At 43.5% G+C, this 144,179-nt stretch overlaps 4 protein-coding genes across 9 annotated transcripts in view; 2 read left to right on the forward strand and 2 right to left on the reverse strand.

Annotated features, from left to right (window-relative positions):
• Positions 1–25,872: 25,872 nt before the first annotated feature.
• Positions 25,873–60,740, reverse strand: LOC115207393 (protein kinase C and casein kinase substrate in neurons protein 1). Of its 5 annotated transcripts, XM_029774434.1 has the most exons (11): positions 60,635–60,740; positions 56,495–56,582; positions 36,885–37,014; positions 35,887–36,043; positions 34,493–34,728; positions 34,168–34,323; positions 31,331–31,506; positions 31,089–31,209; positions 30,774–30,922; positions 29,475–29,683; positions 28,486–28,595 (listed from the first exon to the last, which is right to left on the reverse strand). In XM_029774434.1, the coding sequence occupies exons 3-11, from the start codon at positions 36,942–36,944 to the stop codon at positions 28,486–28,488; spliced, it is 1,374 nt and encodes a 457-aa protein (XP_029630294.1). In that variant the 5' UTR covers positions 36,945–37,014; positions 56,495–56,582; positions 60,635–60,740. The 5 variants fall into 5 exon arrangements, with proteins under 5 accessions (XP_029630298.1, XP_029630296.1, XP_029630294.1 ...); XM_029774438.1 differs by lacking the exons at positions 56,495–56,582; positions 60,635–60,740 and adding an exon at positions 29,071–29,130 and having other exon boundaries at positions 25,873–28,595; positions 36,885–36,944; XM_029774433.1 differs by lacking the exons at positions 56,495–56,582; positions 60,635–60,740 and adding an exon at positions 45,525–45,831.
• A 1,326-nt stretch (positions 60,741–62,066) lies between these two features.
• Positions 62,067–65,408, forward strand: LOC115207395 (40S ribosomal protein S10). Its single transcript, XM_029774440.1, has 6 exons — positions 62,067–62,187; positions 62,888–63,037; positions 63,438–63,612; positions 64,076–64,162; positions 64,711–64,766; positions 65,322–65,408. The coding sequence occupies exons 2-6, from the start codon at positions 62,888–62,890 to the stop codon at positions 65,367–65,369; spliced, it is 516 nt and encodes a 171-aa protein (XP_029630300.1). The 5' UTR covers positions 62,067–62,187; the 3' UTR covers positions 65,370–65,408.
• Positions 65,409–65,676: 268 nt separating this feature from the next.
• Positions 65,677–81,985, reverse strand: LOC115207394 (diphosphoinositol polyphosphate phosphohydrolase 1). The gene is made up of 5 exons (XM_029774439.1): positions 81,697–81,985; positions 80,177–80,287; positions 70,158–70,202; positions 69,969–70,053; positions 65,677–69,859 (listed from the first exon to the last, which is right to left on the reverse strand). The coding sequence occupies exons 1-5, from the start codon at positions 81,793–81,795 to the stop codon at positions 69,663–69,665; spliced, it is 537 nt and encodes a 178-aa protein (XP_029630299.1). The 5' UTR covers positions 81,796–81,985; the 3' UTR covers positions 65,677–69,662.
• A 14,244-nt stretch (positions 81,986–96,229) lies between these two features.
• LOC115207396 (metabotropic glutamate receptor 4) overlaps positions 96,230–144,179 on the forward strand; it is a 253,761-nt gene continuing 205,811 nt past the window's right edge. For both annotated transcript variants that reach the window (XM_029774441.1, XM_029774442.1), the window contains exon 1: positions 96,230–96,671. The gene's annotated coding sequence lies outside the window, so the exon portion shown is untranslated. The remainder of the gene's footprint in view (positions 96,672–144,179) is intronic.

Consider the following 144,179-nt stretch of genomic DNA (forward strand, 5'->3'; position numbering starts at 1 on the left):
TTCTTAAGATGTCTGGTGTGAACCGTGCTCGAGGTCATGCCACAGCATTTTAAATCGGGATGAGGTCCGAACTCTGACTGGGCCACTCCAGAAGACGTATTTTCTTCTGTTGAAGCCATTCTGTTGTTGATTTCGTTCTGTGTTTTGGGTCATTGTCCTGTTGCATCACCCAACTTCTGTTGAGCTTCAATTGGCGGACAGATAGCTTTACAGTCTCCTGCAAAATGTCTTGATAAACTTGGGAATTCATTTATCAGTCGATGATAGCAAGCTGTCCAGGCCCTGAGGCTGCAACGCAGCCCCAAACCATGATGCTCCCTCCACCATACTTTACAGTTGGGATGAGACTGATGTTGGTGTGCTGTGCCTTTTTTTCTCCACACATAGTGTTGTGTGTTCCTTCCAAACAACTCAACTTTAGTTTAATATGTCCACAGAATATTTTGCCAGTAGCGCTGTGGAACATCCAGGTGCTCTTCTGCGAACTTCAGACATGCAGCAATGTTTTTTTTTGGACAGAAGTGGCTTCTTCTGTGGTGTCTTCCCATGAACACCATTATTGTTTAGTGTTTAACGTATTGTAGACTCATCAACAGAGATGTTAGCATGTTCCAGAGATTTCTGTAAGTCTTTAGCTGACACTCTAGGATTCTTCTTAAAACCGCATTGAGCATGCACTGTGCTCTTGCAGTCATCTTTGCAGGACAGCCACTCCTAGTGAGAGTAGCAACAGTGCTGAACTTTATACATTTATAGACAATTTGTCTTACTGTGGACTGATGAACATCAAGGCTTTTAGAGATACTTTTGTAACCCTTTCCAGCTAAATGCAAGTAAACAATTCTTAATCTTAGGTCTTCTGAGATATCTTTTGTTCGAGGCATGGTTCACATCAGGCAATGCCTCTTGTGAATAGCAAACTCAAATTTTGTGAGGGTTTTTTATAGGGCAAAGCAGCTCTAACCAACATCTCCAATCTTGTCTCATTGATTGGACTCCAGGTTAGCTGACTCCTGACTCCAATTAGCTTTTGGAAAAGTCATTAGCCTAGGGGTTCACATACTTATTCCAACCTACACTGGAATTTTTTAAATTATGTATTCAATATAGACAAGAAAAATACAATAATGTGTGTATTATTAGTTTAAGCACACTGTGTTTGTATATTGTTGTGACTAAGATGAAGATCAGATCAAATTTTCTGACTAATTTATGCAGAAATCCAGGTAATTCCAAAGGGCTCACATACTTTTTCTTGCCACTGTAACTGGCCGGTAAAGTCTGATGTATCATTGCAGTGTAACTCACAAAGCCGTTGGATGTTCACACTGCTGTAGGAAACCTACAGTAGAAAATACCACACCACTGTAAATTACCATATTACAGTTGAAGTCGGAAGTTTACATACACCTTAACCAAATACATTTAAACTCAGTTTTTCACAATTCCTGACATTTAAACCTAGTAAAAATTCCTTGTCTTAGGTCAGTTAGGATCACCAATTTATTTTAAGAATGTGAAATGTCAGTATAATAGTAGTGAGAACAATTTATTTCAGCTTTTATTTCTTTCATCACATTCCCAGTGGGTCAGAAGTTTACATACACTCAATTAGTATTTGGTAGCATTGCCTAAAAATTGTTTAACTTGTGTGACACTTTGAAAATATATATAAGAATTGATCAACTCTAAACAAACACTAGACTCTATTATTATTTTGGAGGATTTTAATACGGTTTTAAATACCTCTATGGACCGTAAAGTAAATCAAACTGCAAACTATCACCTTCAGGCACTTAAGGAAATCATGAATGTCAGGGATATATTGGAATTAGTGGATATATGGAGGCTTAAATACCCTGACCTAGTGAGATATACATGGAGGAAGCTTAATCATGCTAGTCATCTTGATTACTTTCTTATGTCATTCTCTCTGGCACCAAAAGTATAAAAAGTGTTGATAAGGGACAGAATGCTGTCAGATCATCACACAATTGGCAAATATATTACTCTTACAGAATTTCCACGTGGGCGAGGATATTGGAAATTTAATCACATCCTACTGGATGATAACTTGTTTATAAGTAGGACAGAATAATTTATAACTGACTTTTTCCGACATAACATAGGTACAGCAGATCCCCTTATTGTATGGGACACTTTTAAATGTGCCTTTGGAGCCATGCAATTCAGTACTCATCTATAAAACAAAAGCAATTTAGATAAAAAGAGTCCATATTAACAAAGGAAATTGAAGGACTAACAGTACAGTTAGATAGCAATAAAAACTGTACCATAGAGGCACAGAATAAGTTAGAGGAAAACAAAAAGAAATGGAGGAACTTATTCAAGAAAAATCCAGTTTATTATAAAAATAAAGCGAACTGGATGAAATATGGGGAAAAATGCACCAAATTGTTTTTCAATCTTCAACAAAGAAATGCTACCAAAATAATGTATTGAAACTTGTTACAAATGGAGTCACGCATGATTCACCGAATGATATTTTGAAAGAGGAAGTAAAGTACTTAAAGAATATGTTTTCGTTTCAGTCTCCTCCATCTCCACTAACCGAAGCTAATTGTGTGGATTTTGTCCCTATTAATAATATAAAATTAACATCTGTACAGAAAGACTCATGTGATGGCCAAATTACAGAGGAGGAACTTCTTGGTGTAATTAAAGCCTTTAAGGCTGGGAAAACTCCAGGGCTGGATGGCATACCAGTGGAAGTATTCAAAACTTTTTTTGATATACTCAGAGGACCATTATTAGCATGTTTTAACCACTCCTATATAAACGGTAGATTATCGGACACGCAACAAGAAGGTCTGATTTCATTATTACTGAAACAGGATCCAATGGTATATATAAAGATCCAGTCCATTTAAAAAATTGGAGGCCTCTTACACTTCAGTGTTGTGATGAAAAAAATTTGAGCTAAATGCTTGGCACATAGAATTAAAAAGGTATTGTCAGATATTATTAATCCTAATCAGACAGGTTTTTTACATGGACGATACATTGGAGATAATGTAAGACAAGTACTGTAAACAATAGAATACTATGAAATATCGGGGACACCAGGCCTGGTTTTCAGAGCTGATTTTGAAAAGGCTTTTGATAAAGTATGACCGGAGTTTATATAGAAATGGCAGGAATATTTACATTTACAAGGCGTCGTGAGTGAGGCAGGCAAACACTATCATACACGGGAAAAGAGAAGGACGGGACAAAAAAAGAGCTCCAAAAAAGGAAGGGGGATGGGTCGGCACATCTTGGAGAACCGGTCCAATACAACTAAAATAGTCATGAAGCCCGAAGTGTCTGGCAGATTCGTGAGGAAATCCATGGCGATGTGAGACCATGGTCTGTGTGGTGTAGGTAAAGGCTCGAGGGCTCTTTGCCCATGCAAAGAGGTTGGCGAGGACTCTTTTGCCCATGCACAGACGGGACAGGAGAGAACGTAATCTCTGACGTCTGCTGTTAGGGATGACCATCAGAACTTGCGTGTTAGTAGCTCCGTGGTCCGGGTGATTCCGGGATGGCCAGAACTCAGCGAGGTATGGCACCACTGCATTAGTTGGGGTCTGACGTACGCCGTAACGTAGGTCTTGCCTGCAAGGGTGTCGGGAGGTGCTGGGTCGTGGCATAGGGCCTCTTGGACGTCTGATTGAATTTCCAACTGAATGGGTCCCACGACCCAAGACGGAAACAGGATGGGCTCGGGAGCTGGGTTAGAGGAAGGGGAGTCAAATAGATGGGATAAGAATTCCGGTGAATGGGTTTGGAGAGTGAGCTGGAAAGTGGGCTGTATTTCGGGGATCTAAGTGTTTGGGAGTGTGAGTTGGATGCAGACGTTACAATAGTAAATAAAGGCTACATCTCAGAAGGTTTTAAACTGTCAAGAGGAGTAAAACAAGGTTGTCCACTATCGGCATATCTATTTATTATTACCATCGAAATGTTAGTTGTTAAAATTAGATCCAACAATAATATTAAGGGATTAAAAATCTGTGGCTTAAAAACAAAGGTGTCATTGTATGCTGATGATTCATGTTTTCTTTTAAAACCACAATTAGAATCCCTCCACAGCCTCATAGAGGATCGAGATACTTTTGCTAACCTCTCTGGATTAAAACCAAATGTTGATAAGTGTACTTACTATATTACGTATTGGATCACTAATAAATGCAACTTTTACGTTACTGTGTAGATTTCCATTAAAACGGTCTGACAGGGATGTGGACATACTCGGTATACAAATCCCGAAAGAAAGAAATTATCTCACTCCAATAAATGTTTATAGAAAGTTAGCAAAAATAGATAAGATCTTGCTACCATGGAAAGGAAAATACCTGTCTACTTGTGGAAAAATCACCCTGATAAACTCTTCAGTCATATTACAGTTTACCTATTTGCTTAAGGTTTTGCCTACACCTAGTGACCTTCTTTTTAAATTATACAAACAAAAATATTCAATTTTATTTGGACTGGCAAGCCAGACAAAATTAAAGGGCCTATTTATATAACGAATATGAATTCGGACGGCAGAAATTATTAAATATTAAAGCATTAGACCTCTCACTAAAGGCATTAGTCACACAAAAGTTATACTTAACCTCTCTAGTATCATTGGGACGCTAGAGTCCCACCTCGACAACAGCCAGTGAAATTGCAGGGCGCCAAATTCAAACAACAGAAATCCCATAATTAAAATTCCTCAAACATACAAGTTTTATACACCATTTTAAAGATAAACTTCTTGTTAATCCAACCACAGTGTCCGATTTCAAAAAGGCTTTATGGCGAAAGCACACCATGCGATTATGTTAGGACAGCGCCTAGCCACAAAACACCATACAGACATTTTCCAGCCAAGGAGAGGACTCACAAAAGTCAGAAATAGCAATTAAATGAATCACTAACCTTTGATCTTCATCTGGTGGCACACTCAGGACTCCATGTTACACAATAAATGTTCGTTTTGTTCAATAAAGTCCCTCTTTATGTCCAAAAACCTCAATTTAAATTGGCGCATTATGTTCAGTAATGCATTGTCTCAAATAACATCCGATGAAATTGCAGAGAGCCAAATCAAATTACAGATATACTCATCATAAACATTGATGAAAGATACAAGTGTTATAAATAGGATTAAAGATAAACTTCTTGTTAATCCAGCCGCTTTGTCAGATTTCAAAAAGGCTTTACGGCGAAAGCACACCATGCGATTATGTTAGGACAGCGCCTAGCCACAAAACACCATACAGACATTTTCCAGCCAAGGAGAGGACTCACAAAAGTCAGAAATAGCGATTAAATTAATCGCTTACCTTTGATCTTCATCTGGTGGCACTCCCAGGACTCCATGTTACACAATAAATGTTAGTTTTGTTCAATAATGTCCCTCTTTATGTCCAAAAACCTCTGTTTTGTTGGTGCGTTTAGTTCAGTAATCCAAAGACACAAGCGCGCTCTCAACATCCAGACGAAAAGTCAAAAAAGGACAATAAAAGTTCATAGAAACATGTCAAACAATGGTTAAAATCAATCCTCAGGTTGTTTTTGTCATAAATAATCAATAATATTTGAACCGGACAAAAGCTTCGTCCATAGAAAAGGAGAAACAAGAAAGGCACGCTCCCGATCACGCGCTGGACTCATATCTGGAAATTTCCAGCTTTTGTCCTGTCCACTCATTGAAAGTGCTGTATCTCCCTCATGTTTCAGAGTAAAAGCCTGAAACAATGCCTAAAGACTGGCCACATGTAGAAGAAGCCATAGAGATCGTGAACTGGGTCCTAAGTCTTTGTATGGTGGATAGGCTTTCAATGGAAAAACAGCCTTTCAAAAAAATAGTACTTCCTGGATGGATTTTCCTCGGGTTTTCACCTGCCATATCAGTTCTGTTATACCCACATACATTATTTTAACAGTTTTCGAAACTTTAGAGTGTTTTCTATCCAAATCTACCAATTATATGCATATCCTAGCTTCTGGGACTGAGTAGCAGACAGTTTAATTTGGGCACGCTTTTCATCCAAAATTCCGAATGCTGCCCCCTACCCTAGTGAAGTTAAATCCGAAATTGTTCTCTAGTAAATTAGTAACAATGTCTCACCCCATGTTCAAGAATGGCCTTTTTCCCTTTATTCAGATTACAACTGCTCACTTTTGGTTATTTGAAAACGAAATAATCTCCAAAATTACGTTATTTTTTAAACAAGGCTTAGAAAGTTGGTTGCAATTTCAGTTTAATCCACCTGAAAAGGCAGAACAAATAATACAACAAATATTGTGGTTAAACCCAAATATACTAAATCATTAAAAAAACGTATTTTTCAATAAAATGTTTAAAAAAGTTATAATTTTTGTAAATGATATCATAAATAGGACTGGTGGAGTTATATCAGACATGCAGTTAACACAGACATATGGAAATGTCTGCTCTACACTAAATTACAACTAACTAATTGCAGCATTACCACAAAAATGGAAGAGGAACTTGTCTGTCGGCCCTGCATTAAAACTTTATTCTAGAGCTGGCTGAATATGTTTTGATGTATAATTATTTCAGGTTTGATGATGTATACTACCTCCAAACGAATGGAACATCGATGGGCTCCACATTCGCTCCGAGCTATGCTAACCTCTATGTGGGTCTTTTTGAAGAACGTTTTGTTAATAATGAAAACGAAAATCCATTTTTGAATAAAGTCCTGAAGTGGTATCGATTTATCGACGACATGTTTTGCATATGGGAAGGAACGGAAAAAGAGCTGTCAGGCTTTATGGCACTACTGAATGACATTGACCCCAATCTCAAATTCACTATTGAATGTGACACGCAACATGTTCATTACCTTGATATATGGATTGAGAAATGAAAAAGGAACCCTGTTAACAACTCTGTATAGAATAGAAACAGACAGGAATACTCTATTAAAGGGGGACAGCTTCCATCCTGAGCCATTAAAAAGAGGACTTCCAAGAAGCCAGTTTTTCAGACTGCGCCGTATATGCCACTCCACAGAGGATTGCTTAGAAATAGCAGCGAAGATGCACACCAGGTTTCTAAGAAGAGGCTATTCGCCACAATGTGTGGATGAAGCTCTTAATTTGACATTGGGAAAAACACGAGATGAACTGCTACAAAAAAGCTATAGAACCCGCTAAAGCTATAGAACACTCCGTAATGTTCACAACCACATATACTTTGAATTCGCGGAAAGTGGGAGATGCGGACAAGAAACACTGGCATATTTTTATCATCGGACCCAGCTTTGCCGGCTGAATTTAAAAACCCACCACTTATTGTGTATAGGAGAGGTCGCAATTTACGTGATAAATTGGTTCATGCCAACTGCCAGCCACAAAAGAAAATCAGCCAGGCTCTTTTACGCCCTCTTCCAAATGGTAGCTATAAAATGCAGAGGATGCGCACAGTGCAACAATATGATGAAGTGTGAATATTTCTGCGACCCACATACAGGAAAACGGTTCCAAATAAATGACATTATTACGTGTTCCACCACCCATGTTATTTACGTTATTAAATGTCCATGTGGGCTGTGCTATGTAGGTAAAACCTCTCGTTCTCTCAAACAGAGAATCAGTGAACATAAAAGTTCAATCAGGAGAAATAACAGGGATTATCCAGTCGCAGTACATTTTAATGACCTAAAGCATGACATTTCTACCTTTAGATTTTGTGGCATAGAGAAAGTTAAGATATCAGACAGGGGAGGTGATATTAATAATACTCTGAGTGAAAGAGAATGTTTCTGGATTTTCACCCTCCAGACATTATTTCCTAAAGGTCTTAATGATGAAATGCCTATGTATGTTATGTTGTGAACTTCAACAGGAATTATGCTCCTATTTAAGATTACTCTGTTTTTCGTACGATGTACCCAATGATTAATGAAAACTTGCTCGGTAGGTCCATGTCCTCATTGTGGTTTTACAGACGTGTTTAATACGTCTTATTTATACACTTTATTCGAATATTTATGAAATGTATATTGTTATACACTGCTCAAAAAAATAAAGGGTACACTAAAATAACACATCCTAGATCTGAATGAATTAAATAATCTTATTAAATACTTTTTTCTATACATAGTTGAATGTGCTGACAACAAAATCACACAAAAATAATCAATGGAAATCCAATTTATCAACCCATGGAGGTCTGGATTTGGGGTCACACTCAAAATTAAAGTGGAAAACCACACTACAGGCTGATCCAACTTTGATGTAATGTCCTTAAAACAAGTAAAAATGAGGCTCAGTAGTGTGTGTGGCCTCCACGTGCCTGTATGACCTCCCTACAACGCCTGGGCATGCTGATGATGAGGTGGCGGATGGTCTCCTGAGGGATCTCCTCCCAGACCTGGACTAAAGCATCCGCCAACTCCTGGACAGTCTGTGGTGCAACGTGGCGTTGGTGGATGGAGCGAGACATGATGTCCCAGATGTGCTCAATTGGATTCAGGTCTGGGGAACGGGCGGGCCAGTCCATAGCATCAATGCCTTCTTCTTGCAGGAACTGCTGACACACTCCAGCCACATGAGGTCTAGCATTGTCTTGCATTAGGAGGAACCCAGGGCCAACCGCACCAGCATATGGTCTCACAAGGGGTCTGAGGATCTCATCTCGGTACCTAATGGCAGTCAGGCTACCCCTGGCGAGCACATGGAGGGCTGTGCGGCCCCCCAAAGAAATGCCACCCCACACCATGACTGACCCACCGCCAAACCGGTCATGCTGGAGGATGTTGCAGGCAACAGAACATTCTCCACGGCGTCTCCAGACTCTGTCACGTCTGTCACATGTGCTCAGTGTGAACCTGCTTTCATCTGTGAAGAGCACAGGGCGCCAGTGGCGAATTTGCCAATCTTGGTGTTCTCTGGCAAATGCCAAACGTCCTGCACGGTGTTGGGCTGTAAGCACAACCCCCACCTGTGGACGTCGGGCCGTCATACCACCCTCATGGAGTCTGTTTCTGACCGTTTGAGCAGACACATGCACATTTGTGGCCTGCTGGAGGTCATTTTGCAGGGCTCTGGCAGTGCTTCTCCTGCTCCTCCTTGCACAAAAGCGGAGGTAGCGGTCCTGCTGCTGGATTGTTGCCCTCCAACGGCCTCCTCCACGTCTCCTGATGTACTGGCCTATCTCCTGGTAGCGCCTCCATGCTCTGGACACTACGCTGACAGACACAGCAAACCTTCTTGCCACAGCTCGCATTGATGTCCCATCCTGGATGAGCTGCACTACCTGAGCCACTTGTGTGGGTTGTAGACTTTTTTTTTAAATCACAAAAGCTCTGACGAAGGCCATGAGGCCGATACGTAAGCTTATTAAAGATCAGTGACACTATCAAGAGCAGTGTGCGGTTTGCTTTTTTTCTTGTTCAATTGTTACCATGCACCTGCAAAAAGATTGCTCAGATGTGCGAGTGCCTTTTGAATTTTAGCCTTGCATAAAGACCATAAATGGTTAAAGAAAATTGTGATTATTAAAAACATATACCAATTTCATTTAAGGACCAAAAAATTGACAGCTGTGCCATATAAATGGCAAAATAGTTGGGAAGAGATTTTCGATGTACCTATTCCATGGCACATGGTTTATGAATTGACAAGCAAAACAACGCCAGATTCAAAACTTTGAATTTTTCAATTTAAAATTCTTCCAACCAATAGAATGTTATATATATGGGGGATACAATCTTCCCAGCTCTGCAGATTTTGCTGTGAGGAGGCAGAGTCATTAGATAATTTATTTTGGTACTGTCCATATGTAGCTCGATTTTGGTCACAGGTCCAGGAATGGCTGAAGAATTGCAACATTTACCTAGAACTAACGCAGCAGATAGCAACACTGGGCGATTTCAAAAGTCATAATCAATCAATAATATAATAATTATTTGAGCAAAAAATGGTATCTTTAATTTACAATCTGTAGAAGCTAAGAGAATAGAAAGGTTCAGTACTTTTGTGAAGCATCACAGCACAGTTAAAAAATATATGGCAAAGAGAAATCCAAAATGGATGGTGTTAAGAGATAGATGGGAGGGGTTGAATGGAGCTGAAGGGTGGGACTAATAACAACAAGATAACCAATGTAAAATATACGGGGTCTGTAAAATGTATATACTGTAGGTTCAGAAATGTTGTGAAATAGCACAGTTACAAATAGAAATCAGAAATAGAGGAAGGACTAAAAACAAACAAAATATAACTATTGTAAAATAGATTGTGTCTGTAAATTTTTTATAATATGTATAAACTGAAGGTAGAAGCCTAAATGTTATTGTTTATTAGTTTACTCCAATTGGGGGAGTGGTGGTATGGTTTGCGGGGAAAAATAAAGGTATATTCTAAAAAAAAGTATGTATATAAACTCAGCAAAAAAAGAAACGTCCCTTTTTCAGGACCCTGTCTTTCAAAGATAATTCGTAAAAATCCAAATAACTTCACAGATCTTCATTGTAAAGGGTTAAAACACTGTTTCCCATGCTTGTTCAATGACCATCAACAATTCATGAACATGCACCTGTGGAACTGTCTTTAAGACACTAACAGCTTACAGACGGTAGGCAATTAAGGTCACCGTTATGAAAACTTAGGACACTAAAGAGGCCTTTCTACTGACTCTGAAAAACACGAAAAGAAAGATGCCCAGGGTCCCTGCTCATCTGCGTGAACGTGCCTTAGGCATGCAGCAAGGAGGCATGAGGACTGCAGATGTGGCCAGGGCAATACATTTCAATGTCCGCACTATGAGACGCCTAAGACAGCGCTACAGGGAGACAGGACGGACAGCTGATCGTCCTCGCAGTGGCAGACAACGTGTAACAACACCTGCACAGGATCGGTACATCTTAACATCACACCTGCGTGACAGGTACAGTATGGCAACAACAACTGCCCGAGTTACACCAGGAACGCACAATCCCTCCATCAGAGCTCAGAACGTCCGCAATAGGCTGAGAGAGGCTGGACTGAGGGCTTGTAGACCTGTTGTAAGGCAGGTCCTCACCAGACATTACCGGCAACGTTGCCTATGGATGTTGCCAACATTGCCTATGGGCACAAACCAACCGTCGCTGGACCAGACAGGACTGGCAAAAAGTGCTCTTCACTGACGAGTCGCGGTTTTGTCTCACCAGGAGTGATGGTCGGATTCGCGTTTATCGTCGAAGGAATGAGCGTTACACCGAGGCCTGTACTCTGGAGCGGGATCGATTTGGAAGTGGAGGGTCCGTCATGGTCTGGGGCGGTGTGTTACAGCATCATTGGACTGAGCTTGTTGTCATTGCAGGCAATCTCAACGCTGTGTGTTACAGGGAAGACATCATCCTCCCTAATGTGGTACCATTCCTGCAGGCTCATCCTGACATGACCCTCCAGCATGACAATGCCACCAGCCATATTGCTCGTTCTGTGCGTGATTTCCTGCAAGACAGGAATGTCAGTGTTCTGCCATGGCCAGCGAAGAGCCCGGATCTCAATCCCATTGAGCAAATCTAGGACCTGTTGGATCGGAGGGTGAGGGCTAGGGCCATTCCCCCCAGAAATGTCCGGGAACTTGCAGGTGCCTTGGTGGAAGAGTGGGGTAACATCTCACAGCAAGAACTGGCAAATCAAGGTGCAGTCCATGAGGAGGAAATGCACTGCAGTACACTGTTACTTTTGATTTTGACCCCCCTTTGTTCAGGGACACATTAATCAATTTATGTTAGTCACATGTCTGTGGTACTTGTTCAGTTTATGTCTCAGTTGTTGAATGTTGTTATGTTCATACAAATATTTACACGTTAAGTTTGCTGAAAATATACGCAGTTGACAGTGAGAGGACGTTTCTTTTATTGCTGAGTTCATATATGTGAATGTATGTATATATGTATGAATGTTTATGTATACATATGAGTAAGTTTGTGTACAGTCGTGGCCAAAAGTTTTGAGAATCACACAAATATTAATTTTCACAAATTCTGCTGCCTCAGTTTGTATGATGGCAATTTGCATATATTACAGAATGTTATGAAGAGTGATCAGATGAATTGCAATTAATTGCAAAGTCCCTCTTTGCCATGCAAATGAACTGAATCCCCCAAAAACATTTCCACTGCATTTCAGCCCTGCCACAAAAGGACCAGCTGACATCATGTCAGTGATTCTCTCGTTATCACAGGTGTGAGTGTTGACAAGGACAAGGCTAGAGGTCACTCTGTCATGCTGATACTGTTCGATTTACAGACAGGAAGCTTCAACCGGAGGTTGTTTGGAATCATTGTTCTTCCTCTGTCAAGCATGGTTACCTGCAAGGAAGCACGTGCCGTCATCATTGCTTTGCACAAAAAGGTCTTCACAGGAAAGGATATTGCTGCCAGTAAGATTGCACCTAAATCAACCATTTACTGGATCATCAAGAACTTCAAGGAGAGCGGTTAAATTGTTGTGAAGAAGGCTTCAGGGCGCCCGAGAAAGTCCAGAAAGTGCCAGGACCGTCTCCTAAAGTTGATTCAGCTGCGGGATCTGGGCACCACCAGTACAGAGCTTGCTCAGGAATGGCAGCAGGCAGGTGTGAGTGCATCTGCACGCACAGTGAGGCGAAGAATTTTGGAGGATGGCCTGGTGTCAAGAAGGGCAGCAAAGAAGCCACTTCTCTCCAGGAAAAACATCAGGGACAGACTGATAATCTGCAAAAGGTACAGGGATTGGACTGCTGAGGACTGGGGTAAAGTCATTTTCTCTGATGAATCCCCTTTCCGATTGTTTGAGGCATCCGGAAAAAAGCTTGTCCGGAGAAGACAAGGTGAGCGCTACCATCAGTCCTGTGTCATGCCAACAGTAAAGCATCCTGAGACCATTCATGTGTGGGGTTGCTTCTCAGCCAAGGGAGTGGGCTCACTCACAATTTTGCCTAAGAACACAGCCATGAATAAAGAATGGTCCCAACACATCCTCCGAGAGCAACTTCTCCCAACCATCCAGGAACAGTTTGGTGACGAACAAGGCCTTTTCCAGCATGATGGAGCACCTTGCCATAAGGCAAAAGTGATAACTAAGTAGCTCAGGGAACAAAACATCAATATTTTGGGTCCATGGCCAGGAAACTCCCCAGACCTTAATCCCATTGAGAATTTGTGGTCAATCCTCAAGAGGCGGATGGACAAACAAAAACCCACAAATTCTGACAAACTCCAAACATTGATTATGCAAGAATGGGCTGCCATCAGTCAGGATGTGGCCCAGAAGTTAATTGACAGCATGCCAGGGTGGATTGCAGAGGTCTTGAAAAAGAAGGGTCAACACCGCAAATATTGACTCTTTGCATCAACTTCATGAAATTGTCAATAAAAGATTATGACACTTATGAAATGCTTGTAATTATACTTCACCATTCCATAGTAACATCTGACAAAATTATCTAAAGACACTGAAGCAGCAACATTTGTGGAAGTTAATATTTGTGTCATTCTCAAAACTTGTATATGATTATTTTTTTATCATAGGTACACTTCAACTGTGAGAGACAGAATCTAAAACAAAAATCCAGAAAATCACATTGTATGATTTTTAAGTAATTAATTTGCATTTTACTGCATGACATAAGTATTTGATCACCTACCAACCAGTAAGAATTCCGGCTCTTACAGACCTGTTAGTTTTTCTATAAGAAGCCCTCCTGTTCTCCACTCATTACCTGTATTAACTGCACCTGTTTGAACTCGTTACCTGTATAAAAGACACCTGTCCACACACTCAATGAAACAGACTCCAACCTCTCCACAATGGCCAAGACCAGAGAGCTGTGTAAGGACATCAGGGATAAAATTGTAGACCTGCACAAGGCTGGGATATGCTACAGGACAATAGGCAAGCAGCTTGGTGAGAAGGCAACAACTGATGGCGCAATTATTAGAAAATGGAAGTTCAACATGACGGTCAATCACCCTCGGTCTGGGGCTCCATGCAAGATCTCACCTCGTGGGGCATCAATGATCATGAGGAAGGTGAGGGATCAGCCCAGAACTACACGGCAGGACCTGGTCAATGACCTGAAGAGAGCTAGGACCACAGTCTCAAAGAAAACCATTAGTAACACACTACGCCGTCATGGATTAAAATCCTGCAGCGCACGCAAGGTCCCCCTGCTCAAGCCAGCGCATGTCCAGGCCCGTCTGAAGTTTGCCAATGACCATCTGGATGATCCAGAGGAGGAATGGGAGAAGGTCATGTGGTCTGATGAGACAAAAATAGAGCTTTTTGGTCTAAACTCCACTCGCCGTGTTTGGAGGAAGAAGAAGGATGAGTACAACCCCAAGAACACCATCCCAACCGTGAAGCATGGAGGTGGAAACATCATTATTTGGGGATGCTTTTCTGCAAAGGGGACAGGACGACTGCACTGCATTGAGGGGAGGATGGATGGGGCCATGTATCACGAGATCTTGGCCAACAACCTCCTTCCCTTAGTAAGAGCATTGAAGATGGGTCGGGGCTGGGTCTTCCAACATGACAACGACCCGAAACACACAGCCAGGGCAACTAAGGAGTGGCTCCGTAAGAAGCATCTCAAGGTCCTGGAGTGGCCTAGCCAGTCTCCAGACCTGAACCCAATAGAAAATCTTTGGAGGGAGCTGAAAGTCCGTATTGCCCAGCGACAGCCCCGAAACCTGAAGGATCTGGAGAAGGTCTGTATGGAGGAGTGGGCTAAAATCCCTGCTGCGGTGTGTGCAAAACTGGTCAAGAACTACAGGAAACGTATGATCTCTGTAATTGCAAACAAAGGTTTCTGTACCAAATATTAAGTTCTGCTTTTCTGATGTATCAAATACTTATGTCATGCAATAAAATGCTAATGAATTACTTAAAAATCCTACAATGTGATTTTCTGGATTTTTGTTTTAGATTCCATCTCTCACAGTTGAAGTGTACCTATGATAAATATTACAGACCTCTACATGGTTTGTAAGTAGGAAAACTTGCAAAATCGGCAGTGTATCAAATACTTGTTCTCCCCACTGTATATTTACCCCAAAAATATGTGGCAGAGGTAACTCTGGGTCTTCTTGTCCTGTGGCAGTCCTCATGAGAGCCAGTTTCATCATAGCGCTTGATGGTTTTTGCGGCTGTACTTGAAGAAACTTTCCAGATTGGCTGATCTTAATGTCTTAAAGTGATGATGGATTGTCATTTTTCTTGGCTTATTTGAGCTGTTCTTGCCATAATATGGACTTGGTCTTTTACCAAATAGGGCTATTTTCTGTATACCACCTCTACCTTGCCACAACACAACTGATTGGCTCAAATGCATTTAGAAGGAAAGAAGTTCCACAAATTAACAAGGCACACCTGTTAATTTAAATGCATTCCAGGTGACTACCTCATGAAGCTGGTTGAGAGAATGCCAGGAGTGTGCAAAGCTGTCATCAAGGCAAAGGGTGGCTATTTGAAGAATATAAAATATAAAATATATTTTGATTTGTTTAACACTTTTTTGGTTACTACATGATTCCATATGTGTTATTTTATAGTTTTGATGTCTTCACTATTATTCTACAATGTAGAAAATAGTAAAATAAATAAAAACCCTTAAAATGAGCAGGTGTTCTATAACTTTTGACCAGTAGTGTAAGTATTCAGACCCTTTACTCAGCCGGAGCTTGCCACTGAGTCTTGTTCTGTGCGCACACAGTGCAGGCGGCGATGAATGTGGAGATGTCAGGAACCATGGTGGGCCACCAAAAACATTGTCGGATGAAAGCCAGGGTCCGACTGGAGCCGGGTTGACAGGTAAGTTTAGCGGAATGAGCCCATTCCAGGGCCGGGACCAGGCTGAATCAGGGATGAACATCCGGCTGGGAATGCTGCACCTTGCGGACCAGGCTCTCGATACCCCAGACAAGTGTAGCTGCAAGACAGGTGGTAAGGAGGATGGTCTCTGGGTCAGAGGGTGTAGCTATAGAACTATTCAGGTGAGAGAGGGCATCAGGCTTAACATTATTGGACACAGGATGGTAGGATATGTTAAAATTGAACCAAGTGAATAACAGAGCCCAACGAGTCTGCCTTGGGTTGAGGTGTTTGGCGGTGCGAAGATATTCTAGATTCTTATGGTCGGTCCACACTAAGAATGGGTGGTCTGCCCCTTCAAGCCAGTGCCTCCACTCCTCCAGGGACATCTTGACCACGAGAAGTTCCCGATTACCAACGTCATAGTTCCTCTCAGCGGGATTAAGGCAATGGGACAGGAAGGTGCAAGGAAGCAAATTTTGGTCCTGGGCACAACGGGAGAGAATGGCCCCCACTTCAACGTCCGAGGCGTTGACCACCAACTGACGGGACGGTCCGGATGAATTAGGATGGGGGCAGTGGTCCCCAAAACGCCTGATCAAAAAACGCCTGGTCAGCAACTGGGGGCCACGTGAACAGAACCTTGGGATGGTGAGTGCAGAGAGGGGGGAACCCAGGGTGCTGTAGCCTCCAATGAAGCGCCGGTAGAAATGTGCAAATACCAGGAAACGTTGCAGCTGCACTCTGGATGTGGGTTGGGGCCAATCCACCACCGCTCTCACCTTGTCAGGATCCATCGGAACGTTCCCTGCAGCGATGACGTATCCCAAAAAGGAGATAGTGGAGCGATGGAATTTATATTTTTCCCCTTTAACAAACAGCTGGTTCTCCAGGAGATGCTTTGATGCACCTGTACTGACCTCGCCTTCTGGATGATAGCGGGGTGAACAGGCAGTGGCTCGAGTGGTTGTTGTCCTTGATGAGCTTTTTGGCCTTCCTGTGACATCGGGTAGTGTAGGTGTCATGGAGGGCAGGTAGTTTGCACCCGGTGATGCGTTGTGCAGACCTCACTACCCTCTGGAGAGCCTTGCTGTTGTGGGCGGAGCAGTTGCAGTAGGTGGTAACAGCCTGACAGGACGGTGTTTTTGGTGACAAGCCAAATTTCAGCCTCCTGAGGTTGAAGAGGCGCTGTTGCGCCTTCTTCGCCATGCTGTCTGTGTGGGTGGACCAATTCAGTTTGTCTATGATGTGTACGCCGAGGAACTTAAAACTTTCCACCTTCTCCACTACTGTCCCGTCGATGTGGATAGGGAGGTGCTCCCTCTGCTGTTTCCTGAAGTCCATGATCATCTCCTTTGTTTTGTTGACGTTGAGTGTGAGGTTGTTTTCCTGACACCACACTCCAAGGGCCCTCACCTCCTCCCTGTAGGCCGTCTTGTCGTTGTTGGTAGTCAAGCAGACCACTGTAGTGTTGTCTGCAAACTTGATGAGTTGAGTTGGAGGCATACATGGCCACGCAGTCATGGGTGAACAAGGAGTACAGGAGAGGGCGGAGAACGCACCCTTGTGGGGCCCCATTGTTGAGGATCAGCGGGGTGGAGATGTTGTTTCCTACCCTCACCACCTGGGGGTGGCCCGTCAGAAAGTCCAGGACCCAGTTGCACAGGGCGGGGTCGAGACCCAGGGTCTCGAGCTTAATGATGAGTTTGGAGGGCACTATGGTGTTAAATGCTGAGCTGTAGTTGACGAACAGCATTTTTACATAGGTATTCCTCTTGTCCAGATGGGTTAGGGCAGTGTGCAGTGTGATTGCGTTGTCTGTGGACCTATTGGGGCGGTAAGCAAATTGGAGTGGGTCTAGGGTGTCAGGTAGGGTGGAGGTGATATGATCCTTGACTAGTCTCTCAAAGCACTTCATGATGACGGAAGGGAGTGCTACGGGGCGATAGACATTTAGTTCAGTTACCTTAGCTTTCTTGGGAACAGGAACAATGGTGGCCCTCTTGAAGCATGTGGGAACAGCAGACTGGGATAGGGATTGATTGAATATGTCTGTAAACACACCAGCCAGCTGGTCTGCGCATGCTCTGAGGACGCGGCTAGGGATGCCGTCTGGGCCGGCAGCCTTGCGAGGGTTAACACGTTTAAATGTTTTACTCATGTTGGCTGCGGTGAAGGAGAGTCCGCAGGTTTTGGTAGCGGGCCATGTCAGTGGCACTGTATTGTTCTCAAAGTGAGCGAAGAAGTTGTTCAGTTTGTCTGGGAGCAAGACATCGGGTCCACGACGGCTGGTTTTTTTTTGTAGTCCGTGATTGACTTTAGACCCTGCCACATTCCTCTCGTGCCTGAGCCGTTTAATTGCGACTTTACTTTGTCTCTATACTGACGCTTAGCTTGTTTGATTGCCTTGCGGAGGGAATAGCTACACTGTTTGTATTCGGTCATGTTTCCGGTCACCTTGCCCTGATTAAAAGCAGTGGTTCGCGCTTTCAGTTTTGCACAAATGCTGCCATCAATCCACGTTTTCTGGTTGGGGAAGGTTTTAATAGTCGCTGTTGGTACATCATCACCGATGCACTTGCTAATAAACTCGCTCACCGAATCAGCGTATACATCAATGTTGTTGTTCAACGCTATCCGGAACATATCCCAGTCCACGTGATCGAAGCAATCTTGAAGCGTGGAATCAGATTGGTCGGACCAGCGTTGAACAGACCTGAGCATGTGCGTTTCCTGTTTTAGTTTCTGTCTATAGGCTGGGAGCAACAAAATGGAGTCGTGGTCAGATTTGCCAAAAGGAGGGCGAGGGATAGCTTTGTATGCGTCGTGGAAGTTAGAGTAACAATGATCCAGAATTTTCCCAGCCCGGGTCGCACATTCGATATGCTGATAAAATTTAGGGAGCCTTGTTTTCAGATTAGCCTTGTTAAAATCCCCAGCTACAAAAAATGCAGCCTCAGGATACCTGGTTTCCACTTTGCATAGAGTCCCATGAAGTTCTTTCAGGGCCGTCGAGTTGTCTGCTTGGGGGGGATGTACACGACTGTGATTATAATCAAAGAGAATTCTCTTGGTAGATAATGCGGTCGGCATTTGATTGTAAGGAATTCTAGGTCAGGTGAACAAAAGGACTTCAGTTCCTGAATGTTGTTATGATCACACCACGACTCGTTAATCATAAGGCATACACCCCCGCCCTTCTTCTTAGCAGAGAGATGTTTGTTTCTGTCGGCGCGATGCATGAAGAAACCAGGTGGCTGTACCGACTCTGATAACGTATCCCGAGTGAGCCATGTTTCCGTGAAACAGAGAATGTTACAATCTTTGATGTCTCTCTGGAAGGCAACCCTAGCTCGGATTTTGTCTACCTTGTTGTCAAGAGACTGGACGTTGGCTAGTAGTATACTCTGGAGCGGTGGGCGATGTGCCCGTCTACAGAGCCTGACCAGAAGACCGCTCCGTCTGCCCCTTCTGCGGCGCCGTTGTTTTGGTTCGCCTGCTGGGATCCGATCCATTGTCCTGGGTGGTGGACCAAACAGAGCATCCGCTTCGGGAAAGTCGTATTCCTGGTCGTAATGTTGGTAAGGACATTGCTTTTATATCCAATAGTTCCTCCCGGCTGTACGTAATGAGACTTAAGATTTCCTGGGGTAACAGTGTAAGAAATAATACATAAAAAAACAAAATACTGCATAGTTTCCTAAGAACGCGAAACAAGGCGGCCATCTCTGATTTGCAATATCGCTCAAACAGATTCACAGATGATGCAATCTCTATTGCACTCCACACTGCCCTATGTGAGAATGCTATTCATTGACTACAGCTCAGCGTTCAACACCATAATGTCCTCAAAGCTCATCACTAAGCTAAGGACCCTGGGACTAAACACCTCCCTCTGCAACTGGATCCTTGACTTCCTGACGGGCCGCTCCCAGGTGGTAAGGGAAGGTAACAATACATCCTCCATGCTGATCCTCAACATGGGGGCCCCTCGGGGGTGCGTGCTTAGTCCCCTCCTGTACTCCCTGTTCACTCATGACTGCATTGCCAGGCATGACTCTAACACCATCATTAAGTTTGCCGATGACACAACAGTGGTAGGCCTGATCACCGACGACGAGACAGCCTATAGGGTGGAGGTCAGAGACCTGGCTGTGTGGTGCCAGGACAACAACCTCTCCCTCAACGTGATCAAGACAAAGGAGATGATTGTGGACTACAGGAAGGAGGACCGAGCATGCCCCCATTCTCATCGACAGGGCTGTAGTGGAGCAGGTTGAGAGCTTCAAGTTCCTTGGTGTCCACATCACCAACAAACTAACATGGTCCAAGCACACAAAGACAGTCGTGAAGAGGGCACGACAAAACCTATTCCTCCCCAGGAGACTAAAAAGATTTGGCATGGGTCCTCAGATCTTCAAAAGGTTCAACAGCTACACCAGAGAGCATCTTGACTGGTTGCATCACTGCCTAGTATGGCAACTGCTCAGCCTCTGACCGCAAGGCACTACAGAGGGTAGTGCATACGGCCCAGTACATTACTGGGGCCAAGCTTCCTGCCATCCAGGGCCTCTATACCAGGCGGTGTCAGAGTAAGGCCCTAACAATTGTCAAAGTCTCCAGCCACCCTAGTCATAGACTGTTCTCTTTGCTACCGCACCGCAAGTGGTATCGGAGCGCCAAGTCTAGGTACAAGAGGCTTTAAAACAATTTCTACCCCCAAGCCATAAGACTCCTGAACATCTAATAAAATGGCTACCCAGACTATTTGCATTACCCCCCTTCCCTCCCTCTTTTACGCTGCTGCTACTCTCTGTTTATTATATATGCAAAGTCACTTTAATAACTCTACCTACATGTACATATTACTTCAATTACCTCGACTAACTGGTGCCCCTGCACATTTACTCTGTATTTTACAGCTGCTCTTTAATTATTTGTTACTTTCATTTATATATATTTTTTCTTCTTAATTAAAACTGCATTGTTGGTTAAGGACTTTTTAGTAAGCATTTCACTGTAAGGTCTACACCTGTTGTATTCTCTCCACGCAGACACACTGTTGGCTTTTGTTGTGGCAACTTGGGGCTTCTATGTGTTCGTTTGTTTTGGCACCTCTCAACAACCCTCAATATCATGCACGCATCCACTCACTTACACTACTGACTACTGACTACACATACCATTGTTACGTGGATATAGTTTACATTGTTTAATAAATATATTTTTGTTATTTCTTTATCTCCTCGTCTCCCTCTTTGTTAAGGGCTATGAGCCGGTTTGTAACAATTGGGGGCTCGTCCGGAATGTAAGGTTGGTTCCTAGACATTTTGGTGTATAGTATTTTGCTGCATTATGATGGGTTGATGCTAATTGGGATGTGCTTTGGTTGGTATTCACTGCCTAATCTTATAAGTGTTCGGTATAGTGCCTTAGAGACTTATCAGTGACTTTTGTTGTCCGGTGGTGTCATCAAACCTGGAAAAGTATGCCAGTAGGCCTAATACTAGTGTTGTTAAGCTAACTGGTATGATTATTTTGTTTGGGAGAAAATGTGGAGTTAGTGTTTTGATCAACTCTGTTGGTGCTTTGTTTGCATCTTTTGTTACAGCTTTGTTGAGTTGCGGTGTTTGGTAGCACCAGGGTTGGTGGCCATTGTTTATGTTCTGTTTGGTAGGCCCAGGGTTGGTGGCCTTTGATTATGTGCTGTTTGGAAGGCCCAGGGTTGGTGTCCTTTGTTAATGTTTGTTTGGTAGGCCCAGTGTTTTTTGTCTTTGTTTGTTTGTTTGGTAGGCCCAGGGTTGGTTGTCTTTGTTTATGCTTGTTTGGTGAACTTGCCACTGCGGTGGATTGTGTCCTGCATTGGAGAGAGGAACATTGGTTCGTTTTCAGCCCCATGCCCAGGCTGGAAACTCTTGCTCTACTTGCTGTTGGGACATTGGTCCGAGGAGGTGAGTACAATCTGCTGTGTACCACAGTGGGAAATGTGGGTAGGGAAGTGCCATTTGCTACCCGGAGCTATACCCTTTCTTTTCCCCTGTTAGGCTTAGCGACATTTTCCACTTTGGAATATGTTGGGCATGGTTATTTTGTTTGTTATTTTTGTGTGGTGTCCATGGGTGGAGCAGTTGTCTCGGGGGGAATCCGCCAGCGTGCAGGGGGGGTTTTCCATGCCAGCGGGCTACAGTGCGTAATTACCCACTGTGAATCCACACGAAGACTAGGGTTGAGCTATGGTAGGATTTGGGAAAGCTTTTAATTTATCTAATCTCTCTCCTGTGGTGCCCAGTGTGATTGGCGTTTCTCTTGCTGTGATCCGGTCTGGTGTGCTCAGCAGAGGGGAAGAGATTTTGTCTTAGCAGTTACTTCTGACTATGACGTCTAATGTAGACGAGTTCATTCGCGTTCCATCAGAGGAACTGTTAGAATGATGTACTAAAAACAGATGTTGAAGATCGCTGAACAATACCAGGTTGAAATTAGTGATAAACTTCAAAAATTATGTTAGGTTGATATTGAAGGCCAATCTGATGGAGTGGTATACTCGTAGTTACCACTGGGGCAGCCTCTGCCGAGGACTCGCCACCCCCCAGCCATCTCCCGGTTTCGCTACAAAGGCCGCTCTGTCTGTTAGCCCTAGTAGTCTTTCTTTTGAACAGCACCAAGAACTGTTTCTGTTACAGCTACAGTATGATTTTGTTAACCTAGAACATGATTGCGTTAAGCTAGAGCATGATCGTGTTCAGCATGAAAAGGAATTGGAATTTAATCAGGATTTGGAGCGCAGTAAAATCATGCTGTAACAAGAGTGGCTGGAACTAGTTTGGCATGGAAAGCTCTCGGGGGAGAGTTTGCTTAGGGAAGGTGACCTGATTCACCTAGGGGTAGCTCCTCTGTCGGTCGTGCCCCGGACACATTTGATATTGTTGGAAACTTACGGCTGGTGGTGGGGATGGGGGGGGGGTGACGAGTTGGGAGGGTCGTCAGTGAAATGGGACATACCCGAGCCTAGGTGTGTCCCATTTCGCTGACGACCCTCACAGCTCCACCCACCGACATCCTATTAAGGAAAACAAGAGCAGAGAGAAAGAATTTGGCAGACAGAGTGGGAGGGTCATCACAAGTTCAATCTTGGTTTCATCAAACCAGAGAATCTTGTTTCTCATGGTCAGAGACTTTTATGTGCCTTTTGGCAAACTCCAAGCGGGCTGTCATGTGCCTTTTACTGAGGAGTGGCTTCTGTCTGGCCACTACCATAAAGGCCTGATTGGTGGAGCACTGCAGAGAAGGTTCTCCCATCTCCACAGAGGAACTCTGGAACTCTGTCAGAGTGACCATCGGGATCTTGGTCCCCTGATTGCCAAGTTTGTCCGGGCGGCCAGCTCTAGGAAGAGTCTTGGTGGTTTAAAACTTCTTCCATTTAAGAATGATGGAGGCTGCTGTGTTCTTGGGGACCTTCAATGCTGCAGATTTATTTTGCACCTGAGCTCAATTTTGAGTATCATAGCAAAGGGTCTGAATACTTATGTAAATAAGGTATTTCTGTTTTTATAAATGAGCTAATTTCTAAAAACATGTTTTCACTTTGTCATTATGGGGTATTGTGTGTAGATTGATGTGGATTTTTATTTATTTAATACATTTCAAATATGGCTGTAAGTAACAAAACGTGGAAAAAGTCAAGGAGTCTGAATACTTTCCCGAATGTACTGTAAACACTCTAAATAGGTCAGGAGCCAGACAGGGGACCTAGGAATGAACGAAAATGAATTATTTAGGCTACATTATTTCAATTGTTTCAAGGCTATAGCCTACAAAGAAATGCATTTTGATGTATTTGCAAGTGCGACACAATAGGCTGGTATGGACATAAAGCGTGGAGCATTTAGACAACATTTCGTTCTGTTAAATCATTGTAGTCCATAAATTGTGCATTTAGGCTGTAACTTACTTAGAATGAAATACAAAGTAAATGAAACATGCCTTTAAATGAATTTATAGAAACAGTTTAGCCAGTCTGTGGCTTGAAGCTCATGCGATGGTGCCTGGAGAGCAGGCCAGCAGCGGAGAATATTCCCTAAACACTTGCAGAGCCACTGGGGATGCTAAACACCCTTTTGGCCACTCTTGCCAGGCTTGGTAAAGATGCAGAGTTAAAAAATAAATAATCTATAGGTAAGCCTAAAGGTTTTTAGGCAAAATAACCCAATCAAAATGGAAAGGTCCTTGAATGTGGGACAATTATGGCCTGTTGTATAGATAATAGATCAAAAATGAACGAAACGTTTAAGAGAAAATAATTGTTTGTTTATAAATACTTTGCTACAATGAAACACTTAGTTATCTACCCACCTCGTTCCTTTCTTTTAGCATGTGCACGTAGTTGTAAGGCTCTGGGTGTAGTGGGTGTGAAGTCAGGCACAGGAAGCAGAGAGTACCGGGTAGTGCTTTAATAGGCACACAAAACAAATGCCCCAAACACTGGGGACTGAAACAGTCCGGAGAAAAGCCCACGACCGAACACACAAAAAACTCACGCGTGCATAGTAGCCACACACAAACAATCCCGCACACAGAGCAGGCGGGCCTACTGGCTACAATAACCCAACTAATCAGCAGAACAGGTGAGACCAATAAACAGAAAGGGGAAAGGAATCAGTGGCAGCTAGTAGGCCGGTGACGACGACCGCCGAGCACCACCCGAGCAGGAAGGGGAGCTACCTTCGGTAGGAATCGTGACAGTAGTACATACACCATCACTATCTTTTCAGATTCCACAATGATTCTTTAGTTGTGGATGTTTCATGTAGCCAGCGTGTAACAACTGCCATATCCCGCGGGTAGAACAATGGCATCCGGTCAATAACCTAACAGTTTAGTACCATACCAGCAAGTGGTATCCAAGCTTTACACATAACAGTGGCCACTACATCACCACACTCCCTCTCTTGCTCTTGGTCCTCATCTTTGTAAGTCACCTTGGTTTGGCACCTGTGCTTTTTATCGTTTATTTTTTTAATGAAAACATTTAGCAAATTCCATGACAGTAGCTAAAGCAAGGGACTATTAGCATCACACTAGTAGACTACAAATGCATGCTGGAGCGGGCATGCCCTGATCTCGTGGAGTGAGCGCTACTGGAGCGAAATTGGAGTGTGCGAGAAGGCCGACGCTCCAGCTTTTGGGAATCTTGCTCCAAGTTCCAATCTTGACAAGCTCCGGTTCCAGGTCCGCACGACTCACATACTCTGGTAGGAGCTGAAGTTTACTGATGACCTCTAGTGGTGAGTTGGGTAACACTTTACTTACTGCCTGCAGGTATAACAATGATTAGACTTGTCATAAGACGTTATAAAGGCTCATATATGCCAATGATAAGCTGTAGAGTGCTATATCTCCAGGCTTTAAGTAAAGTGTTTTAACGTCGGTTCCATATTAAATGGGGTCCTCCACATAGACTAGAGTCCTCAAACTCAACTCAGGACCTGAAGCCAGTTCCACTGCATTTTTTTCATTGTCCCCCTCTAATTAGGGACTGATTTAGACCTGGGATACCAGATGTGTGCAATTAATTATCAGGCAGAACACAAAACCAGCATGCTCCGGACCTAGTAGGGTAGGCGTTGAATACCCCGGGTCTAGAGTATACTTAAATGGACACTACACTCTTAGAAAAAAAATCCTATCTAGAGCCAAAAACGGTTCTTTGACTGTCCCCATAGGATAACCCTTTGAAGAAACTTTTGGTTCCGGGTCGAATATTTTGGGTTTCCATGTAGAACCCTTTCCAAAACAGTTCTAACTGGAACCCAAAAGGGTTCTACATGGAACCAAAAAGGGTTCACCTATGGGGACAACCGCATAACCCTTTTTTCTAAGAGTGTACGTTTACATGTCCACAGAGTGCATATTTTTGGAGCATCACACCAGGGTGCAGATTTACTTTTTTGTTTTACGTTATCCTCTTGGATCCAGCACCGGGGAAACATTTTTTATAGATGTATGCCACCCCTCTATCCACAGAATGCATGTACCTATCATCATCACAATAGTCATATCAATGTTTTGATGAAGCATTTTATTTTGTTGTATGCAGATGAACGGGCACTACAGTTGGTAGAGTAAATAGCTATTATTCTAAACAGACAGACTTCTATTCTAGACCACTAGGGCTTTCCCACATGTCCGACCACTGGTTCCCCTACATACAGTACGCAAAACGAGGTAAAATACAAGGTAAATGCATCGTTAAATATGCATGCTCTCTTTCTCTCCCTGTTAGAGTGTGTGTTGTGAGTATGAGTGGTGGCTCAGATAAAGCATTCACAGAGTTAGCTAGGCTTGTGTTTCAGAGCTTGCGCTGCCACAACACTCATTTTGAGAGCTGATGGTTGAAGTGTTTTATCCCACAATCGGATGTGTGCAGTCCCAAAATTTCCCCCAACAGCCATATATCCCAGATCTCCAGAATAAACTTCTAGCAGCAGAAAATTCAGTTTCCTCATCAATATTTCAGTGGAGGCTCCGCTTTCTGCCTTTTTTTGCAGTGCACTTTGTACTGTAGCTCTTTGTCCCCATGTCAGTAAGAGTACACACCTCTTGTGTTGAGAGAGCAGTCAGGGTATTATAGCCTTCACTACCTCCCAGGGTTGCTAAGGAAACAAACACTACAGCTGTGTCATATAACAGTCACACATATTACAAGTATAATCTCTGCTGAAGATTCTGTTTGATTCACTAGCTCAAAATTCAAGGATTAAGATTTAACAGGATTGTGTGTTGTATAGATTCAAATTCTCCCAATTATTTGGAGATGTTAAAAAACATTGAATATACTGATTTGTCTAAATTTTGCCAGTTAATTGATCAAAATCATTGGCATCAGATTTCATAAGATTATGTTTTGGATTCAACTGACAGGATAAAAACAAACAAAGTTTGGTAAATTTGGTACATTTGTACAGTAAGCTCACAGTAGAATTCAATGCTTATTTATGGTGATCGAGCATGCAATGACTGTTAGATCAGAGATAGCAAGGTGGAGACAGCTGGGACACAGTAAAGGTGACATTCATAAAAAAGACAGGACATAGAAGTCGTATAATAAACTGAAGCCATGGCAACAAAAACAGTTGTTATGGTTACAGTGTTGAGCCAGAGGAGACAGGATCTAGTATCTCCCATGGGGAAGTGGTGCTCTCGTTGGGTTGTTACTGTAAATGTGATCATCCATACAGCAAATTCCCAGAATTCGCTCATATTCCCAAATTTCCTTGTCTCCTTTAATTTGGTCAGCGACAGTCCATTTATGATGACAAGACTATTCCCGTTTCACCATTGATGTAGTAGGGTGGTGTTGGATCAATTTTGTATTTGTGCTGAACCTTTGTGGAGGCCCACGTAGGCTAATTAATGTTTGAACCCTGACCCTTCGAAAAAGCCACTGCTGTAAACATGTAACCAGAAAAAAGGAAGGGGGTGTTGTTCACATGCTCTCACACCTAAACCCAACACATGGTCAGAGGTACTAGAAGTGATGAGTCCAGAAAGCAGTGGGGTCAGGAAATTACAGGCACATGAGGGACATGGTCAGAGGTACTACAAGTACACTCAATGCTGCCTTGGGGAAAGCATGTATTCTATACCAGTGTTTCTCACTCCCAGGATCCATGGTCCGGCAGGCACCGGTCCCTGGGACATTGCTGAGTGGTCCATCAGATGGTTATCTGACTGACACCGATTTCATCTGATCTTGAGAACAGGTTTTCAACATAAACAGTCATCCAAGGAACCATATCTTACCAGTCCCTGGTACAACGGTGGGTAGAGAAACACTGTTGTATACCGTTATACTGAACATGGCTCAACAGTGTAGTACTGCTCTGCTCCGCTCGACAGTGATTTGTCAAGGATCTTGCAGCTAAATGTCATTATTGTGATCCAGTAGGACATGCTGCTGCTGTTGCTCAGGGGGACTTCAGGGGGAAAACACCAAACACTGCATAACACTCAACACAGGAGCAACTCACATAGAAAAGATAGAAAAACAGTGAGAATCTGTTGTACTGTACAGCATATTTAAAACCTTACATGGAATGACAGATGCAAAAAAAAAAACAGGACTGTACAGTTTCGCATAGCATCCAGATTGCAAAAAAAAAAAATGCTAATATTTACAATGCACAGTGCGTAGCTTATTCTGGCTATGCAGGCACCATTGACTATGCCATATCACTAGTGTTACGAGGGAACATACTTACATACTGCCAGGAAAATGTCATCATAACCACAGCACAACATTGGAATAGAACACGGCAGAATATGTTTCCTGCGCTCGTAGGAGTTGTGGTGTTGTTGGTACACACATACTGCCATGGTTTGACTGTGGTAACAATCCCAGTGTTGTAGCTGATATTTGTTGATTATGTTGGTGCTGTGTTTCTCTGATGTGGGTCCTAGGGGAGTGTTTAAATAAAGACTGCTCAGTCAGTGTGTTGGTTGGTCAGGCAGAGAGGGGGAACAGGGAAGCGTTGCTTTGAAGTCTCTGGCAATGTGCAGTATGATTGGACGGTTCAGTCTGGGTGACCCAAGCAACTAGATGGGCTCTACGTAATTAGCAGGATATAAGCCCAACAAAATGGGCTCTACGTAATTAGCAGGATATAAACCCAACTAGATGGGCTCTACGTAATTAGCAGGATATAAACCCAACTTGCCACTGTCCAACAGGCCTTTACACCAGCCCTGCTCATCCTCGTCTTCTAGTTTAGTTAGCTCGTCTCCTGTGAGAAAGGACGGAGCGAGAGATGGAGAGGGAGAGATGGCGCGAGAGAGAGAGGGAGAGCGAGATGGAGAGAGAGGGAGAGTGAGAGGGAGAGAGAGATGGAGAGCAAGAGAGAGTGAGGGAGAGATGGAGAGCGAGGGAGAGATGGAGAGCGAGGGAGAGAGAGAGAGAGAGAGAGCGAGGGAGAGAGAGAGAGCGAGGGAGAGAGAGCGGGAGGGAGAGAGAGAGCGAGAGATGGAGAGAGAGAGAGAGGGAGAGAGAGGGAGCAAGAGATGGAGAGAGAGCGAGAGAGAGGAAGGGAAGGAGAGAGGGAGACATCAGATCGACATACAATTTTGATTGATATTTGATTGAGTTATCAACAAACATGAATTCAATTTGAAATCAACCAAACCTTGAAACTCTGTTGTTGATTTTTGGTTGAAATCTGGGTTAAATTTGAGGTGTGTATGTTAACTTTTTGCAAACTGTACCTCAAACTGATGCCAGTTCATATGCATGCCAGGGCCGTGGGTGTTGCTATTGTTTGTTTTCTTTTTGGGATGAAAAAGGTAATGAGACAAAAAAACTGATTTTTATGTTTGGAAACCTTTTATCCTACTGCGAGTTAGTTAGACGATTGGTTTTAAATCATATATATCAAAACAAATATAATTGAAAAGTTCAGTGCACAATTTAGTGTCTTTCTTGTGGTACCCAATCAACAGATTCCGTTTCTAAAAGGTTCACAAGTAGTATTAGTAGTTGTAGTAGCAGTATTAGTAACGTTATTGTCCCAAATGGGAAATAGATTTTTTGGCATAACATTTTCAAAAGACACATGACAAACACAGAATCACAACCAAATAGAGTTGTTAGTTCTCGTTGGGATGCTCACCTGCTTTAAAGGTGAGTTCGTCCTGTTCCTGCCCGTCGTAGTCGTACAGCGCCCTCACCCGTACGCCCTTCACTGACTCCTCCTCAAAGGGGTTGGCCCCACCCTCATTGGTGTCTGAGCCGGAGTTTGGCGCGGCCTGCTCATCGTCTGACCACTCTGCCGACTGGTCCTGGGAGGAGTAGGCCTGGTTCTTATCAGAGCTGCTCACACTGTGGACAGGAGATGTTTCAACATCATAGACCATCATCATCATCATTGTTCGGTTGCAGAACAGTTTCACCACAAGCTTCCTCCAGTAACTAGGAACACTATCCATCAACATGGTTGTCATGTGACCAGCACAGAGGAGAAATGGCTGAGTGAATTGGAGACAAAAACTGGATGTTTCACTTTTATGAGCTGATCTCTTTATTCATGTCAACCCAGCACGAGAAAACATGCAACAGAATATGCCCCACTTCTCTGTTCTGCTATAATAACATAATAATACTAAAACAACTGGGTGACATCATCTTCTGGCCACTAAACAGCCTTTGTGGAGATATTACCAAACACAACTGTGACATTTCACAACAAGTTATTGGAAAGGGAAAGGGGATACCTGGTCAGTTGAACAACTGAGAGGTGCGGGGGGGCTGCCCTAATGGACATGCTTCGTATTTATGAACTGTTAACTTTATATCAACATCAATCCTTGCTGCCACCTCCGGGACATTAGATAAGATAAACGTTCTAGCCCCCAATACAAGAGGAAATAGTCTTGAGCAAACAACTGATGTCATCTGTATGAAAACAGATATAACATCTCATACACAGAATTCATACATTGCCTATTGCACCTATGGGCTGTTCTGGCTCGGACAAGGCATATTTACTATTTAACCCCTTACACACTACACATCGGACAAGGCTTACTTACTTACTATTGCACAATGCCTATTACACCCCTGGCATCGTAAAAATAGATACATTCTGCTGTTAGTATTGATAAAATATGAAAATGGTCTCTGTGACGACACTCACAGTGACTCTACATGTTAGAAAGGCATGTTTGTTCTACTACAGAAGGTAACCGTGGTGGTGGAGAGACCAACCTGCCCCTGTCTGTGAGGCCAAGCTGCCCCTGTCTGTGAGGCCAAGCTGCCCCTGTCTGTGAGGCCAACCTGCCCCTGTCTGTGAGGCCAACCTGCCCCTGTCTGTGAGGCCAACCTGCCCCTTTCTGTGAGACCAACCTGCCCCTGTCTGAGACCAACCTGCCCCTGTCTGTGAGGCCAACCTGCCCCTGTCTGTGAGACCAACCTGCCCCTGTCTCCAGCCGGTGCTGCCACATGGTCCGGTGCTGCCACATGGTTCGGTGCTGCTGTCATGCTAGTCAGCATTATACCGTCTGCCCCTTTCTTCGACTTCTCTCGTTTGCTGATCATGTGAGTGAGCTCTGGATTGTACTCCTGGAAGGAAGGAAGGAAGACGGGGAGCAAGCCACAGTTACAAGTCAATTCCTAGTTTTTCCCATTCAGTCAATGGAGGAAGTGAATTGAAATGAATTCCATGAGTTGAAAACGATCAATTAAACACATGCATTGTTAGGCTAACTGGGAAGAAGTGGTTGTGTACCTCAAACTGGGGCCAGTTCATGTGCATACCAGGGCCGTGGTTGTTGCTGAACCACTTCAGGTCATCTTGTGCACTGGCAGAGGTGATGGTGCGTTCCAGGTCTCTGTACACTGTGGCGTAACTGAAGATGGATAGAGATAGAGAGAAGTTACACCTCTGTTCTGACACATTCATCTTGACTCAGTGTATCATTATGGTGGTGCCCAGGTGGTGGGCCAAGGTGTGTGTGGGTATGGACCTACCTTTGGTTCTCGGTGAGGTTGAGGTGTCGTTTGATGTCCAACAGCACCTCCCTGAGGAAGCTCAGTCTCTTATCCTCAAACTGCTGACACGTATCAAACACTGTCTCCATGTTCTCCATGTACTGGGGCGTACACTTCCTCAGCTCATCCAGAGCCTTCTCATACTTCTCCTTAGCCTGCATGGTGAAGATCAGACAGAGAGTATGTTAATAACATGTCAGGAATAAACAACCACACAGGCTGTACAGTTCAGAGCTGAGGCGCTGTTGACCCCCGCAAAGCGGGTTCACATTTTTTATGTTTCAGAGCCCTATCAGAATGCGTTTTTATGTTTCAGAGCCCTATCAGAATGCGTTTTAATGTTTCAGAGCCCTTTCAGAATGTTTATTTTAATGTCAACATTTTACACCTTAACAGTGACTTTTATTTTTCTTCTTTCTTACATGTTTTAGCTTCTGCATAGCAAGGTCTTTACCAGCCTGGGGTTACTGAGAAGTGGTGGTGATTGATGTTGACCAAGGATGAATGATAATTAGTGGTCCTCTCAGTAGTTGTAAGACAGTATTATTGACATGTGTGATGGTTTGAGTGGGTCAAGGGGAAGCAAGGCTGTGACATCATCCCAGTGGGCTCAGCAGAGTAAAGTCCACTTTACCAGTGGTTCCCAAACTGTGGGGCGTGCCCCCTGGGTCGGCATGGAGGCCCCCCCCCCCCCCCCCACACACACACTTATGTCAGTCATCAGTCATTGCATACCTTAGAGAGCTATTTACAACTTGTCAGAAATGTCCTGCATAGGAAGAGTAGGGTGAGCTGTGGCGGGTCTGGACAGCAGGGGTCTGGACGGGGTGTGGACAGTAGGGGTGTGGACAGTAGGGGCCTGGACAGTAGGGGCCTGGACAGTAGGGGTCTGGACAGTAGGGGCCTGGACAGTAGGGGCCTGGGCAGTAGGGGCCTGGACAGTAGGGGCCTGGACAGTAGGGGTCTGGACAGTAGGGGTCTGGACAGTAGGGGCCTGGACAGTAGGGGCCTGGACAGTAGGGGCCTGGACAGTAGGGGCCTGGGGAGTAGGGGCCTGGACAGTAGGGGCCTGGACAGTAGGGGTCTGGACAGTAGGGGCCTGGACAGTAGGGGTCTGGACAGTAGGGGTCTGGACGGGGTGTGGACAGTAGGGGTCTGGACAGTAGGGGCCTGGACAGTAGGGGCCTGGACAGTAGGGGCCTGGACAGTAGGGGCCTGGACAGTAAGGGTCTGGACAGTAGGGGCCTGGACAGTAGGGGTCTGGACAGTAGGGGTCTGGACGGGGTGTGGACAGTAGGGGCCTGGACAGTAGGGGCCTGGACAGTAGGGGCCTGGACAGTAGGGGTCTGGACAGTAGGGGCCTGGACAGTAGGGGTCTGGACAGTAGGGGTCTGGACGGGGTGTGGACAGTAGGGGCCTGGACAGTAGGGGCCTGGACAGTAGGGGTCTGGACAGTAGGGGCCTGGACAGTAGGGGCCTGGACAGTAGGGGTCTGGACAGTAGGGGTCTGGACAGTAGGGGCCTGGACAGTAGGGGTCCGGACAGTAGGGGCCTGGACAGTAGGGGTCTGGACAGTAGGGGCCTGGACAGTAGGGGCCTGGACAGTAGGGGCCTGGGGAGTAGGGGCCTGGACAGTAGGGGTCTGGACAGTAGGGGTCTGGACAGTAGGGGCCTGGACAGTAGGGGCCTGGACAGTAGGGGCCTGGGGAGTAGGGGTCTGGACAGTAGGGGTCTGGACAGTAGGGGTCTGGACAGTAGGGGTCTGGACAGTAGGGGCCTGGACAGTAGGGGCCTGGACAGTAGGGGTCTGGACAGTAGGGGCCTGGACAGTAGGGGTCTGGACAGTAGGGGCCTGGACAGTAGGGGTCTGGACAGTAGGGGTCTGGACGGGGTGTGGACAGTAGGGGTCTGGACAGTAGGGGCCTGGACAGTAGGGGCCTGGACAGTAGGGGCCTGGACAGTAGGGGTCTGGACAGTAGGGGCCTGGACAGTAGGGGCCTGGACAGTAGGGGCCTGGACAGTAGGGGTCTGGACAGTAGGGGCCTGGACAGTAGGGGTCCGGACAGTAGGGGCCTGGACAGTAGGGGTCTGGACAGTAGGGGCCTGGGGAGTAGGGGCCTGGGGAGTAGGGGTCTGGACAGTAGGGGTCTGGACAGTAGGGGCCTGGACAGTAGGGGTCTGGACAGTAGGGGTCTGGACAGTAGGGGTCTGGACGGGGTGTGGACAGTAGGGGTCTGGACGGGGTGTGGACAGTAGGGGTCTGGACAGTAGGGGTCTGGACAGTAGGGGCCTGGGGAGTAGGGGCCTGGACAGTAGGGGCCTGGGGAGTAGGGGCCTGGACAGTAGGGGCCTGGGCAGTAGGGGTCTGGACGGGGTCTGGACAGTAGGGGTCTGGACAGTAGGGGCCTGGACAGTAGGGGTCTGGACAGTAGGGGTCTGGACAGTAGGGGTCTGGACGGGGTGTGGACAGTAGGGGCCTGGGGAGTAGGGGTCTGGACAGTAGGGGTCTGGACAGTAGGGGTCTGGACAGTAGGGGTCTGGGGAGCAGGGGTCTGGACAGTAGGGGTCTGGACGGGGTGTGGACAGTAGATGTCTGGACAGTAGGGGTCTGGACAGTAGGGGTCTGGACAGTAGGGGTCTGGACAGTAGGGGCCTGGGGAGTAGGGGTCTGGACAGTAGGGGTCTGGACAGTAGGGGTCTGGGGAGCAGGGGTCTGGACAGTAGGGGTCTGGACAGTAGGGGTCTGGACAGTAGGGGTCTGGACAGTAGGGGTCTGGACAGTAGGGGTCTGGGGAGCAGGGGTCTGGATAGCTCACCTTCTGAGAGTCCTGTTTGCACTTGTCCACCTTGTCCAGGAGCTTCTTCTGCTGGTCAGCTGTGACTGAGGTGTCTGCCTTGCTGTTGGCCTCTCTGCTGGACGCCACCTTCTCCTCCTTACACGCCAGGTGGTACGTCTTCTTGGCAGTCTCAAGCTGAGGAGAGAAGATATGGTATATTTTTGAAGGATATTTACACTTTTGGAGGTATCATTTGAATGCAAACTACTTCAAGGTTATAGCAGAGCGTGGTGCATGTTTTGATTTGGTCCGGATCTCTACGGCAATGCTCAAGTGTACAGTAGTTCAGGTGGTTGCCCCTCACCTCCTTGAGCTTCTTGGCCCATGGTTTCTGGGCCTTCTTGAAGCCCTCCTCTGCCTCTTTGGTTTCCTTGAAGCCTCCCATCATCTGCTTGTGGTAGGAGTCCTTCTGCCAGTTCTTCACCTTCTCAAAGTCATTGTTGAGCAGTCCGTTCTTCACATTCTGGTGCAGCTCACTCACCTTCTCAGCCTCGGTCATCATTGCCACCCAGGCCCTCTCCACACTGCCGTACTGGGGCCCTGAGGGAGAGGGAGAAGAGGTAGGGTTAGAGGGAGAAGGAGGTCAGGGTCAGAGTTAGAGGGAGAAGGAGAAGAGGTAGGGTTAGAGGGAGAAGGAGAAGAAGGTCAGGGTCAGAGTTAGAGGGAGAAGGAGAAGAGGGTCAGGGTTAGAGGGAGAGGGAGAAGAGGGTCAGGGTTAGAGGGAGAGGGAGAAGGAGAAGAGGTAGGGTTAGAGGGAGAAGGAGAAGAGGGTCAGGGTTAGAGGGAGAGGGAGAAGAGGGCCAGGGTTAGAGGGAGAGGGAGAAGGAGAAGAGGGCCAGGGTTAGAGGGAGAAGGAGAAGAGGGTCAGAATTAGAGGGAGAGGGAGAAGGAGACGAGGGTCAGGGTTAGAGGGAGAAGGAGAAGGAGAAGAGGGTCAGGGTTAGAGGGAGAAGAGGGTCAGGGTTAGAGGGAGAGGGAGAAGGAGAAGAGGGTCAGGGTTAGAGGGAGAGGGAGAGGGAGAAGGAGACGAGGGTCAGGGTTAGAGGGAGAGGGAGAAGAGGGTCAGGATTAGAGGGAGAAGAGGGTCAGGGTTAGAGGGAGAGGGAGAAGAAGAAGAGGGTCAGGGTCAGATGGAGAGGGAGAAGAGGGTCAGGGTTAGAGGGAGAGGGAGAAGAGGGTCAGGATTAGAGGGAGAAGAGGGTCAGGGTTAGAGGGAGAAGGAGAAGAGGGTCAGGGTTAGAGGGAGAAGAGGGTCAGGATTAGAGGGAGAAGAGGGTCAGGGTTAGAGGGAGAAGGAGAAGAGGGTCAGGGTTAGAGGGAGAAGAGGGTCAGGGTTAGAGGGAGAAGAGGGTCAGGGTTAGAGGGAGAAGAGGGTCAGGGTTATAGGGAGAAGAGGGTCAGGGTTAGAGGGAGAGGGAGAAGAGGGTCAGGGTCAGAGTTAGAAGGAGAAGATGGTTATAGGGAGAGGGAGAAGAGGGCCAGGGTTATAGGGAGAAGGGGGAGGTTCATTAGCATTTTGAGAAACAGATGGAAGTATTACTCTATGACTCAATGAATATCCTGCACATTGCATTCACTGTACTCCATGACAAAACTAGAAAGGGTTTATTATTTTTTAAAAGCATGCTCCTACAGATGGCAATATAACTCTTCCAATCCACTGTGAGCTGCTGGGTGTCTCCCATTCTCCCCTCGTACCTTTATCCACCAGCTGTCTCCATCTCTTAGACCAGTCGGTCAGCTGCTGGCTGTAGGCCTTCTCGATTTTGGCTCGCTCTTGTATACAGTTCATCAGGTCATTGCAGAGCCGGTGGCCATCATCAATCCGCTTCACAGCACGCTTATAGTTTCCCACCTTTCATAGGTACCAGAATGAGAGGCATTTCAATTACATTCAAAACATTCCACCTTATGAATGTGGCGTTCCACGAACAGTGGTGTCAGTGTCTCCCTACTGAGTGATCATTGTCGTGCCACCTTAAGAACGGTATTGTCAGTGTCTCCCTAATGAGTGATCATTGTCGTGCCACCTTAAGAGGGACTCCCCCCTAGCCTGCAGGACGGGACTTGATGCCTGGGAAGAGCAAGAGTATACGGGATGGTAGGGGCTAGTGGTGCTAAAATAAGAAAAATAACAATAATACATTGAATTTATAACTTGCTTTTCATTGAAAAACTGTCTCAAAGTGCTACAGTGAGGTGCAATAAAATAAATTAAAACAAGAGACATAGACAGAAAAGGACAGAGCTAGACATGGAGACTGACACAAAGTACACAGCTGACAAGGGGAAAGGACAACAAGGAACACAGCTACTCTATATCTAACAGAAAGCCTTCCTAAAGGGTTTAGGCCATTTTTAAAGGAGCCCAGAGTCTGAGGTGCCTTCAGGTGGTCCAGGAGTCAATTACAGAGTCAGAAAGACAGATCCCCCATAGAGCAGAGCTTGGTCCTGGGGGACGTGGAGGAGCAGGCTATCACTCCATCTGAGGCACACACACACAATCCCTCCACATCAGTAGCCCTAGTCAGCGGCCTGTTACGCTGCCAGCTCTGCTGCAAAGCCAAAAGAGGGTGACGCAGTGCCAGCAAAGTGTGGACACCTGGAATTGCTGGTTCAAATCCCAGTTCCACTGAAAGGGATGCATGTCTGACTACATATTAATATATCTCCAAACAGGTATGGTCTGTTCTCACCTCCCAGAAGCTGTCTGTGGCATCCTCCTGGCTGGCCGACTCGTCATAGGCACCTGACATGATCCTAGATTTGGTAGAGAGGACGTGAGGAGGTTTTGGGAGTCTGCAGCAGAGTCTTGGTCTTCAGGCACTGAGGGGAGAAGAAAGAGAATAATTAATAATAGCAATACAATGTGGTCAGTTGCTTTCATCTAAACTACAAAAAATACAGCGAAAGGCCATTTCAGAGATTTGTTGTGGGAATTGAAAACAAACTATTAAAGTTGTCCTTAAGCCGCGTAAACATTAGTTCCCTTTAATTCATAATGCCATCAAATGTCATTCAGCCCAAACAGATGTGAGACAACTGATGATTGAAGAGCAGCAGAAGCTACAGCCCTCCCTACGTTCTGTTCCTGGTACAACAGCCCTCCCTACATTCTGTTCCTGGTTCAGCAGCCCTCCCTCCGTTCTGGTACAACAGCACTCACTCCGTTCTGGTCCTGGTACAACAGTCCTCCCTCTGTTCTGGCCCTGGTTCAGCAGCCCTCCCTCTGTTCTGGTACAACAGCCCTCCCTCTGTTCTGGTACAACAGCCCTCCCTCTGTTCAGGTACAACAGCCCTCCCTCTGTTCAGGTACAACAGCCCTCCCTCTGTTCAGGTACAACAGCCCTCCCTCTGTTCTGGTACAACAGCCCTCCCTCTGTTCAGGTACAACAGCCCTCCCTCCATTCTGGTCGTGGTACAACAGTCCTCCCTCTGTTCTGGTCCTGGTTCAGCAGCCCTCCCTCCATTCTGGTCCAACAGCGCTCTGTTCTGGTCCTGGTACAACAGTCCTCCCTCTGTTCTGGTCCTGGTACAACAGTCCTCCCTCCATTCTGGTCCAACAGCGCTCTGTTCTGGTCCTGGTACAACAGTCCTCCCTCCTGTTCTGGTCCTGGTACAACAGCCCTCCCTCCATTCTGGTCCTGGTACAACAGCCCTCCCTCTATTCCGATCCTGGTTCCGCAGTCCTCCCTCTGTTCTGGTCCTGGTACAACAGTCCTCCCTCCATTCTGGTCCTGGTACAACAGCCCTCCCTCTATTCCGATCCTGGTTCCGCAGTCCTCCCTCTGTTCTGGTCCTGGTACAAAAGCCCTCTGTTCTGGTACTGGTACCCCAAGTTATCGTTACTGATTGTGGATTTATTTCTTGTGTTATTATCTTTCTATATTTGTTCTGTTTTTCTCTCTGCGTTGTTGGAAAGGGCCCCTAAGTAAGGATTTCCCTGTTGTTTACACAGCATGTGAGCTGAGGGCTGTCATTAAAAAACACCTCAGACTCCATGAGGAATGATTTGTCTCAGAACAAAATAACAGTCTATCCATGCTCAAATGTGAACATTATTGTCTCTAATATTAACACAGCGCTGAGTAGAAAGGGTAACATGCTAGTATGGACAATGGTTTCCACTAATGGTGTTGTGGCTAGAGAGACCACCGGCTTGCTGGTTGAGTCCTTAATCAAGGCAAATATCATATTCTGTAATGCCTATGGCAGTAGAGCCTACAACTTCCAGATTGTACTCCAAGAACGACTGGATGTCTCTTTCACATCCGATACAGCAACCCCTCATCAGCCATGCAATCACCTTGATAGCAGTCTGCTACCAACAATAACAATGTATTTTAATTTGTTAAAATGTAACCTTTTATTTAACTACGCAAGTCAGTTAAGAACAAATTGTTATTTACAATAACGGCCTACCCCGGCCAAACCCGGACGATGCTGGGCCAATTGTGCGCCGCCCAATGGGACTCCCAATCACAGCCGGATGGAATGCAGCCTGGATTTGAACCAGGGACTGCAGTGACACCTCTTGCACTGAGATGCAGTGCCTTAGACCGCTGCACCCCTTACGAGTCCAGTAACAATAACACATCTTCACCAAACCAAGACCTGTATGTCGCATTTACAGCAACGACTATTCCCCAGGTCGTTGCTGTAAATGAGAATGTGTTCTCAGTCAACTTACATAAAATAAGGGCAAAATTAAAATACAAATATTTTAAGCCATTCCCGAGGACGAAGGCCCAGTGACGCTGCCTGGGAGAGACAATAGAGGGCTCTGCTTTAGAGTGGGGGGGGGTGCGGGGGGGGGCACTGCATGGGTATTTGGGTCACCTCAGCCGTCCTAAACTAATGGCTGGAAAATACTTTTGACAATGGGGAGAAGGAGAGAGGGAAAACGAGAGAGAGAGAGAGAAAGAGAGAGAAAGACAGCAATACAGACTTCAAAATGCAGTTTCTTTCCAGACAAAACGTGAGCAGAACGGCTTTGGTTGAAATCCAAAAAGGGCTTGGGCTGCATGGGGAATGTGTGAGAGCTGGGTGTGCACCACAGTTAGTTAATCCATCAAGAGGAGGCTTTTGTTCTAGTGTAGGACAGTCCTGTCTGGGAACAAGGCTAGATGGTAGTGTATACACACAAACACCACCCCACACCTCTTCACCTGTTACTATCTTTCTGGCAGACAGCATATTTCTAAATTCTTCCTGTCCTAAATCATTGTAATATGTATAGAAATCAATACTTGAAATTTATCAAAATTCTAATGTATTTAGGCCTACTAGTGTTTTACACAAAATAACACATGTAGTCAGTCCAGTTAAATTCTAACACATCTAAGGTGACAAAAGCAGTAACAAACCATTCTTGCTGTCTCATCAAAATCACCATGGAAAGGAACATGAAGTACTCTCTTTCTCCTCTACATACCCCGGCAACACTATGAAGAAGATCACAACACACATAACCAGATACACACACACACACACACGCACGCGCATGCGCACGCACACACACACACACACACACACATAGACACCTCAACCTCAAACACACCAGCACATCAACCAGTGAGAAACCACTCTAGGCTATAGCCAAGACAAAGGACCGCAAATGAATGCATCCAAAAAGAGGGAGGACGCAGGCAGACTACCTCCCTCCGCTCCGTTCTAACAACAAAAGCCTTACCCCCAGTCCTCCATTAGCAGAGTGAGACACGACGGCTAGCTACAGATACAGCTCTGAGGCACGTGGGCTCCACTCCTCTCCTCTTACTCTTCTCTCCTCCCGCCCCTTTGTTTTAGTTCAGCTGAGTTCAGCTGAGCTCTCGCATCATCACATCATACACCGTCAACAAACATAGGCACTGTCTTATCCAAGAGCACAGACACTTCTGGCCAGGCAACGTGTTGAGTGAAAGCGTGTGAGTGTTCAGTGTGTGTGTGTGTGTGTGTTTCTCAATGGCTGAGTGATAATCCTCTGGTGTTTTGCTTGAATGGTTCAGTCAAGGAGGAAGAGAAAAGAGACTCAGAGGGAGAAGGGGGAGGAGGAACGAGGGATGAGGAGAAGGGTGGGGGGAGGAGGAATGAGGGATGAGGAGAAGGGTGGGGGGAGGAGGAATGAGGGATGAGGAGAAGGGTGGGCGGAGGAGGAATGAGGGATGAGTGGAAGGGTGGTGGGGAACGAGGGATGAGGAGAAGGGTGGGGGGAGGAACGGGGGATGAGAAGGGTGGGGTGTGATGAGGAGAAGGGTGGGGGGAGGAGGAATGAGGGATGAGGAGAAGGGTGGGGGGAGGAGGAATGAGGGATGAGTGGAAGGGTGGTGGGGAACGAGGGATGAGGAGAAGGGTGGGGGGAGGAACGGGGGATGAGGAGAAGGGTGGGGTGTGATGAGGAGAAGGGTGGGGGGAGGAGGAATGAGGGATGAGGAGAAGGGTGGGGGGAGGAATGAGGGATGAGGAGAAGGGTGGGGTGTGATGAGGAGAATGGTGGTGGGTGGGGGGTGGTTGGGTGATGAGGGGGTGTACTAACCATGGCATCATGAGGGCACAGGATTGCATTGATTGATAGGACTAGAGACAGTGAGGGTTAAGGAGAGACAGGGAACACGGAGGTGGGGAAATATAGTGTGAAGAGCCTCTGATGTGTAGCTAGGGAAGAGAGTGAGACACAGTGAGGAGGAAACAGAGAAGCAGACAGACATGGAGAATACAGGACTAGAAGGTGGACAGGAAGGAGGGAAAGGAGGAGAGGTGATTGAAGATGGAGGGAGAGAGTAAATTGTACAGGTGTGACCTTTACGACTGGTGCCTGCCTAAATTGAGACCCAATCACTGGCCACTTTAATAAATGGATCACTAGTCACTTTAAACAATACCACTTTAAATAATGCCACTTATTACATATCTTACATTACTCATATCATATGTATATACTGTATTTTATACCATCTATTGCACCTTTCCTATGCCGCTCGGCCATCGCTCATCCATATATTTATTTGTACATATTTTCATTCACCCCTTATAGATTTGTGTGTATTAGGTAATTGTTGGGGAATTGTTAGATTACTTGTTAAACTTTACTGCACTGTCAGAACTAGAAGCACAAGCATTTAGCTACACTCGCATTAACATCTGCTAACTATGTGTATGTGACCAATAACATTTGATTTGAGGTAATAGAAGGAAAATGGCATGTATTATTATTATTATTATTATTATTATTATTACACAAGAGGTTGACTCCACTTCAAGAGAAAAATAGAGTGTATTATCAATCTCATCTAATATTCAGAGGCGGATTTGCGAGTTGCCATGCAGACAGAAAGCCAATAATAAAACCCTGATTTGAATATTCATGAAGCCAAGAGAGCTACTCGGTGCTATGATGACACAGTCTTACATGAGTGGTAATCAGTAGCCAGGAAAATCTGGCAGCACATTCCAGAGCAAAGGGTAACATGACGATGCTTTTACAACAGCTGATAGACCTGTGTAATATTATGCCATTCCTGTGAATGTAACCAGTAGTGCTTTCCTGTGTAGACCGAGTTGCTAGAGAGGAGGAGAGAAGATGAGATGAGAGGTGATTAAACGTCACTGGGTAGAGCGCTGGACAGAGTGATGCTGAGCAGGGCAGGACAGGGGAGGGAGGGGGGGGGGACGGACGAGGGCAGTGGTAAGATAAGGGGGCCACAGCTACAGCTCCCAGCTAGCCACAGTAAAATTCCACTGCAGTAAAGGACAGGTCCTCTATATCTCAGAACCCATGGCAGCACCACAGCTATTCATCATAAACACTCAATGTGCTGCCTCCACATCTCTCTGACTGCAGACACCCGAGTACAGGTAGAGGAAATATTCAGGAAACAACCGAACTGCAAACTGATAAATAACTTTATCTTAGGGCTTTTAAAGTCAAAATGTAGTACTATTCTCTTAAAAAAAGCTATTTTCAAAACAACTGAATGAATTCCTGTTATGTCAAGTTCAAAGGAGTATTTCACCGTACAACTGACATTTACATAAAACACTCCCTCAATCTATGTGCTTTGGTAATTTCCCTTGAAGGTAAGTCCCAATTCCACTGGACCACACCAACTAAGACCCGATTCCACTGGGCCATACCAAATACACAGCAATATAGGCCTATTTGAATTTTTAAATCCTCCAGGTAACTTAAGCCAACTGTAACCAACAGAGTATGAAACATGAATGCAAACATGCGGTCAGGCTACTAAGGTACCTTGACAAATGATGGCATGTTTGTGGTTGTACAGTAAATCTAACATGTCCTGGTTTGATTAGATGTGAATCATTTGTCATTGTTACACTGAGACTGCCTGACATGTTACAGTTGTCTGAATGGTGGTATAAGCTACAAGTGCATGCCAGAGCAGGCAGGCTCAACACTGATTCATATTCATTAGGCCAGTGGTTTGTGCATTGTATTCCACTTTAAAACAGGTGTAGACTGGCCAACCGTCCTTCTGAAGAGCTACTGTGAATGGCCGTATGATGTCATCTGTTGAAATGGCTGTCGTCCATTCTTGACACATTGGACTAGTTCATATACTGTAGCTTTATAACAACTTATAACGTAACATTGGCTAACTGGGCTATCTGCATTGTGTCCCGCCACCCGCCACCCACCACCCGCCAACCCTTCTTTTACGCTACTGCTACTCTCTGTTCATCATATATGCATAGTCACTTTAACCATATCTACATGTACATAATACCTCAATCAGCCTGACTAACCGGTGTCTGTATGTAGCCTCGCTACTTTTATAGCCTCTCTACTGTTTATAGCCTGTCTTTTTACTGTTGTTTTTATTTCTTTACCTACCTATTGTTCACCTAATACCTTTTTTACACTATTGGTTAGAGCCTGTAAGTAAGCATTTCACTGTAAAGTCTACACCTGTTGTATTCGGCGCACGTGACAAGTAAACTTTGATTTGATTTGGAATACACTCCAAGGTCATGAAGAAACGGAAAGGCGTCATACTACAGAACGTTTCTCCTCTGGCTAAGAAATGAGAGAGAGAGAGAGAGAGAGAGAAGTACCGTCATTCATTCATTTATTCATTCATGTCACTGTGTAAACCAAACAGAAAGACAAAAGACAGAAAACACCACTGTGCTAGCTTTGTCAAAACCTGGTGGCTGCATCTAAATCTGGAGCAGTATACTCAAATAACACAGCATCTGTGTCAAAGGTTGCTGACAGCTTCTAAAACAGTGTTCAGCAAAGCGGCACTGCCAGGGAAGTCTGACACATGAAATATCGTTACACCGACAGCAACAAGAGGTTTTCAGTCTGACAGAAGGAAGATATTTCAAATAGGCCTACCTAACGTACCCTATGGGAGGGTAGACCTTGTAGATCTCCGAAAATAACCTCACCCAAAGATAACAGACACACACTTTCTCTGTGTTCCTCCAGTACCCAACTGTTGCTGCCCCTGACACACCAACAATCCCACTACACTAGGATCTAGGCAACATTGGTCATATGCAGCACTCGTTTTATTCAGGAGAGACGCTGCATCCTGATGATCTCATCATATTCCTGCTCTATATACAGAGACAGAAGAGCTCATCAATTATTCAGTCATACTGTGTAAACAGATAGGAGCAATGACCAACTCTACACACCTGGAGGCCTCTGCCAGGGTCCCACAGCTCCAACTCATCCCATATCATTTACCATACAGTACAGACACATTGCCAGTCTCAATCAGGAGTGCTGTCATCTTATCAACTATCATTACCTTAGCATTTCTTTTTTTTTAAACTAGGCAGGTCAGTCAAGAACAAATTCTTATTTTCAATGACAGCCTAGGAAGAGTGGGTTAACTGCCTTGTTCAGGGGCAGAACAACAGATTTGTACCTTGCCACTAGGCTACCCTGCCACCCCACATGTAATTGATAAAACTTAAGATACACAATGAATTGCAGTATTTGGTTTGATTAGAATTGATTTTACAGGCTTTTTCAAATAATTTCTGGGGTTCTGATATTCTAAGCCAGCAAATATGCTCACAGATCACCCTACCCATGATAATAGGTTATACGCACAGACCAATAAAATTGTATAGTCCGTCACTGTGAGTGAACCAATAGAATGGTATAGTCCGTCACTGTGAGTCAACCAATAGAATGGTATAGTCCGTCACTGTGAGTCAACCAATAGAATGGTATAGTCCGTCACTGTGAGTCAACCAATAGAATGGTATAGTCCGTCACTGTGAGTGAACCAATAGAATGGTATAGTCCGTCACTGTGAGTCAACCAATAGAATGGTATAGTCCGTCACTGTGAGTCAACCAATAGAATGGTATAGTCCGTCACTGTGAGTGAACCAATAGAATGGTATAGTCCGTCACTGTGAGTCAACCAATAGAATGGTATAGTCCGTCACTGTGAGTCAACCAATAGAATGGTATAGTCCGTCACTGTGAGTCAACCAATAGAATGGTATAGTCCGTCACTGTGAGTCAACCAATAGAATGGTATAGTCCGTCACTGTGAGTCAACCAATAGAATGGTATAGTCCGTCACTGTGAGTGAACCAATAGAATGGTATAGTCCGTCACTGTGAGTCAACCAATAGAATGGTATAGTCCGTCACTGTGAGTGAACCAATAGAATGGTATAGTCCGTCACTGTGAGTCAACCAATAGAATGGTATAGTCCGTCACTGTGAGTCAACCAATAGAATGGTATAGTCCGTCACTGTGAGTGAACCAATAGAATGGTATAGTCCGTCACTGTGAGTCAACCAATAGAATGGTATAGTCCGTCACTGTGAGTCAACCAATAGAATGGTATAGTCCGTCACTGTGAGTCAACCAATAGAATGGTATAGTCCGTCACTGTGAGTGAACCAATAGAATGGTATAGTCCGTCACTGTGAGTCAACCAATAGAATGGTATAGTCCGTCACTGTGAGTGAACCAATAGAATGGTATAGTCCGTCACTGTGAGTGAACCAATAGAATGGTATAGTCCGTCACTGTGAGTGAACCAATAGAATGGTATAGTCCGTCACTGTGAGTGAACCAATAGAATGGTATAGTCCGTCACTGTGAGTGAACCAATAGAATGGTATAGTCCGTCACTGTGAGCCAGCTGAGTATAGGAGTTAGTCAAAAAGAAAATGTAAAAGGTTCCACAACTGTTCTTCGGCTGTCCCCGATAGGTGAACACTTTTTGGTTTCAATCCAGGTATAACCTTTCACACAAATGACCCTTTTAGGTTCTAGATACCAAGTTTTTTTCTGAGTGTAGTCTTTACCAGCTTTAGTTCCATTGTTCCACTCACCTTTCTATGCAACGTCTTCCAGTCAGAAGGCTGTAGAGACAGTAGGGACTGTAGAGATATCCAAGAAGACAACAAAACTCCTGTTGCATTTTCCACCCACTCTATAAACCTGGATCAATGTCCAACCACTTCATCTATAACCTCATCTTACATCAGACTCCTCCTTGTGACACACACAGTCTCTCCCTCTCTCTGTACTTTAATACCAAGCCCAGGCTGCCCTCTGAAACAGATAAGACACTAACTAACCGGACAACACCTTCCTACAACAAAACACAGCCATTAAAATGCCCTGGATCGCTCGGGTCTCTCCCAACAATGACAGGATACCCTAACCCGTCCCTCCCTGGAAAACTATGCTGATGCTCTGCCCAGCCCACTTCACTCCCCAGCTCAACACAGCTGAAGGGAGCTGCAGTGGCCTAGCTCTCTGGCCACACCATCAATGTCCAATTGATAAAAAAGTTACATTGATAAGAGCAAAGCATGAGTCACTCTAAAGGTGACCTCACAGTTGACTAACAGCGAAGGAGACAGACTTCCTACAGATTCCTCCTCGGTATGGGAGTGCTTGGCCAACTCCCCAAAACAAAAGATTGGCACTGGAAGCAACACAGGGAAAAATTAATAATGAGACAGAGAGAGAGAGGGGGAGACAGAGAGAGAGAGAGAGAGAGTGAGACAGAGGGAGAGGGGGGAGAGAGAGTGACAGAGCGAGAGAGAGTGAGAGAAAGAGAGGAGAGAGAGAGAGAGAGAGAGAGAGAGAGAGAAAGAGGGAGACAGAGACAGACAGAGCGAGAGTGAGAGTGAGAGAGAGAGGGGAGAGAGAGACAGACAGAGAGAGAGTGAGACAGAGGGAGAGGGGGGAGAGAGAGTGACAGAGCGAGAGAGAGTGAGAGAAAGAGAGAGAGAGATAGAGAGAAAGAGAGAGAGAGAGAGAGAGAGAGAGACAGAGAGAGAGAGAGAAAGAGAGACCAGCCCCGGTGTCATGAAAGGTCAGAGGGGCTCAATGAGACAATAAGAACATGAGAGAAAAGCCAAGAGCATAACAAAGTGCAGTAAACCCATACACACTTCCCTATTGTGGTGACATCAAATTTACATGAATTACGACATCTATTTGCTTACCAAAACGTGTGTATCCAAGGTATCAGAGAACAACACCCTCTACCACCCACACATTCAGGAGGTTTTCTACAGAACAGCTGAAGTTAAATAAATGTAACCTTTTCTGGAGAATAAAAACAATATTTTTAGTCAGATGGATTGGTCACTCAACTTGGTATCCAAGGGCCTAATGACCTGTTTGCAATGATCTTGTTTTAACCTTTTGTTTAACTAGGCAAGCCAGTTAAGAACAAATTCTTATTTACAATGGCGGCCTAGGAACAGCAGGTTAACTGCCTTGTTCAGGGGCAGAACGACATATTTTTACCTCGTCAGCTCAGGGATTCGATCAAGAAACCTTTTGGTTACTGGCCCAACGCTCTAACCACTAGGCTACCTGCCACTCCACTTCAGTGGAGGAGCAGCTAGCTAATCAGGTTAGAGAAAACTGAACAACATTGTTCACATTATCAGCAAATCATAAAGTGGGTGGTTCCATCCCAGAATGCTGATTGGCTGACAGCCGTGGTATATCAGACCATATATCATGGGTATGACAAAACATGTATTTTTACTGCTGTAATTACATTGGTAACCAGTTTATAATAGCAATAAGGCACCTCGGGGGTTTGCGGTATACGGCCAATAAACCACGGCTAAGAGCTGTATCCTAAGGGCTTTGCGTCGTGCCTAAGAACAGCCCTTAGCCGTGGTATATTTGCCATTTACCACATCCCCTTGGGACTTATTGCTTAAGTATAGGAGTCGTCTAAAGAACCTTGATTTTGCTAACAGTCTACATGGTGTCATGTCGCCTATGTTGTACAAGCCTGTGAATATTTCTGACAGTATGTATTGATCTCTATTGTTACTTTTAGAATAACATAACAACAGTAATGCACCTGGTCACTCGGAGCAATCTGTGTCCACCCTTTAGACAGACTCAAGACGGACAGTGCTAGAGGCTACAGGCTACGCACCTGAAGGAGATGGCACACCCTGTTGTCGAACCACCACACACACACACACACACACACACACACACACACACACACACACACACACACACACACACACACACACACACTTTGCCACATCCTCCTAAAGACAGGTAAGGCCATCAATAATTAGCCAGCTGCCAGTGAGGGCACTCCCTTCCTGTCCGTCTGACACATTTGTAGGAAGTCTCAAGGAGAGCAGTTGTCATGGAGAGAAAAAGGACAGGAGAGAAAATGGTTAGGAGAAAAAGACGGAGGCAAGAGAGAGAGAGGGGAAGGAGAGAAAGAGTGAGGCAGGAAAGTAAGGAAGGTCAGAGAGAGAGAGGGGAAGGAGAGAAAGAGTGAAGCAGGAAAGTAAGGAAGGTCAGAGAGAGAGAGGGGAAGGAGAGAAAGAGTGAAGCAGGAAAGTAAGGAAGGTCAGAGAGAGAGAGGGGAAGGAGAGAAAGAGTGAGGCAGGAAAGTAAGGAAGGTCAGAGAGAGAGAGGAGGGAAGGAGATATGGGGCCACGAGATAAAAAAAGGTAGGGCAGAGGGAGGCAATAGAGAAGGGGCCAGAAGAGAGAGGGAGGCAGGGGAGAGGGGGGGCCAGGAGAGAGAGGGAGGCAATAGAGAAGGGGCCAGAAGAGAGAGGGAGGCAGGGGAGAAGGGGGGAACAGGAGAGAGAGGGGGCCAGGAGAGAAAGGGGGCCAGGAGAGAGATGAAGACAAGAGAGAGGGGGCCAGGAGAGAGAGGGAGGCAGGGGAGTGAGGGGACCAGGAGAGAGAGGGAGGCAGGGGAGAGAGGGGGCCAGGAGAGAGAGGGGGCCAGGAGAGAGAGGGAGGCAGAGGAGAGAGGGGGCTAGGAGAGACAGGGAGGTGGGGGAGAGAGGGAGGCAGGGGAGAGAGGGGGCCAGGCGAGAGAGGGGGCCAGGAGAGAGGGGGAGGCAGGGGAGAGAGGGGGCCAGGAGAGAGAGGGGTCCCGGAGAGAGGGGGAGGCAGGGGAGAGGGAGGCAAGAGAGAGATTAAGACAAGAGATAGGGGGCCAGGAGAGAGAGGAGGGAGAAAGGAAGGTTTGCGAGAGAGGAAAGAAGGAAATAGGTAATAAACATTATTTAGGTCAGAATCCTGGTGTGTGTGTGTAGAGACTGAGGAGCCTGAGGCTTTTAGTGTCTTTCTTTTGTCTTTATTCTCTATACATGCCTCCCCATCAGCTCACATGTATCCGTGGCCAAATTCCTGACCATGGTGAGGTGCCTGGAGTAAAATAATTCTCTGTTTATGGCTTCTGTTTCCCTCTGATGACCCCCTGCAGGAACTGTACCCATGGTGGATATAATAACCCCATGGTGGATCTAATAACACCATGGTGAACATAATAATGACATGGTGGACATCATAAGTCCATGGTGGACATAATAACGCCATAGTGGACATAATAACGCCATGGTGGATCTAATAACGTCATGGTGGACATAATAACGACATGGTGGACATAATAACACCATGGAGGACATAATAACGCCATGGTGGACATAATAACGACATGGTGAACATAATAACGACATGGTGGACATAATAACGCCATAGTGGACATAATAACGCCATGGTGGACATAATAACGCCATAGTGGACATAATAACGCCATAGTGGACATAATAACGCCATGGTGGACATAATAACGCCGTAGTGGATAAATTAACGCCATGGTGGATATAATGACACCATGGTGGACATAATAACTCCATGGTGGACATAATAACGCCATAGTTGATCTAATAACGCCATAGTGGATATAATAACGACATAGTGGATATAATAACTCCATGGTGGACATAATAACTCCATGGTGGACATAATAACGCCATGGTGGATATAGTAACGCCATGGTGGATATAATAACGCCATCGTGGATATAATAACGACATAGTGGATATAATAACGCCATGGTGGACATAATAACTCCATGGTGGATATAATAACACCATGGTGGACATAATAACTCCATGGTGGACATAATAACGCCATGGTGGACATAATAACGCCATGGTGGAAATAATAACGCCATGGTGGACATAATAACGCCATGGTGGATATAATAACATCATGGTGGACATAATAACTCCATGGTGGACATAATAACTCCATGGTGGACATAATAACGCCATGGTGGATATAATAACGCCATGGTGGATATAGTAACACCATGGTGGACATAATAACGCCATAGTTGACATAATAACGCCACAGAGGATATTTTTTGTTCTAAACAGTCCTAACAGTCTTAATTGACCGGAAGAACACTTAATTTATTTATATAAAATGAGACATAGGCTACTGACAAAATTTGACTGCACTAATAACATTGTACTCCAAAATAGCTAACATCTAAATGCCAAGCGTTTAGCTATATACCCCTTGGTGAAACCAATTATACAGCCTCTGCAAGGTTAGGCTACACATCCAATCAATAGCCTAGAGCGACCATAGAGGTTTCCCGTCCTCCTAAAAGTCTCCATTCCAGTTAGCTTTTGATCAATAATGTTTCCCTAGCCCAGCAGGACATTCACTCAAGCCCAGGGCTCAGCCACCGGAGAGCCACAATAACACTCAGGAACGCTAAAGAGAGCTCTGCAGAGAGGCACCAATCGTTTCTGAACGTACAATGCCAAGTAGGCAAAATGAGACACTCAAATACACACTGCAGCTGCTCACTGCTGTGATTAGCCACACAACAGAGAGGTTCTCGGATGGTGTTTTCATGAATGAGCTCTCATGTCCTCGTAGTTAGAGGAAAAACCATTCAAGGATGCAGGTAAGCAAAGACCATCTACAATATCCGAGATGCTAGAGTCAAAGCATAATTAAGACACAGATTAGAGCACATTAACACTGAGAATGGACCTTGTAAAATGGTCAAACCCTCACAGTGACACTAGAGCAGGGATCATCAACTAGATTCAGTCATGGCTGATTTTTGTCTGTGCGGATGGTTGGGGGTCGAAACATAACAATAATAATTTGTACATTACAAATTGACCACAACTGTCACGACTTCCGCTGAAGTCGGTTCCTCTCCTTGTTCGGGCGGCGCTCGGCGGTCGACGTCGCCGGTCTTCTAGCCATCGCCGATCCACTTTTCATTTTCCATTGGTTTTGTCTTTGTTTCCCACACACCTGGTTTTCAATTCCCAATTACTGGTCATGTATTTAACCCTCTGTTTCCCCCATGTCTTTGTGTGTGATTGTTTGTTGTTCAGGTCGGTACGTTTCCGGCAGTTTTTTTTCCGGGTGCTGTTTTCCCCCATGCTTTGTGGCAACCGTTATTGTTCGCACATTGGTATTGTTAATTTGTGCTATTTCTTAAGTAAAGTGCATTGTTCACTCATCTCTGCTCTCCTGCGCCTGACTTCATGCACCAGCTACACCCACCGCCTGACAGAATCACACACCCAGAAACGTCATGGAGTCAGCAGGAGCAGGTACCCCTGAAATTGGGATCGAGGAGCGCATCCAGGAGCAAGCGGCGATGCTCCATCATCTCGGCGCCACCATGGACCGCGTCCTACAGACTATGGATCGCTGGGAGAGAAAGGGAGGTCCTCCAGCGCCTCCACCAGCTCAACCAAGGTCTCCACTACTCGCCCCTCTTTCACCCGGTCCCAGTGGGATTCGTCTTGCCCTCCCTAGGGAGTATGATGGGACGGCTGCACAATGTCAGGGTTTCCTATTACAGCTGGAGCTCTACCTAGCAACCGTCCACCCGGCGTCTTCGGAACGAGAGAGGGTGTCCGACCTCGTCTCATGCCTCTTAGGGAGAGCCCTGGAGTGGGTCAACGCCGTGTGGGGAGAAGGAGATGCGGCGCTGGACCACTTCGAAGATTTCACACGCCGCTTCTGGGCAGACTTCGACCACCCGCCTAAGGGTAGAGCGGCGGGTGAACGTCTCGTACATCTGAGGCAGGGGACGAGGAGTGCCCAGGAGTTCGCTCTGGACTTCCGGACCCTGGCCGCAGGCGTGGGATGGAACGACAGGGCCCTGATCGACCACTATCGTTGCAGTTTGCGCGAGGATGTCTGTCGGGAGTTGGCCTGCAGGGACACCACCCTCACTTTCGACCAGCTGGTGGACTTGTCCATTCGGTTGGATAACCTGCTGGCTACCCGCGGACATACATATCAGGGTCTGTCGGTTCCATCCCCCAGCATCACCGCTCCGACGCCCATGGAGCTGGGAGGTGCTGCGCTTAGGGAGACCGGAGGAGGTTCCGTTTCATGCACCATCTGTGGCCGCAGAGGGCACACTGCCGGTCGGTGCTGGGGAGGTTCCTCTGGGAGTTGAGGCAGCAGGCAGGGCACTCTCGCGTCACCCCAGGTGAGCCAGCACCATGCTCACCCAGAGCTCTCTGTTGCCCACATGTTTCTGAACATTACTTTTCCTGAGTTTTACCCGCATTCCCAGCATAAGGCGCTCGTCGATTCAGGCGCAGCTGGGAATTTCATTGACAGATCATTTGCCCATAAATTAGGGATCCCCATTGTTCCAGTGGATATGCCCTGCCCAGTTCACACCCAAGACAGTCGACCATTAGGGTCCGGGTTGATTAGGGAGGTCACCTCGCCCCTGGGCATGGTGACGCAGGAGGGTCATAAGGAGAGAATCAGTCTCTTCCTTATTGATTCTCCTGCGTTTCCAGTGGTGCTAGGCCTACCCTGGTTAGTCTGTCATGATCCCACTGTTTCGTGGCAATGGAGGGCTCTGACGGGGTGGTCACCAGAGTGCTTGGGGAGGTGTTTAGGGGTTTCTGTTGGTGCTACTACGGTGGAAAGTCCAGACCAGGTCTCCACAATCCCCCTGAATAGGCCAATTTGGCTCTCGCCTTCTGTAGAAGGCGACTCAATTACCACCCCATCGACAGGGGGATTGTGCGATAAATCTCCTGGTAGACACCGCACTTCCCAGGAGTCATGTGTATCCCCTGTCACAAGCGGAGACGGTGGCTATGGAGACATATGTCTCCGAATCCCTTCAGTCTTCCACTTCACAGGCCTCCTCGAGTTTCTTTTCTGTGAAGAAGAAGGAGGTATGCGCCCGTGTATTGACTATCGAGGTCTAAATCAAATCACGGTGAGGTACAGTTACCCGCTACCTCTCATCGCCACGGCGATTGAGTCAATGCATGGGGCACGCTTCTTCACGAAACTAGATCTCAGGAGCGCGTACAACCAGGTGCGTATCTGGGAGGGAGATGAGTGGAAGACGGCATTCAGTACCACCTCAGGGAATTATGAGTACCTCGTCATGCTGTACGGGTTGATGAATGCTCCATCCGTTTTCCAAGCCTTTGTAGACAAGATTTTCAGGGACCTGCACAGGCAGGGTGTAGTGGTGTATATTGATGACATTCTGATATAGTCCGCTACACATGCCGAGCACGTGTCCCTAGTGCGCAGGGTGCTTGGACGATTGTTGGAGCATGACCTGTACGTCAAGGCTGAGAAATGCCTGTTCTTCCAGCAGGCCGTCTCCTTCCTAGGGTACCCCATTTCTACCTCAGGGGTGGAGATGGAGAGTGACCGCATTTCAGCTGTGCGTAATTGGCCAACTCCCACACGGCAAAGGAGGTGCAGTGGTTTTTAGGGTTTGCCAATTACTACCGGAGGTTTATCCCGGGTTTTGGCCAGGTGGCGGCTCCCATTACCTCACTGCTGAAGGGGGGTCCTGTACGTTTGCAGTGGTCGGCTGAGGTGGACAGGGCTTTTGGTCACCTAAGGGCTCTGTTTACCTCGACTCCCGTGCTGGCCCATCCGGATCCTTCTTTGGCGTTGATAGTGGAGGTGGACGCGTCCGAGGCTGGGATAGGAGCCGTGCTCTCTCAGCGCTCGGCCTCGCCACCGAGGCTCCGCCCCTGTGCTTTCTTCTCGAAGATACTCAGCCCGGCGGAGCGGAACTATGATGTGGGGGACCGGGAGTTGTTGGCTGTGGTGAAAGCCTTGAAGGCGTGGAGACATTGGCTTGAGGGGGCTAAACACCCTTTTCTCATCTGGACTGACCACCGCAACCTGGAGTACATTCGGGCAGCGAGGTGACTGAATCCTCGTCAGGCAAGGTGGGCCATGTTTTTTACCCATTTTGTGTTTACCCTGTCCTACAGACCAGGTTCCCAAAATGTGAAGGCAGACGCACTGTCCCGGCTGTATGACACAGAGGATCGGCTCATAGATCATACTCCCATACTCCTGGAGTCCTGCCTGGTAGCGCCGGTCGTGTGGGAGCTGGATGCGGACATTGAGCAGGCGTTACGTACAGAGCCCGCTCCCCTCCAGTGTCCAGCTGGACGTCTGTACGTTCCGTCTGCTGTCCGTGACCAGCTGATCTATTGGGTCCACACGTCACCCTCCTCTGGTCATCCTGGTATCGGTCGGATGGTGCGCTGTCTTAGTGGGAAGTACTGTTGGCCCACTTTGGCTAAGGACGTGAGGGTTTATGTTTCCTCCTGCTCGGTGTGCGCCCAGTGCAAGGCTCCTAGGCACCTGCCCAGAGATAAGTTACAACCCTTACCCGTTCCACAACAGCCGTGGTCACACCTGTCAGTGGATTTCCTGACCGATCTTCCTCCCTCACAGGGTAACACCATGATCCTGGTCGTTGTGGATCGTTTTTCTAAGCCCTGTCGTCTCCTCCCTTTGCCCGGTCTCCCTACGGCCCTACAGACTGTGGAGGCCTTGTTTACACACGTCTTCCGGCACTACGGGGTGCCAGAGGATATAGTGTCTGATCGGGGTCCCCAGTTCACGTCGAGGGTCTGGAGGGCGTTCATGGAACGTCTGGGGGTCTCGGTCAGCCGGGTTTTCACCCCGAGAGTAACGGGCAGGTGGAGAGAGTGAACCAGGATGTGGGTAGGTTTCTGAGGTCTTATTGCCAGGACCGGCCGGGGGAGTGGGCGGCATTCGTGCCCTGGGCAGAGATGGTCCAGAACTCGCTCCGCCACTCCTCCACTAACCTCTCCCCCTTCCAGTACGTACTGGGGTACCAGCCAGTTCTGGCGCCTTGGCATCAGAGCCAGATCGAGGCTCTGGATGACTGGTTCAGGCGCGCGGAGGAGACATGGGACGCCGCTCATGTTCACCTTCAGCGGGCCGTGCTGTGCCAGAAATCTAGTGCAGACCGTCACCGCAGTGAGACCGGGTCTGGCTCTCGACCAGAAACCTGCCCCTCCGTCTGCCCTGCCGGAAGCTGGGTCCGCGGTTTGTGGGGCCATTTAAAGTCCTGAGGAGACTGAACGAGGTATGTTACAGGTTACAGCTTCCCCCCGATTACCGTATCAACCCCTCATTCCATGTGTCTCTCCTCAGGCCGGTGGTGGCTGGTCCGCCCCAGGAGGCTGAGGTGCGGGAGGTTCCTCCGCCCCCTCTGGACATCGAGGGGGCCCCGGCGTATTCAGTTAGATCTATACTGAACTCGAGGCGTCGGGCAAGGGTCCTTCAGTACCTCGTGGAGTGGGAGGGGTACGGTCCGGAGGAGAGATGCTGGGTTCCGGTGGAGGACGTGTTGGACCCTTCAATGCTGCGGGAGTTCCACAGTCTCCGTCCGGATCGCGCTGCGCTGCGCCTCGCCCTCCGGCTCATCTCTGCTCTCCTGCGCCTGACTTCATGCACCAGCTACACCCACCGCCTGACAACAACTAAGCCCAAAAAGCATAAAAAATTGTGTCATGCCTTGATTACATTGAGACGATTACACATGTCCGTGTTTGTATTCGTGGGAATAATTGAGAACAGATTTCCTAAATTAAACTCATTTTTAGCTGAATTCCTGGTGATTTTAGAAACTTATTTTTACTAAAAAATGTAAATGTTGTAGTAAAAACTTTGGGGGCCAAAAAATATCACTGGTGGGCCGGTTTTGGACCGCGGGCCACCTGTTGCCAACCCCTGGACTATAGGGTATGTCTGCCAGCTAGACGTGCATGGGGTCAGAGGGTTAAATGGTGCCTTGGAACAATCAAACAAGTTCTGCACCTAACACTTTGACAACATAAAGCCATTTCCTCCCTCCACCGGCCCTTGCTGCCCTCTCCCATAGCTCTACAGCTCTCCACTGAGTGGACGCTGTAAATCTGGACTATAGATGAACAGTTAAAACCTGCAGTCAACACCCACATGGGTTTCCATTATGTCTGAATACCAAAAGGCACCCTATATCCATAGGGCTCAGGTCAAAAGTAGTGCACTATATAGGGAATATCGTTCCATTTGGGACACAGCCTAGGTCTCAGACAGTACTGGTGGATGGATAGACAGAGCCAAGTCCTTCTCCTAACAAGCTATTCTGTATGGGAGCAGTGGTTACATTAATGAGATGCATGTGTGTTCACTGTTGGAAAGGTGATGACTCATGACTGAGACTCATAATGGAAGAATTTATTTCCTTAATCCATCAAGGAAAATTAAGAACAAAACAGAGGATTTCCAAATGTGTTTCCAACCAACCAAGCCATTTAAAGCTGAAGTTGGGACACATACAGTATCCATTTCAGCCAAGTCATACGCTGCAGAGGAATTCACCATCTGCTCGTCTCTCATAGGCTCTACAGGCAAACTGCTCAATTACCGCCCAGCATGGTGATTGGGCTGGGTGCCTGGGCCTGCCTGGTCTGGGCCTGTGGAGAGCCCCTTCCCTGCCGCTCTCGCCATCTCTTAACCAGATGCTAATGATATGATATGCTCCTCCCCTTCCTTTTCCCCTATCCAATTGTGTTAGATCAGTGAATGACATTTTAAAGGTACAAAGTCTGCATCTATATATAGGGAGCACACTCAACCAGTAGAAAACAGGGAGTTTCTGTGTTGAAATGTGAGCCTAATCAGAAATCAGTGAAAACCCTTACCTTCTCAACTGGGCCAATCACGTTTCCATATATCCCCATGCAGGTTTGGATTGTGTTCCTTAAAATCCCCACCCCTAAAGAAGCACACCTAAGGAGACAAGAGAAAGCCAGTTATAACATCAGGAGTAGGATTATGGATTTCATAATAAAACAAAATGACAGACGGACACACACAACTGACGTCTCCATCTCAGAGATTCATATATCTCCTATAATCCCTCTCTTCCTCAATACCAAGATGGATCTTAACAAATATGAATCTGATCTCCTCTCTTCTAATGTCTCTCTCCATCTTTGTCTGTCTGTCCTTCAGACCGGCAATAAGAGCAGAGAAGACAGCCATGAGGGATCAATGCCCTCTCCAAGAGAAAGATACAAGGTTTTGGCTGTGCTGTCAGATGAGACTGACCTATGTTTACTGGACATTTTGCAAAGGTCTGTCTGTATAGAAGGAGAACTGAACAAAGAATGAGAATGACTCAAACGAAATCATCAAAGCACATGATGTGCTTTACTTGGAACAACCTAAATAACAATTTCGAAGTACTCATTTTAGGTGCCTCATAAAACACAAGTGGCCTTATATGAAGGAAGCGAGTCCCCAGTCACTTTCTACGATACAAGCAGTGGACTGGACAGTGATGTAACGTCGGCAAAAGACAGTCAATGGGAAATACTGAACCTGGCCTTTACGGACACCAGAGGCAGCCTCTCTCTCTGTCCACTCCAGTCGTCCCATGTGAGCATCCTATCACTATCTCCAAATACCTAACAGCTCAATCCTAAACTTTGCACTCAGCCTCCACCACCATCTAGATGATGCACTTCACTGAAAGAAGGTGTTAGGAGAAACCTTTCATTTAGAGGTGTAGTAGGTTGAGGGGTAAAATCCCCTTGTGTTTCAGTACTCAGAGAGGAGATGGTGTGGGAAGTTGGGGCATGGTAGCATAATGCCGTATGTTGCAAAAAGATAAGGAAGTAAGACATGACAGCTGGATTAGAACCATTTCCCTGTTTGACCGCTAGGTTTTCTGGGTATTATGACACCTCCACTGTGGGACTCTATATGAGGCCTAAAAAGGCAATGGATATCCCAGAAAATGTTGTTATTTATAGCCTATTATTAAGCTGTATTGGGTTCATAATGTAGTACTAGATGAAATGCACACACATATGTAGCATATTATGCTCTCTGCCACCCAAATATACTGAATATGGATTTGACAACAACTAGGCCTAGTAAAAATATGGAAAATCTGCATACATTGCTGAACCTTACTATTCCAAATAATGCATCTTCAGGCTACACAAGCTTGGAATGGGTAAAACCAGTGATTTGGCTAAATGAAATGCAGTGTCATTTAGTGTAGGATTAAGATTGTGGAGAGCAGATGTGACAAGGAGGCTTGTAGGTACAAATGACTGAGGCAAACAGTGAATGGATGTGTCCATGGGGAATAGCCTACAGTCCTACAGTGGCAGATTCACATTCATTTGGAGAAGAAAAACAACTTATGATCTGGCTAATTAATTACATTAGAAATGGTGCCACATCTGTCATTCCTCCTTCAGAGCAGTCAGCTGAATTGGGGTGTATAAATCAGACGTGTGTCCTGGGCCCCATTCATATTCATCACATTAATTCATCCAATTACACACTAACACAGACAGGGGCACACACACACACACAGACGCATAGACACATACGTGACGCGAACACATAGAAGCATGCACACACACAGACACACAGGCAAACACACTGAAGCATGCATGCATGTAGGCAAATACACACACACATACACAGTACTCTGTATTACCCTCTGCTCTTCTAGTTTCATCTTGCCCTTCACTTCAGAGTAAAACCCTTATGTGGACCCATTGCGGCATGCATCATAACAGACTTTGATAAAAACATAGATAACTGTGTTGGTTTATTCATCTCAAACAGCAGATGGCTTTCATTCAGCTCATTTATGCTCAGAATGCAAACACAGAGCATGGTGAGAGAACGAGAATGTCTGAGAGGAGTGACTGTTTTTCTGCTGACCAAACAACACGTGGACACTTGAACAGAGCCAACTCTTAAACAGTGCTGAAGACACACTTCTTGATCTGGAGGTAAATGTTGGCATGGAGTATTGCCAAGGCCAACATATTTGGAGATTCAAAGAAATGTTCCAGGTGTGGGTTCGGCTGAAACAAAATAGACCTGCACATTGCTAGGCCTATACTCCCTAGTGCTTTTCTTCAATGAACCATTTTGGCTTGAAATGGGGCCTCGCCAGGACAGACAGCAATGAAATCAACCTGCATGTTATTGTGCTCACTTCCTTCTATGGTCAGGTGTGGACCAGCAACGTACTCTGAGGTTCAGTCAGGCCAGTGTCATTCAGCATGGTGATAGTGATGGTGAACTGAGAGTTCAGGACCCTGGACAGTGCCCTGTGAATCTCTCTCTCTAGATGGTCAGACAACCTCACTGATAAGAGGCTGCAACAAACATATGCAATATATTTAATGTTATTATGAGGTAGCAGCTACCCTTTAGCTTTTGTAACCAGATACCATGTCTCACTGTACTGGTTAGAGCATCCTCTCAGCTGACCCTCCATCACAGAACCTGAGCAGACCCGACTCACATTAGGACATTCTGCGTTCACACATGCAGCACAATTCTGATATTTTGCACAATTATTGGTAAAATAGCTGATCTGATTGGTCAAAAGACCAATTAGTAGAAAAAGATCAGAACTGGGCTGCCTGTGTAAATACAGTCCAGAACTATCAGGAGTCAGGACCTGTAGAGCGGTCTTTATCTTAACCACTGCTAGGGCCCACTAGCTTAGTTGGTTCAACCAATTCTGCTCCTATTGGTGATTATCTCATATCTCTCAAGCTTACTCAAGGAAAGACATGCTCCTCTCATACATTGTTTAAACGCCTGGATGGTAGATGGCATTGTTATGAATACTGTACTAGATGTATAGATCATTTATCTGTGAGGTTGTTTAGGGTATGTTGGGGGAAAATGTCCACTTAAGGAACATTTCTATTTTCTGAGAACAAAAATGTTTGGTAAACATTTTTTTTTTTAAGAGAAATAAGTGGGCAGAATTATTTTTATTTTTTTTATTTAATAAAAACCAAACATTTTGAAAGGGGGTGTTTTGCCCCACTATCGGGACAAATTGATCCCTGAAGATTAGTGTGTTAAAATCAATTTTATATGTTTAATTTTTTCCCTTTTTTTGTATTGACTCTTAAAAGCTAAAGTCTAGGTATATTACTATAATTAAATAAATCAAATATCAAAGCCCAATGATGTAAGGTCCCTCTTCATTTTCACGCTTCCTGTCAAAATCATCCTAAAGTATCTCAAAATTGATTTCAATGAAGTTCACTGAAGTTACTTATAGATGATTTGTTCAACGAAGTTAGTTATATATACTATAGATGATTTGGACATGATTTGAAAATGCTAATATGGGTACTATTGACTTGTATTGGATTGTCCTAGGGCATTTTGCCCCAAACATACTAACTTTACATATTATTATTTTATAAAAAACTGATGGCAATCTCTCTAGCCAAGTGGATTATTTTTTCTTTAGGCTCCCTTACTGGTATATATATCTAAAACGTTTATAGATCTAAATATATTTGATTAGATATAGGCTTAAAACTTTTTCTTAATGACAAAATATTAAAGCAATGTCCCTGAACCAGGGAAAGTCGATTGTTTTTGTTGTTTCGTGAAATAAAGTGGTTTCTGTGAGAATTACAGGCAGGGGATGTTCAACCCCAAATCATCCTATTATCCTCATTCAAAATGAATGAAAACAAATTAATCATATAAATAGTTATTATGCGAAGCATGCTATAGGTGCGGTATAATGGCGTTATTTGACTGTCAAAAGGCTATAGTAGCTATATATTGTACAATTTAGGCTACTAAAGAATAAAGCAACAAAAAAAACTGCAGGGTGAAAAAGTATCGCTGCCGCGGGTAGCAGCAGTACAAAATGGGTTGCGTAGCCTACCAGTCAAACGATACAGTTCTTAGCCTATTCTTCTTGCTCTTTCTAGTTTCTACTCAACCAAACTACAAATTGTGAATGCGCATATAAATGCATGACATACCAGAGAACGCAATGCGATGTGTCCGACTCCCTTGTTGGCCTAAATATACAAATATTTCCGTTATAATAGCTTGAATGGTCGATGGACCCTGCTCAGTCAACTGACAGCAAAGGCTTGTCTTGTGTGTTGCACTTAAAGTGCGGGGGGCAAAGAGGCGACAGATGGGGGATGGTCCCAGGGCCGGCTCTAGCCTTTTGGGGGCCCTAAGCAAGATTTGGTTTGCCCCCCCCCTGAATTCTACACATTTTTCCATGACTTATTCCATGTTAATTATATCTGAGTGAGAGTGACTAACAAAATCAATGGGGGACCCCAGGAGGTCAGGGCCCCTGGGCACGTGCCCTGCATGCCCGGTTTGTTTTCGGACATGATTACTACAAGTTTAGAAAAGCTGGCTAGCCTAATTTACCAATCTGAAAATTGTTAGCTGACATGCCAAATTGAATGACCGTCATTGACTGACATAACAGAAAAATAGCTGATGCACAATGAAGTTTCGAACGTACACCTTGTTGACATCCCAACTTTTCTATAAATACCCTAGTGGACTGGGGCCCTAAGCGACTGCTTATGCCTGGAGCCGGCTCTGGATGTTCCCCCCCCATCTGAGATATCTACTGCAGCCCTCATCCACATACAACACGCGTTCTGCCAGTCACATTCTGTTAAAGGTCCCCAAAATATACACATCCCTTGGTCGCTCCTCTTTTCAGTTCGCTGCATCTAGCAACTAGAACGAGCTGCAACAGCAAACACTCAAACTGGACAGTTTTATCTCAATCTCTTCATTCAAAGACTCAACTATGGACACTCTTACTGACATTTGTGGCTGCTTTGGTGATGTATTGTTGTCTCTACCTTCATGCCCTTTGTGCTGTTGTCTGTGCCCAATAATGTTTTTACTCTGATTTGTGCTGCTACCATGTTGTACTGCTGCCATGTTGAGTTTCTACCAGGTTGTTGTCATGTTGTGTTGCTACCATGCTGTGTTGTCATGTGTTACTGCCTTGCTATGTTGTTGTCTTAAGTCTCTCTTTATGTAGCGTTGTGTTGTCTCACTGTCGTGATGTGTGTTTTGTCCTATATTTGTATTTAATTTATTTGACATTTTTTTATCCATCCCCCGTCCCCATAGGAGGCCCTTTGCCTTTGGGTAGGCCTTCATTGTAAATAAGAATTTGTTCTTAACTGACTTGCCTAGTTAAATAAAGGTTAAATGAAGAAAAAAATGAAAAAAGCTTGCAAGGATGATTGGAACAGGTTCAGATTGAAGTGGCGTAAACTCAGACAGTGTGCTGCAGAGATGTGTTCATTAATTAGACTATGTTATTAACAAAAGTGCATGGATATTTTACCCATATGGTAATAATAGTAAATAGTAAAAATTAGAATGAAAATAATTTAACCATACTGGTAATTCAATGTATCTTCCTACAGTTTTCCCGCCCGCTCAGTAGATGGCGTTAAAGCTGTTAGATCCAACGCCTGCGCATAAACGCTCTTGAACAAGTTCTGTCTTTCCTTCCGGCTCCGGTCCCCTAGCAAGTTGTAAGGTAAGTAAATTCCAGAAAAAATTATCGTAATAAATCTCCAACATCTTACATTGTATGAAGCTGTTACGCTCAGTTTACATAGATGTGTATTTCGTTGTTATAAACATCCACACATTTCCCAAAAAATAATTGTATTACTCGAGAGGTAGGCTGATATACACAAGGTAGTCTAGGTAACTACCCGGGCATGACTGCATTTTGGTCAACGCTAGATAGCTTTTTTTTTTTAAACTAGGCAAGTCAGTTAAGAACAAATTATCATCTACGATGACGGCCTACCGGGCTAACTGCCTTGTTCAGAACGATAGAACGACTTTATCCTTTGAGATTACACCAACATTGTCGGCTCGGGGTTTCGATCCAGCAACCTTTCGGTTACTGGCCCAACGCTTTACCATTATGCTAACTTACCTGACGCCTCTAAGCTTTGCCGGATGCAACAGATACACGTTTAAGTGTGGCGTTATCATTAGACTCTGTATAAGCCTGGTAAAAATGTTTTTTATATATAACGTTAGTTGTCCGACGAAGCTGGTTAGCTACCTACTGGGGTAGATGACATAGGGCTCCCAATCTTGCTTGGTCAAACCGTGACCACCTTGTAGGAGGATGGAAGCCAGCCAGTAATTGTGGGTAGATGGACATCCCTGTTATATTGCATGCACGCTGACGCTTGTCTCATTGTCGTTTGTGTGAACAGATGCTGATGCCCAAGAAGAACCGTATTGCGATCTATGAGCTCCTCTTCAAAGAGGGCGTCATGGTGGCAAAGAAAGATGTGCATCTGCCCAAGCACCCCGAGCTTGCCGACAAGAACGTGCCTAATCTTCATGTGATGAAAGCAATGCTGGTGAGAGAAACTATTGCTTCTACTTTGTTGTTATCATCGTTTTATCCTTTGAGACTGGGGTGCAGTTCTTGTGTCAAGTAGCATGATGTCCACAGGTATAAACTGTGTCTGGTTGCACTATTAGGCAACATTCCAAGTGTGTTTGGTAGCCAGTTAAGGACTGTGTTGTATCTGAAGTCAGATTTGTTGATGTGATGACCTAAAGGTGAATTTTGTGAGTGAACTACAAGGGTGACAGTGAAGAGATGATTCATATCCGATGTGGATTTGCAGACTTGTACTCAGTTGGTCTACATAAAGAAGTTTCCTAGCATGCCTTGTCTATGATGTTGGATTTTTTTTTTTTACTTTATCTTATCTCTGGCTAGAAAATGCATGTTTTTGCATGTTTGTCTTTCAGTCCTTGAAGTCACTTGGGTATGTTAAGGAGCAATTTGCCTGGCGCCATTTTTACTGGTACCTCACCAATGAAGGTATCCAGTACCTGAGAGACTTCCTGCACCTTCCACCTGAGATTGTTCCCGCCACTCTGCGCCGCCAGATGCGTCCTGAGACTGCAAGGCCCAGGCCCAAGGGTACGTCCACTTGTAGGCCTACCATTTTCACACTGCTGAGCTGTGTACTACACATCCACTGTAGTTGCTGGAACTGTGCTGAAAATAAAGGTTCCAAGCCAGCACAGTAATGTGAATCTGGTGTTACTGTTCCTAGTAAGGCCCCTACTTCAATAAACTGGGCTGGAGCATTCTAATCCTGGGGGTTTGCAGTGTGCTGGCTTTAGTACCAGCTCAGTACTAACAACTGATTCAACTAATCGTGGTATTTTTTAATTTGGGCCGATTTAGTTCAATCATGTGGGTTAGAGCTGGGCTTGAACAGGTCTGCATACACTAGTCCTCAAGGACCAGACAGTGAGGACTATTGAATTTAGTGCTTTAAAGCCCTAGGTGCTGATTGGACCTCAACGTGATGATCCTTCCTGTGTTTTTGAGCGTTTTTAACCTCCCACTCAGCTGACTGTTGTCGTTTCTTTTCTAGGTATGGAGGGAGAGCGGGGAGAGAGGCCCGCCCGCTTCAACCGTGATGGGGGTGACCGAGACAATTACAGGAGATCTGCTGCACCACGTATGTGTTACAGGATCCTGCTCATCCTAAAGTAGCTTTCAGCCAACTGGCCATTTCATCTGCTGACTAGTGTGCTTTGTAGCTTCAAATACACTGACGGTAACCCTGCCTTGGTTTCCAGTAGTAATGACTTGTCTCAGCCTTTGTGTAACTAGTGTGAAGGTTGATGTTGAATGGGTGAAAATGTTTAGCTTACAACCTATCAGAAATAACATGGTCATTCACATTTACTGATCATGAAAAGCATGCAGTTACTTCCTGTGTAACTCTGATGCAGCTAAATGTGCACAATTGTTTTGCATGGAATAATCAGAAATGTTTAGTTCTGGCCCTCTTCAATGGGTGATATTAAAATCCAAAAGTTTGTTTATTTAACAATCCCTTAAACCGCATGTAGTTGTCAATAGTTTTAGTGGATATGGGGTCTCCTTGCCCCCCCAGCAGCCAAATTGAACTTGTGACGTTTTATTGAAAATGACCCATAACTTAAAATATTATTGGGAAAAGAATGTTTAGCTTACAAGCTGTTTTTTTCTTCTTCTGTACAGCTGGTGGAGACAAGAAAGCAGAGGCAGGTGCTGGTTCAGCTACAGAGTTCCAATTCGTAAGTACCGTATTGCTTTATGGTATTGTAGTGCGAAGCAAGGGCGTATTCATTATGTCGATTCTGTTCCAAAACGTTTCCTAAATGGAAGCAAACAAAACGGGACCTACCTGATTTTGTCTAATAGAAACTGTTTTAACTGTTTGGACTAATGATTACACCCCAGGTGTTCTCATCTGTTCCTATGGAGCGACTCAATATGCTGGTTACACTGACAAGTCTAAATAACAAATGATCAAAAACGATTTTAAGTTTATTGGATAACCGACCGTTGAAAGGTTGTATACATCTGTTACTAGAATGGGAAATGTTCTTATTTTGTTGCCATTTAAATTGAGACTCAACTACATGACATTACCATGAGAAATTGTAATTGATCAGCTGGTTTGAAAAACTGCATACCTTGTGTAGCCAGAAGCACTGGTCTAACGCATTGAGTAAAGTTATTCGGGTAGACAAATTTGGGACATGAATTGGAAACATAACCGTATGATTGTTTTCCTGACCAACTGTTGTCCTGTGATGTGGAAGCTTACCCTTCTCTCTTGTTTTCAGAGGGGTGGATTTGGACGTGGCAGAGGACAGCAGCCTCCTCAGGAGTAAATTTCTATCCATTTCTTTACAATAAACACACAAAACGCAGCTCTGTCCTTTTTCTTTGTCAGTGCTTTAGATACTGGCCATTCTGGATTCATGTAGTATTTTTCCACAATATACATTTACACTGTGTGTGGAATGAGGAGTGTTAATTCACACACTACAGTAATTATACTAGCTAAAGCTTGGCAAAGGTTATTCAAAGTGCAGTCTTTCAGTCAGGTGTTAATCAACAAGTATTAAAAGCAGAATAAGCAGCTAGACATGTGAAGGTTCATAAAGGCAAATTAAATCCAGATCTGAAATACTGGTGTTTTTATTTGTTGGCACATTTTTTTATTACAATCTTCAGTCCACTGGTTTATTCCACAGTCCCAAATGATGAGATATAACCTTCCAGAGAAGTACACCTTTACTACAAATATGTAGGGAAACTAAAAGGCTGAGGTCAAGAGCTTATGTTGAGGGAAATGGAAACATATTAGGTAGTCCAAATAGCTTTTAACACTGAATCACATCAGATTACGATTTTTGCCTAATCAATTTGTACATCACCCAAATTGCTGGACGGTCCAATTGAAAAAGGATCAAGCTGTTAACCACTATCCCAACGAAATGCTATGCCATGAATACTGCAGAATGCTCAACTGAACATTGAGGTTGTTGCAGAATACTGCCTGGCCACGAGCTGGTGTTAATCGTTTCCCGGTGGTCATGTGATTTCCAATATCTAGTGTGTTGAAGGACCAAGGCCTATTGGAGCAGAGGCTGCTTTTGAGCCTTTTAGAAATGCATCCTTCCTACTTTCATTCATCCTCAAGGCTTTCACTGTGCTTTGACAGCAGTGCCGTGCAAAATCACCCCTTAGGAAGAGAAATGCATGTATAAATCCCTGTCCACTTCAACTTTCATTGCCCATTGCATTAAAATAAGTTAACAATTGTGATATGGAAAGGGGAAAACATACACCTTAGGCTTTAGTCAAGTGTATCGGAGAGCCTCTAGCTATAAGACTTGGGCTGCTTTAGCTAGTATGCATGTACAACACATCTTGTCAGGAACACATTAAAATTGACAAAGGTTAAAGAACAAGTAGTCATTCATTGGCTGTTACACATGAATATCCAGTGCTTGCCCGTCCTCCTACCGATTTTCAGTAGAACCCCTTTGTCAGTCACAGATTTTCCAGTTCTAAGCTGATTGTTAGATCATTATCATTGAAAGAAAAATGGTGGACTTTAAGGGAGGCTGACCACATAATTGAAATACGGGTGTGTTTGACAAGTGATATTGGAAAGGATCCGGTCTTCACTAGACAGTTCAAAGACTTTGCCCCCACACATTTCAATGCAGCTCATTTTAAAAAGCAATAAATCTGGGTTCAAAGTCCTGGGCCTTTTAGGAGAGGGAGATTCCTGTAGCATTTCTATTGATATGTCATCCACTCAACTTAGTTACACCCTTAAAGATATTTCACTTCCATTGCCAATTAGAGAACAGGCCTACATCATTGAGTCTGGGATTGGGGAGAACATAGATACCACTCTGTTTGGAGAGCAAATGATGAGCTACTGAAACAATGATGGGGCAAAAGAGATAACAGGGAGATGTAGTGGCCTGTAAGTATAAGCGTTGGTTGTCAGAGACTAGGAAGTCATAACAGCGCAGTGCTGTCATGTATGGTAGACTAGTGGTTTGGAACAGTGCTCAGCGGAGAATCTACATTTCGGCCTAAATTCAATTAGATTAAAAGAGTTAACTGGCAATAGCCGACACCTGCATAGGTGCAACTACGTTGGAGCCGTCAAATCAGTGTGCAGCTGCTCTTGATCATTGTCACAATGCCACACCCGTCCAACTTGCGTTAGAAGCTTCGAACAAGAGCCTACACTATTTAGAAATAGTGCTCAAATTGAAAATCAGAAAATAAAATGAGGATTTATAATCAGCCTAATCGAGGTGTAAATTATATCTCACATTCCAGTGTTCCAACTTGTAAACAAGGCTACATGGGGTTTCTCTTAATGTGACTCCGTGCAGCCAATGGCAATATCCGCTTTAGGTATAATGCAAGGAGCGGCCAGTGGATTTGACAGCTCTAATGCAGTTCCCCACCGCCAAAAGAACCGCTATGAGGATGTTGGCTAAAGCAGATGTGATTGAATTGAGTCCTTTGTATGTTAACCATTCAACTGTGATTAACTTCACTTTATAACCTCGGCCTCAGTTGCACATGGTCTTCATAGAACATCCGAGGTGGCATCTCAGCTGCTTATATCATTTGAGTTCTCTTCAACCCCAGCCCTTACGTACTGTGTATCAAAGCAACTTGTCAACAAAACTTCCAAAACCAACATCACCGCTGGTTTGGGGATCGAGTCAACTCTACAGCCATGTTTGAGCAACATATAGCACTCACAAATGCATCAGAAACTGTTTTTGTCATTTGTACACTCACCTTTGTTCTATACAGAAATAAACAATTTACAATACATCTTACATGCCATCTACAGCGCCTCCAGTTTCACAGTATTGAGCCAGCTGCTCCATGCCACATCCAAGGCAAGTATCGCAGGTTGGCTAGAGACTTTTGCCAGACGTTTAAGAGAGCAAAAAACTATCCAAAAGCATTTTTACATGTTAAAAACAAGGTATCCAACTGTACAAGGCTTGTTTGTTCGGCATCTTGCCAAGACAGCATTTTAGATTCCATGACTTTGAATGTCAAGCAGGTAGGTATCGTGTTTGTTCGGGGATGCAGATTCTATACTAAAAAAAATACCTTACTGAAAAGTCATCTAAAATACCCATCTATCTGTCTGGTGTGATAAATAAATGCTATGAACAATGTAAACATCTGATATAAACTGAGGTTAATGTGAGTCAGGAGAATCTGAAAATGTGATTAAGAGTTATGTGTTGGGTGAAGGTTAAGTCAGTCCATTGATGGCACTGAAGTCCATAGTCCTTTCACCCTCTGGAAAATAAATGGAGGAAGACTGCAGTCGTTCACATCATGCAATTCCAAATTATAAAAACGGATACATTTCGGTCGGTAGGGGATCTGCCAACTGTTTCAGTGTCTAGTGAACCACTATCAACAGACTAGGGGAACATTAAAATAGATAGACACTGGAGAAAAAAAGTTCTCTATAGGAGACTTTGTTCTACATCTTTAGTTGAGTAGACCTTTCTATAGTATATTTGTTGCCCAAAATGTAATATTGAAATGGCTGGCTAGCTTCCAGACTAAGGGAAAATGTACACTTCACAATCGGGTCATAAATCCATGTGGAAAATGGCCTAGTCTTTCTGATGAAACCTGCAAAATATTAACACCAATAACCACAATACAGAGCTAAATGAAGATAATTCAAAGACCTTGGTTACCACAGAAGACTACCCTGCTGCACAATCAGTGTCAGGTCACCCCAATGTGTAAGACAAAACATACCAGTGCTCATGCAAAACAATTCACTTCCCACAATCTGTCCATTCAGATACAGAGAACATTTTCTATTGAGCCCGACCGATATATATCGGTTCACCGATATTGCTAGCAGATATTGGCCATTTACCACTAAATCGGAAGAAAATTCCACCGATATTCAATAAATAAGATGAAAAATGGGAATCTCATACTGATCTGAACACTTCCCGCCATTCTCATGATGGGTCATTATCACAATGTATGAAATCAACATTTGAAGCATAGTTATTGGACAACTGCTCTCTTGGATGGTAATTTATGAGAATTCAGTGTGGGGCAAAAACGACACGCATTTCCCTGCTGTAAAACTGTATATCGGCACGTTTTACCCCCCAAAAGAAATCTGAATCGGACCCAAAAAAAACAATGGTCGGGCTCGAATTTCCTATGTTTCTGAGGGAAAACACTCTTGGCCACATTCATTCACAGAAAATAACCAAAAGACATAAAATACCATTGAAAGCCTTGAGCTTAAGCACTAAGTATACACTTTTACATCACAACGGTAAAAAGTAGTTCTTGCATTCAATAAACATCACGCTAAGGGCGCGTTAAGGTAGTAGAATGGGGGAGTGAGGGATGCTTCATGCAATTTTCAATACAATGATAACAACAACAAAAAAAGGGTCAAAAATTACATTTACAAAGTGTTTCAGAATCTTCACCAAACACCTGTCAAGTCAGCGCCACAACTCTGGCACAAAAGAGTTGGCAAGGCAACCCATGTTGGTATTTGAGATCAAAAATAATAGAAGTAAGAGAGAGTGGTGGCGAGAGCTCCTCAGGGTTGTGTCAGCGTTGTGTTTTAGTTATCTGATACCCGACACAGAGCTCTGGTTGATGTTGTAGGTGGGCGAGAGTTCTCCGCCTATCGTGGCCACCAGGGGCGTCCCATTGCTGGTCAGGCAACCTTCCTTGAGAGGCTCGAAGTAGGTGGCCTGCACAGGCTTGTGACACTGCAACACTTGTATGGCATCGTCTATTTTAAACCAATCCCTTTTTCTCCCTGTTAAAGGAACATGAACAGACACCATTTAAGTTAAGACAGACATGAGACAACTATAACCAGAATTCAAACAATCTAGTATAATCAGATTTAAATGAAAGCCACTCACCAATGTTGACAGAGTCTTCCCAATCTTGCAGGACCTCAGTTACGATAAGAATGTAGACGTAGGTTCTGTGCTTCCTCTCTCGGTTCTGTAAGATAGTTAATGTATATCTTTTAAAAATTCAGAACAAAGTCAATATTTCTCTCCACTCCCAAATCCCCTTAAGCATGTCTAGGAAGGTCATAAACTCACCTCAAAAATTCCAACTAGGCGACCTAAAGTCCCCTTCACACCTGCCTGTTGAACAAAAAAAAAGAGTTACACATGGAATAAACAAACGTACAGTCAATAACAACAGAAAAGTGTATATACAATGTATGCAAATGTAGTAAGATTAGGGAGGTAAGGCAATAAATAGGCCATAGTGGCGAAATAATTACAATTCAGCAATTAAACACTGGAGTGATAGATGAGCAGAAAATGAACGTGCAAGTAGAGATACTGGGGTGCAAAGGTGAAGAAAAAAAAATGGGGATGAGGTAGTTGGGTGGGCTATTTACAGATGTGCTATGTACAGGTGCAATGATCTGTAAGCTGCTCTGACAGCTGATGCTTAAAGTTAGTGAGGGAGATTAGGTGTTTTGTACACGACTCCCAGAGACTGAGGGGTACTGGGCAAGGTTTATATACTACTAGAGGATGCCAGCAGTATGTATCGTCTTCAGGTTCCAGTTTCAGCCTATTAATAAACCTGGACCCCATAGGCAGTATACCCCAGTATCAATCCCACACTCTTCATACCTTCAACCAGATAAAATGAGGAAGACCATCACTGGGCTGACTGGAGAATAGGCAGGGTTTGGATAGCCTAGGCCTAATTATTAAGAGTAGACTTCAGTTCCTCTCAACCACCTCCTCTAATCAAAAAATGGCCACCCTCTCCGCATCATAATGAGAATGTGAGTGAAGAACATGAGCATTAGAGCTGCATTCCAGTCTATTTGGACTCTGCTGGGTCAGGTCAGTTGAGAATGAGTGGATGTGGACACTGTAGTTTGACTATTTAGGGCTGGGAATTGCCAGGGACCTCCCGATACGATATTATTACAATACTTTGGTTTTCATACGATATGTATTGCGATTCTAAATGTATTATGATTCGATATTGTGATTTTATTGCGATTCAACGTTGTAAACATATTGCTCACCATATGTCTGCTGCAGAAAGACATGAGAAAACAGTTTATCAGTCATGGAAATAAGTGCGGAAAACAAATTGACAATTTATTCAGTCAGTTAAGAACAAATTGTTATTTACAATGACGGCCTACACCGGCCAAACCTGGGCGAATTGTGCGCCGCCCTATGGGACTCCCAATCACGGCTGGTTGTGATACAGCCTGGATTTGAACCAGGGTGTCTGTAGTGATGCCTCTAGCATTGAGATGCAGTGTCTTAGACTGCTGCGCCACTCGGGAGCCAAATATATGATATTGTTTTTCATCTTAAGAAAAGGGAGTCAATATGTTTGACATTATTGTCAAATTATATCCCGATATGTAACTGCATCGACCCCCCCCCCCCCCCAAAATCACTACTACGATCCATAACCCTTGACCTGTTCTTATGTCTTTCAGTCCTGGCCGGACTCCAAACCAACCAGCATAAGAAGCAGTCACCTGTCAAATAGCCATCAGAATTAGAGCGAGGGTTATGACCTATTACAACAGAGTGCACTAAGAGGTTTAAACCAGCAGCAGCACTGGAGATGGATTGACTCTGTATGATCAAACTAACTGAGTACTTTTGGAAGGCACTTGCCTATAGATTGGGCGGTATAACATATACCGGGGGTATTTGGAAAAATGTTTTTTCAATACCGTTAACTCTTCCTTTGAAATTTTGAATACATTTCAATGTTCATAGCTACTTTAAGTAAATACCTGCAGTCAACTTGCGCAATACGTTAGGGGATGAAGAACATTGCATTCTTAATTTCAGCTGTCACATTATTATGAAGCTTTTAATAGTCAAGTGTCACATGGTGTTTGTTTCCAGGCACACTACGACGAGAGACCGGAGTCTTGTGAGTCACTCACTGTTGGGCGGCATGCGCCGGGCAATCTAATTACAGTATGGAATTCACAACTAAATGTTTGCCAGCTAGATATCTTAGAACTATTAAATTAACTGTCTACAATGTGCTAAATGCGCTGCAGTTGTGCCTTTGGTTTGCTAATTTAGTAGCTAGTACGCTATCTAGCTTCTTTCAAAAATCAAGCATTCGCTTGGTAACAGCAGAGAATCCTGTCCTGGATCAAGAGCCTTGCTGGCTAATATTGTTTTTGTGCATGCAGCAAACTGTGAATAGCATTTTTTTGTTACTTGTCTAGTTTAGGTCAGAAACTCTAGAAAATATTTTTAATATAATTGTTAGCATTTTACATGTACTTTTTAGCATTGCTAACCTTTGGATTACAGAGCATCAGTGGGGTTTGAAAACAGCACCCCTTATCTTCAGTGTCGGTATTACCGAATATCCCGGTATGGCATAAGGTCGGTAAGAAGGTATGACAAAACATATTTCTCACCATATGTCTGCTGCAGAGGGACAAGAGAGAGCCATGAGAAAATGAGTTTATCAGCCATGGGAATAAAAGTACTGAAAACAAATTGGCTCTATATTTAAAAAGAAGGTGCAGGCACAGCAAACTAGCACAAAAACAATATCTTGATATGGAAATCATTTGTATTTTTTATTCACTAGTATTTAGGGGCAGTGGTTGCTATGGCTGTGGGATTGACTGAGCAAGGTGCTGTTGGCGACAGTAGGGCTGCGGATTTGATTCTAGCATGGTCCCTACATGCTATGATAACTATAAAAGCGTAGCCTATTTGACTTGAGCCCGTTTTAATCTGTTTTTAATTGTATAATTAGCCTAGCAATTATTGTGTTATCAAATCAAATTTTATTAGTCACATGCGCCGAATACAAGGTGTAGACCTTCTAGTGAAATGCTTACTTACACGAGCCCCTAACCAACAATGCAGTTTAAAAAAAATACAGATAATAAGAGATGGATTGATCTACAGCAGTGGTTCAAACCTTTTATAGTCCCGTACCCCTTCAAACACCAGCTGCGTACCCCCTCTAGCACCAGGGTCAGTGCACTCTCAAATGTTGTTTTTTGCAATCATTGTAAGCCTGCCACACACTATACGATAAATTGAAACATAAGAATGAGTGTGAGCTTGTCACAACCCGGCTCTTGGGAAGTGACAAAGAGCTCTTATAGGACCAGGGCACAAATAATAATAAAATAATCTATAATTTTGCTCTTTACTTAGCCATCTTACATATAAAACCTTATTTGTTCATCAAAAATTGTGAATAACTCACCACAGGTTCATGAGAATAGTGTGCTTGAAAGGATGCACATAACTCTGCAATGTTGGGTTGTATTGGACAGAGTCAGTCTTAAATCACTTTCCACAGTCTGTGCCTGTATTTAGTTTTCATGCTAGTGAGGACCGAGAATCCACTCTCACATAGGTACGTGGTAGGGCTGGGCGATATGGCCAAAATCTCATATCCCGATATGTCATTTCATATCCCGATAACGATACAGATCACGATATAGCAAATTTTCTGTAAATTCAATGAATAAATAGTTTATATAAAATGACCACATGTAAAGGCCTATTTCTTATTACATTTTGAATTATACTCAACAAATAAAAAAGGTACTGACTCATATTTGATTATTTCCCCCCTTTTTTTTAACCCCCATTTTCTCCCCAATTTCATGGTATCCAATTGCTAGTAGTTAGTCTTGTCTCATCGCTGCAACTCCCGTACGGACTCGGGAGAGGCGAAGGTCGAGAGCCATGCGTCCTCCGAAGCAACCCAACCAAGCTGCACTGCTTCTTGACACAATGCACATCCAACCCGGAAGCCAGCCGCACCAATGTGTCGGAGGAAACACCGTACACCTGGCGACCTGGTCAGCGTGCACTGCGCCTGGCCCACCACAGGAGTCGCTAGAGCGCAATGAGACAAGGATATCCCTGCCGGCCAAACCCTCATGACGCTGGGCCAATTGTGCGCCGCCCCATGGGCCTCCCGGTCGGCCGGCTGCGACAGAGCCTGGGCTCGAACCCAGAATCTCTGGTGGCACAGCTAGCACTGCGGTGCCTTAGACCACTATTATTTCCCCTTTTATTTAGAATCATTCAGGCGAGAAAAAACATCACCCAGATAGGCCAGTCGTGTGAGAAACTCATCATCATGCAAGCGGTCAGACAAGTGAAAATTATGGTCAGTAAAGAAAACTTTAAGCTTGTCTCAATTTAAAAAGAACTTGTCAATACTTTGCCCCTTGATAACCAGCGTACTACTGTATGTTGTAAAAGCGTTACATGGTCGCTGCCCATATCATTGCATAGTGCAGAAAATACATGCAAGTTTAGGGGCCTTGCTTTAACAAAGTTAACCATTTTCACTGTAGTGTCCAAAACGTCTTTCAAGCTGTCAGGCATTCCCTTGGCAGCAAGAGCCTCTCGGTGGATGCTGCAGTGTACCCAAGTGGCATTGGGAGCAACTGCTTGCACACGCATTACCACTCCACTAGGTATCCCTGTCATGGCTTTTGCACCATCAGTACAGATACCAACACATCTTGACCACCAAAGTCCATTTGATGTCACAAAGCTGTCCAGTACTTTAAAAATATCCTCTCCTGGTTTCCAGAAGAGGATGTCTTCCTTAATTGAACCCCCCATAAACAGACATATACCAGGAGCTGTGCCAGGCCCGCCACGTCTGTTGACTCATCCAGCTGTAACGCATAGAATTCACTAGCTTGCATGCGAAGCAGTAATTGTTTCAAAACATCTCCTGCCATGTCACTGATGCGTCATGAAACAGTGCTGTTTGATGATGGCATTGTCTATTGTTTTTTCTGGCCATTTCCCCCAGCATTGTCCCAGCCATATCCACGGCAGCAGGAAGAATTACGTCCTCCACGATAGTATGGGACTTCCCTGTCCTAGCCACTCGGTAGCTCACCATATAAGACGCTTCTAGCCCCTTCTTATTAATGGCACCTATTGCTTTTATAAATGTCTTACTACTCGAAAGTAGTCTTAATTCTCGCTCAAAAAACTTGTGGCTTATTTTTCTAATTGCCATATTTTGTTTCTAAATGTCTGCGCAAGAGTCAAGGTTTCATCAAGTTGTGAGATAGTACTTTTGCACATATAACACACTGTGGCTGAGGAAAGGCACTACTCCCAATATAAGTGAACCCCAAATTAATGAAGTTCTCATAATATTTGCGCCTCTTTGATGGTCCAACGTCCCCGTCTGTTGTTTGGTGCTTTCCCGGGTAAGGGGGCAGTAGCTCTTCGGCTGCATCAAATTCACAACTGTCATTGTCCATGCTAGCTGGGCTAACAACAAAATGTAGAATTACTGATGCTAGCATTGGATATGCTCGTGGAAGCAGAACAACTTGTGTCACCAACAGGTGCAGTACTGCTGGTAGTAGCAGTACTACCAGTAGAGCTGGTATGTGTCTATAGACGCGGGCCTTACTTTTTTTTAACCATTTATCAATTTTCGAGCAAACGGAATGAGCAGCAGCTACGTTTGGCTGCATACGGACCATTAATGGAATTCCTGCGAGAGAGTAACGGTTAATGTGATTGGATGTTAATTATTTGACTAGGCTACCTGTATTTGACATTGTGTTGTTATTTCGCTCTACACCAGATGGTTTAATTGTATTTTTTGGCAGTGAAACGAGGCTACTCAGGTGAGAAAAAAACCTCACCCAAATGTATAGGTCTGTTGGAAAATAGAAACGGACTGTTTGAATTTTTTTACTTATTTATTTCACTGTTGGGCTAGTTGAGAACAAGTTCTCATTTACAACTACAACCAGGCCAAGATAAAGCAAAGCAGTGTGACACAAACAACAGAGTTACACATGGAATAAACATACAGTCAATAATACAATAGAAAAAGTCTATATACGGTGTGTGCAAATGAGGTAGGATAAGGGAGGTAAGGCCATAAATTGGCCATAGTGGTGAAATAATTACAATATAGCAATTAAACACTGGAGTGAAAGATGTGAAGAAGATGAGTGTGCAAGTAGAGATACTGGGGTGCAAAGGAGCAAAATAAATAACAGTATGGGGATGAGGTAGTTGGATGGGCTATGTACTGGTGCAGTGATCTGTGAGCTGCTCTGACAGCTAGTGAGGGAGATATGAGTCTCCAGCTTCAGTGATTTTTGCAGTTCGTTCCAGTCATTGGCAGCAGAGAACTGGAAGGAAAGGCGGCTGAAGGAGGAATTGGCTTTGGGGGTGACCAGTGAAATATACCTGCTGGAGCGCGTGCTACCGGTGGGGTGGGTGCTGCTATGGTGACCAGTGAGCTGAGATAAGGCGGGACTTTACCTAGCAAAGACTTATGAATGACCTGGAGCCAGTGGATTTGGCTCCACTCCACTATTGGTTAGAGCCTGTAAGTCTTTCACTGTAGTCGGCGCACGTGACAAATAAACTTTGATTTGATTTGAATATAAAGCGAGGGCCAGCCAACGAGAGCATACAGGTCGCAGTGGTGGGTAGTATATGGGGCTTTGGTGACAAAACAGATGGCACTGTGATAGCCTCCAAGACTCTACTCAGCAAATTGGATGCAGGCTACATTGTAAATGACATCTCCGAAGTCAAGGATCGGTAGGATAGTCAGTTTTACGAGGGTATGTTTGGCAGCATGAGTGAAGGATGCTTTGTTGCGAAATAGGAAGCCGATTCTAGATTTAATTTTGGATTGGAGATGCTTAATGTGAGTCTGGAAGGAGATTTTACAGTCTAACCAGACACCTAGGTATTTGTAGTTGTCCACATATTCTAAGTCAGAACCGTCCAGAGTATTGATGCTGGACAGGCGGGCAGGTGTGGGCAGCGATCGGTTGAAGAGCATGCATTTAGTTTTACTTGCATTTAAGAGCAGTTGGAGGCCACGGAAGGAGATTTGTATGGCATTGAAGCTCGTCTCGAGGTTGGTTAACACGGTGTCCAAAGATGGGCCAGAAGTATACAGAATGGTGTCGTCTGCGTAGAGGTGGATCAGAGAATCACCAGCAGCAAGAGCGAGATCATTGATGTATACAGAGAAAAGAGTTAGCCCGAGGTTTGAACCCTGTGGCACCCCCATAGAGACTGCAAGAGGTCCGGACAACAGACCCTCCGATTTGACACACTGAACTCTGTCTGAGAAGTGGTTGGTGAACCAGGCGAGGCAGTCATTTGAGAATCCAAGGCTGTTGTGTCTGCCGATAAGAATGTGGTGATTGACAGAATCGAAAGCCTTGGCCAGGTCGATGAATACAGCTGAAAATGTGGAGGAAAGAATTATAATAATGTTTTTTTTTAAAAACATGTATCACATTTTTATTTGGCGTACCCCTGACGGCATTGCGCGTACGTACCCCAGTTTGGGAATACCTGCTCTACGGCAACCGAGTTAGGAAGGACGACTGCATCTTCGTAGTGACTGAGTGTATTGATACACCATCCAAAGTGTAATTAATTAATAACTTCACCATACTCAAAGGGATATTCAATATCTGCTTTTGTTTTAACCCATCTACCAATAGGTGAATTTCTTAGCGAGGCATTGGAAAACCTTCCCGGTCTTTGTGGTTGAATCTGTGTTTAAAATTCACTGCTCGGCTGAGGGTCCTTACAGATTGTATTTGTTGGGTACAGAGATGAGGTAGTCATTAGAAAAATAAATCACATTAAACACTATTAATCGCACACAGAGGGCAAGTATGTGATTTATTAAGCACATTTATATTCCTTAACTTATTTAGGCTTGCCATAAAGGGGTTGAAGACATTTCAGCTTTTCATTTAATTCAATCAGTCAACAACAACAAAAAAATTAAATACATTATTCCGCTTTGACATTATAGGATATTATGTGTAAGCAATTTAATCCATTCAGGGTGTAACAACATTTGGAAAAAGTCAAGGGGTGTGAATACTTGCTGAAGGCACTGCAGGTATCGTGATATTGTATTTTGAGGTCCCTGGCAAATCTCAGCCCTAGTCAACACCTTTAGAGACTGTGCTACCAATGTGATGTCTATACACACAAAACACTGTGCCCAATGGAAAATCAATGGGCAAGCCAAGCCAGAGATGTCAGCTCAGCTGCTGGACTTATGTCTAACTTACTGAGCAGTGAGCAGCCAAGGTAGGAGATGATATCAGCATCCTGTGAGGGATGGCTCCTGTGAACCATAAGACTGCTGAACAATTAATCAAATTGCCACCTGGACTATTTACATTGCACCAATTAGATTGGAGTACAGCGCTTAGTCTGCTCTATCTAATGACCCACTAAAGGCTGTCTATCAGGTTGTGAAATCAAATGCCCTGTCCCAGTCTGGCTGTTGGACAACTTCCTACGATGCTACATCAAGTAGCCTAGGCCTAGCGCTGGAAAGTTTTTGCAGGACATTAGCCTACATTTACTGATAGATTAATTAATTAACCTACACGGCTATAGAACAACAAAATCGTATTTTTCCCACTTCATCAGGTGGTGAATAATATAGCTAGCCTGCACAAAGATGCCGGAAAATTATTTGAAGAGTCAAAAAATAAAATGTGATATTTCTGGATCCTATTTTGCCAGGTTGCATATGAAAATAACAATAATGCATTCCCTGTATATTTTAGATGAAATAGCTTCCTTTTTTAAAATCATAGGCTACCAGCTCAGTAATCTTACTTGGCAATGGCATTTTTGTCTAGAGCCCTGCTGCTAATGTAAAGTAAATGTCCATTAAAACGTTGTATTTATTGTTATTGAGCAAAATAGTTACATTTATAGCAATATGACTTTGTCCATATCACCCAGCTCTAGCACCACCCCCAAAATAATTTTGCAAAATTTCTCGCTTATTTATCGTTATCTAAAAATGTTTCATCGCAATATGGATTTTAGTCCATATCGCCAGCTCTAAAACATCATGACATGGGATACCTCCCTATAGAATGAATCTGCTGACTATTTTCTACAACCTAATTCTTAGTTGGAGAGGCCCTACTTGGCAACAGGGAAACCCTCTTCATCCCCCCCGGTGAAGAAAAGTCCCTGGGCTCAAATGTAAATATTCAATCGTCATGGTTCAATTACAGTGACTAGGCATCAACGTTGAAATACAGAATAGGCTACATTATGTCAACACACACAAATGTTAGCACATACCCACAGACTTCCAGCCATTGTGCTAACACTAGTTAGCATTGGCTCACGAAACTACCTCCTAACTTCCTTCATACTGGACAGACATAAACATGGTATCCACGAGTTCACCAGACTCTGGGGAGGTAGATTAAGGGCTTCAGTGCCAAAATCAAGAAGTATCCCTTTAAAGAGATTCTTTGGTACTTTTGTATACTTTTTAGCCAGTAGTAGTTCTGAAAGTAGCGCTCAGGAGCCAAAAGTGGTCCCCAAAAGTTGCACACTACGTCACACATGTGCACCACGTCATTACTCTCTCTCTGCTGTGTGAGCATCTTGCTAGCTGTCACTCAAATGGCGAGGGGCTGAAGCTTATTGGCTAGAACTTGAATTGCTAGGGGGTAGGTCCATTTGGGGGATGGCACCGAACAGCTTCCAGTAAACAGGTGTTTTCAAAACTAGGAATTTCGTGATTATACATGTATGAACTACACATTGACACATCTAGCCCGAAGCGGGAGGTTTAAAAAAATAAAAAAATACTAGTCGCCAAACTCCCTTTGGCACCAACATTCCTGTCTGCTTAGCTACTGTGGATGTTGCCTTTATATTCTCAGTACACATAAACAGAGTATGATCAAGGCCAACTGCACCGCCCAAGGTGGATGTGTTTTGACCAACATGGATTAGCATGTGTTGAACTCAAAACTTAGAGCGATCTTTCAACAAGCTATATCAAGGTAAAAAGCCTACTCACATTGGCAAATCTCAACAACTTGTTGCCATTTGTAATCAAGGGGTGTGGTTCGCAGGGGGAAAAAAAACATTGATTTTATCTACCCCAAAAGCCACACCTAAAACAAAGAGAGCAACATCTCCAATATCCATAACAATTATGGAAAACACCTACAGGTTCCCTCAAATGTGGGGATACAGGGCAGTGTGGGAATGTAGTTTGAATGATTACAGTCATTGAAATGAGAGGGAAAGAAGCTAACCTCTTCACAGACTTCTCGTGCTGCAGCTACATTGGGCTCCTCTTCTGGCTCCATCCCTCCACCAGGGACGATCCACTTGTCTGGATGCCGACTACTACTCACCAACAGCACCTGCAGTAAGAGGATACAGCATTGAGCACCATCGATCAAATCCAGAGTTTCAGATTTCAATGTAAACACAGCAGAGCATGTTGTTGAGACAACTTCTCTACTGTGTTGATGAAAACGTCAGTCACATTCAAATTACACCTGACATTCGCAAGAACAGATCGCCTAATGCACGTGTCAAAGTCATTCCACAGAGGGCCAAGTGAATGCAGGTTTTTGCTCCTCCCTGGTACTTGATTGATGCATTAAGGGCACTAATTAGTAAGGAACTCCCCTCACCTAGTTGTTTAGGTCTTAATGAATTATAAAAAAAAAAACTGCAGACACTAGGCCCTCCATGGAATGAGCTTGACACCCCTGGCCCAATGCATATAGTTATTATGCATGCATAATTTAGGCATAGCTCCCTCGCATAAACAATCAAGACACATTACTACCAATGGCGTGTGTAGAGCTATATAAATCATTGATTACCACAGACAGTGATGACAGATGGTTTGGTGACACTGACTTGTCTTTAGCCAGGTTGGCACCCATAATATGGGCCATATGAGTGATGCAATGGGTTATTAGCTGACCTCCAGATAAAACAGCTAGTAGACTTATTCAAGTGATTTGATAGCTGGATTGAAGGAATAACTGGGTAGGTAGCTAGTTTGATCACAAGCACGGTTAGGTCGTGGTAGTTTCAGTCAAGTTACCTGTTGCTAGTCCCATCCAAGCAAAGGAAGGCCCATAACTAACTATTTAGCTAACGGTAGCTATCCATCTAGCAAATGTGGCTAAATAACTAGTAGTTGGCGCTAGCTAAATTCTTTTTAATGACGAATCGACACTAGTTTTGCGCCATTGACAATGTTGCTAAACATTGATTGTCATAGTGTTTAAAGTGATCGTTATAACCAGAAATATACTAGCTAACGTTAGCTAGCATTAACAATATGTTAGTTATAAATCAAGAAGATACAGTGCTGGCTAGCGCACTGGTTATCATTTTACTCTAGCAGCTAACGTTAATTGGCTACGCGTTAGTTAGCCTAGCTAGCTAGGTAACCAACAATGTGGCAAGCAACTAGCTAGTAATATTTGTACTGTTTGGTTAGCCGCAACGAGTTAACTAGCTAGCTAGATATAATAAAATAGCCCACTCTTTGTAGTTACCAGCTACCAAGTTAGCTGGCTAGTTAGTTAGCTCAACATTTGGCTAGCTATCACAACGTTAACAAGCTAGATATCCCTGGGTGGTCGACCTGTTCGCTGATTCAAAAATACAAACCAACACACCAAAACCAGTAGCTAACAGTTAGCCAAGTTACCTTCCCAATTAGCAAATGACAAATACTAGCTAGCGACAGCTATTTTTGTTTTCCTGAACTGCGGCCCACCCAATAACCCTGCATCCTCGTCCTCACCTCCTCTTCACTTTCACTCCTAAAGCACAGACAGGCGGCCCGCTTCTTGTAGCCATCCCCATCGTATGTCCGGGTTTGATTTGACTTTAACTTCATCATTTCGGTCTACCAATGGACCAAAACTGTAATTCAAACACTGGGAAAGCCGCTGTCTTCGATGCAACGTCCTCCTATGGGGAACCCCGGCGTTTTATTAAAATAAATAACTTCTTCGCTTCATTTTCACAAGCATAGGCGCTTCTTCAGCACGTCGCCATTATGAAGGTAACTGCGTAATAAAAGTAACATGACACATTTGAACGAAATTGGCTATAGGATATTACGTATCTTCTTTTGAGGAATACGGCATCGAATTACAAAAACGAAATTAAGCAGAGAATTTACGCAAATGACGCTGGTTTCGCGGAGGACGCAATTGCGGGCCGCAATTCAGGGCGTTCCTGCATGTGCGTCCGCATCCTGCTCGGACGCCCCCAAGCGGTCGGGTAGGCTGTTTGGAGTGTTTATCCGACTGAATTAAGCAAATATATATATATTATTATGTCCCCCCACTTCTAAAACCTAAGTTGCATACTCACTTTCACAGTCACCACATACACTGCTGCTACTGTCTATGATTTATCCTGTTGCTTAGTCACTCTACCACTACCTATATGTACATAGCTACCTCAATTACCTTATACCAGTGGTGGAAAAAGTACCCAATTGTCATACTTGAGTAAATGTAAAGATACCTTAATAGAAAATCACTCAAGTAAAAGTGAAAATAATCCAGTAAATACTACTTGAGTAAAAGTCTTTGGTTTCGAAATATAGTTAAGTATACTTGAGCAATTACAATAAAAGTATAAATCATTTCAAATTATTAAGCAAACCAGACGACATAATTCATTAACAATTGTTTTTAACAAATAGCCAGGGCCGTACTCCAACACTCAGACATAATTTACAAACAAAGCATTTGTGTTTAGTGAGTCCGTCAGATCAGAGATAGTAGACATGCCAGGGATGTTCTCTTGATAAGTGTGTGAATTGGGCCATCTTCCTGTCCTGCTAAGCATTTAAAATGTAACTAGTGCTTTTGGGTGTCAGAGTAAATGGAGTAAAAAGTACATTATTTTCTTTAAGAATGTAGTGAAGTAAAAGTAAAAGTAGTCCAAATAAATGAATAGATAAGTAAAGTAGAGATACCTCAAAAAAGTACTTAAGTAATACTTTAAAGCATTTTTACTTAAGTAGTATACACCATTGGTCGTGAGTGAACAGGGTGTACAGGAGGGGGCTATGCACACACCACTGAGTGGCCCTCGTGTTGAGGGTCAGTGTGGCGGATGTGTTGTTGCCTACCATCACCACCTGGGGCCGGCCGGTCAGGAAGTCCAGGATCCAGTTGCAGAGAGAACCTTATGACCGAAAAGAGCTTCTTGATATCAGGGCAGCGATTACTCATCTCGTACTGGAGGAATTATTTTTCTTCAACGAGTCGGACGGGAAAGATTTACTTCAGATGCCCGACAGGGCCCTCATCCCCGTCATTTGCAGGAGGAAAAGACGGAGATATTGTGGACGACGGTCCTGGTGCCTTGTAAGGATCTGTCACCGAGAGGATAATCTACCTTTACCATTGGCCCTATTAGCCAATGTACAATCAATCGTTAATAAAATAGACAAACTACGAGCATGTATATCCTACCAACAGGACATAAAAAACTGTAATATCTTATGTTTCACCGAGTCGTGGCTGAACAACGACATGATTAACATACAGCTGGCGGGTTTTAAGCTTTTTCAGCTGGATAGAACAGCGGCCTCTGGTAAGACAAGGGGCGACGGCCTATGTATATTTGTGAACAACAGCTTGTGCACGAAATCTAAGGAAGTCTCAAGATTTTGCTCGCCTGAGGTAGAGTATCTCATGATAAACTGTAGACCACACTATTTACCAAGAGAGTTAACATCTATATTTTTTGTAGCTGTCTATATACCACCGCAGAACGATGCTGGCACTAAGACCGGACTCAATGAGCTCTATACGGACCTAGTATACGGCCATAAGCAAACAGGAAAACACTCGTTCAGAGGTGGCGCTCCTAGTGGCCGTGGACTTTAATGCAGTGAAACTCAATCCGTTTTACTTAATCTCTACCAGCATGTTAAATGTGCAACTAGAGGGGAAAAAAACTCTAGACCACCTTTACTCCACACACAGAGACATGTACAACCCCTCTTTACGCTACTGCTACTCTCTGTTCATCATATATGTGTAACAGTGTAGGTTCCGTCCCTCTCTTCGCCCCAACCTGGGCTCGAACCAGGGACCCTTGCACACATCAACAACTGACACCCACAAAGCATCGTTACCCATCGCGCCACAAAAGCCACGGCCCTTGCAATGCAAGGGGAACAACCACTTCAGGTCTCAGGGCGAGTGACGTCACCGATTGAAACGCTATTAGTGCGCACCACCGCTAACTAACTAGCCATTTCACATCGGTTACATATGCATAGTCACTTTAACCATATCTGCATGTATATACTACCTCAATCAGCCTGACTAACCAGTGTCTGTATGTAGCCTCGCTACTTTTATAGGCTCGCTACTGTATATAGCCTCGCTACTGTTTTTCACTGTCTTTTTACTGTTGTTTTTATTTCTTTACTTACCTATTGTTCACCTAATACCTATTTTGCACTATTGGTTAGAGCCTGTAAGTAAGCATTTCACTGTAAGGTCTACACCTGTTGTATTCGGTGCACAAGACAAATAAACTTTAATTTGATTTGATTTGAAAGCTTCCCCTCGTGCTCCATTTGGCACATCTGACCAAAATGCTATCCTCCTGATTCCTGCTTACAAGAAAAAACTAAAGCAGGAAGCACCAGTGACTCGGTCAATAAGAAAGTGGTCAGATGATGCAGATGCTAAGCTACTGGACTGTTTTGCTAGCACAGACTGGAATATGTTCTGGGATTCTTCTGATGGCATTGAGAAGTACACCACATCAGTCACTGGCTTCATCAATAAGTGCATCGATGACGTCGTCTCCAGAAATCCCGCTATACCCTCCGATGAACCATCAAACAGGCAAAGCTTCAACATAGGACTAAGATTGAATCATACTACACCGGCTCCGACGCTCGTCGGATGTGGCAGGGATTGCAAACTATTACAGATTACAAAGGGAAGCACAGCCACGAGCTGCCCAGTGACACAGACCTACCAGACAAGCTAAATTACTTCTACGCTCGCTTCAAGGCATGTAACACTGAAACATTCATGAGAGCACCAGCAGTTCTGGACGAATGTGTGATCACACTCTCCATAGCCGATGTGAGTAAGACCTTTAAACAGGTCAACATTCACAAGGCCGCATGGCCAGATGGATTACTAGGACTTGTACTCCGTGCATGCGCTGACCAACTGGCAAGTGTCTTCACTGACATTTTCAACATGTCCCTGACTGAGTATGTAATACCAACATGTTTCAAGCAGACCACCATACAGTGAGGGAAAAAAGTATTTGATCCCCTGCTGATTTTGTACGTTTGCCCACTGACAAAGAAATGATCAGTCTATAATTTTAATGGTAGGTTTATTTGAACAGTGAGAGACAGAATAACAACAAAGAAATCCAGAAAAACGCATGTCAAAAATGTTATAAATTTATTTGCATTTTAATGAGAGAAATAAGTATTTGACCCCCTCTCAATCAGAAAGATTTCTGGCTCCCAGGTATCTTTTATACAGGTAACGAGCTGAGATTAGGAGCACACTCTTAAAGGGAGTGCTCCTAATCTCAGCTTGTTACCTGTATTACATTTACGTCATTTAGCAGACACTCTTATCCAGAGCGACTTACAGTAGTGAATGCATACATTTCATGCATTCTTTCCATACTGGTCCCCCGTGAGAATCGAACCCACAACCCTGGCATTGCAAACACCATGCTCTACCAACTGAGTCACACGGGACCATGTATAAAAGACACTTGTCCACAGAAGCAATTAATCAATCAGATTCCAAACTCTCCACCGTGGCCAAGACCAAAGAGCTCTCCAAGGATGTCAGGGACAAGATTGTAGACCTACACAAGGCTGGAATGGGCTACAAGACCATCGCCAAGCAACTTGGTGAGAAGGTGACAACAGTTGGTGTAATTATTCGCAAATGGAAGAAACACAAAAGAACTGTCAATCTCCCTCGGCCTGGGGCTCCATGCAAGATCTCACCTCGTGGAGTTGCAATGATCATGAGAATGGTGAGGAATCAGCCCAGAACTACACGGGAGGATCTTGTCAATGATCTCAAGGCAGCTGGGACCATAGTCACCAAGAAAACAATTGGTAACACACTACGCCGTGAAGGACTGAAATCCTACAGCACACGCAAGGTCTCCCTGCTCAAGAAAGCACATATTCATGCCAGTCTGAAGTTTGCCAATGAACATCTGAATGATTCAGAGGACAACTGGGTGAAAGTGTTGTGGTCAGATGAGACCAAAATGGAGCTCTTTGGCATCAACTCAACTCGCCATGTTTGGAGTATGAGGAATGCTGCCTATGACCCCAAGAACACCATCCCCACCGTCAAACATGGAGGTGGAAACATTATGCTTTGGGGGTGTTTTTCTGCTAAGGGGACAGGACAACTTCACCGCATCAAAGGGACGATGGACGGGGCCATGTACCGTCAAATCTTGGGTGAGAACATCCTTCCCTCAGCCAGGGCATTGAAAATGGGTCGTGGATGGGTATTCCAGCATGACAATTACCCAAAACACACAGGCCAAGGCAACAAAGGAGTGGCTCAAGAAGAAGCACATTAAGGTCCTGGAGTGGCCTAGCCAGTCTCCAGACCTTAATCCCATAGAACATCTGTGGAGGGAGCTGAAGGTTCGAGTTGCCAAACGTCAGCATCAAAACCTTAATGACTTGGAGAAGATCTGCAAAGAGGAGTGGGACAAAATCTCTCCTGAGATGTGTGCAAACCTGGTGGCCAACTACAAGAAACGTCTGACCTCTGTGATTGCCAACAAGTGTTTTGCCACTAAGTCATGTTTTACAGAGGGGTCAAATACCTATTTCCCTCATTAAAATGCAAATCATTTTATAAAATTTTTGACATGCGTTTTTCTGGATTGTTTTGTTGTTATTCTGTCTCTCACTGTTCAAATAAACCTACCATTAAAATTATAGACTGATCATTTCTTTGTCAGTGGGCAAACGTACAAAATCAGCAGGGGATCAAAAACTTTTTTCCCCTCACTGTAGTACCTGTGCCCAAGAACACTAAGGTAACCTGCCTAAATGACTACCGACCTGTAGCACTCATGTCTGTAGACATGACGTGCTTTGAAAGGCTGGTCATGGCTCACATCAACACCATTATCCCAGAAACCCTGGTCCCACTCCAATTTGCATACTGCCCCAACAGATCCATAGATGATGCAATCTCTATTGCACTCAACACTACCCTTTCCCACCTGGACAAAAGGAACACCTATGTGAGAATGCTATTCATTGACTACAGCACAGCTTTCAACACCATAGTGCCCTCAAAGCTCATCACTAAGCTAAGGACCCTGGGACTAAACACCTCCCTCTGCAACTGGATCCTGGACTTCCTGATGGGCCGCCCCCAGGTGGTAAGGGTAGGTAACAACACATCCGCCACACTGACTCTTAACACGGGGGCCCTTCAGGGGTGTGTGCTCTGTTCCCACCTGTACTCCCTGTTCACTCATGACTGCATGGCCAGGCATGACTCCAACACCATCATCAAGTTTGCTGATGACACAACAGTGGTAGACCTGATCACCGAAAACGATGAGACAGCCAATAGGGAGGAGGTCAGAGACCTGGCCATGTGATGCCAGGACAAAAACCTCTCCTTCAACGTGATCAAGACAAAGGAGATGATTGTGGACTGCAGGAAAAGGAGGACCAAGCATGCCCCCATTCTCATCGACAGGGCTGTAGTGGAACAGGTTGAGAGCTTCAAGTTCCTTGGTGTCCACATCACCAACAAACTATCATGGTCCAAACACACTAAGACAGTCGTGAAGAGGGCACAAAAAAGCTTATTTTCCCTCATTTAATTATTTGTTACTTTTATTTTCTATTTTCTATTTTGTACTTATCTATTTTTTACCTAACAGTTATTTATTTCTTTTTTCTTAAAACTTCTTCAAGCATTGTTGGTTAAGGGCTTGTAAGTAAGCATTTCACTGTAAAGTCAACACCTGTTGTATTTGGCGCGTGTGACAAATAACATTTGATTTGATTTAATTTGATTTGGAATAACAAATTGATTACCCTAATAAGTATTTTTTCTGAGAGAAATGATTTAAGTTATTTGTTTCATTTGCATTTTCAGTATCCATTTCATAGTCATGTTATAGACAGCCAGAGCAGTATCACTAGCCATCACTAGCGCATCAGAGGCTGCTGCCTATAGACATAGATTAGGAATCAATGGCCACTTTTAGAAATGGATCACTTTAACAATGTTTCCGTATCTAGCATTACTCATCTCATATGTATAAACTGCACTCCACACAATTCTACAGTATCTTAGTCACTTTTAAATTGTGTTTACATATTGCATCACCCATTTCATATGTATATACTGTATTGTATTCTATACTACACCACTGAAAGTTAAACAGCCATCTCCAGCACACCAGAGGCTGCTACCTATAGACATAGATTAGGAATCACTGGCCACTTTAATAATGTCTCTGTATCTTGCATTACTCATCTCATATGTATAAACTGTACTTTATACTATTCTACAGTATCTTAGTCACTTTAATTGTATGTAAATATTGCAGCACCCATCTCATATGTATATACTGTATTTCATACTATGCCACTGTATCTTAGTCCAATGCCGCTCTGACATATATGCATATATACTCTTAATCCATTCCTTACTTAGATGTACGTGTATTTTCAGTATATGTTGTGAAACTGTTGGATATTACGTGTTAGATATTACTGCACTGTTGGAGCTAGAAGCACAAGCATTTCGCTACACCCGCAATAACATCTGCTGAACACTTGTATGTGACCAATACATTTGATTTGATTTGAACCAGCTGTGAACAGTATATTGTTCTTATCTACAACATGCATTTTTTTTCACAAGCAGACCTCAACAATACAGGCGGTGTCTATCTAAAAACCCAAGCTATAAGCAATCTTAAGAGGAACCAGGATAAGGTACAGTCATCAACGAACAGACACCAGACTAGTGTTACCTCCTTTTTGGGTTACCCCCTTTGTTTTTGCTCTGCAGTAACAGTAGCTTTCTGTTCAAGGTGGTAAACAAAAACAGCTCTGTTATGAATGGACCAAATGTATTAGGAAAGACATTTGTACTGTGATAATATATTTATTTTTTTCACAACACATTTTCTGGATTGGCAATTACATTTTATTAAAAACTGCTGTTGTTTTTTATTATGTACCTAATTTAATAAAATAATTGTTTAAAAAAAATGTAAAAGGCAAAAAACAACAAAACAGGCGCACAGACTATATAGTAAACAGACAGCATTATATAATTATTGTCTGTGATGCCAACACCTTGGGCCAAGTGGCATGTGTGTTAAGTGTAACACTGCATGTGTTATTGGCACCAGTAGGGGGAGACAGATGGTTCAGCCAAGAGAAGGCAGGGGATTCAGTGGCTTTTATCGCAGGTGCTAGTGTACTGTAGTGTAGAGTAATGTAGCATAGGGTAATGTTATGTAGTGTAGAGCAGTGTAGTGTAGGGTAATGTTATGTAGTGTAGAATAGGGTATCGTAGTGTAGGGTAGGGTAATGTTATGTTATGTAGTGTAGAGTAGTGTAGTGTAGGGTAATGTTATGTAGTTTAGAGAACTTTAGTGTAGGGTAATGTTATGTAGTGTAGCTTATATGTAGTATAATGTACTGTACTGTTATCTTGGGGATATGCATTTACACAGGGCACAGGCATTCTAATCCAAACTGATTCATAAAAAAGATTAACAAAGCAGTGAAGTATAGCAGAGGAGGATGTTCTCCCAACTCACACAGAGTAACTTTGCCTGAGGCTTGAAGACCAATGGTAACTCAGTGGGCTAATGTGGTCTTGAGATGTGCAGAGGACCCAAGTTCACTATTCGGTTGGTTACACGTCATGTTGTCACTTGCCAGGTAACGCTATGTAATTCTTTACTGTTTGTTGAAGCATACACAACTGGACCTTTGGGTTATTGATGGAGGGTGGGGGTTGGGTGCATTACAGTTACTTCGGTTGTACATAAACTGACAATGGGTTCCATGGCAGGTTTTGCGTGTAGCCAGGCTCAGAGGTAAATATCTAATAGCAATTAATAAATAGGCCTGTGAAAGCTCCTCTGAAAAGCAGTAGAGAAAATGCAATCAATCATTCACAATAAAATGCAGTGTGAATAACCCCTTCCCTACACAGACCAGTGTCCAAGGACACGGTTGGTTATGTATTCTTTTCAGAGGCATTTGTGCATCTAGGCTTTATAGGCTGTATGCTTTGTTTCATATTTAAAAATATGTTTCATGCATAGATTTATGACTTCATAATCTGTCTCGATCATCTATTGTTTTTGACATGTGCAACAAACTAACAAGAAGTTTGTTTTTAGTAAATAAATAAACCATGAGTGTTACATATACATCATAAAGATATGTATATCAAAGACATTGTACACTGGAATCGATATGGGTCAGCTGATTTAAACAACAATAGAAGACGGTACCATCATTGAACTCTACAGCACAGCAATATTTGAAATAAATGTATCCTTTTTCTGTGATGGCCACCAATGTTTTTTTGTGTTGGTTTTAAATGATTAAGCAATCTTTATGGATAATATGAAACTGAATAGCCACTGCTCTAACCCGTCTGTAGTTGCTAAGGCAACCCGCTCTCATTCTTTAGGTGCCTCTGGAGAGCCACTCATCATGGACACCACTGTAGGTTTGATTCCCTCCAGCAGAGGGTGCTCAACTCACACATTACCAATGGCATAAAAATCGATTTAGGGCTCTATTCAATCTTGACTGACAATTCAAACTGAATTCTTCTGCTGCTCTATTGTTCGCTACATACTTCAATCTGAGACTGCCATAATTGAAGTTGTTTGTGGTCATGTTAAAATGAGGGGTGTTGTACAAAACAAAGTCATCAGCGATTGGATAATCTCTAACCAATCTCTAACCAATCATTTCTAACCAACACATTTTCAAAATGCTGCTATACCCACATGTGTTCTGGCTCTGGCCCAACCCATCGGTTTCTGGGACCAAGCAGATGGTCTAGAATGGATTTCCATTCTAGAAATCGTCTGGGACGTACTCGGATCCTGACTCATTGTGGAGAAGAAACTAACGTGGGCGTGGAGTAGCATTTGGCCGGAGCAAGGAGTTTGGGTAGCCAGGCAATAATCTTCCGGGAAGTTCAGCTTTACAGCATGATTGAAATTTAAAGGCAACGTTCACGCTGCATATGTCGGCTCAATCGGCAAGTACCTTAACATTTCTATCGCGGAATCTGTAACCCTTCAGCTTTACAGACTGAATAGAGCTCTTAGTATTACAGTCATTCTAATGCTGTGACAAATTCAGTATAGAAAAGATTAAATGATATAAACTAGTGACTATATCTTAACTAAAAAGGTCAAGATGAACAAAATCAGTAGGGTGTAAAATGAATCAATTAAACATGAAATGATTTGGTTATCCCTCCACACAGAATCATGGTGTACCTCACCTAACCCTGTGGCTATTGGGAAGAACACTTGTTTAATCAGACATTCCGAAGCCGTTGGTAACTCTACCTAATAAAATGTGCTTCTCTCTCCCTATTTAATAACTAAACAAATGAAAGACTGCTGTAACACTTCAGGCTTCTATGCACTGTGTTTGGCTTTGCATATTAATTAAGGCGACCAATTGACTCGACTGTAATCTGCCGTGCTTTGATGTACAAAGCCCTCTCTCTGTGTCAGTGTCCTTTGCTAAATGAAGATACTTTAAAGTAATAGAGTAATTGCCTCAAATCGTTACCTGCTGTGGACCACAATACAGTCATTTTCTGCATGCACTTTCTATAGCCTGTCACTAATGATAGACATGGAAAAGCTACTCTATTCACATGAAACAATACCCTCTGAGCAGCATTCTACTTTCAGATCAGGGAGGAAAGGTAAATAACACATTTCCTCCTACACTTTTTCCTACTTAGAAGAAAGAGACCAGCAGAGGCTGCTGTTACCTCAGTAATGTAAAGGGTAAAGGACGTTCCAGTCCATGAGAACCATAGGATGTGTGACATACAGTGTTGATTGATGTGGAAATCCTGTAACAATAAGGGCTGAATAACCTTTAATCTTGTTTAGTGCTATTTCTCAATGTGGTATACTGTACTACTAGGTACTATCAGAATGGTGATTGAGGGCATATCACTCCTTACAACAATGCTGATATAAAAACACAAACTGTGTTCCAACTCCAACAACTGTATGAAATGACGTGGGACTTTGCCAGGTTCGGAGGTACAAACAGCAGCTAGACATCTCTTCAGTCCGAAAATAACTAACTCTTGTGGAGTATTGAAGTGTTGAAGGAAATCACCTCACCTCCATAACCTTGACAGGGAGATTCTGTCTCCTCAGTTCATACAGCCTCCAAAGTTACTCCTCCAAGTGATTAATACAAGAAAAAGCTGTAAATAATAGGAGAACTGAACTTTTCGTGCCAGCGCAGCCTCCATTAAAATGCTGCATTTTAAGCCAAGTTTCCTGACCTCGTATATTCTGTCCAAAGCGCTGCAGGGTGTAATTTTTCTGATTGAGTTCAACATCCTGAGGGCAGTGTGTGTACATGAGAAAGAGTGTGAGTGTGTGAAAAGAAAGCTGCTAAAATCAGTTGCATTATAGTCACAGCACAAGGAGAAACCACAAGGTTTCAGCCATTCACATTGTCATTAAACATACTGAACTGCTCTGAACAGAGATCAGTTCTGTACTAAGTAGTGATCAATGTGTGACGAAAGTAACGTGTCATTACCTTTATGAGTAACAAGTAAAGTAATCAAAATACTTTTTAAAATTGGGTAATATTATTAGTTACTTTGTCAAACAACTCATGCGATACTTTCAGAATCATATCTCTACCAGGCGCGTGTTTCATGATCCGATCTCGACTTGTTTCCTCATTTCGTTCTCAAGCGAGCGGAGAAAGGCTGTTTGGAGAAATGTCATGTCAGCTGCTGTCCATAGAAAGGTTTAGAGAGTGAAACTGATCTTTTCCATTGAACGCTTCTGTGATAGTAAAACCCATAGAGGGCTTTCCCATCTAGTGCTAAGTGTGCCCTCTATACATCTCTATGGGTCCGTGTAGTCTATAACTGGAACTAGAGAAAGGTTTTGAATGAAAAGATAGGAAATCTGTACAGGTTTCCCCATATGATAGTCTATAAGTGCTGCACTATCACAGGAAAGCAGGTCCACAGATGAAAGGAGAAACGAATGATCAAACCTGTGTTTGTAAGTAGTCTATCTATGGTAGAGTGCATGTGGCTCGCCTTGCTCCCTCCAACAGTCAAACAAATGGTTTGATTTAGATATTTAGTTCATGAAAGTAATGCGAAGTAATATAACGCGTTACTTTTCACACAAAGTAATACTGTAAAGTAACTTTTGTTAAATGTAAAATATATTACTTTTCCAAGTAACTAATCCCAACATTGGTAGCGACAGGTTTGAAATAATTCTATAATATATCCATGAAATGAGAGCTGTCTGGGGCAGGCGATTATGCCTCAGTGGTTTGCTTTTTCACTGGGATTTCTCACTGGAGACTGGAATTAGCATGGCTTAAATTTCCTCAGCCCCTCGGCTAATTGAAACGTGTAATCTCCAGAGTCGGCACACCACAGAGAAACTGGGAGGACCGCTCTGAAGCTCTGTCTCAACATGATCTCCTCAAAGCAGACACATTAAACAAGAGTAAGAAGGCTCCAGCTCCCCCAGCAACCTTTAACTACCTTAAGCTCTTTCACTTAAAGCGTTGACTTTAAGCAAAACAGTAACGGTGAGATTTGTGGTTTTAAATGCACTCTCAAAACAATCTTACTCCCTCTCATCCAAGGACGTTAGCTATAAACCGAGAATTAGTTTCAGGGGATGAGATAGGGACAGTGTATGTGTGGTGATTAGTAAAATGCTGTGAAACACAGAACGTTTCTAAAGATAATGTGAGCTGTGCGGTTTGTACTCTGGTCCCCTTCGAACGCACAACATTCTGATGTAGTACACAAGGGCCTGCTAAGTTTGTGAAAGAGAAAACCAGCAGGTACTCAGGCCCCCTATGACCGGAGTTTCCCATCACTGGCTGAGGTGTACTGCATGCTTAGTTAGGGTTGAATTTGCTCCAACAGAGTTATGCAGCAACATTGATTGGCTCAGATGCTTTTTTTTAAGCCCAGAAAGATGCTTCCTAGATATAGAGCATCATCCCGCCTATTCTTTCACGGTTCAGATGGAGGTTGGATGGTTGAGGTGGAATCTGCTCAGCACTCCACAGGTGTGACCTGCAAAGTCTGCCTGGCCCCTGAATCAGGAGCATACTGTAGCTCCCTGACCAGAGGGCATCAAGGGAACATCACACAGCAGCTGTGCTCACAGGCAGGCTCAATTTGAGAAACAGCTTGCTTCAGGTATCTTGAGGGTATCTCCTCATTTGAACTAAGAGTCTGCAGGGACCTCAGGAATAGCAAGATTGAACATTCCTGTCACGGGATTATTGTGTAAAGGTGTGACAAAGTAAGAGTTTAAAAATGTGGCACTGCAATTAAGCTATTAGATTTGCCTTGCTCCCTCCAACAGTCAAACAAATAGTGAGATTTAGAGATTCATGAAAATAATGCAAAGTAATATAACGCGCTACTTTTCATTGTAAAGTAACTTTATGGTCCCTGGAGGAGAGAGGTCATTATTGGCAGGTGTGCACTGCCCTTCAGCCAGCTCTGTGGTGGATTATAAAACCAGGCATGTGTGAGGGAAGCAGGGTGCCTGCCTTCTAGTCAGGGCCTTCTTACAAGCCCTGGGGTGCACGTTGGCATTTATTGTCATTAATCTTGTCCTGGAGGCAGCTCTGCAGAGTGGTCATTAGGTGGCACAGCTACAAAGTCATAAAATCTGATATTAAACCTAACCTTAACCTTAACGCTAACCTTAACCATACTGATAACCCTAATGCTTAACCCTAACCGTAAATTAAGACCAAAAAGGACATTTTAGTTTTCATACATTTTTACAGTATAACACTGGCCAATCTAGCGGAAATCACTCAAGTTCTGCCTCCAGGGCAAGATTCATTTTTATTTAACCTCTATTTAACTAAGCAAGTCAGTTAAGAACAAATTATTATTTTATAATGACGGCCTATCCCGGGCAAACCCTCACCGAACCCGGACGACGCTGGACCAATTGTGCGCTGTCCTATGGGACTCCCGATCACAGCGGGTTGTGATACAGCCCTGGATCAAACCAGGGTCTGTCATGACGCCTCTAGCACTGAGATGCAGTACCTTAGACCGCTGCGCCACACTGGTGCCCAACAATAAACATCAACCTGCCCCTGAGGTGAGCACACCAAACAACTCCACAAACAATCAGATAAAATGATTCAATCAAGTAGTACAGGGAAATTATATGTACTGTAGGGGCCAATGGGTTATTTATTTATTTATTTTTAACCTTTATTTAACTGTTAAGTTGAGCCATTTTGTTCACATTCAGCATCACTCCATCAAGGGAAATATGGTATCTACATATATTTCAACAAAGATATCTACATATATTTCAGGATGTTGTGTATCCCTGGAAATAATCAGAATTCATTTGAAAACATAGCTTGTCCATATGGGGTAAGTTGAGCCGCCTACACATTTCTGTAGCTTACCGCTTTGGCTCAATTTACCCCACTCTCCCCTACCTGTGCAGTTAATTTTGGACAAACTAAAAACGGTTTATCCTAAAGGAGGCTAATGCATCATGAACCATAACTTTCTGCAACCCAGAATTTGGCTTGATCATTCTAAAAGAACAGCATGTTCAGAAATAGGAAAATGCAGCATACAATACAGCAAGCATCGCATTGGCAATGCAGCGTCTGTTAGAGAAAGCTCGCCTGTTTGCAGGATTAGGGTATAACTCCAAAACAAGTAAACTCAGTGAATTTCAAGTCTGAAATTAAATGAAGCTTAGTGTAGCAGGTGGTCTAATCGACATAGCATAAATCAAAAAGAATACCAGCACCATTTAATAAGTGCATGGCGCACTCTTTCTTGGAATGTGGTGTAACTGCCTTCTGGTAATTGTGAAATATTTGCGCATTCTATCCGGTTCTCAGCAAAGGCATTGATACCAATCCCTTTACCAAAATGAAATGTGCATTTTGCTGCGTTGCATTATGATCAAATGAATTCAGTGGGCGCTGAGTGCACTCCATCGATTGGACAGTGCTGTCTCCATTCCGCGGGCATGCGAGGTTTGCTTTTCAGTCATCTTCATTATCAGGAAATGTCAATATATGTTGTTTAAACACAATAAGTGACTGTAGTATAAAGGCTAATTTACGTCACCGGTCAATTCGATTTATCTGTAATCAGCAGCAGGCAACGAAAGTTAGGCGAGTCAAGACTTTCAGCAGCACTTTCCACTGAAAGCTCTCCAGCGGCTTTGGGATCGAGACAGCCTACTCAAACGCATGGATTTCTTTGGGATATTTCAAACGATGGATGGAGCTTTTTGGAAGTAAGGTCGAGGACATTCTTCAAGTAATCTACACAATATTACCAACAGGAACGACATTTTTCTTGATTCTTACATTGACACGTTTGTGCATTGGATATGGGTCAGTTCACACCGAGAAGATTCTGCCAGAGCAGACCCGGTAAAGGGGTAAGTAGCCGTAAAATGGGTCAACTTTGAAATTCAAATATGAAGTAGAAGATAGACAAAGGCATTCAATTATTCACATTTCAGTACGCTCAAGATCTATATGTGGTTGTATTAAATTAACTGAAAGCAATTATTTAGACAAACGGAAGTGTTGTAGCCTAGGAGTTTGTGTAGCCTAATGATTTTTACTATAATGACACAATTGCAAAATATAGGCAAATACTTGCAGAGAAACGTCGAGATCTCATTATGTGGTGTTTGTGTACCCTGAGAAGTGCAACACCACGAATATTGAGGCACGCATTGATTGTAAGATTGTTTATGTATAAAGGTGCAGCGTGTGTGTGCAGGTCTGTGTCCGCACCCGTAGTCCACATGGAAATGATGCGGACTGCAGAGCAACGAGATATGTTTTTGTCAGGAAGCGAACAAACGAAGTTATGTTGCTTCATGTATGCATTTGTGGGGCAAACAATGTTATAATTGATCGAAAATATCTCACTACTGATATCTACAATTATTTTGAGCCACTATGGAAGTGCATGAGTAACTGACTCTGCTATTCAGACGAGTTAGAAATATCACAGCATGTGAGGTGCCTTCTATACCCCACCATATGCATCCTTGCAATAACTTCGATACGTCGGAGAAAACTCCGGTGTGTTAGAAATATTTCCCACTCTAGATGTTCTACAGCTGTGCTGTGCAGCATCCTCTTGGCAATCCGAGAAAACGATCTGGAGACACACGTGTGGTGTCCAATGGAATGGAAAACTATTAACTGACACAACTGTCAATTGAGAGGAATTGTGGTGGATATAGGTAGTCATAAAAAACCCCACCACGGATAGTCTGAAGGACTAGTCGGCTGCACCATGCAACAGCTTTTAGAAGTTTTGACATTTCTCATTGGAAATGTTAACACATTGGGTTTGCACATTCATTTTCTTACCAACATCACCCTATGATAATTCCAATGTTCAGTGGAAGTCAGCCTTTTATGACCAAGTATTCTTAAAGGTCCAATGCAGCCGTTTTTATCTCAATATCAAAAATTGATGTAGCTAGATGGTCTGAAACCGCTCCCATGCAAAACACGCTGAAATTTCAGGTGGTATTTTCAAACAGTTCTTACACTAAAAATACATGATCAGAATTTTCACAATTTCACAGTATTATTCCAATTTCATAGTGTGGAAATATATGTATATATACAGTGCATTCTGAAAGTTTTCAGAAACCTTGACTTCTTCCACATTTTGTTACGTTACAGCCTTATTCTGAAATGTATTAATTAAAAACATTTCCTCAGCAATCTACACACAATACCCCATCATGACAAAGCGATAAACATTTTTTTTTTAATCTTTGCAAATGTATAAAAAATAAAACATAGAAATACCTTATTTACATAAGTATTCAGACCCTTTGCTATGAGACTCGAAATTGAGCTCAGGTGCATCCTGTTTCCATTGATCATCCTTGAGATGTTTCTACAACTTGTTTTGTAGTCCACCTGTGGTAAATGCAATTGATTGGACATGATTAGGAAAGGCACAGACCTGTCTATATAAGGTCCCACAGTTGACAGTGCATGCCAGAGCAAAAACCAAGCCATGAGGTTAAAGGAATTGTGTCGAGGCACAGATCTGGGGAATGCAACCAAAACATTTCTGCAGCATTTAAGGTCCACAAGAATAGAGTGGCCTCCATCATTCTTAAATGGAAGAAGTTTAGAACCACCAAGACTCTTCCTAGAGCTGGCCGCCCGGCCAAACTGAGCAATCGGGGGAGAAGGGCCATGATCAGGGAGGTGACCAAGAACCCAATGGTCACTCTGACAGAGCTCTAGAGTTCCTCTGTGGAGATGGGAGAGCCTTCCAGAAGGACAACCATTTCTGCAGCACTCCACCAATCAGGCCTTTATGGCAAAGTGACCAGACGGAAGCCACTCCTCAGTAAAAGACACTTGACAGCCTGGTTTGGGATGAATTGGAACGCAGAGTGAAGGAAAAGCAACCAGTGCTCAGCATATGTGGGAACTCCTTCAAGACTGCTGGAAAAGCATTCCTCATGAAGCTGGTTGAGAGAATGCCAAGAGTGTGCAAAGTTGTCATCAAGGCAAAAAGGTGGCTTCTTTGAAGAATCTCAAATACAACTTATATTTTGATTTGTTTAACACTTTTTTGGTTACTACATGATTCCATATGTGTTATTTCGTAGTTTTGATGTCTTCATTATTATTCTACTATGTAGAAAATTGTAAAAATAAAGAAAATCACTTGAATGAGTGGGTGTGTCCAAACCTTTGACTGGTGTTGTATATATATATATACACTGCTCAAAAAAAATAAAGGGAACACTTAAACAACACAATGTAACTCCAAGTCAATCACACTTCTGTGAAATCAAACTGTCCACTTAGGAAGCAACACTGATTGACAATAAATTTCACATGCTGTTGTGCAAATGGAATAGACAACAGGTGGAAATTATAGGCAATTAGCAAGACACCCCCAATTAAGGAGTGGTTCTGCAGGTGGGGACCACAGACCACTTCTCAGTTCCTATGCTTCCTGGCTGATGTTTTGGTCACTTTTGAATGCTGGCGGTGCTTTCACTCTAGTGGTAGCATGAGACGGAGTCTACAACCCACACAAGTGGCTCAGGTAGTGCAACTCATCCAGGATGGCACATCAATGCGAGCTGTGGCAAGAAGGTTTGCTGTGTCTGTCAGCGTAGTGTCCAGAGCATGGAAGCGCTACCAGGAGACAGGCCAGTACATCAGGAGACGTGGAGGAGGCCATAGGAGGGCAACAACCCAGCAGCAGGACCGCTACCTCCGCCTTTGTGCAAGGAGGAGCAGGAGAAGCACTGCCAGAGCCCTGCAAAATGACCTCCAGCAGGCCACAAATGTGCATGTGTCTGCTCAAACGGTCAGAAACAGACTCCATGAGGGTGGTATGAGGGCCCGACGTCCACAGGTGGGGGTTGTGCTTACAGCGCAACACCGTGCAGGACGTTTGGCATTTGCCAGAGAACACCAAGATTGGCAAATTCGCCACTGGCGCCCTGTGCTCTTCACAGATGAAAGCAGGTTCACACTGAGCACATGTGACAGACGTGACAGAGTCTGGAGACGCCGTGGAGAACGTTCTGCTGCCTGCAACATCCTCCAGCATGACCGGTTTGGCGGTGGGTCAGTCATGGTGTGGGGAGGCATTTCTTTGGGGGGCCGCACAGCCCTCCATGTGCTCGCCAGAGGTAGCCTGACTGCCATTAGGTACCGAGATGAGATCCTCAGACCCCTTGTGAGACCATATGCTGGTGCGGTTGGCCCTGGGTTCCTCCTAATGCAAGACAATTCTAGACCTCATGTGGCTGGAGTGTGTCAGCAGTTCCTGCAAGAAGAAGGCATTGATGCTATGGACTGGACCACCCGTTCCCCAGACCTGAATCCAATTGAGCACATCTGGGACATCATGTCTCGCTCCATCCACCAACGCCACGTTGCACCACAGACTCTCCAGGAGTTGGCGGATGCTTTAGTCTAGGTCTGGGAGGAGATCCCTCAGGAGACCATCCGCCACCTCATCAGGAGCATGCCCAGGCATTGTAGGGAGGTCATACAGGCACGTGGAGGCCACACACACTACTGAGCCTCATTTTGACTTGTTTTAAGGACATTACATCAAAGTTGGATCAGCCTGTAGTGTGGTTTTCCACTTTAATTTTGATTGTGACTCCAAATCCAGACCTCCATGGGTTGATAAATTGGATTTCCATTGATTATTTTTGTGTGATTTTGTTGTCAGCACATTCAACTATGTAAAGAAAAAAGTATTTAATAAGATTATTTCTTTCATTCAGATCTAGGATGTGTTGTTTAAGTGTTCCCTTTATTTTTTTGAGCAGTATATATAACACAGGGAAATCACGTTTTTGACAGCACAGCCCCTTTAACAAGATCTTTCTAAATACGATGGTGACAGACATACACCTGAAAATGAACGGCCATGTCTTATGGAAGATGTGGTAAATATCAGACATTGGTTTCTGCAGAGGTTGCACTGGAGTATGACCTCTGGGGAATTGAACACTGCCTTGAAAGTCAGATTACAGTAATGACATCATGATATTAATAATGCTGTTTCCATTTGCAGGATATCTATACCCCAGGCCTCTCTTTGTCTGTTTAGGGTATAAGATAAGCTCTGTTCTATCTTTGACTCAGCTTGCCTTCAAATCGGACCGCTGACATGATTGCTTCCAAATGTGCACTTTTCTGCAGATCATTTTTTTTCTTGTTTTTGACAAACGTACAGCTAAAAGGGAAAAGTACTCTACATATCACTGGGTTAATTATCTGAAGAGGCTGACTAAGAACAACATTTTTTATTTAGATTCAATTTAGCCCAGTCTTTGAGGTTCCCCTGGATAGATTTGATGTCTTCTGTTATTGGGTTATTCCTTCTGGCATGTTCTTAATGAACACAGCCACTGGTAGCCTAGCTACATGATGCTAGACAGATAGAGAACACATGTGATGTGAGCAGATCCCAGGGGGAGACAGGTTGTGTGTACTGGGCTACTGTATCAATGCAACACGCTGCATGGAAAAAGAGGTGCAGGGCTCAAACAGCTTTAGATTTACTTTACCCTGCGTCGCTCTGCTGCTCCCCCCTCCCCCTCTCTTTCATTCTCTGTCTTTCTCTTTTCTATCTATCTCTCTCTGTACCTCTCTCTCTCTCTGTCTCTCTCTTTCTCTCTCTCTGTGTCTGTCTGTCTGTCTGTCTGTCTGTCTGTCTGTCTGTCTGTCTGTCTGTCTGTCTGTCTGTCTGTCTGTCTGTCTGTCTGTCTGTCTGTCTGTCTGTCTGTCTGTCTGTCTGTCTGTCTGTCTGTCTGTCTGTCTGTCTGTCTCTCTCTCTCTCTCTCTCTCTCTCTCTCTCTCTCTCTCTCTCTCTCTCTCTCTCTCTCTCTCTCGGTTTAACAAGTGCACACTCAGCAAGAGCCCTCTGGGTAGCCCACTGTTCTTAAGTTTCTTTAATATGCCATGGGGCAGAATGTAAGCAGCTATGGAGTAGATAGAATAGAGTAATGCTATACCAAGTTAATAATGTATGGCTACATGCATAACATATTATACTGGCTCTTAATAGATGGTGTTATTGCTGTTTGACATTCCAATCTAGTTCAGAGTGGTCATGTGTCTAGGACATCCATTTATTTAAAGTGAATAAAATCACAGTAATCAACATTTAGTATGTTATCCAAATACCAAGTAGAAACAACGGTAGCGTATTTTCAACAGAGTCTCTAGAGAGTGGTTCATTGTTGCTTATGCTTTGGATTTTATATAGAAGATAAAGAGAAATTGGAGGATGGATTTCCAAAAAACAGCCCAATGACTTCCCCTGGAGCGATGTTGTTCCGTCTGTAAAGAGTTTGGCTGGGAAGGAAGGGGACTTCCATTGGGCTGTGCAGCCAATCACGAGCCCGAGTTCCAGCTTCAGTCTCCTCCCGGCAGATACCATCTGCTCATTGAAGGCCCCGTCCAAGCAGCTCTGTGTTGGTAGAATGGAGAGAGAGAGAAAGAGAGAGATAGGGGGGAGGTGGGAAGGGGGGGGGGGAGAGAGAGAGAGGGAGACAGGGAGGGTTGGTGGGAGAAAGAGAGGTAGATAGAGAGAGATGCAACACTGCGCTAGACTGACTCATACTGGCAAGATTTGTCTGTATGGCTCCCTTGTATGTTCCGTGACCATGGCATTAATTCGTAAGGGTTCTGTGTCAGGAATTGAGTTTTCTGTAGGCATCGACTCCTAAAAAACACTTTGACCATTCCATATCGTTACCCAGGTGAGGTTTGTGGAATGCAACAAGCCCAATGCAGTCTTGATCTCTGTCCACACAATCTGTGATGTAGAGTAAACTGCTTATTCACTATGAACAGGGCAGAATGTCCTGACTCCTGAGAGGATTCATTAATTCATACTACTAACAGTGGATAAAGAAAAGTAACCCATCTGTCTATTCAATAGACACAGTCAAGATCTGACTTTTATAGAGGAAAGAGGAAGTCCATCAGTTCTGGAGCTTTATGGTTACAGTTTTTCAATTGGAGACATAAGACGTAACAATTGTATTTCTTAAACTGTGCTTAAACGTACCTAGATATAACAGAACAGCCATTATCAAATGTTTTAATACATCTGCAGAATGTCTGATCATTTTCTTGCCTTTGGACCTGGATTGCATATCTTTAAGCTGTTGCCTAATATGTGGGTGTCATCATAAGGTGTTGCCAGAAATTGATTCAAAAGCGCTTAAATTGATCATGTGTGTCTTCAGAGAAGGTCTGTACAACAGTAGACCATGCACATTAAAGCAAGGCCATGATTGAAGTTATGTGAATATCTGTCTCAAACACAGCCACCCACACTCGCATGTGTATGCTCTCTCTCTCTCTCTCTCTCTCTCTCTCTCTCTCTCTCTCAAACTAAATATATGCAGAATAGAAAGCTCCTCAAGAATGTTAAGAGTATATCCTGAGTCATTGTACGCAAAGCATTCTCCTAGGGCTGACTGTTGTGAAATGGACTGTGAAATGAGTGCACTTAACATCCCCTAACTCACTGGATTATACACATCGCAGAAGGTTACGCCATCACCCTGCCTCTGCCTCTCAACACTTCCCCAAGTCCCATTCACCTTTAATACCGTCAAATAAACATTCAGAGCGCATTTCCGCAGACAACCCCGCACAAACATCCAAATGATGAATGGAGAGGAGTTGTTTCTGTTGAATTAACTACAGCCATAACATCAGGTTCCAACACATTGACACTGACAGTGGTTGAATGTAGAGAGCAGCAAGATGAAAAAAAAGAAGACTTCCCTGATTGTAACACGTGTGTCATATCAATCTCAAAGGAAAAGATATCCTGAAATGGAGTCTATTTCACCGCTCTAATGCAGCAACAATCGTTATGTTTACATGCCAAAGAACATGAGCTGAAGTGAGAGCCGTGGCTGAGGCACTGATCATAGCATTTTCAACAGTGCAGTTCAAGAAGAGTTAAGAAAATATTTCCCAAATAAACAAAAATAAAATAAAACATTTATAAAAAAAGTTATTGTGTTACTTTTTATATTTTTTAATTTTTTACTTTAGTTTATTTGGTAAATATTTTCTTAACTCTTCTTGAACTGCACTGTTGGTTAAGGGCTTATAAGTAAGCATTTCACGGTAAGGTCTACACTTGTTGTATTCGACGCATGTGACAAATAAAGTATGATTTAATTTCATTTGATATAAGCCCTGTTCTGAATATCCCTTTTAGTCACACTATCCTCTCTCTGGCTATTCACTGTAACACACTTTCTGTGACATGGATTCCGATTGGATCGTTTGCCATGCTTAAACATCATTCTGTTGAAAATGCTTGTGCCATCGCTTGTTAGCCATCTGAAACCTTGTCATCTTTCGATCCTTGCAGTATTTTAATTGCATGCAATAAAATAACCCACATGGGAGTCAGTTTCATAGGCACCAAGAATAACAACTCAACCTGATATTTTCTAATTGATTTTTTATTTCTGCTCTCTAAAGAGTGACGAAAGAAATGCTAACCGGTGTTAAAGGGTCAATCTGCAGTTCAAACGATAACAAAGAGGTAGCACCCTGCCACTTTTTGAGTAAACAACTGAGGGATGGGGCCAGAGAAATGTAACCACTCTCAAATGAATATCCAGAGCTACAAATGCCAGGACTGACATCCATGATATGAAGGTGATAGTTCTAACCATGTTTTAAAGCGAATTAGTGTTTGTTTACTACTACACTGTTTATAAACAATGGAGTAAAACAAGCTTATATTTTGGGTTCTGATGGGGAATGACAGTTGAAGTCAGCTCATGAGGCATTTCTAAGTTATATTCTTCAAGAATCAGTGGTTATATATCATTAAAACCTCTTGCATCTAGACGTTCCGCTAGCGGAACGCCTCGCCACATATCCAATGGAAGAACGTGGCACGAAATACAAATACCTCAAAAATGCAATAATTTAAATTTTTCAACCATACGACTATTTTACACCATTTGAAAGATAAGACTCTCGTTAATCCAACCACATTGTCCGATTTCAAAAAGGCTTTACAGCGAAAGCAAAACATTAGATTATGTTAGGAGAGTACCCAGCCAAAAATAATCACACAGCCATTTTCAAAGCAAGCATATGTCACAAAAACCCAAAACACAGCTAAATGCAGCACTAACCTTTGATGATCTTCATCAGATGACACTCCTAGGACATTATGTTATACAATACATGCATGTTTTGTTCAATCAAGTTCATATTTATATAAAAAAAACTGCTTTTTACATTAGCATGTGACGTTCAGAACTAGCATTCCCACCCAAAACTTCCAGTAAATATACTAAATTACTCATCATAAATGTTGACAAAATACATAACAATTATTTTAAGAATTATAGATACAGAACTCCTTTATGCAATCGCTATGTCAGATTTTAAAATAGCTTTTCTGCGAAAGCACATTTTGCAATATTCTGAGTACATAGCTCAGCCATCACAGGCTAGCTATTCAGAAACCCGCCAACTTCGGGGCTCACTAAACTCAAGAATTACTATTAGAAAAATGGTATTACCTTTGCTGTTCTTCGTCAGAATGCACTCCCAGGACTGCTACTTCCACAACAAATGTTGTTTTTGTTCCAAATAATCCATAGTTATGTCCAAATACCCCCGTTTTGTTTGTGCGTTCAGGTCACTATCCAAAGGGTAACGCGCGAGCGTTTTTCCAGACAAAAAAATGCAAAATGTTCGATTACCGTACTTAGAAGCATGTCAAACGCTGTTTAAAATACATTTTTATGCTATTTTTCTCGTAAAATAGCAATAATATACCAACCGGACAATGCTGTATTCATTCAAAAAGGAAGAGAAAAAATGGTGAGTTCTCGTGACCGCGCATCTCCAATCTCTCTGTCACCAGGCAGTCCACTGACAAACTGTGCTCCTGTTATCTTCCCAGAGACAGGAGATGCCTCAATCCGGTTTCTGAAGGCTTTAGAGAGCCAATGGAAGCCTTAAAAAGTGTCACGTAACAGCTCAGATACTGTAGTTTCGATAGAGAAGCAACAGAAGGACTACAAATTCGCAGACAGGCCACTTCCTGCTTGGAATCTTCTCAGGTTTTTGCCTGCCATATGAGTTCTGTTATACTCACAGACACCATTCAAACAGTTTTAGAAACTTGAGTGTTTTCTATCCAAATCTACTAATAATATGCATATTCTTGTTTCTGGGCAAGAGTAGTAACCAGTTTAAATCGGGTACGTTTTTTATCCGGCCGTGAAAATACTGCCCCCTATCCCAGACAGGTTAATTAAAAGTAAAAAAATAGATGTAGCAATCACATGTTAAGAGTAAAGTTCGTTTAGGTTCTCTATTAGCAACGGTGTCTGTCACCCAGAATAACTTCACATTGTGACAGTGCAAATATCTCTCTCTTTCTCTCTCTGTCTCTCTGTCTCTCTGTCTCTGTCTCTCTCGCTTCAATTCAAAGGTGCAAGTTAGCAGGTAACTATAATTATTATCTCAGATGTCATGATCAGTTATGTATGGACCATTACTTGGGGAGGGGAAAGAGGCTCACACATCACTCATCCATCCAAACCTTCCAAAATGGTCTCCTCTGCTCTGAAATAGATTTACCTTCTGTGATAATATGGGTCTAAGGCTGGAGCTGGAGCCGGAGCTGGGGCTGGGATCGACAGGCTATATGATGGTGTTGATGTTGGGGTTGGAGACATAAGAGGACAGGCATTATTTTTTATGATGCCTTCTGATGATTCATTGAACTATGTGAGCAGCAAGACTGATTAGATTGTATTCCTTCTTCTCTTTACCGTGGATGACAGGATGACAGCCTCGGAATGAGGCCGTATTCAGATTGGATCTGGACTGGACAACATACACACACACGCACACGCACACACACACATACCCCAGCTACGTTGACGCGTGGTCCTAAGTTAGACAGACATAAACACACACTCTGCTGCAAGTACATAGTCATGCTCATGGTGCTGCTTTGCTGTGATTCATTCAGTCACAGTGTTGCACAACATTGCACAGCCATTGGTCTACTTTACAGTGATCTAAAGTGATCTACAGACATAGTGCTTATATTGTACTAGGACTATATGAAGGAACCACACAGCCTTTGCCATCTGTCTATTCAATAGACACAATCAAGATCTGACTTTTGTAGAGGAAAGAGGAAATCCATCAGTTCTGAAGCTTTATGGTTACACTTTTTCAATTGGAGACCTAAGCCGTAAGAATTTTCTTTTTTAAACTGTGCTTAAACGTACCTAGATATAGCAGAACAACCATGATCAAAAGTTTAAATACATCTGCAGAATGTCTGATCATTTTCTTGCCTTTGGACCTGGATTGCACATCTGAGACACACTTTTGCAAAAGTGTAAATACAATTGCCAGCAATGAATACAAAAGTGTTTTGTTCACAGAATATAAACACATTGTTTTCATTAGAAGAGAAAACGTTTCAAAAGTGTTCACTGTTTCTGGAAATCAGTAAATACTACTGCACAAAATTGTAAATAGCTTCATCAGTAGTACATCAGGTAGAATATAGGGAAAGATCAAGCAAGGCATGTCTAATTTGTATGTTCTTTTTTTAAACATTGCAGATATTTGTAAAAAAAAATTCACCTTTATTTAACCAGGTAGGCTAGTTGAGAACACGTTCTCATTTACAACTGCGACCTGGCCAAGATAAAGCAAAAGCAATGCAGAGATGACAGAGAATGAAGTGGTTTCTTCTAAGTAACTGTGGGTTACTCCTAAATCATCATCCCCAACATTGTGAGCTTCCATTATACAGCTTTGCTTTGGTATGGATTGAGGCCTGTACATTGGTATCAGATGTGTTCCACTGTATTCACCTTTCCTTATTTAAATTGGGGATTCTGATCATCATGATTTAGTGACTGCAAAGAAAATCTATTGACCACCGGGATTTTTTAAAAGCCTGACTAACTTTCTGTTTTGTCAGCTTATACTCAGCTTAGGTTTGTGTTAATCTTTTTGCAGACAGTAATTTTCTTTTGAGGAATGTATTAGCAACTTTGAAGGTATCATATAATTTTGATGAATGTATTTATGTTTGAGAAGGGCAAATACATTTTGAAAATGCATTTAGTGTTTTCCAAAAGGCCACCGAGTTCTGTGTCTTGAGAACTCTGTTTTGAATTGTACGCAATTCAGAAAAACTGTATTATTTATCAGGTCCTTCTTTTCATAAATCATTACTCTGTTAAATCATTGCTCACAGAAATGGTTTAAAAAATAATAATTTGAGGATTACAGTGGAGGCTGCTGAGGGGAGGATGGCACATAATAATGGCTGAAACTAGAGTGAATGGAATGGCATCAAACGCATGGAAACCATGTGTTTGATGTATTTGATACCCTTCCATCTTTTCCTTTTCAGCCATTACCACTAGCCCGTCTTCACCAATTAAGATGCCACCAACCTCCTCTGGAGGATTCATATGAAATACAGTACTATTCAGGAACAGCATGTGTTGTATCCTTTAAGCTGTTGCCTAATATGTGGGTGTCATCATAAGGTGTTGCCAGAAATTGATTCAAAAGCGCTTAAATTGATCATGTGTGTCTTCAGAGAAGGTCTGTACAACAGTAGACCATGCACATTAAAGCAAGGCCATGATTGAAGTTATGTGAATATCTGTCTCAAACACAGCCACCCACACTCGCATGTGTATGCGCACACTCTCTCTCTCGTTCTCTCTCTCTGTCTCTTGTTCTCTCTCTCTCATTCTCATTCTCTCTCTCTCACTCTCTCTCTCTCGCTCTCATTCTCTCTCATTTTCTCCCTCTCTCTCTGGTTCTCTCTCTCTTCTCTCTCTCTCGTTCTCTCTCTCTCTCACACACACACACACACACCCACACACAAACACTTAATGGGGTGGATGCGACTGCGAGAGAGTGTGTGATGTTTTAAAATCTCGGATCCCTGTACCCCACCATGGGTGTTCTCTGTCTGTCTTCCCCCGAGGGATGCTCTTCTTGTTTTGCGGAGGTAGGTTCAGCTCTAGGATTAATGAAAAGCTCCATCTTAGTCATAAAAAGAGCATTTTCACAATCTATTTAACATCATGCATACCGATGGCTCACATTAGGCACTGTTGACGTATGCTTGCCTACAGCAGTGTTTTCTGATGTGTTCAGTTGTACTGCTGTGATCTCCTCTGGTCGTCTCTACCCGCCCTACAGCCTTCCCATGGAGTGTCAGGCGTTTCTCTCATTCTCACTCTAAAGCCATTCTCCATCTTTTGCAGAGAGATGAGAGCACAGAACACAAAGGGAGGTCAGAAAAGAGTGGCGGGAGAATTAATACCAATAAGAAAGGAGCTCTTTCATCGCTGGATTTCAAATTGATTCTGGGATTTTTATTAAATAGTTTTCCAATTGCGCTTGTAATTGGGTCCTATTAGCTAATTGAATTAATTGAGCAATCACAGTGTACATTCTTTCTTGCTTCCCTTTGACTTGAGAACTGTTCTGTATAACAAAGCATTGGACTGTACTGTAGCCAGGACATCTTTCAGTGGACAGTCAGGCCTAGCCTCTACATAGCATTAAGCGATGGGAGATAGACTGACATGGAATGCTGTGGGAAGTGGAGAGAGCGTTCCAGGAGTACGGGATGTTATTACAGAGGTTGCTGCATGGTAGCTGAATTATGATTCAGTACAAGCGGTTGTAATTACACAGAGACTATGGCGAGGCCAGACCCGGGGTTGCAGCGTGTCTAGAGCATCGTGTCAGGCTATCGCATCACAGCACAGGCCCCATGATGATGATCTCCATCCATGGCATTCTAGGAAATCAGAACTCTGAAAAATTGTTGCCCTGACAACGATTCCGCCCGTGAGCAGTTGCCGTCAGGTTGGTCCCTCTCAGAGCTTTTAAAAGGCTGTTAAAGGTGCTTGTGAGACATTGCCCTCACCCCCCCCCAGCCCCCAAACAAACCCCACCCCTCCTCTTTGCTACCCCCACATACCCACAAAGCCCTCGAAGCAATATCAGTTTTCTCAGGATGTCAGCTAGCATTACCTTAACCCCCTTACGCCTGCGATCAGGGCCCAGCCATGCAGGCAGGCGAATAGGGCCAAAGCAGAGGCACTCATTCACAGCGGTGCGTAGATAGGGGAGAGGGGAGAGAGGGCAGTCATCTCTGCCACGTTGACCTTTGATGGCCTTTCGAGGACTGGAGGAACAGAACTGAGCAGGCTATGAGTGGCCGATGGATGGGTGATGGCGGTGAGTGATGGTAAAGGTAATGCCCTGATTTGTGTCATCAGTAAACATGGCATGATGACTCATGGCCACGGAGCAGAATGTTATGCAGGATCCAGACACACAATCTACTTTTGAAGGGAAGAATGACTGGAACACCCATTGGTGCTACTGTCAGTGGCTCTCTTGTCTACGTGCTTGTCTATCCAATCCTGTCCTATTCAGGTCTGGAACAACTCTCATTTAAAAAGGCAGGTCTGCAAATTCCAGGTGGCAGATAAGCAGAGGTCCCCTGAAGAGGCTAAGGGCCTCGACCTGTCCCACTGACACCGTTACTGTCAGGGTGTTGATGTAGACCTTTCATTAAAAGCCTTCAGCTGAAGGTATGTGTGATGAGACAGTCCTCTGGTCCTAATGCCAGAAGACAGGACAGGGGAAAGCACTGGGACAGAAGACAGACAGGGTAGGAGAAAAGCAGAGCCCCAGGGGACTGTCTGTCTCATAGGCCTTAATCTAACAAAGCAGGCGTAAAAAGACGCCTGAGCAGAGTCCCCACGTCCGTTTTCAGGGGAAACGGAAAGTAGTTTGAAAATACTGTATCCCTGAAAAACAGAAACATCCGCTTTCTTCCGACCCCATGGAGAGTGCATAGGCTTAAAGGGTAGCCCTGGGGTCAACTTCTGGACTCATCTGGACTCATGGGAAAATAGTGTAACGAATAGCGAATTCTATATGTGATCAGGATTTTCAAAACGGCAACCTGGTATGTCAGTCAGCCAGTTCAACATCTAGGCTGTTACAAGAGGTTGGAACTTCTTGGGGAGGTTTCTGGTGTTACACCAAGGATGCTACAATATCTCAAATTTGACTTGGATGAATTGCAGTTTGAATCCTGCTATCCATTTCAAATAAAAATCTGATTATGTTTTCCAGTACAAATGTTGTGGCAGTTACTGCCATTTCACTCAATACACATGACAGGCTCTCAATACTCACTCACACATTTTGGTAAAAAAAACACAATCCCCCTTCATAACATTTTGTATCTATTCAAAACAAATGTCACAGGACTGACTCAGTTTTGTGAAAAAAAAACAAGTGCTGATTTGTGTACATTTTTGCCAACCTAATGTCTCACAGATGACAACGAGAGAGAGAGCGATGCCATAGTACTTTGAGTCAGACGCCACTGAAAAAGCAAGAAATTAACAAATAATTGAGGCAATTAAACAATTGATTGGCACACTGCAACAACCATTTGAACGCTCTTTGAGGTGTTGCCATGTACATCTAATGATGAGTAATTGCAAACTGAAAGCTAATGAGCATATCCAGCATAGTGTGTGATGTAATACATTCATCATGCTCACTTAATGTTCATTTTCTTCTATTTGTTCACCTGCTCTTCTTCAATTCCATGAAACTCATAACCTTGAGGATAGATGGTATGATGAAGCTTTCACCATTTGTGTCCACATACAGCTGGTGGTGCAGGAACATTTAATAGGCATGCGAGACACCCCTTCTTTCAAATTACCTTCTTTGTGTATATTCATCTTAAGCAGCAGCCCTCTCCATCCTTGCGACTGCACACGACTAGCAACAAGTAACATTTGGACCAAATAGGTTTAATCTTGCAATTGAGATTCCTTATTGGGCCTGATTCATTAGTAATACATACACAGATTCTCCTGAATACGAGGAAGGAAAGGGTCTCCGTGGTTATCTTTTAATTAGACGCTGGTGGGAGACGGTGACGTTGGTAACAAGATAAGAAGAGATGGATGAAAGTGGAGGTTAATAAGGAGGTCAACTCTCTGAGTCAGATGAAGTGAAGTGAGCAGACTCTGTCCACAAACAACCCCCTATCCCCTCTAACTCCTACCCCCACCCAGTAGCCCCTAACCCCCCCTATCTCCCTATCCCCCTCTAACCCCCCTATCCCCTCAAATCCTCTATCCCCTCAAATCCTCTATCCCCTCAAACCCCCTATCCCCTCTAACCTCCCTATCCCCTCTAACCCCCATTCCCCTATCCCCTCTAACCCCCTATATCCCCATCCCCTCTAACCCCCTATCCCCCCTATCCTCCTATAGGAAAATGGCGCCAGAAGAAATGGCAGCAGTTTTACGGGGGCCCAACCAATTGTGCTATTATGTGGTTTTTTTTCGTGTTATTTGTAACTTATTTTGTACATAATGTTTCTGCAACCGTATCTTACGGCAAAAAAGAGCTTCTGGATATCAGGACAGCGATCACTCACCTCGGATTAGACAAAGATTTTTTCTTCAACAAGCAGGACGCACAGGATGTACTTCGAACACCCGACAAGGCCAACATCCCCGTCATTGGCAAGAGAAAGAGACGCAGGTACAGAGGACACAGAGCAGGATGCCTCGTAAGGATCCGCAGACGATGAGTGGGAAAGCTGCTGTTACCGTCAGTATTATTTGCCAACGTGCAATCATTGAACAATAAATTTGAAGAGGTACGATCACGAATATCCTACCAACGGGACATCAGAAACAGTAACATCTTATGTTTCATAGAATCGTGGCTGAATGACGACATGGATATTCAGCTAGCGGGATATACCCTGCACCGGCTAGATAGAACAGCACACTCCGGTAAGACGAGGGGGGGCGGTCTGTGCATATTTGTAAACAACAGCTGGTGCACGAAATCTAAGGAAGTCTCTAGATTTTGCTCATCTGAAGTAGAGAATCTAATGATAATCTGTAGACCACACGATTTGCCAAGAGAGTTTTCATCCATACGTTTCGTGGCTATTTATTTACCACCACAGATGGATGTTGGCACTGACTGCACTCAGTCAGCTGTATAAGGAAATAAGAAAACAGGAATCTGCTCAACCAGAGGTGGCGCTCCTAGGAGCCAGGGATTTTAATGCTTAAAAAAAAACTGTTAAAAAAAACTTAAATCAGTTTTACCTAATTTCTAGCAACATGTTAAATGCGCAACCAGAGTGGGAAAAAAATCTAAATCACCTGTACTCCACACACAGAGATGCATACAAAGCTCTCCATTTGATAAATCTGACCAGAATTATATCCTCCTAATTCCTTCTTACAAGCAACAATTAAAGCAGGAAGCACCAGTGACTCGGTCTATAAAAAAGTGGTCAGATGAAGCAGATGCTAAACTACAGGACTGTTTTTCTAGCACAGACTGGAACATGTTCTGGTATTCTTCTGATGGCATTGAGGAGTACACCACATCAGTCACTGGCTTTATCAATAAGTGCATTGAGGACGTTGTTCCCACAATGACCGTACGTACATACCCCAACCAGAAGCCATGGATTACAGGCAACATTTGCACTGAGCTAACAGGTAGAGCTGCTGCTTTCAAGGTGCGAGACTCTAACCCGGAAGATTCTAAGAAATCCTGCTATGCCCTCCGACAAACCATCAAACAGGCAAAGCGCCAATACAGGGCTAAGATTGAATCATACTACACCGGCTCCGACGCTCGTCGGAAGTGACAGGGCTTCCAAACTATTACAGACTACAAAGGGAAGCACAGTCGCGAGCTGCCCAGTGACACGAGCCTACCAGACAAGCTAAATCACTTCTATGCTCGCTTCGAGGCAAGCAAAACTGAGGCATACATGAGAGCATCAGCTGTTCCGTAGCCGACGTGAGTAAGACCTTTAAACAGTTCAACATTCACAAGGCCACAGGGCCAGACGGATTACCAGGACGTGTGCTACTGGCATTTGCTGACCAACTGCCAGGTGTCTTCACTGACATGTCCCTGATTGAGTCTGTAATACCAACATGTTTCAAGCAGACCACCATAGTCCCTGTGCCCAAGAACACTAAGGCAACCTGCCTAAATGACTACAGACCCGTAGCACTCATGTCCGTAGCCATGAAGTGCTTTGAAAGGCTGGTAATAGCTCACATCAACACCATTATCCCAGAAACTCTAAACCCACTCCAATTTGCATACCGCCCAAACAGATCCACAGATGATGCAATCTCTATTGCACTTCGCACTGCCCTTTCCCACCTGGACAAAAGGAACACCTACTTGAGAATGCTATTCATTGACTACAGCTTAGTGTTCAACACCATAGTTGCCTCAAAGCTCATCACTAAGCTAAGGGTCCTGGGACTAAACACCTCCCTCTGAAACTGGATCCTTTACTTCCTGACGGGCCACCCCCAGGTGGTGAGGGTAGGTAGCAACACATCCGCCATGCTGATCCTCAACTCTGGAGCCCCTCAGTGGAGCGAGTTCAGTCCCCTCCTGTACTCCCTGTTCACCCACGACTGCGTGGCCTGGCATGACTCCAACACCATCATTAAGTTTGCAGACGACACAACAGTGGTAGGCATGATCACCGACAGCAATGAGACAGCCTATAGGGAGGAGGTCAGAGACCTGGCCGGGTGGTGCCAGAATAACAACCTATTCCTTTAGCATAATCAAGACAAAGGATATGATTGTGGACTACAGGAAAAGGAGGAACGTGCACATTCTCATCGACGGGGCTGTAGTGGAGCAGGTTGAGAGCTTCAAGTTCCTTAGTGTCCACATCACCAACAAACTAGAATGGTCTAAATACACCAAGGCAGTCGTGAAGAGGGCACAACAAAGCCTGTTCCCCCTCAGGAAGCTAAAAAGATTTGTCATGGGTCCTGCAACATCGAGAGCATCCTGACTGGTTGCATCACTGCCTGGTATGGCAACTTCTCTGCCTCCGACTTCAAGGCACTACAGAGGGTAATGTGTAAGGCACAGTACATCACTGGGGCTAAGCTGCCTGCCATCCAGGACCTCTACACCAAGCGGTGTCAGAGGAAGGTTCTAAAAAATTGTCAAACACCCCAGCCACCCCAGTCATATAATGATCTCTCTACGACCGCATGGCAAGTGGTACCGGAGTGCCAAGTCTAGGACCAAAAGGCTTCTCAACAGCTTTTACCCCCAAGCCATAAGACTCCTGAACAAGTAATCAAATGGTTAACCGGACTATTTGCATTGTCCCGCCCCCATCCCCTCTTTTACGCTGCTGCTACTCTCTGTTTATCATATATGCATAGTCACTTTAACTATACATTCATGTTGTCGTGTCTTTGGCTATGCCGGATTAAGTGATATGACATGCTATTCTATAAATAATTTCTCTGTAATTCATATATTACCTGATTAAGCTAATTAGGTGAATGTAATTAACTAGAAAGTTGGGGCACCACGAAATAATGTTTATAGAGCTGTTATCTTCCGAATAAACTCTTAAAGACCTAATAATCTTTTACATCAGTAGCAATCAATATTTAATCGTCACCTTATTTACTCTCATCTGAAAGTTGTAAATTCTTGGTTATTTTCATGAACCCTGGCTAACAAGTTGAATCAGCAATACAAAATTTGGTTTAATTATTTATTTACTAAATACCTAAAAAACACGCAGAATTACATATACACAGAATGTATCATACATTGATTACAAATGATGTCATAAAGGAAAACGTCCCTAGTGGACGGAACAGATATGACAGCTGGTTACAAAAAGAAAGGGGGTTGGGTTTGAGTGAAAGAGCGGGAAGACTGAGGAGCAAAAAGGTTTTGTGTGTCTCTATCTAGCCGTAGGCAGCTATGCTATCGTAAATACAGTATCTTATGCATTCTAAATTTCCGCCCATTTGGAAAAGGAAAATGCAATAAATATTTACTCTGAGCTGCGCTTCGATCAGTTGGTCGTAGATGGGAGGCCGGGTTGTCCTTTGAAGAATGTCTGGTGGTAGAATGGATTTGAGTTTCCCTGCATTAAAGTCCCCGGACACTGGGAGCGCCGCTTCTGGATGAGTGTTTTCCTGTTTGCTTATGGCCATATACAGCTCATTGAGTGTGGTCTTAGTGCCAGCATCGGTTTGTGGTGGTATATAGACAGCTACGAAAAATACAGATGAAAACTCTCTTGGTAAATAGTGTGGTCTACAGCTTATCCTGAGATGCTCTACCTCAGGCGAGCAATACCTCGAGACCTCCTTAGATTTTGTGCACCAGCTGTTGTTTACAAATATACATAGATCTTGTCTTACCAGAGACCGCTGTTCTATATGCCGAAAAAGCTTAAAACTCGCCAGTTGTATGTTATTCATGTCCTCGTCAAGCCACGACTCGGTGAAACATAAGATATTACAGTTTTTATTATCCTGTTGGCAGGATATACGTGATCATAGTTTGTCTATTTTATTGTCGATTGATAGTACGTTGGCTAATAGGACCGATGGTAAAGGTAGATTACCCTCTCGGCGTCGGATCCTTACAAGGCACCCAGACCTTCATCCCCATTACCTCCATCTCTTTCTCCTGTGAAATGTTTGTCTGAAGTAAATCATTCCCGACAGACTCGTTGAAGAATATATATTCCTCCAGTACGGTGTGAGTAATCACTGCCCTATCTAGAAGCTCTTTTTGGTCCCATAAGTCACGGTGGCAGAAATATCATGTACAAAATAAGTTACAAATAACGCAAAAAAACATACACAATAGCACGATTGGTTAGGGGGTTCATAAAACGGCAGCTATCTCCTTCGGCGCCATTCTCTCTCCAGTGTGTCCCGAAACAAAGCATAGTAGGTACAGCTCCTACAGCGCTGGAACTGTTCATATACTTCTCCAGTGGAAACCTAATCTGGGACTAAATTCGTTAGCAGTTTAGCTAGGTTAGCGGCTCTTTTCAGTCAGTTAATCGGGATTCCGGGGCAAGAAATATTGGTCCAAGCTGTTCAAATCTAACCATGTCATGCAATCCATGCAAAAACAATTTTGGTATTTATGCTTAACAAAGATTGATTATATTTTTGTTAAAATAACAAACTGAGTGTTTCCAGTATATAGTGTTCAGCTGCGCACTCTGATGACGTCAGGACGTGGGTGACTGGCAGACCCGACTGTCAAGGTTCCTGCTGTCTTAGCATGATACGCAAGTGACGTGTGTAAGGTAGGAGTATGATGCAGACAGCGGCCATGATCATTTAGGCATTTTGTACCCAACAAGTCTGTGTACATGAGGAGCTACTCTGGAGGTCCTAAGTGTGTCCATGCAGTCGTGGAAGAAGCCACTGGACCTGTCTCTTACAGGACTCGGAAGCCTGACGGTCAGGTGCACCACCACCATGTGGATCAGCTGCTGGGCTGCGTAGCAGCAGCCCCCTTTGATGACACCTCCCTCCTGGCCTGGATGCCCTAGACACCACACCTTTAGGTGGAAGTGGAGTGCCAACTCCAGAGCCAAACCCTGATAGTCAGCCCCCAACTTCCAGCTGAACCTTCTCTGGCCGCAACTGGGGGGCCACTTTCACAGGCACAGAGGCTACCGCCAGAGACTATGCTGGTACCTCCCTCACCACACCCTGTTAGGGTGCGCTGTCCTCCCCAACGTTATGGGGAACCCACTATGGGACTGGGGGGAAGGAGTGTTGTGTATTGAGTATAGTGGTGGTGGGTACATTAAGGACCGTGCACAGACACTCCAAATTGTTAGACTTAGTGATGCCTTTGACATTATTGATCATAGTCTGCTTCTGGCAAAACGTATGTTTTATGGCTTTACACCCCCTGCTATATTGTGGATAAAGTTACCTGTCTAACAGAACACATAGGGTGTTCTTTAATGGAAGCCTCTCCAACATAATCCAGGTAGAATCAGGAATTCCCCAAGGCAGCTGTATAGGCCCATTACTTTTATCAAAATTAACTAATGAATTGCCACTGACTTTGAGGAAAGCCAGAGTGTCTATGTATGCGGATGACTCAACACTATACATGTCAGCTACTACAGCGACTGAAATGACTGCAACACTTAACAAAGAGTTGTAGTTAGTTTCAGAGTGGGTGGCATGGAATAAGTTAGTCCTAAATATTTCTAAAACTAAAAGCATTGTATTTGGGACAAATCATTCACTAAACCCTAAACCTCAAATAAATCTTGTAATAAATAATGTGGAAATTGAGCAAGTTGAGGTGACTAAACTGCTTTGAGTTACCCTGGATTGTAAACTGTCATGGTCAAAACATATTCATACAACAGTAGCTGAGACGGGGAGAAGTATATCCATGATAAGGCATTGCTCTACCTTCTTGACAGCACGGTCAACAAGGCAGGTCTTACAGGACCTAGTTTTGTTGCACCTGGACTACTGTTCAGTCGTGTGGTCAGGTGCCACAAAAAAGGACTTAGGAAAATTGCAATTGGTTCAGAACAGGGCAGCACGGCTGGCCCTTGGATGTACACAGAGAGCCAATATTAATAATATGCATGTCAATCTCTCCTGGCTCAAAGTGGAGGAGAGATTGACTTCATCACTGCTTGTATTTATGAGAGGTATTGACATGTTGAATGCACCCAGCTGTCTTTTTGAACTACTGGCGCACAGCTCGAACACCCATGCATACCCCACAAGACATGCCACAAGAGGTCTCTTCATAGTCCCCAAGTCCAGAACAGACTATGTATGGTGCACAGTACTAAATAGAGCCGTGACTACATGGAACTCTATTCCACAAGTAACTCATGCAAGCAATAAAATTAGATTTAAAAAGCAAATAAAAAACACCTTATGGAACAGCGGGGACTGTGAAGCAACAGAAACATAGGCACACACTCATGCATACACACACACAATAGCATACGCACTATACACACGCACACATGGATTTTGTACTGTATATATGTGTTAGTGGTGGAGTAGGGGTCTGAGGGCACAAAGTCTGTGAATGTATTGTAATATTTTTTAAATTGTATTAACTGCCTTAATTTTGCTGGACCCCAGGAAGAGTAGATGTCACGCCTGCTCCCGCTCTCCCTCACTGGCGCTTGAGGGTGCCAGACTGCCTTCATTATGCACACCTGTGCTTCATCACGCACAGCAGCGCATCATTGGACTCACCTGGACTCCTTTAATTTGTTGATTGCCCCTCCTATATCTGTCTGTTTATTTGGTTAGATCCCTGTGTCAGCATTAATGTCGTTGTGTGTTCCTGTCCAGTCGCTGACCTGTCCTGTTTCATGTCCGTAATTTATTGAATTGTGGCTCAGTTGGTAGAGCATGGTGTTTGCAACGCCAGGGTTGTGGGTTCGATTCCCATGGGGGACCAGTATGGAGAAAAAAAGTTTGTGAAATGCATGCATTCACTACTGTAAGTTGCTCTGGATAAGAGTGTCTGCTAAAATGTAAAATTAAATGTTCTCCCTGTACCTGTCTCCAGTGTTGATCCTCATGGTAGCTGCTGCCTTGGCACCTGCTAGTAGGATCCATAATAATAATAATAATAAAGACAAATAATTATTATAAATACAAATACACTTGTTGACATGGTGTTCATGTGTATTGCCTGCACCATGGAGTAAATAGCCTAAACTTACCCTTTGGCCACCTCGTAATTGGATTGCACTTTCGCTATTTCACGGACATAATAATTACTGTATAAATATACATACACAATGTAATCATGTGTGTCAAATATATATGTTGAAAAAACTGTGACTATTTCGTGACATTCCAGGGACATCCTAATGACACATTATTGTTTGCAGCGCATCATGTGAACATTTTTATCCACTTGTGAAATATTATGTGATTCTTCTTAACCGCATTGAGCATTCTGCTCTGTGCTCTTGCAGTCATCTTTGCAGGACGGCCACTCCTAGGGAGAGTAGTAACAGTGCTGAACTTTCTACATTTATAGACAATTTGTCTCACTGTGGACTGATGAACATCAAGGAGATACTTTCAGAGATACTTTTGTAACCCTTTCCAGCTTAATGCAAGTCAACAATTCTTAATCTTAGGTCTTCTGAGATCTCTTTTGTTCGAGGCATGGCTCACATCAGGGAATGCTTCTTGTGAATAGCAAACTCAAATTTTGTGATTCACATACTTTTACTTGCCACTGTATGCTGAACAAAAATATAAACGCAACATGCAACAATTTCAAATATTTTACTGAGTTACAGTTCATATAAGGAAATCAGTCAATTGAAATCCATTCATTAAGCCTTGATATATGGATTTCACATGACTGGGAATACAGATGTTGTTCACAGATACCATAACAAATAGGTATGGGCGTGGATAAAAAAAACAGTCAGTATCTGGTGTGACTACCATTTACCTCATGCAGCGCGACACATCTCCTTTGCATAGAGGTGATCATGCTGATTGTGGCCTGTGGAAGGTTGTCCCACTCCTCTTCAATGGCTGTGCGAAGTTGCTGGATATTGGCAGGAACTGGAACACGCTGTCATACACGTCGATCCAGAGCATCCCAAACTTGCACAATGGGTGACATGTTTGGTGAGTATTCAGGCCATGGAAGAACTGGGACATTTTCAGCTTCCAAGAATTGTATATAGATCCTTGAGACATGGGGCCGTGCATTATCATGCTAAAACATGAGGTGATGGATTCAAATGTATGGCACCACAATTGGCCTCAGGATCTCGTCATGTTATCTCTGTATTCAAATTGACATCCATAAAATGCAAATGTGTTCATTGTCAGTAGCTTATGCCTACTGGGACATAACCCCACCGCCACCATGTGCACTCTGTTCACAACGTTGACATCAGCGCTGCCCACACGACGCCATACACAGTGTCTGCCATCTTCCCGGTACAGTTGAAACTGGGATTCATCTGTAAAGAGCACACTACTTCAGTGTGCCAGTGGCCATCGATGGTGAGCATTTTCCCACTGAAGTTGGTTACGACGCCGAACTGCAGTCAGGTCAAGACCCTGAGTTGTTTTTGCCCAATAATGTTTGTACCATGCTTTGTGCTGCTAGCATGTTGTGCTGCTGCCAGGTTGTGTTGCTACAATGTTGTTGTCATGTTGTGTTGCTACCATGCTGTGTTGTTGTCTTATGTCTCTCTTTATGTAGTGTTGTGGTGTCTGTCTTGTCGTGATGTGTGTTTTGTCCTATATTTTTATTGTTTTTGTATTTTTTTTTATCCCAGCCCCCGTCATAAGGGTAAGCCTTCATTGTAAATAATAATTTGTTCTTAACTGACTTGCCTAGTTAAATAAAGGTAAAAAATGTATAAAATAGAAGACGGTTTCTGACAGTTTGTGCAGAAACTCTTCACTTGTGCAAACCAATAGTTTCATCAGCTATCCGGGTGACTGGCGTCAGACGATCCCACAGGTGAAGGAGCCTGAGGTGGAGGTCCTGGGCTGTCGTTGTTACACGTGATCTGCAGTTGTGAGGCCAGTTGGACGTACTGCCAAATTCTCCAAAACGAATTTGTGCACAACATTTTTTAAAAAAGAACTATTTTTGTACGCATGGACAATTTCTGGGATCTTTTATTTCAACTCATGAAAGATGGGACCAACACTTTACATGTTGCGTTTACAAAAGAGGCCAGTAGCTAGGGACTAGTAGCTACGGGCTAGGAGCTAGGGGCTATGGGCTATGGGTTAGTTCAGCTAGGGGCTAGTAGCTAGTAGCGAAGGGCTAGTAGTTAGTAGCAAGGGGCTATGGGTTAGTTCAGCTAGGGGCAAGGGGCTAGTAGCAAGGAGCTAGGATAGTTCAGCTAGGGGCTAGGGGGCTAGTAGCTGGGGCTATGGGTTAGTTCAGCTAGGGGCAAGGGGCTAGTAACAAGAAGCTAGGATAGTTCAGCTAGGGGCTAGGGGGCTAGTAGTTAGGGGCTATGGGTTAGTTCAGCTAGGTGCTAGTAGCTAGGGGATATGGGTTAGTTAGGAGCTAGGGGCTAGTAGCAGTAGGTATTGGCTATGGGTTAGTTAGGATCTAGGGGCTTGTAGCTAGAGGCTTTGGGTTAGTTAGGAGCTAGGGGCTAGTAGCTAGGGACTATGGGTTAGTTAGGAGCTAGGGGCTAGTAGTATTAGCTAGGGGCTAGAGGCTAGGGTCTAGTAGCCAGGGGGCTAGGAGTTGTTTCTGGACGAAGCCCTCCTCTTGAGTAATGGAATGGGTTCAGTCGAAGCGTGTTTACCTTTGATACAAATCTCAAATCAGTTTGGTGGTAGTGTGATAAGATTAAATCACCCTATTACACCTCATTGACCCATTTCTATTGTCAGGACTCTCCTCTTCGCAGTGAGGAATTCATCATGATGATGACAAATAATCAGCATTATTGGATTTATTTGTGAGAAGACTAACTATGTCTTAATGAGGCCCTTTGTCATGTCGTCTTTTTGAGGAGATGATTGTGGCGGAAAGCTATTCTTACATTTTGCTACCGGTGGAGGTCCTCATTAGGAGTTAATCTTAGCTATCTATGTGTGAATTTGTCATTGCAATCCCTCTTTCTGGTCTTCAAAGTCCTATTAGTGTGAGGGCAGAGCAGCTCACACTACATACCAATTCAAATCTCAATGTTTGAATTGTGACATCGACGTCACAGATGTAGCTAGGTTGTCTTCAAAGGGGAAGCTGCCAATATACTTTTATATACTAGGAGGGGGCATTTTATTCCTTTTGAATTAAGGGGTATTTTCTTCCTTTTGTATGAAGGGGCATTTTATTTATTTTGTAGGAAGGGGCATTTTATTTATTTTGTAGGAAGGGGCATTTTATTTATTTTGTAGGAAGGGGCATTTTATTTATTTTGTAGGAAGGGGCATTTTATTCCTTTTCTAGACATGAATAGGTATTTTTAAGGATATGGTGCATTGCTGCCTGCTGTCTTTTAAGCATCATATGGCAAGTCATGTTCATTCCTTGGTAAAGATCTAGAGTAAGGAGGTCACTAGGTAGTTGTTTGTTATAATTTACCTTCCCAAATCTATTTGGGTGTGTTCAGACAGCAGTCATTTGCTGACATGGCTACGCTAGTGTGCAATTGTGGAAAAAGTACCCAATTGTCATACTTGAGTATAAGTAAAGATACCTTAATAGAAAATGACTCAAGTAAAAATGAAAGTCACACAGTAAACACTACTTGAGTAAAAGTCTAAACGTATTTGGTTTTAAATATACCTAAGTATCCAAAGTAAATGTAATTGCGCAAATATAAAAGACAGTACTGTGCAGCTGTCTTCATCAACTTGGCCAAGGCTTTCGACTCTGTCAATCACCGCATTCTTATCGACAGACTCAATAGCCTTGGTTTCTCAAATAACTGCCTCACCTTGTTCACCAACTCAGATAGAGTTCAGTGTGTCAAATTGAGGACCTGTTGTCCAGACCTCTGGCAGTCTCTATGGGGATGCCACAGGGTTCAATTCTCGGGCCGACTATTTTCTCTGTATATATCAATGATGTTGCTCTTGCTGCTGGTGATTCTCTGATCCACCTCTACGCAGACGACACCATTCTGTATACACCTGGCCCTTCTTTGGACACTGTGTTAACAAACCTCTAAACGAGCTTCAATGCCATACAACTCTCCTTCTGTGGCCTCAAACTGTTTTTAAATGCTAGTAAAACTAAATGCATGCTCTTCAACCGATTTGTTGCCCGCACCCGCCCACCCGACCAGCATCACTACTCTGGACGGTTCTGACTTAGAATAAGTATATATATATATATATATATATATATATATATATATACTTAAGTATCAAAAGTAAAAGTATAATAATTAAAAATTCTTTATGTAAAGAAAACCAGATTGCATAATTTTCTTGTTATCTTTTTATTTACGGAGAGCCAGGGGCACACTCTAACACTCAGACATAATTACAAATGAAGCATGTGTATTTAGTGAGTCCGCCAGATCGGAGGCAGTAGGGATGACCAGGGATGTTCTCCTGATAAGTGCTTGAATTGGACCATTTTCCTGTCCTGCTAAGCATTCAAAATGTCACTTAACATACACTCACACCTTAACAGTCTGGACAGCACCCACCACATAACATAACATACACTCCCACCTTAACCTTCAAATAAACTGATTATACAAAACTTTAAGGACACCTGCTCTTTACATGTCATAGACTGACCAGGTGAGTACTTTTAGGTAATTCAAGGTGGCTTGAATTTTCCAATCCAATGTGCTTTTTGGCTGTTCAGACTGCAGGAAAAAGAACAGATTAAAATCGTCTATGCAAAAAAATAGGATTTGAGTCACTTCAAACTGCCAATATGATCAAGGCTTTAGAGTATTTCAGACTACAGAGTATTTGAGCTCAGTTCATCAACAGGTGGCTTATCAAAAGGATTGTGCAGCTATTATTCACCTTGTTTTGGACAATCTCACCTCAGGATACACCCCCAAAACGGCATCAAATTATAATTTGGTTGTCCGTTCTTCCGATCGTTTACATAGGCCTTCTAGGGCAGACCAGGGCTTTTGGCACCGCTAGGTTGCTACGCAGTAGCCGACCAGCAGAGCTCGTGACGTCACGCTTCAGACCGGACACTGGGGGCCTGGTAGCAATGCTCAGTATTGGCCATGAAGCTGCCTCCTTCCGTCACATACCACAGAGTGAAGGCTTCTTTGATCCAACTTAAGTCTTAAAAATGTTATAATGGTGTAGTCATTATACTAGCTCCAACATGGCTGTAACATGGCTGTAACATGGCTGTAACATGGCTGTAACATGGCTGTAAAATGGCTGTAATATGGCCGAAATATGGTCGAAATATGGCTGTAATGTGGCCGTAGGCCTTCTAAAGGCATTTGTGGTTTACGTGATGAAGTGTGACAAAGCTCCTTCTTGACCCATTATGTTGAGCATGTCAGGGATCATTAGTACCCACTACCACCCAGAGTCAACAGGCAAGAGGAGATGGTTCACCCCATGTCATCCTCTCTCTGGACCGGCTGAGAGAGCAGCCTTAACTGCCAATTGCTCGCGGGGTTCCGGACATTTTGTAAATGGATATGGTATATGGAATCTTCAGAGTCAAAGTCAGATTTTAAATCGAGTTCTATCTGTGCCCTCAGATATGTATGTGATGCATAGCCTAATAGTAGAGAGGTCTATGAAGAGTATGGCAAGTGTATTTTTAGAATGCAGACTAGTTTTCTTATTTGTAATAGGAAAGACTACACAAGAAAAAAGGGACCGAAAAAGAGGAGTCAGTGATAAAGGAGGAAGGAAGTCATGACATATGGACTAGGCAATGGGTAGTTGGCAAGCGTCCATATTACCCTTTCTACTATCTATCCCTCTCTCCATGTCTTTATTCCACCCCTCTCTCCATGCCTTTATTCCACCCCTCTCTCCATGTCTTTATTCCACCCCTCTCTCCATGCCTTTATTCCACCACTCTCTACATACCTTTATTCCACCCCTCTCTCCATGTCTTTATTCCACCCCTCTCTCCATGCCTTTATTCCACCACTATCTACATACCTTTATTCCACCCCTCTCTTAATGTAGTGTGATCCATCCATCCTACAGCACTATCTGGGTTACATTTCTACCCATTTCTCTTCCACCAGACACAGTTAAATGAATCTATGCCTCCATTGCAGGGGAAAGCATTCTATGAGTAAATGGAACATTTAGAGAGGGCTCTCTTTTTCAGCCATTTCCTTTCAACGCCCCATCAATCTCCACTTTTTAGTGCATACTTATCCTACAAACAACCACATTACTCTGTCTGCGCGCCATGAATACTTGTTTCAAATTCTGCCGTCGTTTTCATAGACTAAGGCTTTCCTTGCATGTATTTGGAAAAAAAAAACAAGATATTACATATACAAAACATAACTGGAACTCCTCTCTGGTGTGGCAGTCACAACATTGGTATTTTCAGAGACAAATTGCGTCAGTGATTCCGAAGAGTTTCCCAGGAAGGGGAAACCAAACACTCACCAAGAGTAGGCTGATGCATAATATAATGTCTTCCTGATGTTTAACACATTTTCCAGGCTCTACATAAATCATAACTGTCACTGGATCCACTCCTCAGCTCACTGTGTCTCTGTGTGTGATTAAGTGCTACAGGGATGTACTGGGAATGGACAGAAGCTCTACTGAAAAGGCTGTCATCCATGCACTGTTTGCTACTTGGCTCTGGGTAGAAGTTGCCCTCAGGCACAGATCTATGATCAGCTTACCCTCACCAAAGCATAACCTTAACCAGTAAAGGGAAAATGCTAAAACTGACCTTACATCAGTGTCTAAGGCAGGGTTTCCCAAACTGGGTCTACTCCGTTTAGGATCACCAACATGCCAACACACCTAATGGGCATTTTAAGAAAGCTGATTTACATAGAATGTGTGGTTGTTTGGGTTATACTGTATATCAATCATGATGAAATAACTACGTACAACAATGTTGAATCTAGACAGTGAATTTTGCTTCACTGTCATTGGCTAACCATAATAATGGTCGGGAAACTACTGTGAGACAACAATGAACCCAGATGTTGAGGATGTGTTAAAGGATGTGTCGATGTTGTCTTATACAAGCAGTTGCCAAGCAGTAACCTTGTTCACCAAACATCCATTATATGCTGTTGTCAAGACTATAAAATTGTACACCATTCACCCATAAGCAACCTCTGACCCACACTCCACATTTCCAACTGCCCACCAAGCCTAAACCGGCCTTACATGCTCTAAAATCGATCATATCCAGAATTAAAGAATCATAGTATCATGTTTAAATCTCTCCAACCCCTTCGTGTGTACCCATGCTCCCTCTCTCCATCTGTTCACTTCTTCTTTCAGGACGTTCTCATACCTTCCTATTGATCGGCTGTTGGAGCATCAACATTCTGGAGTGAGTGTCAATTAGACAGCTCCTCCTGCCGTCTGTCTGTTTGTGTATGGAGGAAGTACAGCACATCCTAAAGAGCCTCTCACTGAATGCTTGCTTTCCTCATGCACTCCTCAGCTGCAGTGCATTAGAGAAGGAAGAGGGAAATCATACGACAAAAGTATAGATTTGCTTCAAGTGGCTCCCTGTTGCCATTTATGCATTTTCCGTTCCTCATGCCAAACCATTTGGACTGGGCTGGTGAAACATCTTCCATTTGAAGTGTAAGTAATGAAGGTTACTTACACTAACGAAGGTTTTTATTTTTTTACATAAATGGGTTGGTCTGGAGTACATGTTCTGTTTGTGAGAAATACCCTTCAAAGAAAACGTGGGTACTTTGAAGTGTAGTGCATTTTCTAAAACAGACAGATTGAGAAAAGTGGTGAGGAGGAACAGCTTTTTCCTTTCCATGGTCTGAACTCAAGTCTATGAGGGCTATGGGATTGGATATTGCATTATGAATAAGCTATGAGAAATTAAGTCCAAGAGTAAAGGTCCGTCCAAGAAACAAAATCCCCATACTCTCTTAGGTACAGAACACACAAAGGATAACATAATGCAACTGTGGATTTGCATGTCAAGGTCTCAAGTGCAAATATCAAACATTGGACATTTTGCCCATGTTAGCCAAATCACATCACTATGCCTAGATAAGGGTGATCATCAGCATAGGAAGAGTAGTTGTAGCCAACAGCTATTGGGGCTGTTGGGGATTCAAATGTGCGAACAGCCCAGTACATTACTGGGGCCGAGCTCCCTGCCTTCGAGGACCTGAATATCACGGGACATGAGAAGAAGGCCTGGAAAATCGTCCACAACTACCTAAGCCATAGACTATAGAACGTACTCAACGAGCTGTATAAGGCCATAAGCAAACAAGAAAATGTTCATCCAGAAGCGGCGCTCCTAGTGGCCCGGGGACTTTAATGCAGGCAAACTTAAATCCGTTTTACCAAATTTCTACCAGCATGTCACATGTGCAACCAGAGGAAAAATAACTCTAGACCATCTTTACTCCACACACAGAGACGCATACAAAGCTCTCCCTCACCCTCCATTTGGCAAATCTGACCGTAATTCTATCCTCCTGATTCCTGCTTACAAGCTAAAACTAAAGCAGGAATACCAGTGACTCGCTCAATACGGAAGTGGTCAGATGACGCGGATCCTACATTACAGGACTGTTTTGCTAGCACAGACTGGAATATGTTCCGTGATTCATCTAATGGCATTGAGGAGTATACCAGCTCAGTCACCGGCATCATCAATAAGGGCACCGACGACGTAGTCCCCACAGTGACCGTATGTACATATCCCAACCAGAAGCCATAGATCACAGGCAACATCCGCACTGAGCTAAAGGCTAGAGCTGCTACTTTCAAGGAGTGGGACACTAATCCGGACGCTTATAAGACATCCTGCTATGCCCTCAGATGAACCTTAAACAGGCAAACGCATCAATACAGGACTAAGTTTGAATCCTACTACACCGGCTCTAATGCTTGACGGATGTGGCAGGGCTTGCAAACTGTTACGGACTACAAAGGGAGACCCAGCCGCGAGCTGCCCAGTGACGCGAGCCTACCAGACGAGCTAAATAGCTTTTATGCTCGCTTCAAGGCAAGCAACACTGAAGCATGCATGAGAGCACCAGCTGTTCCAGACGACTGTGTGATCATACTTTCCGTAGCCAATGTGAGCAAGGCCTTTAAACAGGTCAACATTCACAAGGCCGCGGGGCCAGACGGATTACCAGGAGTGTACTCACGGCATGCGCGGACAAATCGGCGAGTGTCTTCACTGACATTTTTAAAACCTTTTACGGATCATACCCTTTTTTAAAGTTTTTGCCTAAAATTACATACCCATATCGAACTGCCTGTAGCTCAGGACCTGAAGCAAGGATATGCATACGCTTGAAACCATTTGAAAGGAAACATTTTGATGTTTGTGAAAATGTGAAATTAATGTAGCAGAATATAACACATTATATCTGGTAAAAGATAATACAAACAAAAATACAAACTGTGTTTTCTTTTTACATTTTTTTTCATCATCTTTCAAATGCAAGAGAAAGGCAATAATATAATATTGCAGTTTATGCACAATGTAGATTTTGGCCACCAAAGGGCAGCAGTGTCTGTGCAATTCCCAGATTGATCCAGTGAAGCATTGCATTACTGGACAATATTTTGTATCAAGTCTGCCCAAATGTGCCAAATTGGTCAATTGATACATTTTCAAGTACATAACTATAGAGAACATACAAAGTTATATGGTAATACAACATTTAAGTTTACACGTTCCCAGGAATGTCATACATGATGGATCATTAGCTTATACACTCACTTTCACACATCTAGATTGCAAGGCGGGGTGGGTGTGGAGCCAGAGACAGCAGGGGTTCAAACTGTAGAACCCAGTTCCTACATTTGAATATTAAAATTGATTTTATCAAACAAAACTATGTTACATTTTATCTCTGGAACCATCAGGATGACAAACCAGAGCAAGATTATTGAATGTAAGTACATTATTTACCTTCAGAGGTGAATGTATCAAACCAGTTGCCATGATAAAAGTTTTTTGTTGTTTTGCACTCTCCTCAAACAATAGCATGGTATTTTTTCACTGTAATAGCTACTGTAAATTGGACAGTACAGTTAGATTAACAATTATTTAAGCTTTTTGCCCGTATAAGACATGTTTATGCCCTGGAAAGTTTGCTGTTACTTACAACATCATGCTAATCATATTAGTGCACGTTAGCTCAACCGTCCCAGTATAGGGACACCGATCCCGTAGAGGTTTTTAACCTGTTAGGGCTAGGGGGCAGTATTTACACGGCCGGATAAAAAACGTACCCGATTTAATCTGGTTACTACTCCTGCCCAGTAACTAGAATATGCTTGGCTTTGGATAGAAAACACCCTAAAGTTTCTAAAACTGTTTGAATGGTGTCTGTGAGTATAACAGAACTCATATGGCAGGCAAAAACCTGAGAAGATTCCAAACAGGAAGTACCCTCTCTGACCATTCCTTGGGCTTCTTGGCTCTGTTTAAAGAAAATGTAGGATCTTTGCTGTAACGTGACACTTCCTACGGCTCCCATAGGCTCTCAGAACCCGGGAAAAAGCTGAATGATGTAATTCCAGCCGCTGGCTGAAAAACTTTAGCGCCTTTGGATGGTGGTCGATCAGAGGGCCATCAGACTGAGGCTCGTGCACGAGGGGATCCCATGTTTTTACTTTCTCTCTCTTTGAACGTAAACACGCTTTCCCGGTCGGAATATTATCGGTTTTTACGAGAAAAATGGCATAAAAATTGATTTTAAACAGCGGTTGACATGCTTCGAAGTACGGTAATGTAATATTTAGAATTTTTTTGTCACGAAACGCGTCGGGCGCGTAACCCTTATTTACCCTTTCGGATAGTGTCTTGAACGCACGAACAAAATGCCGCTATTTGGATATAACTATGGATTATTTGGGACCAAACCAACATTTTTTATTGAAGTAGAAGTCCTGGGAGTGCATTCTGACGAAGAACAGCAAAGGTAATAACATTTTTCTTATAGTAAATCTGACTTTGGTGACGGCTAAACTTGGTGGGTGTGTAAATAGCTAGCCCTGTGATGCCGGGCTATCTACTTAGAATTTTGCAAAATGTGCTTTCACCGAAAAGCTATTTTAAAATCGGACATGGCGAGGGCATAGAGGAGTTCTGTATCTATAATTCTTAAAATAATTGTTATGCTTTTTGTGAACGTTTATCGTGAGTAATTTAGTAAATTTTTTGTAAATTCACCGGAAGTTTGCGGGGGGTATGCTAGTTCTGAACGTCACATGCTAATGTAAAAAGCTGGACAACTTTAAATACCTAGGTGTCTGGCTAGACTGTAGACTCTCCTTCCAGACTCATATTAAACATCTCCAATCCAAAATCAAATCTAGAATCGGCTATCTATTTCGCAACAAAGCCTCCTTCACTCACGCCGCCAAAGTAAAACTGACTATCATGCCGATCCTCGACTTCGGCGATGTCATCTACAAAATAGCTTCCAATACCCTACTCAGCAAACTGGATGCAGTCTATCACAGTGCCATCCGTTTTGTTACCAAATCACTTTATACCACCCACCACTGTGACCTGTATGCTCTAGTCGGCTGGCCTTCGCTACATATTCGTCACCAGACCCATTGGCTCTGGGTCATCTATAAGTCTATGCTAAGTAAAGCTCCAAGTTCACTGGTCACGATAACAACACCCACCCGTAGCACACGTTCCAGCAGGTATATCTCACTGATCATCCCCAAAGCCAACACCTAATTTGGCCACCTTTCCTTCCAGTTCTCTGCTGCCAGTGACTGGAACGAATTGCAAAATCGCTGAAGCTGGAGACTTTTATTTCCCTCACCAACTTTAAACATCAGCTATCTGAGCAGCTAACCGATCGCTGCAGCTGTACATAGTCCATCTGTAAATAGCCCACCCAATCTACCTACCTCATCCCCATACTGTTTTTATTTACTTTTCTGCTCTTTTGCACACCAGTATCTCTACTTGCACATCATCATCTGCTCCACTCCAGTGTTAATCTGCTAAATTGTCATTCTTCCCTACTATGGCCTATTTATTGCCTACCTCCTCATGCCTTTTGCACACACTGTATATAGACGTTCTCTTTTTTATTACTGTGTCATTGACTTGTTTATTGTGTTATTAGCTTGTTTATTGTTTATTCCATGTGTAACTCTGTGTTGTTGTCTGTGTTACACTTCTTTGCTTTATCTTGGACAGGTCGCAGTTGTAAATGAGAACTTGTTCTCAACTAGCCTACCTGGTTAAATAAAGGTGAAATAAAAATACATTTATTTTTTACAACATTAACAATGTCTCCACTGTATTTCTGATCAATTTGATGTTAATTTAATGGACAAAAAAAATTGCTTTTCTTTCAAAAACAAGGACATTTTTAAGTGACCCTAAACTTTTGAACGGTGGTGTATGTCTAATCAAATCTAAGATTCAACATAATTGAATATGGGATAAAAAAAAATTACTTTATGTTTCTACGTGAAATTTTCCACTCAATTTCCACGTAAACATAGTTCTGATTGATGTAATTAGATTGATGTAACAACCTGTTAGTCAGGTTAAGTAATTGTATTTAGGTTGAAGTTTTACCCTCATTTCAATATTGAACAACGTTGATTCAACCAGTGTGTGCCCAATGGACGTGTTGTGTAGCTATCAAATGTGTTATGCCCAGTACTAGACTGTCAGTACTAGACTGTCAAAGGCCTCGCCAGTCTCACAGAAATCCTTCCATTGTTGCAATATACTGTATGGTGGATATTTAGCAGTTAGTCTGGTTCCCTGCCTACTGGGTGTATTAGACACATTTGATTACATATATTGTTATTATGGACTTTATTATCTACTCAGTAAAATTGAGTGTTAAATGTTAATGCCATATCTGAGATCTACCGTGTCCCGGCCCCTTTCCAATCATGGTTTATGATTACAATGGTATAGTATAATTACTGTATAGATAATTAACATATATTGTACGCTCTGCTGAACAATGCAACACTGTGCTGTTTCAGATGGATAGTTCCTGTATCGAGAGAGACATGAAGTAAATGATGCAACATATCTGCAGATTGACATCAGGGTTGACAGGATTGTGTTTTTTATATTTCACCACCTTTTGACCAATCTCTCACTCACTCTCTCACTCTCTCACTCTCTCACTCTCTCACTCTCTCTCACTCTCTCACTCTCTCTCACTCTCTCACTCTCTCTCACTCTCTCCCACCTAATTGCTGATGTCCTGAATGTTCCTGACACTGTTCAGTCTCGGCAGTAGGATCAGTAATGGAGTCTGAAGGAACAATCTCCCAGCACACATCCACACAATAGAGGTGAAGGCGCTAGTTGGCCCAGAGGAGTGGGTTAGTCAGACGATGGAAAGCTGCACAAAGTTCCGAGATTCATTGTGAGCATATTGAAAGAGACAAGGTCCTTTGAATACACCCAACTATCTCCTAGTGAGTGAGAAGTCATTTATCAGAGTTCATTCACCGCAGATTCACTTTAAATGCAGCAGAAAGGGCAATGACAGACAGAGAGGGGAGGGGAGGGAGGGAGAGCCCAGGAAGCACTACCCACAACACCCTCCACACATCCCCAGCACAGCATACCTAACTGAATCTAAATAAGGATTCTTATAAAGGAATATAATTCTCAAAATTCAAACAGTTTTCACTATAGACCGATTCTATAGTATTTGGAAAACAATAAGAGAAAAAAGGTTCTGAGGAAAATGTATGTTATTGTAGTACATACTCTACTGGTCTACTATCACGCATGAAATTATGTCAGAGGGAATATAACAGTGATGTCAGAGGGAATAAAACAGTGATGTCAGAGGGAATAAAATAGTGGTGACTGTTTGAAGTAGCATCTTTGTTGTTGTAATATCCCAAAACAGATGTGGCATTTTCACTGCAACAGATTCTAACTTTAAAGGGCAGGTCTCTTAAGGCTTACAAATTAAAGGGCTGGTCTCTAAAGGGGTACAAATGTTATTTCCAGATATATAATTGAGTAGAGTCAGTAAAGAAGCGTGTCTCCCAATAATAGAGTAGATATGTTTGTGTTCCTGGAACCTGAGCAATTTGTTCATCATTAGTTGCTTGGCAATCTTCTTTTATAATTTCTTGAATGAAGATGTGAGAGAAGTATTATTATGTTTACATGTTTACTCAATTAACAAGATCACAACATGAGAGTGCATCAAACAATATGGTCGACATCACAATGCCCCTTTGTTGTCTCCCAGTTTAAGATTGATATTGAGTAATAATCCCACTTTGATTGTGATGAGAGTGTTTTATGCTCAGTCTTGTTTTTTTTGACTGTCATGTCTATTTAATTGGCCTGGCCTTGAATCTCTGTATCTCTGAATCCTATGAATATCTTTACAACCCACCGTCACACGGTCTCTAGAGACCAGAAAAAGTCTGATTTAAATCATCAGTCAGGCATTGGGACAACCACAGGACAGTGGGATTATACTTAAATTAGAATATTAGAAATTGGCATATAGTTTCTTGCAAAAGTATTCATCCCCCTTGGCGGTTTTCCTATTTTGTTGCATTACAACCTGTAATTTAAATGAATTTTTATTTGGATTTCATGTAATGGACATACACAAAATAATCTCAATTTGTGAAGTGAAATTAAAAAAATAACTTGTTTCAAAAAAGTCAACAACAAAAAAAATACGGAAAAGTGGTGCACGCATATATATTCACCGCTTTTGCTATGAAGCCCCTAAATAAGATCTGGTGCAACCAATTACCTTCAGAAGTCACTTAATTAGTTAAATAAAGTCCACCTGTGTGCAATCTAAGTGTCACATGATCTCAGTATATATGCACCTGTTCTGAAAGGCCCCAGAGTCTGCAACACCAGTAAGCAAGGGGCACCACCAAGCAAGCGGCACCATGAAGACCAAGGAGCTCTCCAAACAGGTCAGGGACAAAGTTGTGGAGAAGTACAGATCAGGGTTGGGTTATAAAAAAAATATCCGAAACTTTGAACATCCCACAACGCACCATTTAAATCCATTGTTAAAACATGGAAAGAATTCGGCACCACAACAAACCTGCCAAGAGGGGCCGCCCACAAAAACTCTTGGACCAGGCAAGGAGAGCATTAATCAGAGAGGCAAGAGACCAAAGATAACCCTGAAGGAGCTGCAAAGCTCCACAGCGGAGATTGGAGTATCTGTCCATAGGACCACTTTAAGCCGCACACTCCACAGAGCTGGGCTTTACGGAAAAGTGTCCAGAAAAAGCCATTGCTTAAAGAAAAAAATAAGCACACACGTTTGGTGTTCGTCAAAAGGCATATGGGAGACTCCCCAAACATATGGAAGATGGTACTCTGATCAGATTAGACTAAAATGTAGCTTTTTGTCCATCAAGGAAAATGCTATGTCTGGCGCAAATCCAACACCTCCCTTCACCCCAAGAACACCATCCCCACAGCGAAGCATGGTGGTGGCAGCATTATGCTGTGGGGATGTTTTTCATCGGCAGGGACTGGGAAACTGGTCAGAATTGAAGGAATGATGGATGGCTTATAGAGACATACCCCAAGAGATTTGCAGCTGTAATTGCTGCAAAAGGTGGCTATACAAAGTATTGACTTTGGGGGGGTGAATAGTTATGCACTCTCAAGTTTTCTGTTTTTTTGTCCTTTTTCTTGTTTGTTTCACAGTAAAAAATATTTTGCATCTTCAAAGTGGTAGGCATGTTGTGTAAATCAAATGATACAACCCCCCCAAAAAATATATTTTAATTCCAGGTTGTAACGCAACAAAATAGGAAAAATGCCAATGAACTTAATAGGATTATCATATTCATAATGGTATGCACTGTGTACACTATCTAGCTGTTATTATGGTATTATGTTATTAATAACATTAAGATAACATGCTTTGAATCTTACTATATGTTTACAGTATTGTTATTGTTTTGGTTTTACTAATGAGATGCTACATCGCTCAGAGGAATCACTCTCCCACACTGAGAAGGCAGGAACAAAGACCATGTTTGAGGTGAACAAATAAGAGTGAATATTTGCAGACAACACCAAGATTAGAGCAGTAAATGGGTCTTTCCATAAATAAAGGGGCCAATGTGTGACATCGGGGTAAACATTTCAAAATAGTTTGACATACAGTGCCTTCGGAAAGTATACAGACCCCTTGACTTCTTCCACATTTTGTTACATTACAGGCTTATTCTAAAATTTATTAAATAAAACAATTTCCTCATCAATCTACACATAATACTCCATAATGAGTACTATCAGACTCAAAATTAAGCTTGGGTGCATCCTGTTTAGATTGATCATCCTTGAGATCTTTCTATAACTTGATTGGAGTCCACCTGTGGTAAATTCAATTGATTGTACATGATTTGGAAAGGCACACATCTGTCTATATAAGGTCCCACAGTTGACAGCGCATGTCAGAGCAAAAACCAAGCCAATTAGGTCGAAGGAATTTTCCATAGAGCTCCAAGACTGGTGTCGAGGCGCAGATCTGGGGAAGGGTATCAAAACATTTCTGCAGCATTTAAGGTCCCCAAGAACACAGTGGCCTCCATCATTCCATCATTCTTAAATGGCAGCCCGGCCAAACTGAGTAATCGGGGGAGAAGGGCCTTGGTCAGGGAGGTGACCAAGAAGTCGATGATCACTCTGAGAGAGCTCAGGAGTTCCTTTGTGGAGATGGGAGAACCTTCCAGAAGGACAACCATCTCTGCAGAACAATCAGGGTTTTTTGGTAGAGTGGCCAGTCGGAAGCCACTCCTCAGTAAAAGGCACATCACAGTCCACTTGGAGTTTGCCAAAAGGCACCTAAAGACTCTCAGACCATGAGAAGCAAGATTATCTGGTCTGATGAAACCAAGATTGAACTATTTGGCCTGAATGGCAAGCATCACATCTGGAGGAAACCTGGCACCATCCTTACAGTGAAGCATGGTGGTGGCAGCATCCAACTTGACAGAGCTTGAGAGGATCTGCAGAGAAGAATGGGAGAAACTCCCCAAGTACAGGTGTGCCAGGCTTGTAGCGTCATAACCAAGAAGACTCAAGGCTGTAATCGCTGCCAAAGGTGGTTCAACAAAGTACTGAGTAAAGGGTTTGAATACTTATGTAAATGTAATATTTCCTGGGGAGTTTTCAATATAAATGAGCAAACATTTCTACAAATCAGTTGTTGCTTTGTCATTATGGGGTATTGTGTGTAGATTGATGAAGGAAAAAAATATTTTATCAATTTTAGAATAAGGCTGTAACCTAACAAAATGTAGAAAAGGTCAAGGGGTCTGAATAGTTTCAGAACGGACTGTATTCAAATATGATTTTCTTGCAGCTTCACATGTGTAGTTACGGAAATAAGAGTTTAGATCGGCACAATGAGACCATGACCCTTAGCAACAACAAAACATTTTCATGTCATTCTAAATGTCACACGAAACATGGACACTGCATGTTTCTTTGTCATGCCTGTGGCCAAGTTCTCTATCATTTATAGCCATGCTAAACCTTCCAGAAGAATGAAAAATATAAACAACAGCATTTCTATATTTTTTAAGTTGATATAATAATTTAATTCAATAATATAATACAATGGGTTCTGTCAACAAAATCATTAATGATAATAATAACAAATAATGACGTCATTATAATCAGTAAACTGTGTGTGTGTGTGTGTGTGAAAACTAAACATCACATTCTTGCTTCCTCTGTCCTTGTTTCCTCTACTCCTTTCCTCTCCTTGACAGTGCATTGGAGCCCAAGTGTAGGAACCTTCCCTCCTCTCCTCCAATGTGCTTTGAGAGGGAAGAGGAATGGAGGAAACACTCACATCCTCTCTTCTCGCCTTCTTCTCAAAACCCATTGGATACGAAGGTGAGAGGGGTGGGACCTCTGACCTTCTCATCCAATGGGCTTTGAGAAGGAGACGAGGAATGAGAATGCAACTAATCAAGGATTGAGATTCTCACAAGGACAGAGGAAGCAAGAATTTGACAGCTATTAAAATGTTTTTGACAGTGCCAGACTGACTGACTGACTAAGCTACCATAATACCCATGTCCTGTCTAGAAACAATCCCTAGCCCCTACTGCCCAGAGTCTAGACACTTGTGGAGATCTGAGAGTGAATGATGGGTGGTGACATTGTGAGAGCTCCACCTTACCCTCTGATAGACTTGGCGGAATTTCGGTTACACCTGTCCAATTCTCTCAGATCTCCACAAGTGTCTTGGGGTAGGGGATAGGGGTTGTTTCTGGACAGGACCCCCAACTCTTTGGGTGTGTGGTGGACCTACAGCATGACACGTGAGGCATTGGTTGGATGTTTAATTCCATTTCTATACACACAGAGATTTGCACAGGTGTAAACTGGACACACCCACGGCAACCTATCAGGCTGACCAGACATGTCTGGATAGCTGGAGACCTGCTGTAAACAGTGTAAGGATATATTCACATGTCCAATTTTCACACCCTAGCTTCATTCCAGCTAGTTAAATGTGCAACCACTGATTAACTATAGCCAGGGGCATTTCTCTAGTCTAGCAATAGATATTGTTGTTTTGGCTGTATAGCATCATTTAATAAGATTACCAATAGTTAACTAGGTAAATAGGCTATGTCAGTCAGCTAACCATTTACAGCTGTGGTTCGGTATGGGCAGCTATTAATCAATTAATTCATAGATAATAAATTAAAACATTAATTGAATGGAGTTAGAAGGGTGACCTCCTACTTTGAATGGACAGGAAGTGTTGGTTGTGCACTTCAAATCAAAAAATAAATAAATAATTGTATTTGTCACATGCGCCGAATACAACAGGTGTAGATCTTACCGTGAAATGCTTACTTACAAGCCCTTAACCAACAATGCAGTTCAAGAAATTGAGTATTTTTACTAAATAAACTAAAGTAAAAAATTAAATAAAAAGTAACACAATAAAATAACAATAACAAGGCAATATGCAAGGGTTACCGGTACCGAGTCAATGTGCAGGGGTACAGGTTAGTCAAGGTAATATGTACATGTAGGTAGTGGTAAAATGACTATCCATAGATAACAAACAGCGAGTAGCAGCAGTCTAATAACAGGGGGGGTCAATGTAAATAGTGCGGGTGGCCATTTGATTAATTATTCAGGAGTTTTATGGCTTTGAGGTAGAAGCTGTTAAGGAGCCTTTTGGACCTAGACTTGGCACTCCGGTACCGCTTGCCATGCGGTAGCAGAGAGAACACTCTATGACTTGGGTGATTGGAGTCTTTGACAATTTTAGGTCCTGGATGACAGGAAGCTTGGCCCCAGTGATGTACTGGGCCATATACACTACCCTCTGTAGCGCCTTGTGGGTCAGATGCCGAGCAGTTGCCATACCAGGCGGTGATACAACCCTTCAGAATGCTCTCGATGGTGCAGCTGTATAACTTTTTGAGGATCTGGGGACCCATGCCAAATCTTTTCAGTCTCCTGAGGGGGAAAAGGTGTTGTCGTGCCCTCTTCACAACTGTCTTTGTGTGTTTGGACCATGATAGTTTGTTCATGATGTGGACACCAAGGACCTTGAAACTCTCGACCCGCTCCACTACAGCCCATCGATGTGAATGGGGGCGTTTGGCCCTCATTTCCCTGTAGTCTACGATCAGGTCCTTTGTCTTGCTCACGTTGAGGGAGAGGTTGTTGTCATGGCACCACACTGGCAGGTCTCTGACCTCCTCCCTATAGCCTTTCTCATCATTGTCGGTGATCAGGCCTACAACTGTTATGTCGTCAGCAAACTTAATGATGGTGTTGAAGTCGTGCTTGGCCACGCAGTCGTGGGTGAACAGAGAGTACAGGAGGGGACAAAGCACGCACCCCTGAGGGGCCCCATGTTGAGGATCAACGTGGCAGATGTGTTGTTGCCTACCCTTATACCACCTGGGGGAGGCCCATTGGGAAGCCCAGGATACAGTTTTAGAGGGAGGTGTTTAGTCCCGGGGTCCTTAGCTTAGTGATGAGCTTTGTGGGCTCTATGGTGTTGAATGCTGAGCTGTAGTCAATGAACAGCATTCACATATAGGTGTTCCTTTTGTCCAGGTGGGAAAGGGCAGTGTGGAATGTGATTTAGATTGCTTCATCTGTGGATCTGTTTGGGCAGTATGCGAATTGGAGTGGGTCTAGGGTTTCTGGGATGATCATGTTGATGTGAGCCATAACCGCAGCTTATAATGAGGTTCTCTACATCAGGCGAGCAATACCTCAAGACTTCCTTAATATTTGTCATTGTGCACCAGTTGTTATTCACAAATAGGCACACACCCCTACCCCTCGTCTTACCAGATGTAACTGTTCTGTCCTGTCGATGCACGGAAAACCCAGCCAAATGTATATTATCCATGTTGTCGTTCAGCGACTCAGTGAAACATAAGATATTACAGTTTTTAATGTCCCGTTGGTAGGATACTCTCAAGCGGAGATCATCCAGTTTATTCTCCAGTGATTGCACTTTGGCCAATAGAAAGGATGGTAGAGGTGGGTTACCCACTCGCCAAAGAATTCTCACAAGTCATCTCCGCCCCCTGTATTTCCATCTTTTTTTCACGCGAATGATGGGGATTTGGGCCTGGTTTTGGAGAAGCAGTATAGCCTTTGCGTCGGACTCATTAAAGAAAAAATCTTTGTCCAGTTCAAGGTGAGTAATCGCTGTTCTGATATCCAGAAGCTCTTTTCGGTCATAAGAGACAGTAGCAGCAACATCATGTACAAAATAAGTTACAAACAATGTGAAGAAAAAATAAATAGCTCAGTTGGTTAGGAGCCCATAAAATGGCAGCCATCCCCTCCAGCACCATTATAATAATTGACCAGGCATTCCGCATTTAACCTCACCCACATTTGAACATCGAAATATCAAGTAGTTTTTTGGTTTTATATTTTTATATCTTAAAAAAAAAAAATAATAATAATAATCTGAATGTTTTCACGTTCCCGATTTCTCCATTTAAACTCAGGAAAACAAACGATCAAAATGTACACTGACCAAAATCTTACCTCAGGAATCTTGATATATTGTTGTCCACAAAGTAGGCTAATTATCTTAACAACATAGATACCAAAATGTTCTGTCAATCCTCCAGATCAACATTAATTCCCGCACTTTGGCTGTTCTTAAATCGTGTGTAGTATCACACAACCTCTTTATCACTTGACTGTCATTCAGAAAATCCTTTCCTGAATCAGCTGATGTTGCATGATAATGTCCCCACGTAACTAAAGAGCTAAACATCAAACTTGCATCAAACAACTATTATGCATAATTATAAGAACACTGTTAATGACAGTATCATGTTTTATTATTATTAATTATATTAAAGTTACTCTTTCTGTTTGCAGCATTGGATTTTGCAATCACATACATTATTTTGGATATGTGTGCCCATGAAAACTGTTTTCACACCGTAACATAGGGAGATATAAAATGTTACATGGTTACAGTACACTTCTGAGATCTCCATACAAAAAAGGTCAGACAGCAATATTCAGGAATGTCACAGAATCAAGGTCAATGTGTAATTCAATTGTTAACTGCTTAGTATATGATATAACAACAAACAATAGTATCATAAATGTAAGGTAAGCAAGGTAGTGTATTATGGCACACAATTTTTACCAAATCTGTAAAGACTCCAAGCATTAGAAAGGGTTTAAACATAGGTTTTGATTCAACTCATGAATTATATTGAATGTATCTACGTTATCTCTTTATATCTTAATGTAGTCACAAATTTGGGTGGGAAATTATTATTAATGACTTTGCAACAGCATCAAAGTTGTCCACTACAATAAATGTTGTCCACTACAATAAAACAGTTGTCCACTACAATAAATGCTCATTGGTACCCTAGTTTATAGAAAGACCCAAATATGCTCTGCTAAATATTAAAAGTAAAACAACATAAATGCATCGTAGCCACAAAATGTCAGACAGGTGTGGGAATGATGTGGGATTCATGTGAGAAGAATAACCTTTCCTCAGGTTCAGAGGCAATGTTTGTAATAGAGAATGGATCCATTTGAAAAGGGCACAAAATAACCTTTAGGCAAGAGTCACACGCGTGCTTTTGCACATGGCCTCATAACTAACAACAGTGATTGAGCGTTCAACACCTCATACCTGGCTGGGCTGACAAGAATGGCCTGTTGGATACTGTTTCAAGATTAAAAGTTGTAATGTTACATGCACAAGTACAGTTAAATGCCTTTCTTGCAACTCAAAGCCCAACAATGTAATAATCAATAACAATGTAATACTAGAAGAAGAAAAAAAACTCATGAAATATGAAGAACACAATAAGTAAGTAAGTAAGCATACTATATACAGGGTCAGTTCCAATACCATATTTACAATGTGCAGGGATACTAGAGTGATGGGAGGTAGATATGTATAGGGGTAAGGTGACTAGGCAACAGGATATAAGATAAACAGAGTAGCAGCAGCTTGTATGTGAGTGGGTGTGCGGATGTGTAGAGTCAGTATAAATGTATGTGCATATTATGTGTGAGCGAGCAAATGACGGAGTCAGTGTTTGTGTGTGTGTTGGAGTGACAGTGTGTGTGAGTGTGTAGGGCCCTGTGAGTTTGCATAGAGATGTGCAAATACTGAAATAAAAGGTCAATAAAGATTCATTGTAAACTCGGCCCGTGTAGCTCTTTTGTTAGCCATTTATCAGTCGTTTTGCTTGGGGATAGAAGCTGTTCAAGATCCTGTTGGTGTCAGACTTGATGCACCAGTACCTCTTGCCGTGCAGCAGCAAAGAAAATAAAATAAAATGTTATTTGTCACATGTGCCGAATGCAACCTTACCATGAAATGCTTACTTACAAGCCCTTAACTAACAATTCAGTTAAAAACTGGAGTTAAAAAAAAAATTACAAAATAAACAAAAGTAAAAAATAAAATAAAAAGGCTATATACAAGGGGTTACCAGTACTAAGTCAATGTGTGGGGGTAGAGATTAGAAGTGGTCATTTGTATGTGTAGGTAGGGTTAAAGTGACTATGCATAGACAACAAACAGTGAGTAGCAGCAGTGTAAAACAACGGGGGGGGTTAATGTAAATAGTGCGGGTGGCCATTTGATTAATTGTTCAGCAGTCTTATGGCTTGGGGTATGTTAGGAGAATTAAGTTCTCAATGTTAACTTCAATTAAAATACTCAGTCTGCAACCCGGAATTGGTGAGATTCTGGTTGAATGAAACAGACAGAGTCCCAGCTTACAAGAGGCAGAATGTTTATTCACGAGGACGTTCTTAAGTCCATTGTACAGAGACATCGATTATATACCACTCCTTATTTACGCACACACATACACACAAACATTAAGGAGAGTTCGTTATCTTCTTCCCCAGAACTCTCAACACTGTAAATTATTACCCAGCCCGACAGTTTCATTCCTCTGAGATTGGGGAAACCTTGAGGGGAACTCCCTCTCAAATCTTAAACCCTCAGAGTTCAAGCTAGGTCAGGTCAACCACATTTTAACAGTTCTTGGTGTTTTACTTAAACACACAGACACACATTCTTCTCTTTCCCAGTCCAACCTCGTTAGATTTATGCTTAACCCTTTAGTTACTCATTCTACATGCTATATAGACCATATCCCTAATAGTTAAGTTTCAGGGAAGAATTATTTAATCATTACATTCAAACATATAAATCCCTTAACAGGGCAGAAGCTGTTAAGGAGCCCTTTGGTCCTCGACTTCGCACTCCGGTACCGCTTGCCGTGCTGTAGCAGAGAGAGCAGTCCATGACTTGGGTGACTAGAGTCTTTGACTGTTTTTTGGGCCTTCCTCTGACACCGCCTAGTATGTAGGTCCTGGATGGCAGGAAGCTTGGACCCAGTGATGTACTGGGCCATACGCATTACCTTCTGTAGCACCTCGCGGTCAGATGCCGAGCAGTTTCCATACCAGGCAGTGGTGCAACCCATCAAGATGCTCTCGATGGTGCAGCTGTATAACCTTTTGAGGATCTGGGGCCCATGACAGGATCTGGGGCCCTAAGGAGGAAAAGGTGTTGTCGTGCCCTCTTCAAGACTGTCTTTGTGTGTTTGGACCATGATTGTTTGTTGGTGATGTGGACACCAAGGAATATGAAACTTTTGACCCGCTCCACTACAGCCGGTAGGGAGTACAGGAGGGGACTAAGCACGCACCCCTGAGAGGCCCCAGTGTTAAAGATCAGCGTGGCAGAGGTGTTGTTGCCTACCCTTACCACCTGGGGGCGGCCCGTCAGGAAGAACAAGATCCAATTGCAGAGGGAGGTGTTAAGTCCCAGGGTCCTTAGCTTAGTGATTGGTTTTGTGGGCACTAGGGTGTTGAACGTTGAGCTGTAGTCAGTGAACAACATTCTCACATAGATGTTCCTTTTGTCCAGGTGGGAAAGGGCAGTGTGGAGTGCGACTGATATTGCGTCATCTGTGGATCTGTTGGGGCGGTATGCGAATTGGAGTGGGTCTAGGGTTTCCGGGATGATGGTGTTGATGTGAGCCATGACCAGTCTTTCAATGCACTTCATGGCTACCGACGTGAGTGTTACGGGGCGGTAATCATTTAGGTAGGTTACCTTTGCTTTCTTAGGCACAGGGACTATGGTGGTCTGCTTGAAACATGTAGGTATTACACTCTGTCAGGAAGAGGTTAAGACCCACCAGTGTACTCACTCTAACGAATGAGCTAGGTTTCTTGAAGGGACATTGAGACACAAAATGACCGGCAGTACCGCAATACAGACAACTCTGCATCTC

This window comes from Salmo trutta, chromosome 14 (assembly GCF_901001165.1).
Source record: "Salmo trutta chromosome 14, fSalTru1.1, whole genome shotgun sequence".
Taxonomy (NCBI): Eukaryota; Metazoa; Chordata; class Actinopteri; order Salmoniformes; family Salmonidae; genus Salmo; species Salmo trutta.

What these genes read in the sequence shown, in the direction of transcription:
- LOC115207393 (XM_029774436.1), bottom strand. Translation starts at nt 36,944, where the DNA reads ATGTCAGGTGCCTATGACGAGTCGGCCAGCCAGGAGGATGCCACAGAC. An exon ending in CCACAGACAGCTTCTGGGAG is followed by an intron (nt 36,044 to 36,884) that starts GTGAGAACAGAC and finishes TACCTATGAAAG; the next exon opens with GTGGGAAACTATAAGCGTGC. An exon ending in AACCTCACCGAGAACCAAAG is followed by an intron (nt 31,210 to 31,330) that starts GTAGGTCCATAC and finishes ATCCATCTTCAG; the next exon opens with TTACGCCACAGTGTACAGAG.
- LOC115207395 (XM_029774440.1), top strand. Translation starts at nt 62,888, where the DNA reads ATGCTGATGCCCAAGAAGAACCGTATTGCGATCTATGAGCTCCTCTTC. An exon ending in ATGTGATGAAAGCAATGCTG is followed by an intron (nt 63,038 to 63,437) that starts GTGAGAGAAACT and finishes TTTGTCTTTCAG; the next exon opens with TCCTTGAAGTCACTTGGGTA. An exon ending in CAGCTACAGAGTTCCAATTC is followed by an intron (nt 64,767 to 65,321) that starts GTAAGTACCGTA and finishes TCTTGTTTTCAG; the next exon opens with AGGGGTGGATTTGGACGTGG.
- LOC115207394 (XM_029774439.1), bottom strand. Translation starts at nt 81,795, where the DNA reads ATGATGAAGTTAAAGTCAAATCAAACCCGGACATACGATGGGGATGGC. An exon ending in GGAGTGAAAGTGAAGAGGAG is followed by an intron (nt 80,288 to 81,696) that starts GTGAGGACGAGG and finishes CTCTTACTGCAG; the next exon opens with GTGCTGTTGGTGAGTAGTAG. An exon ending in GCCTAGTTGGAATTTTTGAG is followed by an intron (nt 70,054 to 70,157) that starts GTGAGTTTATGA and finishes ACTATCTTACAG; the next exon opens with AACCGAGAGAGGAAGCACAG.